The sequence below is a fragment of the Taudactylus pleione genome, unplaced genomic scaffold, assembly GCF_031769625.1.
Source record: "Taudactylus pleione unplaced genomic scaffold, aTauple2 ptg000792l, whole genome shotgun sequence".
In the NCBI taxonomy this organism is placed as follows: Eukaryota; Metazoa; Chordata; class Amphibia; order Anura; family Myobatrachidae; genus Taudactylus; species Taudactylus pleione.
Genome location: NW_028285194.1, coordinates 2,507,086 through 2,651,264, shown reverse-complemented (window position 1 = coordinate 2,651,264; position 144,179 = coordinate 2,507,086). Strand labels below are relative to the sequence as shown.

General features: G+C 42.2%; 1 protein-coding gene across 2 annotated transcripts; it reads right to left on the bottom strand.

The window, feature by feature from the left end:
- Positions 1–52,371: 52,371 nt before the first annotated feature.
- On the bottom strand, positions 52,372–95,083 carry TMEM161B (transmembrane protein 161B). Of its 2 annotated transcripts, none has more exons than XM_088457946.1 (13): positions 94,693–95,083; positions 85,732–85,805; positions 73,247–73,350; positions 71,343–71,429; positions 67,855–67,952; positions 67,605–67,761; positions 66,682–66,833; positions 65,145–65,205; positions 64,205–64,345; positions 63,730–63,843; positions 63,091–63,265; positions 54,188–54,284; positions 52,372–53,152 (listed from the first exon to the last, which is right to left on the bottom strand). In XM_088457946.1, exons 2-13 carry the CDS (start codon positions 85,732–85,734, stop codon positions 52,884–52,886), a joined length of 1,458 nt encoding a protein of 485 aa, XP_088314072.1. In that variant the 5' UTR covers positions 85,735–85,805; positions 94,693–95,083; the 3' UTR covers positions 52,372–52,883. The 2 variants fall into 2 exon arrangements, with proteins under 2 accessions (XP_088314072.1, XP_088314073.1); XM_088457947.1 differs by having other exon boundaries at positions 94,745–95,083.
- Between the last annotated feature and the right edge of the window lie 49,096 nt (positions 95,084–144,179).

Here is a 144,179-nt window from a genome sequence, read left to right as displayed (position 1 = left end):
CACAGGAAGATTGTTAGTGGTAAATTTACTAAACCGAGAGTTTTTAGAAGAGGAGATGTTGTCAATAGTAACCAGATTCTAGCTATTATCTTCTAGAAGGTGCTAGTTAAATGGTAAGTAGAATCTGTTTGGTTGCTATGGGCAACATCTCCAGTTCTAAAAACCTGCACTTTATTAAATATACCCATTAGACTCTAAAAGGATTCAGGGAGAGCATAATTATTAGACCAGGGATGGGGACCCTCAGGCCTGGGGGCCGTATAAGGCCCTCGGAATCATTTGGTTTGGCCCTCGGAGCTTTTTTCTGTTAGCCTCATTTGGCTAGCAGGGTGCCTAGAATAGCACCATGCAGCCAGAATCTATGCAGCAGTGTCAATTGTGGCCCCGCCCAGGTCACTGTCAATTGTGGCCCGCCCCTATGTGACATCACACGAAGGGGGCGTGGCCTGCACCAAGCCCACGAATAATGTTATATATATATCAAACTGGCCCTCGGCAGAAAAAAGGTTCCCCACCCCTGTATTAGACAAATCTCAGGTGCATAACTCCAAATTACTGACAATATATAAATGCAATAACATTTTGCAATCAATAGAGGTTTTTAGCATAATCATGGCCAAGGTTATGGCCCTACCCACCATATCCAGGTAACCTCTTTAGGGTAGGTCCCTAACATACTAGGGTTCAAATCCAGAGCACAGGACACCCCCAAACTAGCCCAGGTAAGCCGCCACAGGGCACCGCCATAGTAAGAAAAGTGCAGTGTAAAAGAGATAAAGAGCAGCCACAGCTGCATATAAAGAATGAAAATAAAAAAATGAAGTACATATATAATAAACAAACAGTGAAGGGTTAAAATGTGTTATAAAAGAAAAATGTGTTATTATGCGGGGCCCTGAAACAGATTAACCAAAGCAATCAAGGGGGACCCACGCCCCAAAAATGAACCAAAGTTGCACTACAGTATTTAACTTGTAGGACTTACATAGAATTGTGCCTAATACTAATGTGCATATACATTACCAGACTCCATGCTTTTAAACCAATAAGAAAGAGGTGCTAATCCAGACTGAGGGTGTCTCCTTTCCCTCAGGTGTGCAATAAAGCACATTAAATGGAGTATATAGGAAAGGTTCCTGGACTGAACACCATGAATATATATAATGGGAGGAGCTACCTGATGAGACTAATTGCAGGCACAGAAACAGACAAATCTCAGGTGCACAACTCCAAATTACTGATAATATATAAATGCAATAAAATTTTGCAATCAATAGAAGTTTTTAGCATAATCATGGCCAAGGTTATGGGCCTACCCACCATATCCAGGTAACCTCTTTAGGGTAGGTCCCTAACATACTAGGATTCAAATCCAGAGTGCAGGACCCCCCAAAACTGGCCCAGCCAAGCTGCCCCAGGGCACCACCATATCCAGGTAACCTCTGTAGGGTAGGTCCCTAACATACTAGGGTTCAAATCCAGAGCGCAGGACACCCCCAAACTAGCCCAGCTAAGCTACCCCAGGGCACCGCTATAGTAAGAAAAGTGCAGTGTAAAAGAGATAGTTAAGAGCAGCCACAGCTGCATACTGTATATAGAATGAAAATAAAATAATTTCAGGAAGTCTCCCTGAAAGTCAGGGAGAGCTGGAGAGTATGGGCTGTTTCCGCCTTGTAAATCACAGAAGTGACATGATTTGTGTGTAGGGTAGAAGGTTCTGAGCAACGTAAAACCACCCCAAAGGGCACCCCAAGGGGAGGGGGGTAAAAGAATGGGACAAATAGTACTCACTTTGTTGTGATACGTCCACTATTTCTATATTCCAGTTATGTGCTGTACTGTGACAAAAAGAGTTAGAAGGATCAGTTAACTCAATGCTGTATGTAAAGTATCATTAGAAGAAGCATACCATATTCAATATTTAATATTGCATGATATATTTGCCATCTCTCGCAGCCTGATTCATCAAGGTTCGCAACTACAATTACGCACGCAATCGACCGATTGTTAAGTTCTGCGCATGCATATGCATCGCAGTGCGTGGACACCATACAGACCCATCGCAGAGTGATTGACAGAAAGTACCGTTTGGGGGTGGTGACGGGGGGTGGTCAGTGAAACACGTTCGTGTTAGTGCATTTGAATATCGTTGCAGCGGCGTGCATAAATTAGCCACTGCGATGCCATACGCAGCTTGTGTACGCACTGTGAGGTTAGCAATACCTGTGTAAGGTCAGAGCTTGTGCAAGTGTGCGTGAGGCAGCGATGGTACTCACTATTACCAATGGTATCGCAGTCTTGCTAAGTATTATGGATGTGTGTGCTGCGACGGTATAGCGATTGCAAAGGATTAGCATATCTTCTCAGTGAGACTGCGTGCGTAATCGCTATTATTACCAGTTATTTATATAGCGCACACATATTCCGCAGCGTTTTACAGAGAGAATATTTGGGCATTTACATCAGTCCCTGCCCCAGTGGAGCTTACAATCTATATTCCCTGACACATGCTCACACACATACACACTAGGGATGTGCGCCGGACCATTTTTGCTGGATTTGGATTTGGTTCTAATTCGTCGTTCGGCTTTGGATTTGGATTTGCCAAACTGCGGTGACTGGCTTTGGATTTGGATTTGAATTTGGATTTTTTTACAAAAATTTACAAAAAAAGCTAAAATCACATAAATTGGTCTTTTTTTCTTCCTAGAGTATTATTAACCTCAATAACATTAATTTCCAGTAAATTTAGAACACCTCACAGCTTATAATATTGTTTTCAACATTATCTGCCAAAGGTTGCAGTGAGCTGACTGGTTACTAAGCGACAGAGCAGCGGCACAACGACACTGACTCCACAGTATAAAGCACATCTATGAAACATTGCCACACAGCAGTGGCAGAAATGAAAAGTAGTGCACCCACCCAGTGGGGTATGGCCAGCAGAATCACAGTACTTGTTTACAAAGTAGGCTATGGCCCAAGGAGTCACAGTGCACATTCTTTTTCAATTTATACCGCACATAGTGCCCCTGATTCACATTACACCATAAAGTAGTGTCTCTTATTTGTTACGACACACAGTAATGCCCCTTTTACACAATGCCAACAGTAGTGCCCCTTTTACAGAATGCCCACAGTAGTATGCCCCCCCAGTAGTATGCCCCCCCCAGTAGCAGGCCCCCCCAGTAGTATGGTCCCCAGTATTATGCCCCCCAGTAGCAGGCCCCCCCAGTAGTATGCCCCCAAGTAGCAGACCCCCCCAGTAGCAGGCCCCCTAGTAGCAGGCCCCCCCAGTAGCAGGCCCACCCCCAGTAGTATGCCCCCCAGTAGTATTGCCCCCAGGAGTATGCCCCCCAGTAGCAGGCCCCCCCAGTAGTATTCCCCCCCAGTAGTATGCCCGCCCCCAGTAGCAGGTCCCCCCAGTATAATATGGCCCCCAGTATTATGCCCCCCAGTAGCAGGCCCCCCCAGTAGCAGGCCCCCAGTATTATGCCCCCCAGTAGCAGGCCCCCCCAGTAGTATGCCCCCGAAGTAGCAGACCCCCCGCAGTAGCAGGCCCCCCCAGTAGTATGCCTGCCCCCAGTAGCAGGTCCCCCCAGTAGTATGGCCCCCAGTAGCAGGCCCCCCCAGTAGTATGGCCCCCCCCAGTAGTATGGCACCCCAGTAGTATGCCCCCCAAGTAGCAGACCCCCCCAGTAGCTGAGCCCCCCAGTAGCGCCCCCGGCCCTTACACACAAAAAAAATTAAAAACTTACCTGAATCCCCGCTCCCGCACCGTCCGCTCTGCATCCATGCGCTGAGGAGGTAGCCGGAAGACGGAGCTCATGAGTGAGCTCCAACTGGCTCCCTCCGTGCAGCAGCCAATGAGAGTCTGTGTGACTCTCATTGGCTACTGTAACAAACACACAGCTGCCGCTGGAGGCTGTGTGTTTGTTCTGTGTAGGGCAGACCGCTATCATAATGTTCTGCCCAACACAATAGGAGCCCTGATGTCGGATTCTCTAGCAAGAATCCGACATCAGGCGGCCGCCGTTCGGCCCCGAACGGGGATCCAAGTCAGGCGGGAAACTCCCAAACAGCAATTGGGTGGACTCGTATCCCCTATGTTCGGAGCGGTTTGGATTCCACAGAATCCGAACCGCTCATCTCTAATACACACTAGGGTTACATTTTGTTGGGAGCCAATTAACCTACTAGTATATTTTTGGAGTAGGGGAGGAAACCGGAGCACTGCAATCTCAGTTGCGATCCGTACTGTATAAGGCCCTCTGGGCCTGATTCAGAGCCGCTCGTAAGCGACCGCTCGTTCGCTCTGAGCGATGTTCGCACAACTGCGCATGCGTAAGGGTCGTAATGCGCATGCGCAAACCAGTCATTGCGGTCGGAAATTGTGCGCTCGCAAAACAGCGAGGGGCTGCTAATTTGATTGACAGAATGTACCGTTTGTGGGTGGTAACAAGGGAAGGTGCTTGAAAACGGGGGAGTGGAGATCCGAACGCAGGTGTGCCAAACGGTCAAAAGGGCGTTTAATGGGAGTGCATAATTAGTAAAGGAGCGTCATCGACCACGTCACTTGGTTGTCTTTTAGCCTGAACTGCTCGCAGTGATAGCGGTACGAAAAACCTACCACAAGCAGTTCAGATGCCTTTCGATGTACCCGATTAATTTAATAAATACCGTAGATGACGTGTGTTGCGAACGGCAAAGGGGCGACTTTACAAAACAGCGAGCGCATTTTTCGTTTGCTCGCTCAGACATAGAGGCGTCAACAAGCCGCAAAGAGTGAGCGCTCAATTTAAATAGCCGGCCCCTTTTTTGGAATGACCGTCTGCAAATAGCATCCGGCTCTGAATCAGGCCCTCTGTCTGTTCCATCATTATGGTTTGAGAAAATCAAAATGAGATAATGATTTGAAGAATGATTTGCAGCCTCTTTATTCTAGAAGGGGCAACCTGGACAGAAAGCTAGCAAGAAATCCCTCTTCTTATGAAATGAAGTTACTTAAATAGGGTCAACCAAAAATGATCCCATTAAACAAACTGCAGTGGTGAGATCTAAGAATATGTTCGCTTTGGCAATTAAACAATCAAGACCTTATTGATAAAGCTCTGATCATTAATCTTTTTATCTCCCCAGCTCAGATGGGCATTGTTCATGAATTTTAAGTCAAACTATTTTATATATACAAACGGGATTAGCTCTCATCCTGGCGGTCGGAATGGCGGTGCTCAGAAAGTTGGCGCCGAGTCCTGGCGCTGGTATCCCGACCACTGACATCCCGACAGTAAGTATTGGAGTTAGGGGGAGGGTTAGGTTTAAAGTTAGGAGCTAGAGTTAGGCACTAGGGGGAGAGTTAGGTTTAGGATGTGGGGAGGGAGGGTTAGGGTTAGGCTGCAGGGAGGGAGGATTAGAGCGAGGCTGTGGAGGGGATGGGGTAGACTGTGGGTAGGGAGGGAGGGTTAGGCTGTGGGGAGGGAGGGTTAGGGTTAGACTGCAGGGAGGGGGGATTAGGGCGAGGCTGTGGAGGAGAAGGGTTAGACTGTGGGTAGGGAGGGTTAGGTTTAGTGGTAGAGTTAGGGTACTTATAGGTAGGTGTCGGTATTCTGACCCTGTCGGGATAGCGGTGTCAGGATTTTCACCTGCCGGGATCCTGTGCCCCGGGATCCCATACCCAACCCGTACAAACACATATATTCAGTGACTACTATATTAGGTACACCTTTCTAGTACTAGGTAGGACATTCCTTTGCCCCCAGGACAACCTGAATTATTACAGTTATTATTCTATGGATTAAACACAATGTTGAAAACAATCTTTACAGATTCTGGGCCATGTTGGCAAGATAGCATCACGTAGTTGCTGCAGATTTGTCGACTGCACATTTATGATGCAAATCTCCTGGTCTATCCCATCCCAAAGGTGCTCTGTAGGATTGATCTCAGTGTTGTCCATTGGAGCATTCCAGACTAATTGTCATTTTTTTATGGCACCAGCTTGAGATGATGAGCGCTTTTTGACATGTTGCGTTATCCTGCCGGAAGTAGCCATTAGAAAATGTGTAGTCTGTGGACATAAATTGATACACATGGTCAGCAACAATACTCAGGTAGGCTGTGGTATTTAAACATGCTCAAAATCGTAGGATAAGGAGGGGGGGGGTGTAGCAGTAACAATCTAAACTGGGCTTCAGCGACCTAGGAAGTGCCGTAACAGGACAGCAGTGCGCTCTGTGCAAGGCCCCTCCCCATCCTCCCTGAATGCATGACGACATGCAGAGGTGGTGGGACTGCCTGCACTGCACTGCCTGGATCATTCTGAGGATGCTCCAAGCAGTTGCACAGATGGCAGCATCAGTGGCTGCTGGGTGCTATACAAGGTTCCCTGCTAGCCAGAAGCAAGGGCCGTGGGGCACAGACCCTGCAGCCCACAGAGCCCTGTACTCTGTGCAGCTGCTTCGCTCACACATCCATAACTACAGCCCTGTACCTGGGGGCTCGGCTATGTTCCTTGTATACTATGCACCTCAGAGGAGGCATGAGCAGAACAGAAGATAATTAGGCCAAGAATACAAGAAAAAACAACAAACTTCATTCACAGAAAAGTCACAAAAACACTATCAACAGTAAGTGTACTATGGACACGTTGCCTATAAGGATCAATGATCCCATTTTTTAATTACATGGATGCTGTATTCTCCCTATTGCTGAATGCAGCTCAGGCTGAATAGAACAATTGTGATTATAAATAAAGAAGCAATTTACTTTTGGAACTGATTTGAACACACAGCACTAAATATACACAGTGGCGGTTCACAAAGGCTCTTGTTTACACAAAAAGAGCAGACACTGAAAGATTGACAGGGCTTCCAATCTTAGAGCCTGATTCAGAGCCGGACGCTCTGAATCAGGGCTTTTTTTTGGGAGCGTCCTCCTGGACGCTCGCATAGCTGTGGGTTACCACCCACAGCTTATGCGAGCGTCCATGATGATGGTCACGATGGTCAAGACCATCGCGACCATCGGGCTTGTGACAAGACCCTGCGGTAGGGTCTCGTTGACCGCAAGCCCTGGAGTGATTTTGGCTCTATCAGAGCCAAAATCACTCCCACTGACATCATGGGAACGCCTCCGTCTTGCAGCCATGCCCCAGGCACGCCCACCAAAGGGGGCGTGCTGTCAGTCACCATCGACAGCACGTCCCCTTTGGTGCGAGACCCGGAACGACGGTGAGCCCGTCGCTAGCCGGGTCTCGCACATGCGCACGACGGAGCTCCCTCCATCGTGCGCATGCGCATTAGGGCTCCATCGACCCGCTTGCGAGCGCTCAGCACTCGCAAGCGGGTCTGAATCAGGCCCTTAGTGCATACAACCAAGTCACTATATGGCACCTACTGCATGTGACAGATCACTGAATGAACAGTCCATAGGAACAACCATAATATACTGTAGATTTCCCTAAAAGTCTTCAGTAGTGGAAGCAGTTATAGGCATGGCACAGTTGTAGAAACATAATCTTTATGGTAGGTTATTTGACGTACCATGGAGTCAATTCTATTCTGGCTAAATGGTTTGTGAGGTAAGAAATTTAGACCAAATTTCACGTGGGCAGTGTGAATGGTTCAATAGTCTCTGGAAAGTGCAACATAAAATGGTTAGTGATTATGATATTAATTAGTGATGATAATAATAATAATAATGGTATTATAAACGTAACATTTGTGAAGCTGTATCATGGTCCATACTTCTGTTGGCTGCTCAGACCAAAAGTTGTCAACCTGCTGAAAGACATCATCAGTAGTTCGACTAAATTAGAAGACTACAAATGTGCACATAAAATAGAGAGTCATTAATGGCACATTATTGGAAGGTAACTAAATCTAACGTATTTTAAGATGTATTACCCACTTTATAGAAATGTCATCATAACTGCAATAAAACCTTCTACCAAAGTCACACAGATTTCAAGCTAAAGCTTAATACTCAACTGTTTTTGGGAACAGAGGTGGTTGTGATAAACTCTCTAAAGAATTCAGAAAATAACTGGCAAAGGATTTAAACATTATTCGGCAGCTGCAGGGAAGCTGAAAGATGTTTTGGATGCTAGGCAACCAAGGACACTGAGGTACACTGCTTTTCTTCTCCAACATACATCCTGGGCATAAAGAGTCTTTTGTGTTCAATACTCCCTGCGTAGGTTTCATAATATATATATATATATATATATATATATATATATATACCTTTCAATACCTTTATATAAGTAGATATGTGGATATACAATATGCTTAATATGCAGTTGGCCTCATCTATATTAATGGCACTTATCTCTGTCCAATGCAATTATGTGGTGACATTTTACATTTTCAGCACTTATCAATGAAAGAAGTCAAGTGGTCATTTTCCCACAAAAGGTTTTTCTATGTGTTATGCTTCAAATATCAGACCCTGTGTGACTGATGCTGCATTTGACTTATGTAAGGCTTAAAACAAATCTGCATATGTGGCGGCAAGCAGATACGTATGTGCAGCAGGGAGGCTATGGGCTGGAGAGGCGCTGCCAACATCTCCATTTGCAGGCGCCGGCTGGTAACAAAATCTCAGTGGGCACCAGGTATATGAAGATGGCGGCAGTGCCTCTCCAGCCCAGCAGATACCGAATAATGTTGACTGTTAGCCATGTGGGTCACAGCCAATCAGTGTCCGCTAACTGTAGAGCGGCCTCTGATTGGCTGGCGGGCCCGGAGAATGACAGAAACCTGCCGGTATCATTGACTGGGTAGAGATGTATGTGCTATCACATACATCATTACAGTCCGAAATGGAACGGGTAGCTAATTTTTTGTTTTTGGCCAAGTCCTGGGGAGCCTACTGGAGAAGAGGACAAATCTGATGCCAGGAGGTAGGTGAGTATTTTTTTCACAGGTAACCCATGGGGGATTTCTACTGGAGAAGGGGACGAAACATCTGCAGAAGGTAAGTGTGAGTGTGTTAGGTATGTAATAAACTTTTACTTTCTACGGTGTGTGTGTCATGTCGTTATTTGACGATTTTTTTCACAGTGGGGGTACGGTTGCCGGCGGCCTGCTGGCACTTGTAGTTCTACAAGTGTCAAAGGGCAGGCACACTGTAACATGTAGTTCCACTGTAAAAAACAATAATACTTATCTATTTTTGACACTATTACCCCTGCACCCACCGGTCAGGAGTGCAGGGAAGAGCCCCGGGCTTCAGCATAAGCCTGAGGTTCTTAGGATAGTAGGGACTCCTTTATTGGGGGGGTCCCCCTCTCCCCTGAGATCCCCAGCTTGGGCTGATGCTAATGCTAGTGTTAATGCTTTACCCGGGGTGACCCGGTGCAAGGGTTCCCTGGCTGTGGCATTACACCCCGGCTATGTTTGAGACCGGTGCTGGTATTAAAAATAGGGGGAACCCCATGCCATTTTTTCACCTAATTTTAAATCAGGACTGGCTCTGGGAGCCCACTGCTGGTTCATAAAATACGGGGGAATCCTACACATTCCCCCTCCCATATTTTTAGAACCAAGACTGGCTCAAGAGCCCGAGGCTGGTTATGCTTTGGGGGTGGAGCTATGTCTTTTTTTTTACAAATTAACACTTTCAATCTTTATTAAACACACAAGCAGCCTGCACGCATCTCCCTGATATGTGCAGGCTGCTTGTTCGGGTGAGTTGGCTGCGGTCAGACTCAGGGATCTCGGCAAAGAAATCTCAATCACACACTGTCAAAAAACTCGATTCAGAAAATCACGATTCTTGGTAAATTTGAAAGCTTTAGCTGGCAAAATCACCTGAGTTTCAGCTATGCTAATCGAGTTTCAACTCTGGCAATCTCGTACCAGACACGATTCTTAGTAAATTTGCCCCTTAGTGTTCTTTTCCAGCTGTCCCAGCATCCGCCTGTCTTCTTCACAACAAGCGCTGTCCGTTGCTTGCTGCCGCTGTGGTCTGTATCCTGGCACTTCTGATGGCGGCCGTGTAATCGCTGCTCTGACAGCTACGGATGGCTGTGGTCTAGATCCACATCAGGGTGCTCTGGAGTGTTCAGTAGTTAGATGTTTCTATGCTGTAGGTGTGGATAAGGTAAAGGGGAATGGTTTACCACCGGACCCCTGGCTGATGGTTCAAATCCCGACAGCGGCTGCCCGAACATGATGAAAATCCCGATCGTCCCTATGTAAGTATTCACTAACCTATTCCCCCACCCTCACCCTAACCCTCCTTTAGGGTGCCTAACCCTAACCTTCCCCCCCAGTGCCTAAACCTAATCCCCCCTCTAAGTGCCTAAACCTAACCCCCCCTTCCCCACCACCTAAACCTAAGTCCCCCGGGGGTGGTGCCTAACCCTAACCCTCCCTCCCCCTAGCCTAACCCTAACCTCCCGGGGGGGTGCCTAACCCTAAGTCCCCCCCGGGAGCCCTAAACTTAACCCCCCCTCCCACGGCTGTCCGCAGTGGCACCCGGCATCACTTCAGTCGGGATGCCGGGCCCTGGTCTCCCGGCGTCTGTAAAATGACAGGCGTCTAGATGTAGATGCCGGTAATTTAACCATTGCTGGGATTAAGCAGTCGTGAAGCCAACTGTTGGGATTAGATCCACCGTTTCCCGACTGCATGCCGGGTAAAGGTGTTCCTGAAATCCCCCCAAAGTCCCAACCAGGGGACATGCAAATTACTGCCTTGCCCCAGATGACAGAAATCCTAGTTTCGGCCCTTGTACCAGCATATAGCAAATTGGAAGATCAAAAATGTGATCTAACTTCCAAGCATCAACATCTTCATAAACACTAGAAACATGGGAAATGATTTGCTCTTATCCAGATATTGTTGACTAAGGAAACAAAGGATCTGATTCAGACGCGCTCGCAAGTGGGTCAATGGTGGGGTACTGCACACGAGTGCCGCGCTCTTGTGCAGGCCCCAGAGCAAGAAAGAAATTCTTTCGCTTCGGGACTCACTACAAAAGGGGCGGCTGTCGATGTTGATCACTAGCTCGCCCCATTTTGTAGGCGGGGAGAGGGGGTGGCTACACAAACGAAGGCGTTCCCGAAGGAATGCCTGCCGTTTGTGGGAGGCACCACTGACATCACCAGTGATAGAGCAGGAAGCTCTCTGGGGCTTGCGACGGACGAGACCCTACCACAAGGATCTCGTCGCAAGCCGCGATGGTCGCGACCATTGCGACCATCACCTGGCTGGTCGCAAAAGCTGTGGGTGTTCACCCACAGCTTAGCGAGCGGCCAAGAGGCCGCAACAACAAAATTAAAAAAACACCCTGATTCAGAGCGAGCGCTCTTAAAGAGCGTCCGGCTCTGAATCAGGCCCAAAGTCTCTTTAGTGGCTCCAACAATAATTGTATGGATGACAATATGGATGCAACGCTTGCTTTCAAACACAGAGCAAAATGTACACTCATACTGTAGTAAAAAATGTCTTTGAAGACTTAAAGATGCTTTCCAGAATTCTATGCAAATCTCTAATTGTCCTGCCTTCAAAATTAGGAAGAAATAAATGTTAAAACAAAGCAGTACGTAGGCTCCTGCACTCTTTCAAAATGTACAAATTCTCAGGTGTAATGGTTAGCATTGCTGCCTCACAGCAGATCGTGGGTTTGATGCCTACTAAGGAACTAACTGTGTGGAGTTTGTATATTCTCTCCGTTCTTGTTTCTTGTGTGGGTTTCCTCCGGGAACTCTGGTTTCTTCCCACACTCCAAAAACATACTGGTAGGTTAACTGAGTACTAACAAAAAAATATCCCCCTAGTGTGTGTATGTACATGTGGTAGAGAACATAGGGCCTGATTCAGAGACGGAGCGCTCAAATAAATAAATAAATAGTAGCAAAGCACTATGTATATAGGTTTCCCTAAATCGGAGTATTGAATAAGCCATATTCACTTACAGGAGAGCTAATCCACAACAAGTAGTCACCAGACTTGTGGAGATGTGATTGTATGTTCTTTTCAGTCGAATAAGGAAACATATATACCAGCAATTAAAACCTGCATGGGCATTTTCTATTATTGTAAGAGAACTGTGGAGCTCTTTTTAAATAATCGGTAGTTACCTATTGATGTTTTTTTGGCTCTAAGAACAAGTAATAGTTCCGATATATGTATATGCCAACTTGATTGAGCCAATATTATATATATGTTTGATGTATTTGTAAATGTTATGGATATATCCTATATATTATATATTGTCTATTTCGAATAATAGATGGCCATTTTTTTTCGTTTTATATATATTTTTTTAATAAAATATCGTAAGAATTATTTGCATAAATGTGTGAGTAATTTGACCAATTTGATACATTTTGTGTTTTTCTGATTTTGTGTAACAAAGAGGGGTGGCAATTTCCTCTAAACAGGAAGCAGCAGTATTAATTGGATCAGGTTATTATAGTTGTGAGTTAGACTAGGCGCCAGGTTGTCTTTTTTTGGTGTACAGTTAGAGGCTGTGTCCAATCAGCTTCTCCCTGACAACTCTGCACAAAAGGTAATTTGCCAGTCATGTTTTAGGGGTGTAAGTAAGCTTGCTTAGAACTGGGAACTATATTAGTTGCCTCATGACTGAGAGTACCATTGGGTTGTGGTGCAAAAGAAGCCATATAAAATATAATATTAAGACATTTATTATGTGATGCAATCGGGAAACCGGCTGACATTATACCGACAGCCGGCTTCCCGACTGTCATATCCCGACGAGGGTGAAATGCCCGGTGTCTAGATGTAGACGCCACTCATTTCACAGATGCCAGGAGACCTGTGCCCAGCATTCCGATCGAAGGGATGCCGGGCACCATGAGCGGACAGCGCGGGGGGGGAGGGTTAGGTTTAGGGCACCCGGGGGGACTTAGGGTTAGACACCCCCACGGGAGGGTTAGGGTTAGGCTAGGGGAGGGAGGGTTAGGCACCCCCTGGGGGGGACTTAGGGTTAGGCACCCCCATGGGGGACTTACGTTTAGGCAGCGGGGAAGGGGGGGTTAGGGTTAGGCACTTACAGGGGGGATTAGGGTTATGCACTTTGGGGGGAGGTTATGGTTAGGCACCCCTAAGGAGGGTTAGGGTTAGGGGGGTTAGGTTAGTCTATACTTACCTTACAACGATCGGGATTTCCAGCGCTGTCGGGCTCACGCTGCCGGGATCTGTGCCAGTGTCAGTCTGCCGCTGCCGGGAATCGAACCGCCGGCCGCATTTCATACCGATTCCTTTATTATGTTTAAGAATAGGATGTGCAGCCCAGCTCTTCTTTTTTTCCTGTGTGTTTGTGTATTTAAGATACAGTTGAAGGTGAGACCCCTTCTCTTGGGCTAGAACTCCCCCTACCTTCCCCAGGTGATTTTAATTGGTATGGGTCCTTTACATTGCAGTACACACATTTAATGGGCACTATTAAAGGTAAGTCCTAGATAAATTATTTAATGTGTCAGTTTTAGGGATGTTAGGGACCCACCTTATGAGGCTCGTCGTGACGTGGTAGGTGGGCAAACATCTTTGGCCAAACATGTACTAGGAAACCTTACTTTAAAAACCATGTTAATTGTTGCAGTTTATTATAACTATTTTGATCATTACAATTCTTTGTGCTTGTAGTGTGCACCTGCATCTCCCCGTTACATTTATGAAAACAGTAAGAAATTAAAAACATTGTTATTACCTATAGCTTACAATCAAATCGTTACTTCTACTGCAGTTTATAAAATAAAATAAAACACTATATTGTTTGCTATGAGAAATACCAGTTGTCATACCCCCTTCCTTGTTTTCAAAATAGATAATATAGGGCAAATTCCTATAGTTTTTTTTGAAAATATATGAACATACTTGTGCCAATAAATCTGGAATTCCACCTCATCAGTCAAGTTACAGTCTACTGACTGCTATTTAATTTGATACAATTGCTAAATGATTTTGTACCACATTCAATATGTGCATAGTATCTTCCACATTTATTGGTTTTCAAAATAAGTAGAGATGTGCGCGGATCCCCGTGTTTCGGTTTTGGCAAAACCACCCTCAAATGTTTTGGTTCAGATTCGTTTTTGGATTTCTTTAAAATTTATAAAAACAGCTAAAATCATGACCTGTTTACCTGCAATCCAAAACCCGAGATTAGTATTTTAAATCTAAGTTCCAAACTTACAGCAGACCTGAGCATGTACTCGGTTCTACGCAGAACCCCAAAAGTGATCCAAGCCAGGACTCAAGTCAACTCAGAACCCCAAAGTTCGGGTTTGTTCGGGTTTCAGAAAAACCGAACCACACCTCTAAAAATAGGTCATCTTTAATGAACTGCTCATTAAGCCACCACATTAGATCGTTACCTCTTAGAGTTTTAGAGTACATTTTTACTATCATTGTTTGAAGTTACTTCTGTTTTCCAAAGAATGAATCATTTATAATGTGCTGTGCACATTCTGTGACACCATATAAATAGTTGTTGTGCCCGGCATCCCATTGGTTTTGTCTTCTTTATGTTTCTCTCTCATGCATGCCTCGGTTCATCCCACCTTCCAACCTCAATGTCACACAGTTCCATGGATGAGGGGGGCATCATGATCATATAGGGAGATTGGGGGAGTTGGCTATCTGGGTATGTGAAGGACAGAGAGGAGGAATCTCCTAACACTCAACCCCTCTCCGTATTATTCTCTCCCATCACACTGTTAAGACACCCTTGAAGTGCTGACCCACTGTCACTGAGTCTTCTTCCTCTTTCCCACTCATTAATCCTCAATGCCTAAATAAATAAATGATAATAATAATAATAATACCTCTATCACCCACTGTCCCGTCCACTCCCGCACTGCCTTCTTATGTCATTGGTTGATTGCTGTTACCTACTGTGAGGCCAGTAACCCAAAGTGTGTTGTGAACAATGTATGTGACTGTCAGTGGTCCGAGGGTGTAAGTGGGGTCAGAAGGAAGAGTACAGGTATATCCGAGGGTGTGTGACAGTGTAGAAAGGATGCAGTGGGTATGTGCAGTGTTATAGTATGCTACCCTTGGCCAGCCCCATTCGCACCCTGCCCTCAACACATGTGACATCATGACATCACGGAAGAGGGTGCGGAACCAGGAAGCTGGGTGGTTTTCCAGGCTGCAGGGTTCTGTTCCAAGCATCCTCCATTCCAAATACAGGTGTAATCAGGTCAGCGACAGCTCCCCTTACTTGGCCGTCTGCTTTGGGTGGTGGCATTGGACGCACACCCCAAGTTGTGGCCCTGGGTCTATGTACCCTAGTGGGGGAGATGGACGGTGTTCCTGACTGGAGAGATGTACCTCAGCTTTCTTTTCTTTAGTGTGTAGAATGACAGCAGTGTGCACTTGTGTGTTCCCAAGACATTTTTATCATTCACAGAAAATATATAAAAGATAATTCTGCTAACCCAAACATTTTTAAATATTTATTTATTTATTTTGAAAAAGGGTTGTTGTTTTTTGTTTTGTTTTTAGAATTCTGCATTTTGATTGTATTTTTCGTGCTGGACACTCTCAGTTTCCATAAGCACTGGGGCTATTGCATACTAATTTGCAGTCCGTGTGCTTTTTGCATTACTAGAAAATAGATGTAGCTAAGAGATAAAAATGTGTGTTTATTTGTCACCAGAGTAAAAAACAAATGGTGGAAATAATTCTGAAAACGTAAATGTGTTGCTATTTACAAGATATGGATGACATGTTGTATTAAGCTCTTTTTATTAGTTGAATAGTTTAGAACTCTCTTCTATAGCAATGATCTCCTGTATTCTTTTCTTGGCAAGGACAGAGTTATAATACAGTGCTGCATGTCATTACACTGGAATTACAAAAAGGCCTCACTTCAAGCTTCTCTCTGTGACCTCACATATAACACTTTACATGACTGCTTAATTTCCTATTTAAGACCAATTAATTGTTGCATGCTTCTATTAGACAAAGAGACATATATACTGTCTGGGTGAGTCTGCAGGTCATTCAGAGTTTTTCTAGATTTATGGGTCCTTGTTGTGAGACCTTTTAATGAACTTTGACTAAACTTTGCTCTGTGTGCATTGCGATGCAGTTTAAGACTGCAAGTCTGACATTTTAACAGTTGTTTTATGCGTTCAAGTAAGTAGTAATAATTATAGATATTGTTTCACTTCTAAACAATATCAGTAATAATAACTTTCACCTCTAAATACTGGGAGTGCACAGTGCACAGATTGTAGCCATTGACATTTTCAAATGTGTCTGTTTTAAATTATTATAATTTGAAACCTGAAAGTGTTATTAATGCAGAACAGTGTTAAATGCACAGTGGAGCTAAGTGTAAATAGTATAATACTGGTAACTTTGTACCTGGACAAACCATGTTGCTGTGCAAGGGGTGCAAATATATATATTTTACAAGGTAAAAACTGGCTGCTTTTGAATTTAGCCCATAAATGCTGGGCAGCTTTATTTTTACACTTCAATTTAGGTTTGAGTTTGGACACGGCCCTCTCAAATCTAAGGGGTCTATTTACTAAGCAGTGTTAGGCAGGCCTGCCAAGAGCTGCGGCGGGCACGGGTAACAGGGAGCGTGGCCTAATCGTGGTAGGCGTGGGCACGCTCCCTTCGGGATTAAAATAAAAGATTTTCAGCGCAGCGAAGCCGTGGGGGTTGCGATCAGTGTGATCGCTCCCCCCCACAGGCATAGGAGACTGCTGTGGCTACTGCTCAGCAGCCACAGCAGTCTACCACTGCAGCTCAGCACACGCTGTGTGCTGGGCTGCTGTGAGAGAGGGGGGGCGGCGGTGGACCCGGGCCCCCGCCAGGCCCCTCAGCAAGCCACGGCCCAGGTAATCTGTACCTGCTCCCCCCCCCCCTCTCTGCGCCCCTGGTGTTAGGATACAGAGTGAAAAGTGATAAGTTGCCAGACAATACGCTCCTAACTGCCATCTCACAGGCACTTTGAAAAAGGACAGTTGGGAGCTGATTGGCTGGCACCTTATCACTTTTCAATCTGTCTCCTAACACTGCTTAGTAAATAGACCACCATCTCTCTTTACACATTTAAATCTCCCCCACTTGCAGTGCAGCATGGTTTTGCCAAGGTGAAAAGTTACTTGCTTTTTACGTTGTGCTCCCAACTCATATTGTTGTTTTAGGCACTGGTGATGTACTCCATTTTGGAAATTAACCAAATACAGTTCACTGTCTCCTTGTATGTTGGTTTCCAGCTGCATGCTATTTGGTATTTCACAACACAAGAGATATCAAAGATCAGTTTGTTGGCCTGTGTGCTAATATGATGCACTGGGGCGCATAGGAGTACGTTAACCAGTGACAATACGTTGGGAAGGTAAAAGTGATGAAAATTATAGTGGTAACTGTTACACAAAGGTGTGTGTGTGTGTGTGGGGGGGTGTAGCTTCAGAAACGTCCATCAAGCCTGGAAGGAGGCACCTATTGTGAACACATTGTCTCCAACACATATTAGAAGTATTGGGGTACAATCAGTGTAGTTGTTCTGGAGCAAAGTACCATATAATGTACACCTTGTAAGAGTTTTCTTTAATTGACACACTGATGGAGCATTTGGAAACTGTTTCTCTGATAATGTTCCAGGTATCAGGTCCCATGGGAAACCAAGGTTGGATTCCTAAGCTAATTTGTGCCCAGACAGAGGTAGGGATTCCAGGACCAGAATGGAATGATACAAGTAAGATCTAGAGATGGTACATACAATATTTTACTATGGATGAAGGACATCAAGGAGGGAGTGTGAAGTATCCTTTTCCACTGCTCTGTGCTCCTTCCTTACAGTCTATCCCATCTTTGTCACCCCCTGTCTGTCTGCCCCTCCCCTTTAGATTGTAAGAGAAAATCCCTCTTCCCTCATGTGCTTCTCCTTTCCCTTACTTATATTATCATATATTCCCTACAACCACACCTAACCTTTGGTTACTGCCTCCCTGCTGCTTATTTGAGATTTAATATTTCGGATGCTTATAAACCATGCCCTTGTCCTTTATTGTTTTATACTGTAAGTCACTGGTTTCTTCTTTTGCTCATTTGTATGGCGCTGCGGAACCCTTGTGGTACCATAAAATTAAAGGATAATTAATAAAGTATGGACAAAGTGTCAAATTTGAAGATATTGCTGAAATTTGTCTTGTAGAATATGGTGTTTTTCTCAAAGGTCCATAAAAGATGGCGGCGCAAATTCACCCATTATGTGCCGGAAAGTTGTGACCCCTGTCATACACCAAAGGGAGGACATAGACGTATGTTGTTCTGGAGGAAAAGGGGATGGTTCCAGATGGGCATCAAGGGAGAATAGCATTCTGACAGGTAGAGCATCTTATTAGTTAGTGACATCCCAAGTGGAAAGGGTGGAGGGTACTGTTGGGACCAATGAGACAGATAAAGGCCTATAAACACACAGAAAAAAAAATATATAGATACATTATACCTGCTTTTTAGTCAGAAAACACATAAGGTTATTAGTAACACACACACACACACGCTAAATAAACTCCTAATAAAATACATATGCTCGCACCATAGTAATTAAAATAATGACCACTAAAACTCCCACAGTCTTCCAATACAAAACTGAAACATTATTTGCAATTAATGATACTTAGGGGTAAACTCAATTAGCCACAGTAATTTACCACGGGCTAATTGATCCTCTGGGGCTATTCAATTAGCCCTGAAGGCAGCCCACAAACTACACTTAACGGGCATAATTTTAAGGTCTGATCAGACCCGAAAAGAAATGCCAGATAAATAGCCCATTATCGGATGCTAAAACATTGTTAACAAATAGGTCCTTGACCTTATCAGGGATTCTATGTGTTAATGTCCCTTAACATGTTAATTAAACAGGCGTTAAAGAGGGCAAAAAGGGGAATTGAATAGCCCCAGGTATTAAATCCAGAGGCTACCACCCTTTTTCACCGCCATTTAATTAACAAGACTAATTGAATTCCCCCCATAGTGTATTTTGTCAATGAGTAGAATATTTAGGTGTAAATATACTAAGAATTGAGTTTGGGTGAGATTGCAATCTCAGGTGAGATGAGGCATGTTTTTCAAATCGCAAATTTACTAAAGGCAAAGTCGGGTGAGTTACAGACAGATTTCTCTCATCTCACTTGCAAAACTCGGGAGAGCTAGCAAACTCGAATCTTCTTACCATCGGCCAAACTCTGAAGTACTTTTCACCTAAAAGATACAGCTCCCAAATTTACCAAGAATTGGGATGACAATCTCAGGTGAGATGTCTGCAAACTCTCTGCCAAATTGATGTTTTAAACACTCACCTCCAGAGCTGCGAGTTTGGCTGAAACATACACAAATCATTGTGTTTTGTGTATGTTTCTTTTTTTAACTTGTTAAATTATTTTTCATTATTTGAAAAAAATTATGTGAGATCCCCCCCAAAAAGTCTAACCAGCCCCGGACCTGTCAGCCTGTCCTGGTTCTTAAAATTACAGGAAAAAAATGTGTAGGGTTCCACTGTAATTTAAGAACCAGCACTAGGCAGCAGGGTCAGACCTAGTTTTAAATATATGGATAAAAAATCTGCGTGAGGTTCACCATACATTTAAAACCAGCTCTGGGCCCTTTCTAGCAGGGGACTGATGCCACAGCCAGGGGAGCCCTTTCACTGGGTCCCCCAGCCACAGCATCAGCCCTGACTGCTAACCAGCCCAGGCCAGGAATCCCTAGGGAGTTGGGGACCCCTCCAATAAAGGGGTGGGTGGCAGGTTGATAGTGTAGGTGTAGTGTGAACAAAAATAGAATAATTCACATTGTTTTTACAGTGAAACTACAGGTCCCAGCAAGCCTCCCCCGCATGCTGATACTTGGAGAACCATAAGTACCAGCATGCGGTGCATTAAGGGTTCAATGGTATGTGTAGTTCACCTGTAAAGAAATGTGTAAAAAAACAACACACAGTGTGAAAATAAAATGTTATTACACACATACATACACACACATACATACTCACCTGCTCCCACATGTTCACGTCCCCTTCTCAACGTAAAGTATCCAATACTCACCATTTGTCCCACGATGTTCTCTGCAGTAATCCAAATAGGAAAATTAGAAAAGAAATACTGCGCTGGTGAGTCTCTGTCAGAAAACACCAATCGATTGTGTCAATATGAGATTACACATAAATGTATTAAAAATAGATACAAATACATACATATAACACTAGACAATAACAATGAATGAACCTCACTAAAGATGAATTTGTTTTTTTATTCATGAATCACCCAGTTATTCCGGTTTTTATTATTTACCAAAAATTCACAAATCTTTGATTTCCCCACCAGGGCGACCTATTATTTCGGGAATAGGATCACTCACTTGTAATTTCTCATCTTATGTAGATCACTTTTTGCAGAAGCACGTTGTTTCTCAGAGGTCCCACATCTGGGACACCATACATTTATTGGAGAAACTAAAACATATTACCTGGCGTCCAGGTTATAGTTTTCTTACCCTGGATGTGCAGGCATTATATACGAATATTCCTCATGAAACTGGCATTTCAGCCATACAAAATACTCTTGTGAATGATGTGGATACTTCTGAGAAACAACGTGCTTTTATCACTGAGTCTATTCGATTTATTTTGACACATAATAATTTTATATTTGACTCCACCCATTATTTACAAATTCATGGTACGGACATGGGCACTAGATCCGCTCCAAGCTATGCGAATATCTATATGGGCCAATTCGAAGATCAATATATATGGAATGGTCCGGCTGGAGCGAGTCTGGTGTTCTATGGCCGTTATATTGACGATTTGATTATGATTTGGGATGGGGATCAGAGTTCAGCCACAGATTTCACAAATTTTCTTAATCAGAACACTATGAATTTACACTTTACATCACAATATAGTTTAGTTTCAGTTGATTATTTGGATGTCACTTTATTTGTGTCAGACAATAAGATTAAATCAACACTTTTTTCAAAAACAGTAGACTGCAATACATATCTGCACTATAAAAGCGGACATTATTGCCCATGGGGGAATAATATACCCAATAGTCAAATGGGCAGGGTCCGTCAAAACTGCACTGAAGATATAGATTTTTATTTTCATGCAGATAGGCTAAAGGCTAGCTTTTTGGAAAGGGGGTATCCTGAGGAATAGGTGGAGAAGGCCAAGCAACATGCAGAGGATACTAAATCAGATGTTGCCAGTAGTCATGGGAACTTGGCAATACCTGATTTGGAATTAAAGAGAGAGAGGGTTGAAACTTATAATAAAAAAGATCATGCTTTATTATTTGTGACCCAGTTCAATAATGGGGCTAAGAAAGTGAAGTCTATTATTAATTGAAATTATAAGTTATTACATAATGATCCTATTCTTTCTCAAATAATTGATTCAAAACCCCAGGTGGTTTTTAAAAAGAATAGGAACCTAAAAAGTTTCCTTGCACCCAGCATGTTAAGAAGTACTAAACAAATAGATACAACTAGAAGTACTTGGTTGCCAGAACGCCTAGTTGGTTGTTTTAGATGTAACCATGCAAGATGCCTGACATGTGGATGTATTGAGAACAGAAAGAAAACTATTGTATCCACAAATTTGGGGACCCAATATGAAATTAAACAATTTATTAATTGTGAATCAACATATGTGGTCTATGTTTTGTGTTGTCCATGTCAATAACAGTATGTAGGACGGACCACGAGATCCCTTAAAGAAAGATTTAGGGAGCATAGACAAAATATTTTGAAAGGATTATGTACACACAGTGTTTCTCAACACTTCTTTGAGGCTCATTCAAAAGATCCTAGTGGTCTTAAACTTTTGGGAGAGGAAATTGTATGCAAAACCCCTAGGGGGGGCGATAGATTTAGAAATTTATGCCACGCTGAATCGAGGTGGATCTTTAAGCTACAGACACTAGCACCAGATGGACTTAATGAAGCTTTGGAATTCATGGAGTGACGACATGGGTGCAGGTTGTTTGTGCCCCATATGTACTGAGTGGTCAATGGGGTACATAATATACCTTGCACCTTAGTCCTCACTCTATTGATTCTCCTCTGATACTGTTGTTGTTGTTTTTTGTGGGACCTTTCCTCAATTTGTTGTTCATGTACTTTCCTCTATCAATGTACACTACTCAGTGTTTATCTAATTTAATTTATTTTGAACTTGTTGGTTGTCATTTATGGTGTTGATAGATATAATTGATTTTAATGATTTAATGTTAATTGATTTCAATAAAATTATATGCAAATAAATCTCTTCATTAGTTATACACATGGGTAATAAATGTGTATATGTATGTATGCAGGTGTGTGATATATATATATATATATATATATATATGTTTTTGGTATATAGGGATGATTGTTCCATAAATATCCATGGAGCAATATCTTATTAATATAAATTTATTAATTAATATTTTTAGTTTTGAGATTATTTATATATTTTTATTTTATTATATTTTTATTTTCCGTCATATTTTTGTCAGAATATCAACTATTTGTATTTTTATATTAATTTATATTCATTAATTAATTAATTTTGTGTATCAAAATGTTCGTTTTATGTATAAATATATTAATTATGATCTGAACTAATTATAGGCTGCAATAAACTGATGTGGTTACAAAAGTTTAAATGAAACTAGTGGGATGCATGAAATGGTCATAGGTTGAAAGGGTTAATTTTGATTAACCAATGAAAGAGATGACCCTTCTATTTAAATCGTATCCATACGATGAGGAATTATCCAGCTTGATAAAGGCCATTGCCGAAACGCGTTGCTGCTTACCTCATTGAATCTACTATATCCAGCATCTTGATACCTGCTATTGAAAGTATTGGAGATCATTTGGATCTTCTACACTACAAGTCCTCCCAGCCACTATTGAGACCGGACGCTGTCTTCCACACTTACTTGATAACCATCACAGCTGCTGGCGCGGCAGATCACATGGAGACTTCCGACTTGTTTGATTTTTCATAGCACGGAGGCCGCTCGTTTCCCCTCCGCCAGCGGAGAGGGTGAGAGAGCGAGACCGCCGCAGGCACTCAAAGGAGACTCAGCCTGCCACTCCACCTGCCACATGTGAAGCATTGAGCCAGAGACGCTCCGTGAGTAAAATCCCCTGTCTGGGGCTCCATTCATTAAAATTCAAGTGGGTCACAACCATCCGAAAAGGTGCTATTCCGATCTCCTTTTTTTCCATTATTATTTGCGGGCCAGGACTGTTTCAATTTATGATTCACCTATTTCATCAAGTGCTGGATTTTTTTCAATATCACGGCTATTTATCCGTGTTTAGCAATTGTATACACATGGGACATTGCTACTTCATTACTTTTATTGGATATTTTTATGGTACACACAATTATTAATGTTAATGTATCAGCCTTATACAGTTTAGGCACTTTGAGGTTCATTCATTGTTATTGTCTAGTGTTATATGTATGTATTTGTATCTATTTTTAATAAATTTATGTGTAATCTCATATTGACACAATCAATTGGTGTTTTCTGACAGAGACTCACCAGCGCAGTATTTCTTTTCTAATTTTTTTGTGTTTTAGAGGTCTGGCATACCTCTTTTACTGCTGCAGGGTGTCTCCAATTTAACAGATCCACACAGGTCCAGTAATCTTTATAGTAATCCAAATAGGGCCCCGGAAACACTGTAACAACACGCTACAGCATGTTGTTACAGTAATGCTAATGACAGCTCCGGGCTTGAGCTATCATTAGTGCCGGGATGCCAGCCAATCATCGGCGGCTTCCATTAGCGGCTGCTCATTGGCTGGGACCCACGTGGAGTAGCCGCTCATTGGTACCCCTACGCAAATTTTTTCCCCCTATAATTAAAACCAGGACTGGCCCTGCAGCCTGGTGCTGGTACCTTATTTACGGTGGAACCCTACTCATTTTGTTCTCCATAATTTTAAGTACCAGGACAGGCTGGCAAGTCTGGGGCTGGTTAAGCTTTAGGGGGCGGGGGACCCTATGTAATTTTTTATTTTATTATTTAACCCGTTTTTTACAGGTCTTAACACACAAGCAGCTTGCACATATCTCACTGATATGTGTAGGCTGCTTGATCGGGTGAGTTTGGAAGAGAGAAAACACTGCAATCTCGGGTTAGTAATCTCATCTTCACTTGCAACTCGGGGGGAGATATCTCGATCTGCATTACCATCGGCAATCTCACTTTCAGCTAAACTCACTACTCAGTAAATTTGCGAGTAGAAAAACGGGAAAATCACTCGAGATTTGGGGATGCAAATCGAGATAAAAAATAACTAAACTCGACCTATCTCGATTCTTTGTAAATTTACCCTTTAGTATCTCTTGTCAATGTGTGTAATAATTCTTTCCTAATGCAGAGTCCACTGCTAGTGGGGGATTCCTTTGTTAGGGGGATTACCTCCATGGTATAATGAAGGTCTCCACTACTGCTTCCCAGTCTCCTCAGCAGTCAGTTGCCGTTAAAGTGTTCTTGGTGTGTGGGGCAATGTCTGACAGAGAATCGGTATGACATACCGCCGGACATAAGCAAGGCGGATGTAATACCGACGCCGGAAAGCAGAAGACTGAAGATCCCGACAGGGTAAGTATTTAAACTATCCCTAACCCTCTACCCCCTTACCTTAACCCTCCCTTCCTAGTGCCTAACCTTACCCTCCCCCCAGGGGTGCCTAAACCTAACCCCCCCTCCCCGCACCCTAAGCCTAACCTTCCCGGGGGTGTGCTTAACCCTAACCTCCCCCAGGGGTGCCGAACCCTAACCCCCCCTTCCCCTAGACTATCCCTAACCCTCCCATGTGGGTGCCTAACCCTAAGTCCCCCTGGGAGCCCCTAAACCTAACCCTTCCCCCCGTGGCTGTCCGCTCCCGACACCCGGCTTACCTTTGTTCGGTATGCCGGGTGTCGGGAATTCGGCGGGTGGATAATGATAGGCATCGGGATTTTGATGCCTATCATTAGTCCCATGCCAGGATTTCACAGTCGGGAAGACGGCGGCTGGCATTTCCACCGCCGGCTTCCTGACCACATACCGTCTGATAGTGCTGGCCCTCTGGGGCACCAGAGGGCTCAGCTTTCACCACTACTCTCTGGAGGTCTCTGGCTGAGAAAATGAGAATGCTCTGCTGATGCTAGTGCCTTTGATGAATAGCAGTCCTGGCTTTACCAGTAACAGATCATAAATATATTCACCGGATGAGGCAGTTGTTGAAGGAACTGTGCAGTAAATGTTTTAAATTACATTTATGAGTTCACTTACAACAGAACCTCGTGTTTTCTGACCAAAAAGCAGGTGTATTGTAGCTATACATAATTATATTCTTGCTAATGTGAGTGCAGTCAGTTCTTTTTCTGTGTGTTTTTTGGAACTATACTGAAGCCAGAATAGTAACTGCTTTTTCTGACTTGCAGCAAATTAGCATTTCAAAACTGAATTTTTTCACTGGGATTGTTGAACAATTGATTGGTTTTTATTTTTAGATAATGGCCTATGCTTGCGTGGAAGCCAAGGGGTAAACGAGAATTCATTTTTGCCAACTAAATAATTCTCCAGGTCTACCCATCATTTTGTGTGGGACTGGGAGAGCCACGCTATCATTTGTAGAATCTATGGAACAAGAGGAGGCAAACGCCACCAGAAGACTTTGGACAGGAAAGGATATCCCTTCGAATTCTTGGGTTTGTGTCATTCCAGTCAAATCTACCATCACATTTATTATTTTTAAAGATCCAAAATGTTTTAATTTTCTATTACTGTTTGAAGAGTATAATAAATATAGTTGTTTATAGTGGTCATATAACAGTTACATCAGCTATTTCTGAACATTGAACAACTTGTGAGGACTACAAACAACAAATTTTGGGCCTGATTCAGTAGGGCACGCAAATTACTGCTGATCGCAGATTCCCAATTATCGGGAATCTGTGCGTGCCAGGACCCGTTCTGTGAGTGTGCAGAATGGGTTCTGCGTAATCACATGCAGACCCTTTTATGCCTCTGGATAAAAATATGATGGGTGAAAATAACCTCTGGCGCTTGGGGAACGATGTGAATAAATAATGTGTGTAAAATATAAAAAATTAATAAATACTTCCCTTATGTCACAAGTTGTCTCACAACAAGACAATATTTAAATATGGACAAATCTAACAATTTTTACCAAACAATTTTTCTGACCATTCTTCTATGGCATTAATTTTCAAACTACAGCATCCTCACACCCACTTCTTTACAGGCCTTTAGACATATTGCCCTCTCTATATTCAACTCCCTTCTAATTAACACTCATGAACATTTTTCCCATCTTAATTTCTTAATGGAGATATCCCCAAAACTGTCTTACAATGAACTTTCTTTCCTTCTGCTTCCTGGATTTGATACATTATTTTATAAAAGCCCAGTCCCCATTCCCAAAACAAACATTTCCCATACATATCATTCTGTTTCAAAAGACTTTAGAAATCCAGTATACCTTAAACACATGCCTTGTCTACCATCACTTTAAAAATTGGTTGAATGTTACCTATTGGATTTATACTTTTTGTAACAAACTAAATTCCTTCCATGACCTCTTCCTCTTAAACAACCTTAACCACCTGGCAATAATAGCAACATGGCTCACATAATTAAACACTGCCTCACATGCAGCCTTTTCACACTATAGACCTCATTTCACTCACACCTCCAGGTCTGAAGGTGGACAAAAAGTTGGAATTGGACTACTCTTTTCCTCTCACTGCATATTTAAATTAGTTGTGAGCGGGTTCGGTTTTACTCGGATTTACTCGGATCTTTAAACGGCATTTTATTGGCTATCGCCTATCATGTGTTTTGGATAGCCAATATAATAAATCTGAATTTGCGGTAAAGTGGCCATAAGAACCGAGTTAATCCGAGTAAAACCGAGCCTGCACATCCCTCATTTAAATATCTACTAACTACTCCATCACTCATGTTTCTATCTTTTGAAGTACATTATATGTTAATTTTCAACCTCATCTCTCTGTATGGCTCCATTGGTTCTTATCGACTGACAACGCCAACATCATCACAGGTGATTGGAGTCAATAAGAAGGGGGAGATGAAGGAAAATACTGCTAAGGATGCCCCTAAGTATCGGGACAAAATTTCTCATGGCATTCAACATCTATATTGATTATCCGCATTGTTTTTGTGCCTCCAAACTACTCTCCCTAGCATCTTCACTTGACCTCTATCACTAGACTGACTACGCTACTCATCGTGATGGCCTCTGTCTTGCTTCTTTTTTCACTGGACCTTGTTCAGATTCTTATTGCTTTAATACTCTCTTTCCTCTTTCAGACCAACATCTGGTCACCTACAATTTGACATCTCGAGAGGAGGGATGGGGCAACAAGCCAGCCAAAGAGGTGCCGTTAGGGGAACCTAAGTATAGAAAACAAGAAAAGAGACGTATTCTCTGTTTTGGGGACACTAGAACCTAATATCTGTAATTAAAACATAACTGTTATTAGAAGATGATTAAAAATGTGTAGTTGGACACATAGACCTTTACATCATATGGAAATGAACATAGTAAGGGCAGAAGTAGCCCAGTGTCTCTAGTTAATTTAATTACTCGTTGAATAAATATAAGGTTATATAATAACTAATAAGTGTAGTATGGGGAATATCTCCAGAAAAAAATTATATAATTTTTAGGAAATTAATCCAAACAGCAACGTCCTTAATCATAGATATCAGTCAAAAGGTATTTATTAGCAGTTACAATAGTCTACTATGTGCTTATCAAATAGATGATGTGCAGGTTTGTAAGGTTACATATATTTCTCATAAACACAATAAATGTGCAAATATATTATTCAAGTAGATATAATAGCAGCCTCAGTCAATTGCTTTTCAAGTAGATACTGTGCAAATTTGCATAATTAGATACATTTCTCATGAATCGAGTCAATGTGCAAAAAATAGCAAAGTGCAGAAAACAATATACGTGCAAAATTGTATTCAGCTGTGCACATTTGCATAATTAGATACAATTCTCATAGAGTCAATGTGCAAAGGTACCGAAATACAAAAAATTGCAAATCTCTGGTGTAAAATACACACTTTATAGGTGTAAACACTAATGCAAAATGACATAGATATACAGTAACATGCATATGCAAAATTTTGCAAGGGTATGGTATCCAATAAACGTAAGATTGAGATACTCTAAATGGTAATATACGCTCTATTTTAAGATTACACAGTTGTGTAAAATATAGAAGAGCAAAGATAAAAGTCACACCCATATGGTGTGGAGAGGGCTGCTACTGCGTGTCATTTACCTGTAAATAGGTAGTGAATGACATGTGAGCAGGTCCTCTACTCACACCTGAGGGTATTGAAAAAGCCAGATGGACATCTGCTTTTGGCCTGCACAGTCTCGGTGGCCTGTTAGAAGTAGTGCAGGCCCACTCTTACCTGGTCATACCAATGAGAGTATCGCAGAAAGGCAGAGTTCAGTAAAAGAAATAAAGGAAAAGGACAAGCACTTAATGCTGGTACCTGCTGTGTATGGTAATCATAGTGAACAGCATGTGAGCCATCTCCTGCATGTCAGTGGAAGCTGTAGGCAGGTTTACAGCTGAGTCCACTGTTGTTCAGGGGAAATGCAGTAAATCAGTGAATAAACCTGCTCAGACAGCATCATGTCCTAAAAAGAAAAATACCTTTTATGTTGTACAATGAAGCAGAGTAACGATGTTTGTGAGGTAGGGTCAGTCCTGTGCACTGGAGTGACCCTATCGTGTCCCAAGACGTGCATGTTTCTCCTGAAGTGGCTTTCTCAATTGAGAAAGTGACTTCCGGTAAAAAGTGCACAGAGAGTACTTCTCTTTCCTTATTTTCTATACCTATCCATTACTGTCAGGGTAGCACCTCCACCCAGTTATTGTTCTCAGGAGTTTATCTGCTTTTTTATACTGAGTGTTGTTGAGATATCCTATATAATACCTTTAATTACACAAATTATCAGTGTAATTTCCAGTGCTTAGGTTCCCTCCCTCTTTCCGTACCCCTGGATTATAAGGTTCCCCTAAGTTTCAGGACCCAAATTGTCTCAGGGCATTCAACATCTCTTTTGTTTATCCATATTATTCTTGTGTCTCCTAACTACTCTCCCCAACAACCTCATTTGACCTCTCTCATTGGACTGAGTCTTCTTTTCATTGTGATGGTCTTGTTTCTCAGACCTTGTTCAGATTCTTATGCTTTAACACTCATTTCTCTCTCTTAAAATATGTCTTAAAATATCACCTGTCCTCCACCACCTTTTGGAATCTCACTCTACCAAGCCTGTACTCACCCACAGTAATCTCAAATCTATTCATTTTCAACATCGATCCCCAATTTTTACATTCTCTTGTCTTGTTCTGGCAGTCCCACAACTTAAACAAAGCCTAGTTCCAACCCTTGAAGAAGTAGCTCTAGCTACTCTATCCTTTTGATGTTCAGCACAATATCAGCACATTATGTGATTATAACTCATACTTCTCATATATAAGACTACCTACATCTTCTATCAAAAAGTTGACAAATAAAAAGATTTAATCTCTCATCTCTGCTCAGGCTTCAAACCCCAAAAGCTCCTGTGCTCATAGCAGTCTTGAAATAATTGTATTTTCTCTCTCTCTCATTTTTAACTCACACACTCCCCTCCTTAACACACAACCAACTGGACACTCTTCAATCAGGCTTACATTCCACATACACTATATTGACTATGGGAACTATGTATGTAGGGGAGAAAAGGGGTAAAAATGTTGAAATCAGAGAAAGTCCCTGGACATACCACTTCTCAGTATGTGAAATGGAGTGGAGTGGAATGGAGTGCTAAGTGCAGGCTACAATATCGTGCTACACCTGGGTAACTTAGTACTGCCATAGACACCTATGGCAGAGCTAACTGTCCCAGATGTTACTAAGGGGAGAAATCACTTACTGTCTGATGTCTACTCCAGCGCTGATATCGCTTCCTGTAGCTGCCGGTACCTGCTTCTCCTCACTGGAGAAGCAGGAAGTGCTTGTTGTCTTTTACAGTTTGGTGATAAAGTTTTTACAAAAAAAAAAGTCACTGCTACAGCTGCCCACCAGGAGATGGTGAGTCACACACAGGCTGTCAGTGGAAAGGGGTCTCAGCTGTGACCGCTGAGGAAGTCTCTTAGCGGTCACTCTTCTCGGCAGGTCTATTTTTAGTAACAGCTGCGGTAGCCAACTCTTGCTTTGTAGCGCTAGCAGGCGAAGAAGCAGCGGTATTACCTCCATGGTATGTGGAGTGTTAGTAAATAGACCTCTAAGGTAGTTAATGATTTGATTACTGCTAATTCTAAACTTTTGCATTAGACACTGTTGACCACACTCATCCATTCCCTAGGTCTTCACCTATATTGGTTCTCGTCCGATTTATGAAACCACTCCATCAGCGTTCATTTCTATGGATCCAGCTTCCTTTAAGAGTTGGACTCAGCTGACATTCACCCTTGGATATTACTGAGGTATTACATTCAGGAACCCTGCTATATTGCAGGTTAAGAGCATGGCTTGAGTTAATTTGCATTTCCCTATCTAAAGCTGGCCATACACCAGACCAACTAGTTGGTTGGTTGGAATGAAAATCTGGTAATGCATGGTAGCAAATGACAATCAGCAATTTGCTCCCAAACATCAGAAAACACAAAAAGAGTAGTTTCGGCAAGTTGGTTAAATCTGTTGGATTTAAACAACTTGTCTGAACAACAGCTTTCATCCATTTTCCGGTGTTTGGGAGCAAATGTCTGATTGTCATTTGCTCCCATGCATTACTGGATTTTCATTCCAACCAACCATCTAGTCCTTAAAGGGATGTTGATATTTAAGCACTGGGACTCCTCAAGTTAGATATTCAGGTTGAACATTATTGTTTTATTATTTGGTATCATTTTCAATATATTTTATCTGTGTTCATTTATTAACAAATTGTTTTTAGTTTTAGATAATTTATGTATACATTTTATGTTTAATATTAGCTACACCGTGCTTCTACATTAGTATTTTATGCCTTAAATGTTTGATTCCTGTATTGTAGCTTGTGTCAATCAACCTTAAATAAAATCTGTTTGGACACAGATACAGCATTTACTTAGATATAATTAGTTGTCATAGAAGTGCTTGGCAGAAGATCATAGGAAGTAAAAATGTGTAAAATTTTCCTAAAATCACATAAAATAAATCAAATCATAAGAAAAAAAACTAATATGGAAACTGGATATCTAAAAGGTACAAAAATAAAATTAAATTATCAGATGAAATAATTACATAAATTAAGCATACAACACTGCATTTATAATGTAAATTACCTAAAAGTTAGCAATAGTTATGTTGGAAGCATATTCAAAACAAACCGTGTTCATATCAAACACATGTAAAATTAGCATGTTTAAGGGGAGATGTATCAAACCTCAGAGCATACTTGCATACACTCTCGAAATGGCCGGATAGCTCCCAAATCTCGGGTGCTGCGCCGGCCATCAGGAAGAGCATTCAAGTCTCCAGGAGGCTGAACTGCTTCCGCCCATCACAGCCCACTTCCAGAGTAAAGTGGGCTGTCCAGTCAGCCGATGACCCGGTTCACGGTAAATCGCGTCATCATAGCAACACCCCGGCATCGACAATGCCGGTAATCTTGGCATTGTATAGCGGGTTGTGGAGTGAATCAGGACTTCACTGAGCTCAAAAGAGCAGAATAGGTGTTGCAGGAGAATGTAAAACATTTTATATAATATAAGTACATTTTTATATATATATATATATATATACAGTATATATATTTATATATATATATATATATATATATATATATATATATACAATTGACCTGACTGACTCACTGACTCATCAACGCCCAGCCCAAACCCCTGGACCTAGGAATATGAAAACCGGGGAGTATGTATATTCTTTCCATAATGAAGACACCCACTAATCAGAAATTTTTCTAAATCTGACTCCTAAGGTGGTGAAAAGGGCTCATTAATGCCAAGCCCAAACACATTGACCTAAAAACATGAAATTTGGGGAGTATATTCCTTCCATGACGTAGGCACCCACTAAGCAGGGATATTTTGAAATTTGAAATTAAGGGGGTGAATAGTGGTAAAATATTTCCTCGCGCTTGAGGTGATTGGGTGACACAGCAACATGTATACCAATAAAAATGTATATAATCCTTATATAGCGCAATTAGCAGTAATATGCAGCAGACTGAATACACATGCATGTAAAACACAAATACTTGAATAGAATTGATGCACAAAAAATAGAAGTGAAATCTATACAGTGCTCATTACTGTTAGATGTTCATAATGACTAAATAAATGGAAATATTTAAACCAGATAATTACCCAAAAAGATATTGAAACCAGGTGTAGTTTGCAACCAAACATTTTTTGAAAAGAAAAAAAAATATGTCAGAAACATGCAATCAATAATAAAACACATTAAAACATCCAAATAACATAAGAATGAGGGAGTTCCTTGATTCATACCAATAGTTGGCTGCTGGTGTGTGCAAACTAGGAGGTAACAGCCCATTTGCGGACAGAGGCAGGTTCAGTACCACATGCACTTTACCTTTTGAAATGGTAAGTTAGGGGTCCAATCAATGTAGCATGGTGTCTGCACAATGCATTTCGGATCACAGGTCCTTCTTCAAGCACAGATGCAACATGTCCCAAGTGCTGTGGGACTGAAAGCTCATTGTCCAGGTCGAGCAGTGACTTCAGAGGTGGGGCTGAAGCACAGTCCAATATTCAAATAGGGGAGCCACACCAACTGCCAGTGATGTTTGGCAGCAGTTTGGGTGACAGTTGGTGTGGCCCCCTATTTGAATATTGGACTGTGCTGCAGCCCCACCACTGCTAAGAACTTAACACTAGGTTTTTTCCATTTGGATACTTCACTTACTTTGGATGAGAATGAGCATCTGAGGGACGGGCCAGAAGGGGAGAACAGGACAGGTGGAGGAGAGGAGGAATTAGTAATGGAATGATGAGAAGACTAGGGGCCTGATTCAGAGCCGTTCGCTATTTGCGGTCGTTCGTTCAAAAACAAGGGGTGGCTATTCAAATGATCCGTTCGCAAATTGCAGTCTGTTCCCACCTCTAAGTCTGAACGAGCGAGCAAAACATACGCTCGTTTATTTGATAAAAATGCCCCCTTGCTGCACGCACCATACGTCATGTCCGCTATTTATTAGATTAATCGAGTACATCGTACAGCGTATGAACTGCTCGCTATTCTTGTGGTTGGTGTTTTCAACCGCTATTTTGCGAGCAGTTCTGAGTTAAAAAAAACCAAGTGACGTGGTCAATGACGCTGCTTTGTTAATTATGCACTCCCTTAAAACGCCCGTTTTGACCTTTAAGCACGCCTGCGTTCTGATCTCCACTCCCCGTTTTCAAGCACCTTCCCCTGTTACCACCCACATACGCCTCATTCTGTCACTCAAAATAGCAGGCCCTTGCTATATTGCGTACCAACGATTTTCGGCCGCACTGACTGGTTCGCGCATGCGTACTAAAAACCGTACGCATGCGCGGATGTGCGAACATCGCTCGGAACGAGCGTACTGCCGCTAGCGAGTGGCTCTGAATGAGGGCCTAGGAGAAGAGAGAGGGAGAGGTTCTTTGCCACTGAGGAGGGAGGCATCCTGGATAACACGCCTTTGTACAAAATGTGTTGCTGGGGTTTTTTTGCTCTTAATGGCAATAAAAATTGTTTGCAAAAAACCCCTTAATTTACTTCATTTTGATACAAGCACTCTCCTTTACACCAGAGGCATAAAATAAACTAAGCATAAGAGTTAAGTTAAGATGGTAAGAAGGAAATGAAAATAAATAAAGGTCTACCCAGGTGAAACCGAGACATCAGCTACTTATATATATAATATGTATGATATTCTGCACCTGTAAGGGTATTTTGTTGAGCATGAGGCCACATTTATTATTTTTTTTTTTAAAAAGTAAAAAGGTACTTGTCATTTCTATGAGTTCCACGGTAGCTTGCCATCGCTGTGCCGCTATTTCCACTTGAGCATCTGTATTCATATCTTCCTTGCTTGTGAAGACTTTCAGTGACTAGATTATGGGAATTGTGTGACAGCAGTGCTGACTAGCTACTGTGGAGCCCATATAAATAACAAGTAGCTTTCCTTTTCAGAAAAAATATAATTTAAGCAGTACTGCATAGAAATAATGCTTTATATGAAGAAGAAAGCCATTTTTGTTTTGCTGCTTTTCTGGTAACTCCATACAATGCATGAGTTACTCTTACCATCGGAATTCTGAGAATGTCGACATTTCACATGGCTACATTTCAGATGTCGACTCTGTGAACATGTCAACATTCTGAGGATGTCGGCATGGTGCCTGTTGACATGTTGAACCATGTCGACATTATGAATGATATTTCCTTGCCAGACGAGAAGTTCAAATACTTTTCCCAAGTCTGTTCAATGGGTTCCAATTGTGAAGAGGTAGGTGACAAAATAATATGGTACATCAGAGGAAGGGCACCGCCAGCTGCAGGACTGGAAATGCATTTGCATTCAAGTGGTTTTGGAGATCTCAATTGGACATATTTTCATTGCACTTGGATAATGATGTGCAATTGAAGGTAAGAAATTGAATGTGGTGAGGAAAGTCATATCTTTCAGACAAATCTGCAAATTTTCAAGGATGGATGTTGTGTGCCATGCATCCTAATTGTAGAAGTGGGTGTTTCCAGAGGGGCACAAGAGAAGAGGGGTATGGTGCCAACTTAAGTTGATTATTCAATTTATCCCATATTTCCAATGAGAAATATATGGAAGGTTTAAAATAGGGAGAGGGTGGTCTGAAGCTCCTAGGAAGCAATGATAAAAGGAGTCCCCTGTTCAGATGAAAGGGAGACTTCTGTGTCCACTCATCTCTTCAATCTTGCCAAGTGAAAATGTGACTGAACTGGGTGGCATAGTAGTAGCCTTTCAAACATTGGGAGGCCAGATTCTCAGTTATGGGTAGACTAGTAAATGTACCTGGTATTCGCTCACCATTCTGATATTTCTGATTACTCTAATTCCCCATTCCCCCTCTCTGATCATCACGTTTTCTCTTTTAACTTATCCCTATCTCCTTCCCCTCCTCTAGCTCCTAAGACTACCATTACTAAGCTTAACATTGAGGCTATTGACACTGTTTCTTTTTTTTCCCTGCTGGACTCGCTTCTTAATCCTATCCTTTCTCTCTCCTGCCCTGAACAGGACACTTCCCTGTACAATGACTTCCTTACCTCTGCTCTTGACTCTGTTGCTCCGGCAATCGCTACTCACCCTTGCAGATCCACACCACAACCCTGGCACTCCAAATGCACCAGATAACTGCAAAAGTGTTAATGAATCACAGAGTGTCAGTGGAAGAAATCACGCTCTAAGGCAGACTTCCTCCATTTCAAATGTATTCTCTCATCATATAGTGCTGCCCTGTCCCTCTCCAAACAATCATATGTCAAGAATCTCATCTCCTCCCAGTCCTCAAACCCCCTCTTTCAACTCCCTCCTCTATCCTTCCCCTCCTAGATCTCTGCTATTGACTTTGCCACCGACTTTACATCTAAAATTGTCTCCATACATCAGGACATCTTATCCCACCAGACTCTCAGCACCCCTCCCCATCCATCTTACTAACACTGACATCCTTCTCCCCTGTATCTGGAGACGAAGTCATGGCCCTTATCTGGTCTTCTCCCCCTTCCATATCCCCTTTTGACCCTATCCCTTCCTGCCTCCTTCGCTACCTCTGCCTGTTCCCATCTTGCCCACCTCTTCAATCTCTCCCTATTATCTAGCACTGTCCCTTCTATGTTCAAACATGCCCATGTCTCCTCCATTCTTAAAAAACCTACCCTTGATCCAAACATACTCTCCAACTACTGACCCATCTCTCTCCTTCCTTTTGCTTCCAACCTGCTTGAGTGGATTGTTTACAACTGCCTTACCACCATTCTTTTCTCCCACTCCTTCCTTGACTCAGTTTAATCTGGCTTTCGTTCTCTCTACTCCACTGAAACTGCCCTCATGAAAGTCAGCAATGACCTCCTTGCTGCCAAATCCAAGGGCCACTACTCTCTGTTCATTCTCCTTGACCTCTCTGCTGCTTTTGACACTGTAGACCATCCCTCTCCAAATCCTTCACTTACTTGGTCTATGTGGCACTGCCCACACCTATCTGATCATTCCTTCTCTGTCTCCTCTCATATCTCCTCTTCGCCCCCCAATTCTACTAACAGTAGGCGTTCCCAAGGTTCTGTAATTGGACGTCTCCTATTGTCCCTATATACATCCTCTATGGGTGAACTCATCAACTCTTTTGACCTGCAAAATAATTTTTATGCTGATGATACTCAGATCTACTTTTCCTTCCCTGACCTCTCCCCCTCTCTCCTCACCAGTAGGTCTAACTATCAATCTGCTATCTCTACCTGGATATCCCAGTGCTTTCTTAAACTTAAATGTCTAAGACTGAGCTGATCATATTCCCACCCTCTCGTATAACCTAATTTCCCACAATTTCATTGTCAATTGATGGCACAACTATCTCCTCTAGCCCCAAAGAGTTATCCTGAACTCCTCCCTTCTCTCTCTTTCAAACCACGCACCTCTCGCAGTCCTGCTGACTCCCATCTCTCTACTACAATCTGTCCTCAATGCTGCTGCTTGGCTTATCTTCCTCTCCAAACATTCTACATCTGCCTCCCCTCCCTCACCCAATCCTCTCCCATTTACATCTCTGGCCTCATCTCCCTTCACACTCCCGTCCGTCCACTTCCCGCCTCCAAGATTTTGCACGTGCTCCTCCCTACCTCTGGAACTCTCTCCTTATCAGGCTCTCCACCTCTCAATAAATCTTCAAATGGGCTCTCAAGACCCACTACTTCATAAAGGCCTTCCAGCTCTCATCATAACCCACTTCATGCTCTTTCCTCCCTGTCTACCCTGTTTCACGCCTGTTTGTCAGCCCCTCCCCTTTTATAATGTAAGCACTCACAAGCAGGGCCCTCTTCTCTCATGTGCTTCTCCTTATATTTTCTTCTACTCCTTTCTTTTCACAAGGGCACCTAACACTTGACTGCTGACTCCCTGCTGCTTATTTTCAATGTTTTAATCACTATTGCAGCAATGTATATAAATAAACCATGTCCTTGTCTTGCACTGTATTGTACTGTAAGTTACCCATTTCTTGTTCACTTATTTGTTTATGTAATTTGTAAGGCAAGCAAAAAGACTGGGAGCGCTGGTAATGCACAATTTTATTATATAATCTAAATGATGAAACACATAAAAACATATACATCAATATATAGGTGACAATGTATAATTTGAATATTCAAACACATTCAATCAGCTGTGGCCAAAGAAATACAAATAAAAATCAGCAGATATAAAAAAGGCAGTGCCTGAATACTGCCCTATAGAGGGCAGGAAAAATAAAATATCAGAACCAGTACTTAGTAAACAGTAAAGAGTCAAACACCATGTGCTACTTGTGGATCACTTCTAATTTAGGTATGTGCAGTAATTAGAACTTCACAGTGGTATATAGAAGGTAGAGCCTGAGTCACAGCACTTGTGTAATGAAAAAGAGCAGGTATATTTACGTGGTTTGATGTGGCTGCTCTGTAACGTTCAAAGTTTTCCTTGTGTGAAATGTAGGAGAGCTATGTAAAGCTAGGAAACCTATGCCACTGTCTGGAATGAATTACCCTCACATAGAACCAAGACCTGCTCCCCTGGGTATTGGAGAGGTCTTCCGCACAGGTAATGGTATCCACTACAATCCCCTTTAGTGCGGGGAAGACAGTGCGCTCTCCTGTGGGGTTGTGATACTTCCCAGTCACAGGAGGTTTGTCGGCTTGTTCAGAAACGCCCCTTCATAAGAAGCAATAGTAGCCACTGGATGCAAACAGGTGTCGCTGGTATGATGAAAAGCAGCAGACATCTATCAGTAAAATAGTCAACTATAATTCGCACAAAGGTATAGTGGAGGTAGAACAACTAGCGCATTTCTTGGCTGATTATCACTAGCTGTTTCCTCAGAGGCAATACCTCACACTCTACTCCATGGTTCAAATATATCTTCTGTAATCAGATAGCAGGGGCGTATCTACCCATTGGCCAGGATGGCATTTGCCAGGGGTGCCGGCCAAAGGGGGGGCACGGTCCAGCAGTGCCACCAGCAGCCAATGGGTGGACTACCACAGAGGCTTGAACTAGCCCCGCTAGTCCCCCGGGCCCCACAAGTGTAGGGCAGACCACAGTGAGAGCTGTCTGCCCTACACAGTAACAAACACACACAGCTGCCGTTTGTTATAGTAGCCAACCAATGAGAATCAGACAGACTCTCATTGGCTGCTGCGTCCATGGAGGGAGCCGGCTGGAGCTCACTCATAAGCTCCCCCCACAGCGGGTTATGGGAGAGACGTCATGACGTTTCTCCAATCCCATAGTGCAGAGCGAGAGTGGGCCCGGATGAGTGGACAGCGGCGGACATCGGCAGGAGCTGGGATCAGGTAAGTTGTTTTTTTTGTTTTTCTGTGTGTGTGTGGTTTTTTTTCTGGCACAGCACAGAGGGGGAGTGTGGTTACTAGGGGCACTGTATAGGGGGGTCGCTACTGGGGGCACGTTATGGGGGGATGGTCGATACTGGGGGCACTGTATAGGGGGGGCGCTACTGGGATAACATTGTGGGGGGATGGTCGCTAATGGGGGCACTGTATAAGGACTACTACTATTGCGGGCAATGCATTTAGGGGGACTACTACTGGGGGCACTGAAGAGAGGGGACTACTACTTGGGGGCACTTCCTGAAATTATGGGGGGAGGGGGGGGCGCCAGTCCATCACCTTGCCAGGGGCGCTTGGATCCCTAGATATACCCCTGTCAGATAGTTAAATTCATGAAGGTGTTAAAAAGCACCTTGTAAGTTCAGTCCACACTAATGGTAAGGTAATATATCTGGTGCTTCCAACAAGAAAGTTTTGAAGCTGCATTGCAAGTATAAACACAAATTCTAAGTGGCAGCTCAAAATAAGAAATCATCCACAGTTTATATATATATATATATATATATATATATATATATATATATATAGTGACAAGAATTCCATAGACCTGGTAAAATCCGTCAGTAGCTTTTATTGCTCACCACAGGCAGGTACACAGGTATCGATTCCTACCTATTAATTCCTACCTACCTATACCTTCTAAAATTGCCGCTATTTAGCGTTATGAGTTGCACAAGAAATAAATGCTTTCAGACTTTGAGTGTGGTTCCAAAGCACAAAAAGTTATTATTCAATATAAAAACAGATAGTTAAATGCTGTGATCTAAATACAATTAGCGCAAATAAATCATACAGACCCAAGGTACAGTTGTTACATACGCACGTGCTCTGGACCCAGATACCTCCATCAACAGCAAAGCAAGAAGACTGACATCCAAGTTTAGAGAGCCCACATATATACACTAGCAGAGATAGGCAATACAATAGAACAGTTTGGTATGATTCCATTGGTTCTTCTTCCTGGTTCTTCTGTTACAGTATAGTTCATAGGTCAATTCGAATGGACACAAATCAGCCTCCAACAGCCCTTTGTGTCCTTTTTCCCGCTGTATATTAAATTTAAGCTGGTTACATTACAAAGTACATTTTAATGTTTAACACTCTATAGTCCATAGTTTGCAGACACATGTATCTAAACCTTAGATATCAAATTACATTTATTTCGCATCATTAATAATACTGAATAAACCTTGAATATTACACTTTAATGCTAGGGAACATTTTATGTAAGTGTGCAGTGTGTAAGTATTGGGGTTTTGGGAAAAGACGCTAGTTCGCGTTGTGCGACTACGTGTTTGTGGAGTACACCATGGAAAGTGTTTTGCAGGGTTGATCATTTTATATGTTTTAGTGACTGTCTGTATTTATATGGTGAGGACTTTTAACTTCTTTCTATTGCGTGGGAATGGCACGACGCTAAATAATAATAGCATCGCCGTATGTGCTTATAATGGGTGAGATTCACTAAAATGGTGCTGTGTGGCCATTCGCAAAATGGCGTCTCATTGCCATTCGCAAAATGGCATCGCGCAGATTTAATTTTTAACCGATTCTGTCTCAGCCAATTATCCGGCTTCGACACAGGATATGGCAGTTTCACAGTCAGGATGTCATACAAAGTCTTCCAAGACAGCACTATTTCTTCAGTAGACTCGCAGGTCCAGGAACCCTAACACTAGTCACCCCCAGGCCTATAAGCTGGGTGACTATTTCACCATCAGGGTCAGCTTTCCCTGTGTCTCTGAAGTTCTTAAAGCAGCTTCTTACAGATATCTGTAATCAGCTGCCTTTCCAGGAACTGATTGAGGCAACACCTGAACTGGACATTTACACAATCCTAATGCCTTTGCTCTGTCACACTCCTCCTCCCTTAGCTTCAACCACCCTGGTGGAGCTAAAACACTTTCAGGCGAGCTATCTGCTTCGCCCACATCTATTTGTGCTATCCGTCCGGGTACACAGCTATCTGCCATTTTCTACAGTTCGCCATCCTCAGTCTACTGCCCACTTGATTGCCCAGCACTCTTGCTGCACAGTGGAGTACTTACGCTTCCTGGGCAGCAAATTCCGGCTGAGGCAGAGGATGGGTTTCTCTTCCCCTTCTACCACTTGGGAGAGGACTTCCCCCAATCCTGTACCTGAGGCATCTGTCTGCAATATAAACGGCTTTTTAAAGTTATGAGCCTGTAGAACAGGTTCTGCACACAAGGCGCGTCTTAAATCCTGCCATGCAGCTTCTGCTGCTCTAGACCACAGTATCTTGTCTGGGGACTGTTTTTTAAGACACTCAGTTAATGGTGCTGCCCTAGTGGCAAAATCACAAATGAATCTGCGGTAGTAACCCAATAGGCCAAGAAATGTTCTGAGCTGGGATTTACATTCGGGTTTAGGCCATGTGAGGACCTCCTCCACCTTACTGGGCTGAGGTTTTACCTGCCCTCTGCCCACAATACATCCCAAATGTTTTGCCTCCACCATTCCAATGGCACACTTCTCAGGATTAGCAGTAAACCCAAGTGCCCGTAAAGATTGCAACACTGATTCTACTCTTGGTAGGTGTGACTCCTAGTCGGGACTAAAGATGACTGTCGTCTAGATATGCAGCTGCAAATTCTTTGTGAGGTCACAGCAACCTGGTCATAGCCCTCGAGAAGGTTGCCGGAGCCCCATGCAGACCAAACGGCAGCATTTTATACTGAAACAAACCTTCTGGGGTAGAGAAGGCTGTTTTGGCCTCAGCAGCCTCAGTTAACGGAATCTGCCAATACCCTTTTGTCAAATATAGGGTGGTGAGATACCGACTGTTTGCTAAATTCTCCACCCGGGGCATCGGATAGTAATCAAACTGTGACTTTATTTAATTTGCGAAAATCAGTGCAGAATCTTAAAGCACCTGAAGGCTTAGGCACTAAAACTATGGGATTATTCCATTCGCTATTTGATTCCTCTATGATCCCTAGGCACAGCATTTCTTCTTCTTCCTGTTTAACTGCTACCCGCTTTGCCTCGGGTATACGATATGGCCTCTGTTTTATTACCACCCCGGGAGGAGTAACTATATCATGCTGGATCATTTGGGTTTTACCTTGTCAGCAGTCCAACATCCTCTGATGAAATTACCTGGTATAAAGAAACATGTTAGGAAGACTGCCATTGCACAGCCTGGTTTCTTTTTACTATTTTCCATTTTTAATTATTCATAGCTAATACCACGGAAATCACTCGCAGTAAACCTATCTACAAGTTGCTCCACACGGGGACCCTTCAAGGAAGCCCGCCTCTACTATCCATTGCCACTACAATCACTAGCGTCCATACCTTTACCGCTATATGAATTGGGTCCGTTCATCTGCAGCACCACCGGACCTGTGACTACAACATCCAGCATCCCGTGTCCTCCAGGGTGGAGATGCCGGTCTCATCAAGGAGACTTGCGAGTACGTGAGTCTCCGGCGCATGGTGTATACGGTCCAACGGAGACTTTTTCTTAAACCAACGGAGTAGTAAGACATTTTGCCATCGGGGCACAGATATTGACATCCAATCTTGGGACTTTTTCAGTATTTCACCTTATTGCGGAGTGAACAGTGACCCTGATTCAGAGCTTGACGCTCTGACCAGAGCGCTCGCTCTGAATCAGGGCAGTCATACTTAAATGTGGAGCGGCCTTTTGGACGCTCGCATAGCTGTGGGTTACCACCCACAGCTTATGCGAGCGTCCATGATGATGGTCGCGATGGTCAAGACCATCGCGACCATCGGGCTTGCGACGAGACCCTGCGGTAGGGTCTCACTGCCGCAAGCCCTGGAGTGATTTTGGCTCTAACAGAGCCAAAATCACTCCCACTGACATCACTAGTGATGTCAGTGAGGCCGGACCCAGACGGTAGGCATTTCCATGGGCATTTCCAAAGGGGGCGTGCTGTCAGTCACCATCGACAGCACGCCCCCTTTGGTGCAAGACCCGGAGCGACAGTTTGGCTGTCGCTGTCCGGGTCTCGCGCATGCGCACGACGGAGCTCCCTCCGTCGTGCGCACGCGCATTGGGGTAACATCGACCCGCTTGAGACCCAGTGTGGATACTATTTAATTATCCCTGTATTCAATTTCAAAGACTTTTGCCGGTGCGAAAAGTCTTTGTAAAAAATCGGGGATAACTTTTCTGCACACAATTGGTGGCGAAAAAAAGTGCAGAATTGGGGTTTAGGGGTGCAGGCTTAAAAAATAAAAAGCCTGCACCCCTGGGAATGTCCCCTAAAATGAATGTGTGAAAACAAAAGTAAAAAAAAAAACAATTGGGACACCCAAAAAAATTTACTTGAATTTCGTTTTTTTTTTAAATAGAGCAAAGTTTTAAAGTAGCAAAATTGATTTAGGGGGGGTCCCTATGTATGCGGCAGGTGTTTTCAAGAATGCGGGTAGTAGCGGCAGGTGCATTTTTGAAGAATTTAAAAAATGAACTTTAGGGACTTAAAAATATGCTTACACCCATACTCATGTACCCAAAATTTGAGGCAACTAGTTCTAACTAGTGCTATTCTTCACCGATGCATTTATGCACCTGCCGCGGCTATTTAAAAACCCTACTTACCTTCCGCAGGCCAAAATGGGGGTACCCATAGTGATCCACCATGTCAGGACATCATTAGGGGTGTCCCTGGATGATTTCCCAAAAATGCCCTGATTTTTTCCATACTTACTTTTCCGCCGGGTCCCGATTCCACACCTTCTGGAATTGAATACGGGGATAAGCAGACATGCGCCCGATACTTTATCCCCGTCAAAAAGCTCCGAAGTTATGCGAAAAGTCCGGCATGTGAAAAGCCCGGACTTTTCGCTTCAAATTGAATACGTCCCTTAGTCTTTATTTAGTGCGCCAGCTGTTTTTTTTTTTTTTTTTCCTGTAGTCCTATCAACCTGTCTATCACCACTAAATGACAGCTCCCAGTGAAACACATATTTGAAAACAGAAATAAATGTCTTTCACATTGTTTTACTTATTGTCCACTTTTTAATGATAAGGTACTTTTTGACAAATGATTGATTCCATTTAGTAATCAGTAAATAGTGTACTTAATAATGTGGGATGTTCCATACCAAGTGGTAGCCTTTCCTTCAATGACAGAGAGGGTCCCAGTCTTCATAGCCAGGAATTAATGCCATTCTAGTATAATGCGTTGGTGTCAGTGGGCAAAAAAAATAAAAACCTTGGAAAGAGATAAAGTACAAACCAATCAACTCCTGTCACTGCAAAAGGACCTCTCCACCACATCCCATAAATGCTCCATTGGGTTAATGTCGGGTGAAAGTGGTGGCCATACCATTCGTTGGAACTCTCCCATGGGTTCTCTTGCTGGTAGCTTTGTGAAGGTTGTGCTGTCTTGACAAAGGACCTCCGCGGTCTGAAACGTCCACCATGTAACTATGTCTCTATGAGTAAATTATCAGCTTTATACTGAACGGTGAGTGCCTATCATTTTTTTCTGATATATATATATATTACAGTCAGGTCCATAAATATTGGGACATTGACAGAATTTTCAGATTTTGGCCTCTATTCACCACCACAATGGTTTTGAAATGAAACAAACAAGATGTGCTTTAACTGCAGACTTTCAGACTTAATTTGAGGGTAATTACATCCAAATCGGGTGAACGGTGTAGGAATTACAACAGTTTCAATATGTGCCTCCCACTTTTTAAGGGGCCAAAAGTAATGGGACTATCAACTGAAAAGTGATTTCATGGACAGGTGTGGGCTATTCCCTCGTTATTTCATTATCAATTAAGCAGGTAAAAGGTCTGGAGTTGATCCTAGGTGTGACATTTGCATTTGGAATCAGTTGCTGTCAACTCTCAATATGAGATCCAAAGAGCTGTCACTATCAGTGAAGCAAGCCATCATTAGGCTGAAAAATCAAAACAAACCCATCAGAGAGATAGCAAAAACATTAGGTGTGGCCAAATCAACTGTTTGGAACATTCTTAAAAAGAAAGAATGCACCGGAGAGCTCAGCAACACCAAAAGACCCGGAAGACCAAGGAAAACAACTGTGGTGGATGACAAAATAATTATTTCCCTGGTGAAGAAAAACCCCGTCACAACAGTTGGCCAAATCAAGAACACTCTCCAGGAGGTAGATGTATATGTGTCAAAGTCAACAATCAAGAGAAGACTTCACAAGAGTGAATATAGAGGGTTCACCACAAGATGCAAACCATTGGTGAGCCACAAAAACAGGAAGACCAGATTAGAGTTTGCCAAACATCTAAAAAAGCCATTACAGTTCTGGAACAACATCCTATGGACAGATGAGACAAAGATCAACTTGTACCAGAGTGATGGGAAGAGAAAAGAAGGAAAGGAATTGCTCATGATCCAAAACATACCACCTCATCAGTGAAGCATGGTGGTGGTAGTGTCATGGCGTGGGCATGTATGGCTGCCAATGGAACTGGTCCCCTTGTATTTATTGATGATGTGACTGCTGACAAAAGCAGCAGAATGAATTCTGAAGTGTTTCGGGCAATATTATATGCTCATATTCAGTCAAATGCTTCAGAACTCATTGGACGGCGCTTCACAGTGCAGATGGACAATGACCCGAAGCAAACTGCAAAAGCAACCAAAGAGTTTTTTAAGGCTAAAAAGTGGAATGTTATGCAATGGCCAAGTCAATCCCCTGACCTGAATCTGATTGAGCATGCATTTCACTTGATGAAGACAAAACTGAAGGGAAAATGCCCCAAGAACAAGCAGGAACTGAAGACATTTGCAGTAGAGGCCTGGCAGAGCATCACCAGGGATGAAACCCAGCATCTGGTGATGTCTATGCATTCCAGACTTCAGGCTGTAATTGCCTGCAAAGGATTTGCAACAAAGTATTAAAAAGTGAAAGTTAGATTTAGGATTGTTTAGTTTGTCCCATTACTTTTGGCCCCTTAAAAAGTGGGAGGCACATATAGAAACCATTGTTATTCCTACACCGTTCACCTGATTTGGATGTAATTACCCTCAAATTAAATCTGAAAGGCTGCAGTTAAATCACATCTTGTTTGTTTAATTTCAAAGCCATTGTGGTGGTGAATAGAGGCCAAAATATGAAAATTCTGTCAATGTCCCAATATTTATGGACCTGACTGTATATTAGCGTTCCCGCTAGGCTATTTTAGCGGGGCGCGGCGCCCTGCCCTCCTTCTGGAGGGCAAAAAGCACCCTGCCCTCCAGGAGGAGGGCAAAAAGCGCACTGCTCTCACAGCCTGCGGGAGCCGTTCTCACCCCCGGGACGCAGTGTCCCGCTGGTGGAGAAACATGCGGTGACCCGCCTGCGCCCGGCATCTATTCTCCCTGTCTGCAGGGCTTGGAGGCTGCCCGGCGTGTCCGTAAGTGCCGGGCACGCCCCCAAGAGTGACGAAAAGGGGACGCGTCTTATAGACACGCCCTTTTTGATGACCACGCCCCCTTCTCGGTCACGCACGCGCCTTCGGCGCGCGCACGGGCATGCCCTCTCTAGCTCCAGCGCCCTGCCTCCCGCCGGAGCTAGAGGGAACACTAGTATATTTTATATATATATATATATATATATATATATATATACACACACACACACAGATACATACATACACAGTGCCTTGCAAAAGTATTCACCCCCTCATTGCGTTTTTCATGTTTTGTTGCCTCACAACCTGGAATTAAAATGGATAGTTTGAAGGTGTTCCTCATTTCATTCACAGAACATGCCTACAACTGTGAAGTTGTGTTTTTTTAATATTGTGAATCAAACAACATTTAGGACAACATAACAGAAAACTTCAGCGTGCATAACTATTCACCCCCCTAAAGTCAGTACATTGTTGAGCCACCTTTTGCGGCAATTACAGATGCAAGACGCTTTGGATAAGTCTCTATGAGCTTGCCACATCTTGCCCCTGGGATTTTTGCCAATTTCTTAAGGCAAAACTGCTCCAGCTGCTTCATGTTGGATGGTTTCCGGTTGTGTACAGTAATCTTCAAGTCTGACCACAGATTCTCAATTGGATTGAGATCTGGGCTTTGACTAGGCCATTCCAGCACATTTAAATGTTTCCCCTTAAACCACTCGAGTGTTGCTTTAGCAGTATGCTTCGGGTCATTGTCCTGCTGGAAGGTGAACCTCCGTCCCAGTCTCAAATCACAGGCAGACTGAAACAGGTTTTGCTCATGAATATCCCTGTATCTAGCACCATCCATCTTTCCCTCGACTCAAATCAATTTCCCAGTCCCTGCTGCTGAAAAACATCCCCACAGCATGATGCTACCACCATGTTTCACTGTGGGGATGGTGTTCTTGGGGTGATGGGATGTGTTGGGTTTGCACCAGACATAGCGTTTTCCTTGGTGGCTGAAAAATTAAATTTTAGTCTCATCTGACCAGAGCACCTTCCTCCATACATTTGGGGATTCACCCACATGCCTTTTGACAAACTCAAATTGTGTCTTCTTATTTTTATCACTAAGTAATGGCTTTTTTCTGGCCACTCTTCCACAAAGCCCACCTCTATGGAGTGTACGGCTTGTTGTGGTCACATGCACAGATACACCAGTCTCTGCTGTGGAACGCTGCAGTTCCTTCAGGGTTACCTTTGGTCTCTGTGCTGCCTCTCTGATTAATGCCCTCCTTGCCCGGTCTTTTAGTTTTGGTGGGCAGCCCTCTCTTGGCAGCTTTGTTGTGGTACCATGTTCTTTCCATTTGATGATCATGGATTAGATGGTGCTCCGGGGAATCATCAAAGATTCGGATATGTTTTTATAACCCAACCCAGAATTGTACTTCTCATCAACTTTGTCCCTGACTTGTTTGGAGAGCTCCTTGGTCTTCATGGTGTGATGCCTCTTGCTTAGCGGTGTTGCAGCCTCTGGGGCCTTTCAGAAAAGGTGTGTTTATACTGACAGATCATGTAACACTTAGATTTTACACAGGTGGACTTCATTTCATTAATTATGTGACTTCTGACGGTAATTGGTTGCACCAGAACTTTTGAGGGGCTTCATAGCAAAGGGGGTGATTACATATGCACATTGCAATTTTCAGAATTTTATTTATAAAGATTCTTTTTTTATATAAATTTTTCTCATTTCACTTCACCAAATTAGACTATTCTGTGCAGATCCATCACATAAAATTCAGATTAAAAACAAAAACAGGGTGTAATGTAACAAAAAAGGTAAAAAGCCAAGGGGGTGAACACTTTTGCAAGACACTAATATATATATATATATATATATATATATATATACACACACATACATACACACAATGTGTGCGTGTGATTGCGACTACTTTTATATATTAAAATCTGTTAATATTTGAATAAAACCTCCTTGTCATTTTATACTACTACTAAAACGTAATTATCAACCAGTGCTGTGAGGATTACCCAAACCCGTGTTATTGGTAGGTGCTGCTCTTGGTTGTGAGGATGGAGGTTGCAATCATGCTGCAGCCAACACTCAGGCTTTTGGTTATATTTTGACGTATGTGGACTCTCAGATTCTGCCCAGGATTGCTAGGTAAACCAACTGTGCAGCAATTGAAGTATCTAATTAAAGTGCTGAGTGTAAAAGAGCTGCAGAGGATGTTGTGGCTACAGAAATAATAAATAAAATAAGCTGAACTAAGAGCAAATTTAAGAAACCATATTGCAATATACTGTACATATTAAGGCATTGTAGAGAGGAAAATACCTTCTATTAATAATTATTCAACTATAGATCAAATGATAACTGTATATATGAATGTTAGTTGTAAATGTAAGGCAATCTTAATGCCTTTTATGATGTTCTTTTGATGTACTGTTAAGATTCGTCCCACACAGATCAATAGGAGTTTTAGTCACACCCAGGAAGCCTGAGGTCACCTGGTGTAGTTTTATTAGCATGTATATACACTATAGCAGTGGTTCTCAAACTCCGTCCTCAGGACCCCACACAGGTCACCCAGCAGGTGCACAGATGTAGTCATTACTCACTGGCACATTTTAAAAGATCCACAGGTGGAGCGAATATCTGAATTGTGATTCTGTGAGGAGAACTGGAAAACATGCACTGTTTGTGGTCCTGAGGACCGAGTTTGAGAACCTGTGGACTATAGTATCCTGTGAGCAGGATAAAGCATTTACCTTAACAGGACATTGGTAAACAAAACATTTAATCTATGTCTCCGTATAGATGATGCAAGGATGCCTACCATCGCAGGAGGTATGTCAACAACACTAACCAAATGATGTGACTTTCTCTAAACATGGATCAAAGATCTCATCATAATTTATATTTCTATAGCAGCTAGATCCCAAAATCATAGAAAAATATGTGAAGTCTGTACACTGAACTGGTGTGATCCAGAGGCAACTAGGACGTATGGTTTAGGAGATATGAAGTATATAACCAATCACAGATCTCAGAGCAGTCGCAATCAGGGACTATGACATCACTAGGGAAGGGTGGTAAAGTTGATAAAAGGTATGAGAGCCTTTTATTCGATTTCAGACTTGGGGTATGAATTCTAAGTTGAAGCCTAGACCTGCATTTTCCTGCCTTGCCTTCCAGGCTGAAAAATCTGTGTGTAACTGTAAATTTCCCTTTTATTTTGAAATGTAAACACATTAGCCTATGTAACCATTTTTATTAATACCATTTCTGTAACCTAGGACAGTACTTTCTTGTAAATAAACTGTTCCTTTGTTAGTCTATTTTCATACATGTTCCACAACCCAGTCTTTGAGGAAGCTATCAGATTGCTATGGTTGTGCTATAACTTTATTCATTGCTAGATGCAAGGGGAGACCAACTAACTGTGGGAGTTTGTGTGGCTGAGCCTGCACAACGTATTAGGGGACCTGAGGCTCCTTTGTGTATTTACAACAGATTGTGGCAGTAACATCTAACAATGTTATTTGAGGAGTTCCCCTTAAGAATCGATAGTGATAGCATTCCTAATAACCATTATCTATCTTTATATTTAAGAACGCTGCTGCTTTTTCAATAAAAAAAAAAATGCTGCAGTCAAAATAACTCCTCTTTAATGCATAGACGTAACTTACACTTGTCGGCAACATGCATACAAGGATCATCAGACAAGTCTTCTTTAGTACTGCAATTCACAGAGACTAAAGTCCCCTTTTCTGCTGTAAACACATTTAAAGATATTTCCCTTTGTTGCGGCTGAAGAAGTCTATCCCTCCACCCAAATCATTTTACTTATCTCACGTAAAATAAAGATAAACTGATCGCAATTAAAATAAATCATATTCCCCTTTTCCTGTAAATTATTATCTAAACCAGTATTTTAGCTACTGTCTTCAAGTACATCAAATGGTCAGGTAGTCTTTAACCATGCATGGGTTAATTTAATACTAGCTCACACCCAGAGATGATGTTCGGCCTGAGCTCTGCCATGCATAAGGGCTGATTCAATTAGATGCGAACCTCCGCCAGAATGGCTTTTGCAACATGCGTCTCTTGCTCATTTCTGCTCACAGCCCATAGAGGTGTGAGCAGGAATGAGCATACACCTCCTTACGGTAACTGCTGCTGTATATACATCACCCTCCTTGTGTGTAATTAAATTGGCCCCTTAATCTTCTTCAAGAGGTCGGTAATATATATCTATATCTCTCTCTCTCGTATATCAGCCCGGCACGCACTAAATCGAAAAGATTAACAGAGTCGGCTGCCTTCTGAATGCATAGTGGATACAGATAGAAAATAACCAGCGGCACTCCGAGATTTGAAAAAAATACAAAAAGCTATAATTAGACCATGTGTCAAAGGTAGGCCGACGTTTCAGGGCGTGCGTGCCCCGAAACATCGGCCTACTTTTGACACATGGTCTAATTACAGCTTTTTGGATTTTCTCAAATCTCGGAGTGCCGCTGGTTATTTTCGAACAATATATATATATACACACACACACACAAACTATATCTGCATCCACTTATTCTAGGAAAATCTTGAGCGGTTGACCTGTCTGGGGCACAAGATCTTAAGAAACTCAGTTTAGGGTAACATATGTCTCCCTATTTGATGAATACATTTCCATTATTCCTGCCCTTACGTACAGCTGTGGGGTTTGGTAGTTCAAATCCCGATAGTGGCATCCTGATGGATGAAGATCCTGACAGGGGTGGTAAGTATGCTATCCCTACCCCTCTCCCCCCCCCCCCCCCAACCCTTCCTTAGTGGTCTAACGCTAACCTGCACTCCTAGTGCCTAACCCTAACCTCCCCCGATGGTGCATAACTCTTCCCGCACCCTAAACCTAACCCTCACTCCCCAGGTGGTGGGGAGGTTCCTAAACCCCCCCACTGCGGCTAAGACCTAACAAGCCCCGCTTACCTTTGTTTGGGATACCGGCTGTTGGGATTTTGGCACCGGGATTTTAACGCCTATCTTTAGTCCTGGGTTGGGCTTCAGACGGCCGGCATTCCTGGCGCCGGTAATATAACTACATCCCACAGGTGTGTCCTCATACACCTAGCCTCAATATGCCATGTGGTGAGAGAAGCATGGCGCAAGTGAGCAGCCAGGTCCTGTGCGACTCAGCTTGCACCAAGTGCCTTTCGTCCAAAAAGGTGTCATAGTCGCAATTAGATGCGATAAACAGCTTCAGTACATTGCACTGATTAATTTGATATGCGGCACTTGTATATCTGTGTGCGTCTGAGTCTCTACACAAAGCACAACAGAACTTGGCGTGTAAAAAGCCGCGGCTGCTGCATCGTACCACTTTGTATACAGATTCGGACTCAGTCACACACAGATATACAAGTGTTGCATAACAAATTAATCAAAGCAGTCTCGTAAAGCGGATTGTTGCATCAGATTGCCACTAAGAGGCATTTTTGGGCAAATAAAGATGTGAAAATGATGCTTGGAACAAGCAGAGTCGCATGGGACCTGGTGCGACTATAGCAATGTATGAGGACACATCTGTACACAGACCATAATGGGAGCTATAGTTGAACAAAACCCATAGGTTGCACAGAACATGGTGGGAGTTACAATTAATAAAACAATATAATCTCTAGAACGTGATGTTATTTATAGAAAACTTTTCTTTTAAACATTTGCATATAAATATATACTTGGATCTAAAAAATATATATTTTACAGCAGCCTGTAAAGGACATTTAGCTTAAAGCCCTTAAAGAGGAAGAAAAATTAAATAAAATGTTGGATCACTCAAAATGTTTTATATAATATTTTGCATGTAACAGGTCTCATTGCTCCAGAAACAAGTCATATATAAATCACTCCAAAGTAAAATAAAAAAAAACATGTGTAAAAGAAAGTTTGTAGTGTCTGGAGTAAAATAAAAAAAAAATATATATATATATATTTTTTTTTTTACTCCAGACACTACAAACTTTCTTTTACACATGTTTTTTTTTATTTTACTTTGGAGTGATTTTTTAGATTAAGTTTTAGTAATAATGATACATTTAAATTTTTGCAAGCACAAGTCACAAGCCCCTTTCCCCCATATGTACACACAGATGCGTGTGCATCACTACTAGCACCAACACTTGCCAAGTGTTCATGTGGTAAATTATTTTAAAACTATTGTATAGAACAGAATTTTATCTCGTTATATGCCCTCAAAACGCACGCACCCTTCAGGCACAATAAAAGTAACCAGATACCACCAGTTGTTCACATACATTTACTGTAATGTACAGTAGCAATACATTCTGTCCCACTGGAACTTGTGTCACTAAAAATGGACAGGTCCAGCAGAAATAAATTTATTAGTCATCTTCTCAAGCCTCAACTTTCTTCATATGGCTCAGATCTCTATAGAAAGATGAAAAAAAAAATAAAAAATAATAATAATTAAAAAAAAAAAAAAAATAGCAAAAATGGTGAATAATAACACGAGTTAAAGACCAGCTAGTTGAAGGTGATGTCTCTGTAAGAGGACTATTGTACATACCAGTCAATTAAAACAAAAATACACTATATCTATGATCGAGTCAGCAGTTGTCTTCTTCTGAGGTAATGAAGATTAAGCTCACGACAGTGATTTGATACAATATTTACCCTGAGAACACAGAGGGAAACATTGAAACAAGACGCAATGCCGCCGAAACATGTGCTCTTGTTGTTGCAGCTTCTTGTCTTGTTCTTGGTCCTTTTAGTATATAGGTTTGTCACGTTGCTCATGCCACTATTAAATACTGATGATAAAACAAACCAAAGAGGCTTGTAGAGAACAGGCAAGCTGCTATCCACCATGTAAGAAAGGATAAGAGCCCACGAAAGAGGAGAGGAGTGAAAATGTTCTTTAAACCTCCTAGTGCTATTGTAATTTGAGTAACCGTTGCCTTCATCTTCTCCTCAGGACAAGGCAGTTCAGAGAACTCTGTGCTAGATTCTTGTGTCGCCTCCAATGGAGAACTTGAGTCGTAGATGCCCCAAGAATGGTTACCTAGGGATTATTATAAGAATGTATGGAAAGCATAAGTAGGTTTCCAAAATGTCACCAATAGAGAAAAATAAATGGTTTTCAAAAAACTTTCAAAATTATTATTATATTATGCATTGTATTCAGTGAGGCTTTCAGTTCAAAAAGTAACTATACACACTATTTTGGAAATGTAATAGCCTTCAAAATATAGGCACTGGCGAGATACCTGTGAGTCTGTTCGATGTTTGAAAGGGCCAATAATTATTGCCGCTTTAAAACATGTTAGAATATTTGCATTAGCTTACTTTTATTATTTACTGCAAAATAAATAATAATGAAAAAAAAATTGTACAAGTCCTATAAATGGGAGGTGCTAAGGAGCCATATTTCAGTCCTTCTCCCGTGAGTTTATCACGCACTTTATTTACAGTTTGCTCACAATGAAATGGGTCTAACCATGAACTAGGGCCCTTTTTCACATTGGTGATAGCTGTGTATCAGACACTGGAGCACAGATACATATCCCTCCCAATGAACACTGCTGTCGTTTAATATCACAGGAATTTGTAAACATGATAGATTGTTCAAAATTATATTGAGAGCTTTCAGAAAAACACCAACCACAATATACATTTTATGTTACTTTGCATTACTGCCTTACAGCACTGAGGTATTGAGTTCAATTCCCACCACACCCCTAACTGCATGGAGTTTGTATATTCCTCCAAGTACTCTAGTTTCCTCCCACACTCCAAAGATATACTCGCAATGGTGTTGTTAACGTCGGTCCCCAGTGAATTTTTCATTTCACAGGAGAGGGTCACTGACAACACTTTGCTAACAATTATCAGCAAATAGCAGAGCAAAGGGGGACATATCAAACCGGGTTAACGATGCAACACTGCTAAATAAAACTCAGTATTTTAGTTTAAGATTTGTTTGAAATTCCAATTTAAGTTTAACAGCATATGAGAACACCTGTTATATAAACACTTTTTTTTTTAGCCTCTTGCAAAATCAGAATTAATTTGCAATTAATAATTAGGTCATGCCTACCTAGTGTCTTCAAAAGCAGTGTTGTGTGAAGGAGCATCACCATAGGTGCCACGTACTGCAGTGCAATAACACAAAGGTAATAAAACACTCGAGCAACCTGGGAAAATTAAAAACAAAACAAACGTGTCAATAGCTATTTGGTGTGCCACTAAATGAACAATACTATCCATCACCTGCCATTGGCTCCAGAAGGATATTAACAGAAACCATCCTGAAGTAAGATTGACATCGCATTACTATAAAATGTATGGTCATTTAGTAAGAAAGCAATGTGCAGAAACTAGCAGAAAAAGCATAGTCCAGTCTTTTGGAAAGAATATAAAAATCTAACCAACAATTTGGAGTTAAGAGGCGATATAAATATTTTCTTACCGAATTCAACAATTTAAAATACGTATTCCCTTTGCTTCTGTCTAATGTTAATATTGATACACATGTAGAAAGAGATCTTCCTTGGCCTCTCTCGCCAATTTCCCAAATCCTCTTAAAATCATCCCGTTGGGTTCCAGATGAAAGGTCGACAATAAAAAGATCGACAAGCAATATGTCGTCACCAAATGGTCAACAAGGAGAACATGTCATCAGGTACAAAAGGTCAACACACAAAGGTCAATATGGGTTTAGGTCAACAGGTACAAAAGGTCGACACGAGAATAGTCAGCACATTGTTTATTGTTAGGGTTAGGCACATACCCCGATGGTTAGGCACTAGAAGGGACAGTTACGGTTAGGCACCAAGGGAAGAGTTAGGGTGAAGATATTGGTTACATGGTGTAAACCATTTTTTTTTTTTTTGCATTGACCACACCCATGTCGACCTTTTGTACCTGTCGACCTTTTGTCCATTTTGGTGTACACTGTTGACCTTTTTATTGTCGATATAAAGAACCACACCCCATCCCATTAATCCTGTTACAAATCAGCTTTAACCTCTTCCCTTTAGGGGAATAGTACTGTATATCACTATATCTGGTGTATGTGTATTGCATTTACAAAGCGCAGGTAAATATACATTTAGAAGTTAATTACTGTATCTTTAAAGGGAAGCAGTCATAAATTAGGTTATTTTTCACTAAAACATAAGAGTATAAAATTACTTTGCTGCCAAGTTGTCTTTATATTAATATGTAGAAATACACACAGATGTGTCTATATACACCTCTCCTGAATTTGCACAAAATAGCCCCATTAGTGGCACCACTGACTTAGCCTCGCCATGCGTCCCCCCAGGGACACTCTCACAAAATATGCATCTCATTCGCATCACTAATACGACAATGTACAATGCACAGGTACCCTGAATTCTGATGCTGGTATTTCATGTAGCTCGTCTGGGTAAAAAGGCAAAAGACAGAGGTCTGATATGAGCGACTGCGGCATGCCTCGTAACCTATCATTATGGCTAAACTGCAACTTTTACAGATTCCACTGCAACAAAAATGTTAATCATAAGTACCTAATACACTATAAGTGAATATGAGTGCAGCTACAATGTGATTAAGCAGCAACATTCACAGGTGCAGAACGCATGTACTCCTCCTGCTCAGGTCCCCATGGAGTAATGCGGCAGTCCGTGACCGCCGCATCACTCCCAAAATCGCACCCCAGAATGCCGTGCGAATGGCACTCCGGGACGCATGCGCCTATATTAAAAGTGTGAGCAGGGGAATATAATTCTCCTCCGAGCACAAGTAAGCTGATCTCTGCATGTGAGATGTAAAACAGAGCAGTGTAGGACGGTGCCCCGGAGATGAGGGCAGTGCCCTGTATGAAGCACCAGGGAGCCCATATCTCCTCAAATATATGTTGTGTATCCCGTAAGTGGCATGTGATTATCTGCAAGCATGCTACATGCCACACATAGTTATTGAAAGTAAAGATTGGTAGGGTTCTGCTCCTTTCCAATTAGACCTTCAAAAAAATAAATAAAACAAAGCAGTGTCTCCCAGTGCCGATATTAACTTAAAGGTCTACACCGAGTACTTTCCTTATTACAGAATACATAAGGTAATATAATATATATGTTAAAAAAAAAGAAAAAAAAAATTAAAAAAAACAAACCACAAACATTGTTCCTCTAAGGAGCAGCTACAGCAATGGCCAAAAGTTTTGAGAATGACACAAGTATTGGTATTCACAAAGACTGCTGCTTCAGGTTTTATGATGGCAATTTGCATATACTCATTAAGAGTGACCAGATGAATTACAATTAATTGCAAAGTCCCTCTTTGCCATGACAATAAACTTAATCCCAAAAACATTTCCACTGCATTTCAGCACTGCCACAAAAGGACCAGCTGACATCATGTCAGTGGGCGGAATTCAATTCTTTTCAACCCCTATCGCGCCTGACGGAGCTATTCAATTCTTGGTCCTGTCTGGCACGATGAGCTGCCAGCGCTACATTTCAGCTCGCAGCCCCTGGGGGATGAGAGCTGAAATGTGCAAAAAGTGACATGTTTGGGCGCCCAATCATCACTTTTCACGATCGCCCCCAGCACTTTGGTCGGGTTTAGCTGCTTTACGCGGCTAAACCTGACCTCTATGGGCGCGATCAGCACGAAAATCTTGAACAATTGCATAGCGGCCCGCGATCTCCTGTCACTTTAGACTAGGGGTGAGCGGGTTCGGTTTTACTCGGTTCTTAACGCCACTTTACCGCAATTTCGGCTCGATTTCATTCGCTATCCAAAACACGTGTTCGGCGATAGCCAATAAAAAGATCCGAGTAAAACCGAACCCGCTCACCCCTACTTTAGACGGGAGATGCGGGCTGCGAAAACAATTGAATTCTGCTCATTGATTCTCTCGTTAACACAGGTGAGAGTGTTGATGCGGACAAGGCTGGAGATCACTCGGTCACGCTGATTGAGTTAGAATAACAGACTGGAAGCTTTAAAAGGAAGGTGTAGCTTGATCTTCCTGTTGACCATGGTTATCTGCAAGAATACACGTGCAATCATCATTGCTTTGCACAAAAAGGGCTTCACAAGGATAATGCTGCTAGTAAGATTGCACCTAAATCAACCATTTATTGGATCATCAAGAACTTCAAGGATAGAAGTTCAATAGATGTGAAGAACGCTTCAGAGAGCCCAAGAACATCCAGCAAGCGCCAGGACAGTCTCCTAAAGTTGATTCAGCTGTGGGATCGGGGTACCACCAGTGCAGAGCTTGCTCAGGAAAGGCAGAAGGCAGGTGTGAGTGCATCTTCATGCACAGTGAAGCAAATACTTTTGGAGGATGGCCTCGTGTCAAGAAGGGCAGCAAAGAAGCCACATCTCTCCAGGAAAAACATCAGGGACAGACTGATATTCTGCAAAAGGTACAGGGATTGGACTGCTGAGGACTGGGGTAAAGTTATTTTCTCTGACGAATCCCCTTTCAGATTGTTTGGGGCATCTGGAAAAATGCTTGTCTGGAGAAGTAAAGGTGAGCGCTACCATCAGTCCTGTGTCATGCCAACAAGTGAGACCATTCATATGTGGGATTGCTTTTCAGCCAAGAGAGTGGGCTCACTCACAATTTTGCCTAAGAACACAGCCTCGAATAAAGAATGGTACCAAAACATCCTCAAAGAGCAACTTCTCCCAACCATCCAAGAACAGTTTTGGTGATGAACAATGCCTTTTCCAGCATGATGGAGCACCTTGCCATAAGGTAAAAAAATGTTGGCTCCATGGCCAGGAAACTCCCCAGACCTTAATCCCATTGAGAACTTGTGGTCAATCCTCAAGAGGCGGGTGGACAAACAAAAACCCACAAATTCTGACAAACTCCAAGCATTGATTAGGCAAGAATGAGCGTCCATCAGTCAGTATGTGGCCCAGAAGTTGATTGACAGCATGCCAGGGCGAAATGCAGAGGTCTTGAAAAAGAAGGGTCAACACTGAAAATATTGACTCTTTGCATAAACGTAATGTAATTGTCAATAAAAGTCTTTGACACTTATGAAATACTTGAAATTTAACTTCAATATACCATAGTAACATCTGATAAAAAGGTCTAAAAACACTGAAGCAGCAAACTTTGTGAAAACCAATACTTGTGTCATTCTCAAATCATTTGGCCATGGCTGTAGAAGAGCGGGCTATCCATGCACTATAACAGGGTTTCCCAAACTCTGTCCTCAAGGCACCATAACAGTCCAGGTTTTAAGAATATCCATGCTTGTGCACAGATGGTATAATAAAGCTGACTGAGGATCTAATTAAGTCACCTGCGCTTAAGCACGGATATCCTTAGCGTGCCTTAAGAAGCAAGTTTGGTAACCGCTGTACAATTTCTGAAGCGGACTTGCTTGACATTCCAGAGCAGGAGAACCTTGATGCATAGAGGAAGCCTCTCCCCCACCGTATTCCCAGAAGATAACATGGTGTATATCTTTCAAATTTAAAATTATAGTCAATTAATAAATAACACCTTAATTCAAGTGAGATGTGCCTGATGTGACTTCAATAATTGCATCTTCAATTAAATCAAATTGTGACCTGTGTGACTATCCCCCTATTTCAATGGGATCATTTACTCTGCAAATGCGCTCAGGCAAAAAAATAAAAAAATATGAGTTATGGTAGACTTACCTTGAACTCTTTTTCTTCGAGGTCCATAGGGCCCACAGGGATACCATGGGGAAATGTTGTTGGAGGGATCCAGGCACCAAACAGTTAAGCTTTCAGCTCCCTGCATGCCCTGGGTACTCCTCCACATATACCCCACCCCTGGCCATAGGCATTCAGTTTTGTAAACAAGCCCAAGATAGGAGCAGAAAAGAGGAGGAGGACAATGTACACCAGAAACACTCTGTCAAAGAAGAGGGAATTAGTGAACATGAGAAAAAACAAATTACCCAATGAAGCCAGGTGCGTCCGGGTGGATGCCCTGTGGACCTCGAAGAAAAAAAAAAGAGTTAAAGGTAAGTCTACCATAACTCTTATTTTCTTCTCAGGGTCCATAGGGATCCACAGGGATACCATGGGGATGTCCTAAAGCAGTTCTCTTAAGGGTGGGGATGCTTCTGATCAGGAAGAAGAATCCGTTGCCCAAAGGAAATATCCTGAGAGGAAAAGGTGTTAAAGGCATAGAACCTAAGAAAAGTGTGAACAGAGGACCATGTGCTGCCTTGCACAATTGTTTAGCAGAGGCACCATGTCGAAATGCCCATGATGGTCCCACAGACCGAGTAAAATGTGCTGTCAATGTGTTTGGAACAGGGAGATCAGCCTGAAAGTAAGCCTGAGAGATAGTCATGCGCAGCCATCGAGCCAGAGTCTGTTAGTTAGCTGGCCAGCCTCGCTTGCGAAAGTCATACATCATCTGATTTTCTCAAGGAGTTAGTACGATCCACGTAGATACTGAGTGTGCAAACCACATCCAGGGAAGCTTCACCTGCAGAAAGGTCTGAAGATTGGAAGGCTGGAACCCCAATGTTTTCATTCACATGAAAATGGGATTCTACCATAGGAAGGTAACACACCCTTGTACGGAGCACAGCTCTATCCTGGTGAAAAAAACAAAAAGTGGGGAGCAACGAGAGCGCACTGCCATATTAGAGACTATGCGGGCAGAGGAGATAGTGAGGAGAAAAAGTGAATTCTCTGTCAACCACTTAAGGTCTACTGAGTCCAGAGGTTCAAATGAGGAAACCTGTAGAGCCCTGAGAACCAAAGACAAATCCCACGGTGCCACTGGAGGGACCAAAGATGGCTGAACGTGGAGAAAAACCCTGAAAAAAAATTCTAACATCAGACAGAAAAGTTAAATCCTTTGCTGGAACCAAACTGACAGCGCAGAAACTTGTACTATCAGGGTAGCCAGGTGGAGACCAAGATCTAACCCAGCCTGGGGAAAAGCAAGTACTCGGGAAACCCTAAAAACCTTTAGGGTCATACTCTCTGTGGGAACACCATAGAAAAAAGGAGTGCCAAACTCTGTAATCGATGCAGGATGAGGAAAGCTTTCGTGCACTGAGCATCGTCTGATCCACAGAGCTGGGGAAACTTTTGGCTCTTAAGATGGAAGACTCGAGAGCCACGCCATCAAAGACAGACGAGATAAGTCTGAATGCAAGCAGGGACCCTGCGCTAACAGATACAGCCATAAAGGAAGAGGGAACAGAGTGTTTATCGAGAGACTCCATAGGCCTGAGAACCAGTGGTGCCTGGGCCTAGCAGGGGCTACCAGTATTACTGTGCTGCCTTCTTGCTTAAATTTCCTGAGGACCCTTGGGAGGAAGGAGATCGGAGGAAAGAGATATGCCAGCTTGAAGTCCCATCTCACTGCCAACACATCCACGAAGGCGGCTGAGGGGTCTCTGGTCCTGGCCCCGTACCTGGGGACCTTGTGGTTGTGCTGTGAGGCCATGAGGTCTATGTCTGATAGTCCCCATTTGTCCACAAGGAGCTGAAAGCCATCTGGGTGGAGAGCCCAGTCTTCGGCATGTATGTCCTGACTACTTAGGAAATCCGCTTCCAAGTTGAGGACTCCCGGGATGAACACTGCCGCTTCCAAGTTGAGGACTCCCGGAATGAACACTGCAGAGATTGCCAGAAGATAACATTCTGCCCAGACCTAAATGTTTGCCACTTCCCTCATGGCTGCTTTACTTCGCATGCCTCCCTGATTATTGAGGTAAGCTACTGTGGTTGCGTTGTCGGATTGGATCTGGCCTGTCTTGGAAGAGGTCCTGTACAAAGCTCCAGGATGTTTATGGGCGGGTAACTTTCCTGGGTTGTCCATTTACCTTGAAAGGTACGATTGACCTGTCACTGTGCACCATCAGCGAAGGCTGGTGTCCGTGGTGAGAAGCACCCAATTTGGGATCCAGAAAGGGCGACCCTTGTCCAGATGGGACGTTTGCAGCCACCATGAGAGGGAGAGCCGAACCTCTGGAGGGAGGAGAATCATCTGGGACCATATTAGATGATACTGCCCGTTCCACTGGAAAATGATCAATTGTTGCAAAGGCCTGGTTTGGAACTGAGCATATTCCACCATGTCAAAAGTGGATACCATGGACCCCAGGACCTGCATCGCTGAGTGGATGGCTAACCTTCGATTGCAGAGTAATTTGCGCACCCGAAATTGTAGGGCCAAAATCTTATCCCCTGGCAGAAACACCCTTTGTGCCTGAGAATCCAGTATCGCCCCCAGAATTACCATCCGCTGCATTGAAGAAAAGGGAAGACTTCTTCTAATTCATGATCCAGCCGTGCGTCCTTAGGCAAGGAATGGTCAGTTGGAAATGGTGTTGTAACACAGCTGAAGACTGTGCCAATATCAGGAGGTCATCCTGTCTCCCTGACGCCTGAGGTGGGCCGTCATAACTGCCATTATTTTGGTAAAAGACCTGAGGGGCTGATGAGAGACCAAAAGGTAGTGCCTGAAATTGGTAATGTTGCTGCAAGACAGCAAACCGCCTCCTGAATGTCCAGGAAAATCATAAAATCCCCAGGTTCTATTGCCAGAACAATTGACCGGAGAGTCTCCATACGGCATCTGGGCACATGAATAAATGTGTTGAGGGTTCACAGATTCAGAATAGGGCGATGAGTCCCATTTGGTTTCTGAATTAAAAACATATTGGAACAATAACCCCTTCCTTGCTGAGCCAAAAGGAACCAGGATTATCACCCCTGAACACAGCAGGGAGTGAATGGCCTCCTGGATGGCCAAGGCCTTGATAGGGGAGTTGTACAGAAAAACTTCTGGGGATGACGCCTCAGGAAGGTTAAGGGGCGTAGCTTTGACCCTTCTTGGACCCAAGGCCTTGATAGGGAAGTTGTACAGAAAAACTTCTGGGGATGACGCCTCAGGAAGGTTAGGGGGCGTAGCTTTGACCCCTCTTGGACCCAGACGTCTGTTGTAGTTTGACACCAGGTATTGGCAAACTGAAGAAGTCGGCCTCCCACCCTGAGATCCACCAGGAGGAGGCCCGCCTCATCAGGTGGAAAGTTGTTGTCCGGCTTGGAAGCTGGACATCTGACCGACCAAGGCTTCTTGGTTTGTGACTTGATGGTCCTGCGAGAACTAGAACTTCTCGAGAAAAGATGTCCTTTTGCCTTTCCCTGAGGGCGAAAGGACCGAAAAGAGGACGACTTAAGCTTAAAGGTAGCTGTTGATGGCAGACCAGCAGATTTTGAGGCGGTCAGAGTAGCCACCATCTTATCCAATTCTGCTCCAAATAATATGCTTCCAGAGAAAAGCAGGGTTTCCAGAGCCTTCCTGGATCCTGCATTTGTTTTCCAGGACCTTAACCAATGGGTTCTAAGAGCAATTAACCAAAGTTGCTAATACCTTAGAAGTCAGAATTCCAGCGTCTATCACAGCTTCTCCCAAGTAAGAGGCCGCATCCTATATATGGGAGATATATGTCCAATATATACTTACCAGGAGCTGTCAGTATTCTAACCCAGTCGGGATGTGTGTGTTAATAGCGACGTGGTATTCCTAAAAATAAGTTTGCTATGTGCTATGAAATATCAGTGTGTTGAATAACCTGCACCATCTCCAGGGTTCAACACAAAGATCACAACAACAACAACAGGACATTAATAACTAGGTCTGACCAATCATCTTGTAAGGCAGAAGGGTTGTAGTGACTAACAGGCAGTGTGACACAAGTTATACAATTTATAGGAGAGTGAGCTTTCAAAAGTTGATGATAGGCACACTATAAAATTAACAGAGTGTGTGAGCTCTTATCCAGAAAGAACAGCAAAGAGTTTCTGTAAATGACTAGAAGGTGTTCAGTTATGGGTTATACTCGCAGACCACCAAATGACTTTTCCTACGAGAATCTCTGGCAAAATTATTAATAATGGTAAAAATATGATACTTCAAATTACTGATAGTCCCAAATCCCAAGCATTGTGACAGCATGGGATATAGGACGGGATGCTTACCATCTTCTGTAGCTCCATAGTAGTTATTCTGCCAGCTTCTTTCTTCATTTGATCCACACACTTTTGGGCTAAATTTAAGTAAGCTTGCAGATGATACCTCATCATAATTAACCGTAATCCACACAGAAGAATGATGATCCAAAGTCGAACTGTATCAAAAGCATCCTCTGTCATTCTGCCATTACCAATAAACGGGGATAAAGGAAAGAGATAAGAAAATGAAAGCTCTGAAATGATTTGGGAATAATAAACACTATGAATACAGCAGCACCACTGTCATTTTATGGCATGGTAGTGCCCACTTCACCTACACCCATAGTGAATAGGAAATCAAACTCAAATCCAGCACTGAACTAAATCAATTGGATGCTATGAAATGCCTTCTCTGTCTGTTTGATAGAGTACAGCTGAGCATTACTATCTATACAATGAAACTTGTAAGTCTATGGATCAAATAGCGGTTACTGAATCCTAAAGTGGGAGAATGGGGGTTACAATGTTACCCAGGGATATAGATTATACAAGCCAAACATATATATCCAAGAACCCAGACATGCCACACTGTAAAACTTTAGATATATAAAAGGTACAGTCTACCAACTTTATACAACATATACACTTAAATAATATTCTACTCACAGAGGCACACTCTCCTTGCCCAGTGGTGGATTTAGGATGTAATCCTTTGTTATAGGTTTCACCCACAGCAACACCATTAACAGAGGTGATAAAAAATTTATGTGAAGCAATAACCTGTATAAAGGGAAAAAAAAAAAAAAACGCAAAAAACCAACAAAATTACTCAATTCATTCATTAAAATCTCTCAATGCATTGTCTGTGTTTCAATATAAAGAAATAATAAACAAGTAGATTGCAGTAATATCTGAAATGATACAATAAACTAGGAAATTAAATTACATAAAGAAGTCACACACTGACCAGGTTTACACAGAGATGCTCTTCAATCAGGTAAAATGTATGCCAAATTGCACATATATCTGCATACCATCCAATGCAAAATGGAGTATCCCTATCCTATCAACGCTCAGCTTACAAAATTCCACACTTGGTGCAATGGATCCAATTATAAATTAAAGAGGCCGTGGTACTTACTGTGTGAGTGTTTCTCTTGTTTGGTTTAGGGCATCAAGGTGCATCTGAGCTAAACGTAGGCCAGGGAATGTCAGGAATGCTCCAATGAGAGAACACAGCACCGCCAGTAATAACTTAAATGTAAGCTTGGACACTGGGCCTCTGGATGAGAAATAAATAGCAATGTTACGCACAATGGTCAAAAGCAAAACTATAGTCCATTTTATCAATGTTTACCAAAGAGGGGTAACCTTGCATCATCAGTTTTCAATAGCTGTTACAGAACTCTATATAAAAGTATATTTATTTATTTTTAGTTAAAGCAGCACTTCCTCCTAGATATAACCTTTTATTAAGGTGCTCTACTCATAGCCAGTGCCCCTGGGGTTGCATGGCTATTGTAACAGCAGTGTGTGAAAAGCCTCGGAAAGCCACGATACCAGGACGGAATCGGTATGTAATGACAGCTGTCGGGATGCCTCCTGTTAAAATACCGAAAGCAGGATCTCGATGGTTGGTATCCTTACTTACCCTAACCCTCTCCACCTCGCACCCTATCCCTCCCCGTTAGTGCGTAAACCTAAGTCTTCCCCCTTCGTGCCTAAACCTAACCCTCCCCCCTTAGTGCCTACCCCTCCCTCCCCCCACCCCCCAATGGTGCCTAACCCTAACCCTCCCCAGTGGGGGTGCCTAACCCAAACCTCCCCTCCAAAAAAACCTAACGCTAACCCCGCTATGCTACCTAAACCTAACCCTACCCCCCCGCGTCAAAAACTAAGGGCACCCCGAACTTACGTTGTTTGGGCTGGTGTCCTTGTGTGTGTTCCGGCATCGGGATTAACATAGGCATCAGTATTTTGACGCCTATCTTAAGTCCCGTGTCGGTCTTTCAGCATCGGCATTGAGAACGGCGGCATTGCGGCCGCCGATCTCATAACTACATCCCACCAGGACTACTTACTGGGATTCCAAGCCTTGTTTTTTCAGAAACTTTACAGCACTGTCAGAAAAATTTGAGAAACCTGGAAAACAAAAAGATTGAAAATACAAAAGTCAGAAATGTGCACTATTACAGGAATGGAAATTCAATTATTTAACAAGTGAAGGATCCCCCCTTCCCCAACTGAAATATAATATTGCAGAAATAGTTATGCTTGATTTCAATAAATAGTGTTGTAAGAACATATTTTAATCCTTCAACATTTGCTGTTGTAAGATGGAACAGTCATGTATGAATAATCATGCCATTTTAACACTGAGCGCTTAATGCAGAGTTGAACGGAAAACGGTTGCAAATACTATGTACATCTGCGTACTGATCAAAGTATATCACATACTGATCAAAGTATATCACACACTGATCAAAGTATATCACACACTGATCAAAGTATATCACACACTGATCAAAGTATATCACACACTGATCAAAGCATTGTATATCACACACTGATCAAAGCATTGTATATCACACACTGATCAAAGCATTGTATATCACACACTGATCAAAGCATTGTATATCACACACTGATCAAAGCATTGTATATCACACACTGATCAAAGCATTGTATATCACACACTGATCAAAGCATTGTATATCACACACTGATCAAAGCATTGTATATCACACACTGATCAAAGCATTGTATATCACACACTGATCAAAGCATTGTATATCACACACTGATCAAAGCATTGTATATCACACACTGATCAAAGCAATGTATATCACACACTGATCAAAGCATTGTATATCACACACTGATCAAAGTACTGTATAGCACACACTGATCATTAAAGTATATGACATATTGATCAATAAGTGAAATAAATTTGAACAGCATTACAACGGAATCAGAAGTGATATTGATATATATATATATATATATATAGATATATATATATATATACACATATATATATATACACATATACACACACACACACACACACACACACAAACACAGCATAAATGTAAATATAGCGTTCCCGCTAGGCTGTTTTAGCGGGGCGGGGCAAAAAGCGCTCTGCCCTCACAGCCTGCGGGTGCTGTCTTCACCCGCTGGTCGCAGTGTCCCACGGGTGGAGCAATGTGCGGTGACCCAGTTACCGCCGGAGAATAGACGCCGAGGCGCTTGCGCCCGGCATCTATTCTCCCCGTCTGCAGCGCTTGGGGGCTTCCCGGCGTGTCCGTAAGTGCCGGGCACGCCCCCAAGAGTGACGAAAGGGGGACGCATCTTATCGACACGCCACCGTTTCAATGGCCACGCCCCCTTTCCGGGCGCGCGCACCTTCGACACGCGTACAAAGGTGCCCTCTCTAGCTCCGGCGCCCTGCCGGTGAACACACATATCTATATAAACACACACACATAGACCTTATTTAGAATATGTTATATTTGCTTAAGCTTTAAGATGGCAGGCAGTAATGTAGAATACATTCTGCGCTAGATGCAGCGTTGTTACATTTGTACCAATACAACATTTTTGAAGTTTGCTCACCAGTCTCTAGTCCGAACTCCAAATAGTTCTCTGTCACAATGAGAATGGCCATGGCTTTGACAAAGAAAAAGAATCCGAATGTAACGCAGACAGATCTCTCCCCGCCATCTTCAACTTTAAAGTAATGGGTTGTCAGAGAGTATAGCACTTTTCTGGACATGAGCAGTCAAGGAAAACGAAGATCTTTATATTGCTGGATTAGGTTTAGCTGTCACCATTTAGGGAAGGATGTGTTGAGGAGTGTTTCCAATCTATGACTGTAGTGCCATATATAAACCATATAAGAAATCACACAGAGATAGGTCTGTATACCAAGATTACATGAAAAGAAGTGAACTACACTATTGACCGTATCAATATTGTACAGCGCAGTGGTATATGCTGGCGGTAAAGTAGTAAATGAAAATAAAAACAATTATGTTTCTGATACCATTTAAAAACTGGAAAATAAGAGGCACAGAGACTGAGAGTGGCAACCAGCCGGGAGAGGTCGGCAATTTAGCGAATACATATAAAGCAGTAATTCTTTAAAAGACAAAATCAGGTTGCATTATCACATTTAGAAGTGCTTATTTAAAAAACGTGTTACTATAAGGAATGATAACAAATTATTACTCTTGAGCTTTAATACACTGGCTACAACCAAATGATGAGAATACAGGATCGTTATTCATATTATTCACAAATATGTGCGCAATAGAATTGAAGCTATCTGAGAGGGAATAAGATCCTCAGAAATTGCGCGCGTCTCATCTGCAGAAAGCAACACATTGAAAGCAAATGTCCTCTGTATACAGGGTTTCAGATTTAAATATTCAAAATAGATTACAATAATACATTTTACACAGATCTTAATAAAAAACAAAAAAAACAACATTTTTGTCAATCCATCATTATCAATAAACACCCATTAAAAAGGATACATTGCAAATGCCAGAACAAGCATACACCACACTATACTGATATTCATCTCCTGCGAGGGAACCATTATACTGTAGTACATTTCTGTTATCAAATATACCACAGTAGCTGCAACGCTGAAGTCTATCAACCACTGGTACTCCGGGAAATAATGCAGCGCTGGAAAAGAACATGCCAGTTAAGGAATCCATTAGCATAATCTGAATATTCCAGTGATTTGTATGAAGAGATATAAATGTGCACAAAACTTACCTAAAGTGTCAACTTCAGTAACAGTCTTTGTTTCCAAATGCAGGTCAATATCTTTGGGAACAGTCAGAGGTTTATTCTCTATGAGGCCATTATATTTTCTGCAAAAGAGTATATATTGTGAATTCCTAATACCAAACTAACAGGCCAAATGGGGTCTGCATATCCCTAGAACCAGACTACCACTGCGCAGAAGAGCTGCAGGACTTCCTTGCCAGGGGTGCCCATCCAATACGTCTACTCTCATTTTTAGACCAAGTGAGCAAAACTTTGGCAGCTATACAGCTACTGTGGGAATTTGTTAATGACCAGCTAGTCAAAATAGCAGGTGTTTGTTATATCCTTTTAAAGAACATTTCTAGGTACAGGACAACATAACATACACCATATCCTATACAACATAGCCACAATTTGCCAACACAGCAAACGATAGCCATTCTCAAGAAATTACCATCATCATTATACCGAGAGAGTCTTCGCCTGGCATACATTACAGGATGACTATTTCTATGCTAGGAATTAAGGATTTATCCTCTAAGGTAGGGGTGGGCAATCAGCGTTCCCCCAGCAGTTGTAGAAATACACATCCCAGCATGATGTGACATTTCCTGTTCATTACCATGTGTCACTATGAGAGCCATATAACTCTGCACCTATAGCTAGAAAACAACCACTTTCCTTTGTGGCACAAATCTAAATGTGGCACATTGCAAAGAGTTCTAAAATCTATGATCAATCTTAGGCGGCCCATTTTTCAATGTGTTGTATCATATGCAACACTTTTTAAAACTCATTGGGCACGATTCAATTCAGCGCGATGTAAATAGCGCCAGGAGATAGCTCCCGGAGCTATTCAATTCATCGCGCTGATAGGTCGGGGAAGGCTCGTTATCGCGCCTTAAACAGGGTGTTTAGGCGCGATAACGGGCATTCCCCGACCTAACTTCCCGGCGCGAGGCTGTTTTCCCGGCGCTAAGGGCAGAAAACAGACTCGCGCCGGGACTTTTGTTGGATTTCTTCTCTCATCCCCGGAGGGATGAGAGAAGAAATCATTAGTCGGACTTGTCAGCGCGGTGTATTGAATAGCTCCGGGAGCTCACTCCCGGAGCTATTTACATCGCGCTGAATAGAATCGAGCCCATTGTGTATGATAAATGGAGCTCCAGCCAATCAGCTCCCAACTGTCATTTTTCAAACAGATGACAGAAGCTGGAAGGCCACTTACTGGCCAGCCCTGCAGGAGTCTAGAGCATACTCGCCATTCACAGCCAATATTGCAGAGACCACTCCCACAACTGCTTGTCATATAATGTACAAGGAAATCCCCCATTGCCATCTATATATTGCAGAGGCCCAAAATACAAATACTGCACAAAAGGTAATGATTGCCGGTGATATAGTCCAGAGAAATTCCCTCACAAAGCCAGTTATATAATGCAGTGATATACCCTTTACTTGTAATACATTGCACAGATAACCACTACCTGCCAGCCATATGCTCTGTAGACAGCCCCCAATTGTCAGCCATATGCTGTAGAGATACCAAACAACAAGCAGAGCCATTCCATGTCACCTGATGCAATGCAAATCACCGTAACATTTACTTTTATACCCAGTACAGATTTAATACTATAACAGAGTCTCACAAATATTTTTAGTTTTGCGTTATAAGGGTTTAAAAAAATGTTAAAGATCCCCACATTTTGGCACTAGTGAGCATACAAAATCCTACATTTCACAGGCCAGAAATAAGATATTAAAAATGACGCACATCAGAAACACAACTTCTTGTGTGTGACAGCAAACTATCTGTGTTAAGGGGTACATCCACTAGCAGACATAGAAACATCTGCACAATCACGACATTGTAATCGTACAGTCATTTCACAGTCTGTGCTGTGCCTACACTGAACGGTCAGTCATTCAGTGTAGGCCCATCAAACATCCCCTAACATGCTCAACATGTTAGGGCGATGATTGATGTCGGAAATGACCAGCGGGAGCGCACATCGCTGGTCGTTGGTCGTTTCAGACAGCTACATCCCCGATGTGTGGCCGATTACTGAACGATTGCACGATTACGATGTCGTAATCGTGCAATCGCTCTATGTAATCGGATAGTGGATACACGGCATTAGAGAGGTGAAACTTGCAAAACCGTTTCGGGATAGTCCAAGGTTAATGTTCCCCCATTCCCTTTGAACTCACGCAGTATAGTTGATTTTTTACAAGTACAGTTTCGTTATTTAATAGCCACACCTTGTATAACAGGTTTAATAGGATATCCCACATGTTTAGGTTTAAGGAAGTCTACATTTCAATATCACAGACTCAAATACTTAAAAACAGATAAGCATATGGTTTAAAAAAATTCAAAAACTGTGTTTATTTCTTGATGTTATGGATCTCATATTTTTTTTGAAGCATAATGAAAAAGGTACTTTACTTGTCACTAAAAAGAAAAAAAAATGTTGAATGCAGCTTTAAAAGGCTCAGTAGATTTACGGGGTCATTCAAAGCTAATGATGAGCATTCATTAGTTTCAAATGGCTTTCAAGCTGCGGGACAGTGAATGTAGGGATGGTCATTGGACAGCAGTCATCTGAGAGAAGCATGTGATGGTGGGAATCCCTTCATCGAATGGAAACAGCATCTCCATTGGATCAGAAACATAGCTGGTTGCCAACCATCGGTTTCCAATGGCCATCCCTAGAGAAAAGTGCCTCTGTTGGGCTCATCCAGACTCAGTGCTTAGCATTCTTAGGTTTGGATAAGTGCAGCAAAATGCAGTGACAGCAAGTGCTGCTAAGACAGAGCAGAAAGTGCATGGATCCCTTCAATCCATTTGGAAAAATATGTGCTAGTTGGGCAGCTAGGCACTGCTGGCACCTCAGTCCCATGATTCTCCTGGCTCACACTCTAAAGGTCTTTATATACAAAGGGGGCGATTTATCAAACCTTGGAGATAGATAAAAGCAACCAATCAGCTTCTAATGGTAGTTTATCTAGTGCAGTCTATGAAATGACAGTTAGGAGCTGATTGGTTGCAACTTCTCCACTTTCTCTCTCAAAGGCTTGATACATCTCCCCTAAAATGTAAACAGCAATTACAGATGTGTCCTCTCATACATCTAGCCTCCTTGTGCGTTAACCAGTCTACTAGTCCAGCCATACCGTGGCGTGACTTGGTAGCACCAAGCGTCTTTTTGTGCGACTTACCTTCACATGCGACACAGTGATGTGAGTAGGTAGCACAAGCAGCTTCTGTTGATTAAAATGACATGCAGCATGCCTATGTTCTTTGTGTGACTGCGGGTGTAAAAAGAGGTAAAAAGACGCTCAGCGCTAACGAGTCACACAGAGCTCCCGCATTATGTGGAGCGTGACTTGTAGCGCACGGAGGATAGATGTATTCGGACACATATGTATTACTTGGGGAAGGTGGTACATGGGGGACTCGGATACTGACTGCATTCACAAAAAAACACTACCTGTCTTTTTTGCTCTTTCCTTTTAGTTGTTGCTTCCCAGCAAGTGTTCGTAACTCGTCTTCTGTCGGATGCTGGTACCAATATAAGCTGAAAGTGTTTAAAAAAAACACAAACAAATAAAAAAAAACAAATCAATCTGTTCATGTTCCATAACAGACAGAGCATACAAATCAGGGCAACGCATTTTAACTTGGTTTCAATAACCAGGGAATAACCATTAGGACTGCACAAGCATCTCTAGAACACGGTTCTTAAATGACCAGCAACACTGTATATGGATCTATCCATACACATTCCTAGTGTTACAAGAATAGGAACCTATATCTCTCTATGATCTACAGTAACTGTATGAGTTATTGTATAGTACTATACGGTCATTTGATTTCCACATAATTAGTTTAAGAAGAAACGGAAGCATGAAGCCTATATTCCTCAAGACCAGTTATATACCCAGGGTTATAAATGGCTCTAAGAACTAGTGTTATCATTCTAGACAGGCAAGTAAACATCCATAAACATTATATGGTCAGTATACAGGCTGTAAGTGGACCTATCACCAAGACAATGTGGAGGCCGTCATTTTGTGGGCAGAAAGTAATGACAATGTAGGAGTCAACTAGGAAACAAAACCTCATTGCTAGAAGTCTGGCCATGTGTCAATAGCATTAAGGCAGTGCCTCAGCAATATCACAACTTCCTAAAAAATGGACAGGTCAGCTTACAAAACAGATCCATTTGATGCAGATTTGGGCTAGCTATAAGCATCAATACTGCTTTTGAAGACAGCATGTACACTTTGGCAATTCTTGGAAAAAAAAAAAAAAGTATCCCTAAAGAAGGTACACTTTATTTTAAAAGGTTTTGATACTCGCTACAGCCCTAACTGTGTGGAGTTTGTATATTCTCCCTGTGCTTGCGTGGGTTTCCTCCTGGTGCTCTGGTTTCCTCCCACACTCCAAAAATATACTGGTAGGTTAATTGGCTCCCAACACAAATTAACCATAGTGTGTATGTATGCGTGTGAGCATGTGATAAGGAACATAGAGTGCAAGCTCCGCTGGGGCAGGGACTGATGTGAATGGCCAAATATTCTCTGTAAAGCGCTGAGGAATGTGTGCGCGCTATATAAATAACTGGTAATAAATAAAAATAAATAAATGCACTTAGTTACATTAGGATGTAAGATTTGTGATTGAGGCAAGCAGCTTGTTACTATGAAACTACATGATTATTCCTAGCAGGTTTATAATATGGATGGAGTTTAATTTAGCGCCACTGTAAAATTATTATTTTTTTATGTATTTATGTAAAACAAGTTACCTAAATATAATGTTGCCAAAATTCCTACTTTTCAGAAAATTAAACATTACTGATGACGTTTTATTAAAGTTTCTTACAAGTAACTAGTTACATAAAAGCCTAAAATACTGAGCATTTTCTTTAGTTCGATCAGCTGAACTCTAAAGACATTTATAAACTGTTCATTTGAAGAAGACTAGAACCATTTGAACATCAATTATAACTTACTATTGATTTCAGTAGCCAAAAGCATTGTATCAGTCACCTTGATGTTTATTTATAAAAATGTTGCCTCTAATACTTCTGAGTTAGTGGAAAAATATTCAGCAAACCTCCTTATGTCCCCTCTCTAATAAACGCAAATCATGAAGTGTACTTGTCCTGCATTAGTGGGCTCTCGCCCTTCCGTGCTGGGTTTGGGGGCTCTTTCAGTGAAGAGGAGTCACTAGAAAGACGGGAAGCACCTCCACAGTAAACAAATTGTAGACTCGACACTGCCTTTAAGCACCTCAGATTAGATTTGTCTGTTGTGTCATATTCACATTTTACACAAAAATGGGTAACAGAAGAAAACAGTATTACATTAATATAAATAGATACAATACCTGCCATTGCAGAGAAGCCAGCGAGCCAGAGAATAATGTGGTATGATCTTCTGCAGAACGCTGGCCATCACCATGGTAACGACCAGCTGCACACCTATCACACCCTACAGAACAAGGGGGCAGAAGGCAAATTAGGTCTACATTATTTACTATATGCTATGGGTCTCAATCATTTTCCCCCAGGCTGACCGCGGGCAGGCCATGTGCACCCTATCTGTACCCCTAACACTTGCGAAGCAACATATCTGTCATTAATATATTTGCTATTAGATAAACAGTTTAGGCGCCTCCATAGTTGGCATAGAGGTTAATATTACTGCCTCAAGCGCTGAGGTTGTGGGTTCAATTCTCACTGCTATGAAATAAAGAGTTTGCAAAATTATATTAACGACACTAACATGCTGAAGAGCGATAGCACTAGTGTATAATTTGGCTATACATGTAGGTTGGCATTATTCGGGGGGCAGGTAATCATTTTATGCAGGGAATTCAATTGTTTTTTGTGCCCTCCTGAGGTGGAAAGCAGAAACGTGCGAAAAGTCCGGCTTTTGTGCGCGCCCGATAGTTTAGACGGGCACATTTGGGCGCGGCATGTGCAAAAATTATTGGGCACCCGAATTCCACAAGAATTGAATATCACACAGTTATTTTAAATGGGAGATCAGGCGTGCAAAAATGATTGAATTCCCCCCTATGACGGCATTCAAAGGACAATAGCTACAACCTTCTGACTAAGTTTGCTAACATGCCCAATAATGATCCTACTTGGACTAGTTATTTGGTTAATTGTGGCCACAGCATCACAGGTGTGTGGCCAGCATAAAGCGGATTACCAAACCTCTAGATTAACAATGACTGTTTAATCCATCAGACAAGACTCATCACATGAACATATTTGTCAAATGTATTTTTCACATGGGGAGTTTACAGATAAATTATCCTACATACAGCAGCACGATGGTCACAATGCTTTGCAGTGCAGTACAGGTTGAGTCTCCCATATACAAATATTCCGAAATACGGAATAATTTTTTCATGACTTAGATAATAAAACCTTTAATTTTTGATGGTTCAATGTACACAAACTTTGTCTAAGGCACAAATTATTAAAAATATGGTATAAAATTACCTTCAGGCTGTGTGTATAGGGTGTAAATGAAACAAATTTATTTCATGTATGTACACAAACTTTGCTTGAGCCACAAAATTATTGAAAATATTGTATAAAATGAGCTGTAGGCTATGTGTATAAGGTGTATATAACACATAAATGCATTCTGTGTGTATATTGGGGTCCCATTCCTAAGATATTTCATTATGATTTACAATTGTTCCAAAATACGGAATATTCCGTTATCCAAAATACCCCTGGTCCCAAGCATTTTGGATATGGGAGACTCAACCTGTACTAGCATTCTTGGTTCCACATACTGTACCACTATCCTACAATCGGATTGCCGATGTTGATAAGCTAAGTACATCCTGCTCTGATGTACAAATACTTTTGACCATGTGGTGTAGAAAGTTTAGGTAGGTGAAAACATCAATGTTACAATTTTTTTTTTAAATTGCCTCTGGGTACAAACTTTGAAGGAATTACAGACTAAAATGTACAGTGCATTATACCAAGTAACCACTTACGGTTTACAAGTACCCAAGTCACAGGTCAATTAAATCCAATTTGCAAATATTTAACAGCATAATTTTTGAATTTCAAGTCTTCCAAATTGACTCCCAGTAAAACTCAAAGTCCACTTTGGAAATAAAGCAAAACATCTGGCACGGCAAATTTATAGTCATTCTGCCAAATTCAAGAAAGATTGTTTCATTCAAGAACAACTATTAAATGATATTTCAAAGCCCATTCTTTTGAAAAAGTTACAAAGCTATCGCAAGAGATCTGTTTTTTAATCCCGTGAATTAACAAAGTTTCTTTTTTAATCTGACTTTACAAAAAAAAAAAAAAAAACCTGTTTCCGGAAGCTTGCATTGTACACCACTACCTTATGAGATCCTAGTGTTTCCACTACACAGTATTAGCAGAGCACCATGCTCTGCCTGTTTTGTGAATGGTAAAAGCTGCCCTGCCCTTTTAGGGAGTGCTGCACTGATTGGATAATCAGCAAAGTTCTGGACACTTTCCCAAATGTGGTTGCTACCCTCCTCCTCCAGGCAGGTCCACTAAACCACACTAGTAACCAGACCAAGTCCTGCATGACATGGGAGACTTGGCAGAGAGAGAGAGAGAGCCCCGATGTTTGCTGTGAGCAGGTGCTCCCACTCTGGACACCTCTGATTGCAGTACACCTTGTTGATCAAACTGCACTCTTATCTGTTGGCCACCATTACTCTCTCCCTCTCTGCTGGAGAGATGCATGCAGGTCTGCCAGTTACTTTATGGAGCACTGAACTTCGGTGTAGGACCATAGGTTGTTTAATAGCATGTGGATAGGACTGAGGGGCACTGAAGGAGCATGTGGCATGGTCTGATGGGCATGTGATGTGTTCTGATGGACTGAAGGCTACTGAAGGGGCATAAGGGGTGGTCTAATGGGCATTGCAGAAGCATGTGGTGTGGTCTGATGGAATGTGGGTAGAAGACTGAGGGGCACTGAAGAGGCATGTGGTGTGGTCTCATTGAAGAGAGAGTGCATGTGCCTTCTGTAGTGATGAGCACCCTGACGCTAAAGGTGCATACACACGTAACAATTTTTTGAACGATTTGTCTATAACAACGCCGTTATCGTTAAATCGTTCAAAAAAATCGTTCAGTTTATGAGTTATAACAAACGATAATCAAAATGCGCACTCCCGTTTGTAGTTCTCGTTCATCGTCCATTTCAGACTGTCCAACATGACGATTTTCATTAAGGGAAGGAACATTATTCGTTCATAGTTCAAAAAATCGTTCACTTTTTCAAAGGGAAAATCTGACAGAAAATCGTTGGTTACAAAATCGTTACGTGTGTATGCACCTTAAGATCCTGACACAAAATATGCTCTTATGGAACCACAAAATAAATTAACTAAAAAACAGAACAATGCAGTGACTCTCCCTTAGCAGAAGCCATGATACTATACCCCTCAGCAATCTTTTTCAGTTTTACCCATAATAATATGCTTAGTCTCAGTACCTAATCATTAAAGTTTAATTTCCGGAGGACCAAATTACTACAATATGTGATATGTAAACATGAACATAATTCATAAGTGGTTCTGCACAGTTTGGGATTTTTTAAACATGGTGTCAAATAAATATACACCTGTCAAATCCTGTCATGGTATTAAGATAATTCCACTAATGTTACAACTGTTTAAGCAAACATTTATAGTGCAGGCTGTTTCCATGTTTAAAAAAAACCCCAAAAAACATAAAAAGTAACCCGCTTTAAGGGCCATATTCAATCACCCGCGATAAGCCATTTTCGGCAAAAAGTCTCGCTTGGCAAAAACGTATGCCCGTATTCAATTCCAAAGACTTTTTGCCTGTGCGGAAAGTCAATGCATTGGAATAGGTGAAAAAGATTCGCCTATGAATAGGAGTCGAAAAAAGTGCAGAATTGCGGTTTTCGGGTGCACACTTCTGAAAGCCCCCCAGCACCCTTGGAACACTCCTCCCAAGGTAAACTGTAAAAAAAAAAAAAAAAAAAAATACTTTACAACACCCCAAAAAAGTACTTTCATTTTGGGGGTGAAAAAAACCCCAAAAGTTGGGGGACAAAGTTCAGTCACTTTAACAACTTTAAAATATGCTAGCACCCATTTTCATGTACCCCACATTTGCTGGGATTAGTTATTTTGATGAAAAAATATTGCTTAATGCCATTCTTCACCACTTATGCAAAGACGCTAAATATCAGCTATTGAGCTATACATGAAAGTGCCCCAAATACCTTCAGCAGGGCTATTCGGGGGTATCTATAGTGATCCCCAATGTCAGTGCATCTTTTGGAGGGTGTCAGGCTGATTTCCCCAAAACTTGCATCACTTTTAGCCTGTAGTTTCGCCGGGTCCCGTTTTCGCGTCCTTTGGAGTTGAATTGGGCGAAAAGCAGTCGCACGCTCGAAAATACTTTTCTCCAAAAACTCGCGATGTAGGCAGAAAGTCCGGAAGGCGAAACTTAGCCGACTTTTCGCGGCTAATTGAATATGCCCCTTAGTGGTATAAACAGTCATCAGGTCTTTGCTTTTAACGTGAAATAATAATGTCCATTTTATTAAGCACAGCTGTTTATTAAGGCAAATATCTAATCAGACAATCGAATGTCAGCAACTTAGTGCATAAAACAATGCAGACATGTTGAAGAGGGTCAGTTTTTGCTCTTATGAAACATTAGAATTGGGAAAAAATGTGATGTAGGTGGAATGATTTTTGGAGCTGTAGGGTTAATGGTAAACAGAAACTTAAAAATGCTGCTCTCCTGGAATATTCATGCCTAATAAGTTTGCAGATAATGGTAGACAAAACAAAAACATCCAGTGAGAAGCAGTTCTATGGGCAAAAATGTTAAAATGATATAAATGGCCAGACTGGTTCAAGCTGACAAGGCAACAATAAGGGTGCCTATACACGGTAAGATTTGTTTACCCGATATGGACAGTTTCAACAGGTTGTACAGACCAATCTTATGAAAACAGGTGTTTTTTGTGTGCTCTGCAACCCCAATGCGCGTCCCCGCTGTCCTCTAGTTGGATCGCAGATCACATGGTTTTGCAGAGAGATCTACGATCTTTTGAGTACAATGTGATACACTTCTATGCATCGTATCCTATGATCTGAAGGGCAAGCATTTGGCGTAATTAACAAATATATAGTTCCATCCTGCTTTGTGCGAATGGTTCAGGCTGGTGTTGTGATGTTGTGAGGAATGCTAGGGTCCTTAATGCCAATTATATGCCAGAGTGTACATGTCTGTATGACCGCAGTTTGCCCAACATCTAACAGCTGCTTGTAACAGGGCTGTGGAGTTGGGTTTGTGGGGAGCAATCCAATTAATTTTTTTGGATGCCCAAACATGATTGGCACCCATGGGAACAATTCAATAGTTCATGAATGCCTTGTTTGTGCGCCCAGAAGGACCGGGTTTAGATGCGCAAAGTGGCTAAACCCATCTAAAGTACTGCTTTGGGCGCCCAAAGAGCCAAATTATCGCACATTTCTGCTCGCCACCTCAGGAGACTGCGAGCAAAAATGTGCGCAGCTACGGCTAATCACACCCAAATGAGCAACAATTGAATTGCACCGTCGGGCGCCCAAAAGAAATAGCCGTGTTTAAAACAACTTAATTGCCACTGTGGAGTCGGAGATGGTAGAAATATACTGACTCCAGCTTCAAAATAAAAATGTAGATTATAATATAAATATCAGCGATTGCATTAACACATGTACAGGCGTGTTGGAAGTGGTACGGGGATAGATGATAACTTCCCTAATTTAGAGTTGGCGCAAATTGCATTTTTTTTTTTAGCAAACCAAGTACAAATGCAATTTTGTTTTGCTTGCAGTGAAAATAGTGCATTATTTTCAATCAAAGTAGCCTGATGATTTATGTGATTGTGAAGACAATGCCTTGTGCTACCATTTTACAACAGTAAACTTGTTGCTTATAAGTAGGGATGTGCACGCTCAGATTAGATCGGAATTTTCCGCCAAATTCAAATTTTTCCCGCCAAAAATCGGGTCTCAGAAAGAGGCAAAACGTCATCTTTCATGGACTTTTGTCCAGGAATGATGATGTTTGTCCATGAAAGATGACGTTTTGCCTCTTTCTGAGACACGATTTTTGACGGGAAAAATTTGAAGTTGGTGGGAAATTCCGAACTAATCTGAGCCTGCACATCCCTACTTATAATATACATTTGCTATTCAAGAAGAAGTTGGACAGTACTAAAATAGTCAGATTAGAAGGTTTAGTGTACTGACTCCACAACCCTGGCTTCCAGCAGATAACGTGCAGTGTCACCAAGTTTTTTTTCCACGAAAATGACAAGAAGTTCAGTGTACGCCACTAGTCTCCAGTCACCAGATCTCAGTCCAATAGAGGACCTTTGGGATGTGGTAGAGTGGGAGATTTGCAGTGTGAATATAGATTAAACACATCTGCAGCAACAATGAGATGCTGTCATGTTAGCGTAGGTCAAAATATTTCCAGCGTCTTGTTGATTCCATATCACAAAGAATTCAGGCTATTCTGGGGGCAAAGAGGGGTCATACCAAGTACTAGAAAATTATTCCTAATAAACTGTATGTATGGTGTAGTTCCACCTACAGATGTGCGCTCACACACCTATGTATGGTGTAGTTCCACCTACAGATGGGCGCTCACACACCTATGTATGGTGTAGTTCCACCTACAGATGTGTGCTCATACACCTATGTATGGTGTAGTTCCACCTACAGATGTGTGCTCACACACCTATGTATGGTGTAGTTCCACCTACAGATGTGTGCTCACACACCTATGTATGGTGTAGTTCCACCTACAGATGTGCGCTCACACACCTATGTATTGTGTAGCTCCACCTACAGATGTGTGCTCATACACCTATGTATTGTGTAGTTCCAACTAGAGATGTGTGCTCACACACCTATGTATGGTGTAGTTCCATACACAGATGCGTGCTCATACACCTATGTATTGTGTAGTTCCACCTACAGATGTGCGCTCATATACCTATGTATGGTGTAGTTCCATACACAGATGTGTGCTCATACACCTATGTATTGTGTAGTTCCACCTACAGATGTGTGCTCATACACCTATGTATGGTGTAGTTCCATACACAGATGTGTGCTCATACACCTATGTATTGTGTAGTTCCACCTACAGATGTGTGCTCATACACCTATGTATGGTGTAGTTCCATACACAGATGCGTGCTCATACACCTATGTATTGTGTAGTTCCACCTACAGATGTGCGCTCATATACCCATGTATGGTGTAGTTCCATACACAGATGTGTGCTCATACACCTATGTATTGTGTAGTTCCACCTACAGATGTGCGCTCATACTCATGCGCTCATACTCATGCGCTCACATTGCACCAAAAGACCCTGATTTGAGTGTGACAGACTTTGCAACTAAGCATCAACATACATCCTGTCACACTCTTTTGTACAATTATGTTTCTTATTAGCACCAGTAACGCAAACAAAAGTACAATGTACAAGCCCTTGGTTATTGGTACTGGTATCGCATGCAGCTGTTAAATGTCCTTTTTAGATAAATAGGGCTTCTTAAAAAAGCATTCTAAAAAATTGCCGGCCACGTATATGTGCAGACTATGTATCCTAGGCGTCATACACAGAGTATATTTTCTATTTAAAAAAAATAAAAATTACATGGTGCCTTATTAAACTGTCTGGATGACTTGTGATGTAAATATGGGTTCCACCTCTAAAACAGCTTGCCCTGTGCCTTCCCCACCCGCAGGCCGCAGTGTACAAACACAATGGTGGGCTTAGCTATATGGTACACACACACTACTTGAGGCACAGTATATCAATGCTGAAGTGTAGTCTAAGTTGTAATGGAGAGTATTTATATGGTTAGATCAAACATCACCAAATGCATTATTGGTATTATACAGAAATCGTTACTTCATGCGCCAATGGGGACCTGTCTGTCTGGCGCACAAACTGAAAAAACAGAGAAATACTACTATAAAGGTGAAGGAATAGTTTTACCCAAGTTGAAAGTTTCCATATCACACTGTACTCAATAAATGGACAACAGTATTGCTGCAGTGTGCCCAAGACAAACATGGCCAAGGTTAGAAGAGTTTGCAGGCAATAAAGTAAATAGCAGAACTTTTACTTTCTAATAAATGAGCATTGTTTTATGAAGTGTGCGTATTACAATAAAGTGCAAAGGCAAATATGAAACTGATGAAGGATGTGATTACTTATATCACACAAGTTAGAGAGGTTTGTCAGAGAGGCAGAGCAGAAAAATGTTATCAGCAAGGTGAATACTATAATGAAGGTAGGTCTGCTTAGTACAAGGTCAGGGAAAAGGAGTTCTTAGCAAAACCAAGGAAATCACAATGACCACACAGAACACTGACAATTCCTTCAAGTAACGTTCACAAGCAGCATGAAAACATCACAACTTTCTCACTCTAACACAAATGAAAAGAAAAAAAAAAAAAAGTAGGGGCTTATTCGGAGTTGGGCACAAAGCAAAAAAATTGGAACTACTTTGCACCTAGACAAACCATGTTGCAATGCAAGAGGTGCAAATATATATATTTTTGTGCATGTGTGGTAAATGCTGGCTGCTTTTGCATGTAGCCCACAAATGCTGGACAGCTGTAATGTAACAGTGTAATTTAGAGTTAAGCTAGGAGACACAGCTCCCAACTCTAAATCTCTGCCCCACCTGGGGCAGTGCAAGATGGTTTTGAAAAGGTGCTTTTCTCCCAACGCTAAATCAACCCCTCAGAGTCGTGCAATGAATCAACAAATGGCCCCTGTGGCTGGGGTGCTGTGAAGGAGAAAGCAGCCGAATGCATTTACATACCCCCGACACCATAACACGCCCGGAAAACGGCCTCTTTGTGTGCTCACGTCAGGTGTGCAGTATGAGGTTATCTGACTATTTGAGCAGCACAGTAGCAGAACATCCCTCAACTGCACAAACATGGTCACTGCGTCCACCTCTATGTCAGGCCCAGTGAGAGGATATTACACGTAATAATGCCGCCTGGATATTAGATTTTCATTGCTGCAGTATTCTGTCAAAACTGCCCTTTAAAATGTAAAAAATAAAAAAATATAAATAAAAAAAAAATACTATAAATAAAAAAAAATACTATTGAAACACACAAAACAAGTAAAACAAAAAAACAGACAAAGAAAAACACCTAAACATAAATTATGTTATGCACTTTTTTACAACAGGTTAAGCAGATTCAAATAGTTTGATCTTGGAAAGAACAATAAAGAAAGTGTAGAATTAGCACTACTCTAAAGGGGCCTATACACGGTAGGATTTGCAAGCGATCCAATCTCTGTTGCAATTTCCTTTGAACTCCTGAACAAACGATATTGTGCCTGCAAATGGAACGATTGTACAAACAACCAAACGATATAGATGGGTCTTTAACAACTGCAAATAGTTAACGATATATCGTTTGCAGCAAACAACCTCACGATACATCTTCTGTCTCTCCGTCGGCTGGCACAAAATGATGGAGGGGAATGTCCAGGATCAGTGACAACAAATCGTCCGTCGCATCGTTCATTGTGCATACACACGAAACGATGTGTGCCATATCGTGAAAGATAGGTCGATATCTTTCTGCAGGTTCAAAAGATCAGCCACCATGATCAGCATCGGCATCGTGATATTACCCACATACTGCACTTTTCAAACGATTGTTCGTTCCAATCGATCGAAAACGGACAAACCGTGTAAAAATAATGTACCGTGTGTGGGGACCTTAAGAGCACAGAAATCAGACCTACTGAAAGGATTGTACAGACTTTAGACTCCGAGGACCAAACAATCAAGAAAAATCACATTCCATGTTAATGGGGTCTTTCTTTATATCAAAGATCACATGCATCTCAAAGAAAACTAACCAACGACAATAAAGGGGTTACACCTTTAATTAGCTAACCAACAAACAAAAGAAAAAAAAACAAAAAAACCATGAAACCATGAACACTATACCATACAGTTGACTGGATATTTGTACCTTATAAGCAGAATTTAAATGAACAAATCTGCAATACAACAAACATCTTGATTGCAATGCAATTTAATTATGGGTGTGGTATAAGAGATAGACAGTAGTTAGTCAGACAGTGTCTAGATAGACACCAGATGTTAGACAGTCAATAGTTAAGTCCCCCTTATATCAGCGATTGCAGCAATTTACAATCGATTGTGTATAAAAATCTTTCCCTTTTTCAATCGATTGCAGAATTGCCACAATCGATTGAAAAAGGGAAAGATTTTTATACACAATCGATTGCAAATTGCACAATTGCTGCAATCAATCTCTGATGTATGGGGGCCTTTAGACAGGGAAAAAAAGTTAGACACAAACAAAAGTCAGACACATTAAAGTTAGGCATGTAAAAAGTTCGACAGGTACAAAAAGTCGACAGGGTCAAAAGTTCGACATGAAAATGGTCGACACAAAAATGGTCGAAAATTATTTTTTTGTTTTTTAGCCCTAATCTTCACCCTAACAGTAACCCTCCCATTAGTGCCTAACCCTAACCCTCCCCTAAGTGCCTAACCCTCCCTCCTGGTGCCTAACCCTAACCCTCCAGTAAGTGCCTAACCCTCCCTCCTGGTGCCTAACCCTAACCCTCCAGTAAGTGCCTAACCCTCCCTCCTGGTGCCTAACCCTCCAGTAAGTGCCTAACCCTCCCTCCTGGTGCCTAACCCTAACCCTCCAGTAAGTGCCTAACCTTAACCCTAACCTTAAAAATAAATAAAGTGTCGACCATTTTCATGTCGAACTTTTGACCCTGTCGATCTTTTGTACGTCTGACTTTTGTCTGCATCAAACTTTTATCCTTGTCTAACTATTAACTGTCTAACATCTGGTGTCGATCTAGACATTGTCTAACTATTACTGTCTGTCTATAGTCCGAAACCCTTTAATTATGTGGTCTCTCTTGCAGTGACAAGTTAGCCAAATATTTTACAAAATTTAATTAAAACAACTTACCTAACTTAAATAACATAGTACAAAGCACACTGCACCACAAAGATGTGTTGTAACTGAATCACATATCAGATTTTAGTGGCTTAAGGTAGGTACACACCTGACATATCAGCAGATCGAGTGATATATCTGCAGATGATGGTCGTTCATACACACTGAACAGACATTATCTGCTTATGCCCTCGGGTCCCGGCGGCAGGGGGGCGTGTTCCGCACCCCCTCCCCGCGGCTGCCGCTGTGTGTGTACAGGCGGTCTGCAGACATCTGTCCATCAGCTGTACAGCACAGCCAATGCGATATGTCTGTGAACGGCGACGTTCACCGACATATCGCGGGTACACACTGGCCCGAACAAGTGATCGGCCAATGTATCTGTCAGTGTGTACCCAGCATTAGTGCAGTCACAGTCATTAAAGCCAAAGTAATTACTCTACTTTGCAGCATGTTATAAAATAAGCCACGATGAGCCCTGCATCTTTGTTCCAGGAACGTATGGGGTTACTATTTTATTTTACTCAGCTCTCCTTTCTTTTTGCACCTCTCTACGGTTATGCCACAAATCTGGAAGGAAATAACCAGCAAATAACCACAAACAAGATTCGGGCACTGCAAAAGCCTAACATGAAATTGCATGTAAAAGAAAAATGTAACATGACATACATGTACACGGACCACTAGACTACCATAGCACTCACTACCTGTCGAAGTTAGTCCATGTAACTAGAAATCAGGTTCTCAAACTCGGTCCTCGGGACCCCAAACAGTGCATGTTTTCCAGGTCTTCTCACAGAATTGCAAGTGAAAATTATCTCCACCTGTGGATCTTTTAAAATGTGTCAGTGAATGAATACACCTGTGCACCTGCTGGGTGAACTGGAAAACGTGACCTTTGTGGAGTCCTGAGGATCGAGTTTGAGAACCACTGTACTAGAAGCCACAGCGAAAAGATTAGCTACAATATTTCAGATGAAAGATTAATGGAGAAAAAGAGTCAGATGTGAAAAATGTCCATCTCAATAAAACAACTTGCATCTGTTGCCACAGAATTAGACTGTATATACTTTGGATTTATTGTCTGATATATAGCAGACATGAGAGATTTCCACACAGACTGCATTAATCAAAGGTGGTACTTGCACAGGTGAGCTGCTGCTATACAAAAAAAAAAAAAAAATGAAAGTACTGTATAAGCAACCATTAATATATATATATATATCTATACATATCTCTGGTGCTTCTAGCAAACCCTGGTCTGTATCTCAGCAATCTGGTGCATTAGCAACACCCCAGGCAGGCAGGGGGACATGCACGGGTTGTGCAGGGTGCTAGAATGAACACATTATATATATATTTTTGTACCTTATAAGTAGTGATGTACAGTTGTACTGCCAATGCCAGTACAGCATGGCATGCACTTTGTAGTGCCATACAGGCAAAAGAAGATTTATATTAATAAGATTGAGCAAGCTTTTTTTAACTACAGCCCTAAAGTACCCCCATCGGGTCAGGGTGTCAGGATTTCTTTAATCATGCGCAAGGCATTTCGTCTATTTGCTGGTGAGTAGTTATTCCTCCTGTTTCCATAGACAGAAAACATGCCCAGCTGAAGGTACTGGAGAACTGGAGTTGAAAACCTCTGAAGCAGCGGAATTTCCTTTTAAAGCCAATCACAAGAAATACTTAACTTTTTTTTTTTTTTTAACTATGTCTCAGGTTAGTTAAAATGTATATTAATTGCAAGCCTCATTTCTAAGAATAAACCGGACATACAAAGATTTAAAATGATATGGCCATACCATCTTTCCGCTGAAGACTTGTTCTCCACGACTTTTAAAAACGCAAACTTTTCTTCGGATATCATAAATGAATTCTAAAACAGACAAAAGTAAATGGTGAAGGTAAAAAAAAAAAATGAATTAAACATTTAGAGATAATTCCATAATTAGAACAAACTTAAATTGGAATTCTAATGTAGTATATAGAGGCAAATTACTAAGAGGAGGGTTGAGAAAGACCTTGCTAGAGTCCTGGATGCAGTATACTGACCTCTCCAGATTCAAATCCAAAAACTATGCATGCAGAGAAAGTATATCACATGGTTCATGTACTATCACAAAATAAACACCAGGTATGGAGAAACGGGATACAGCAGATTCAAAACCAAGAGGGGTATTCAATATGAAACGTAAACTTCGCTGTCGAAGTTTACATTTCATATCGGAGTTTTTACCTGCGTTAAAGTATCGGGCGCGCGCCCGCTTATCCCCGTATTCAATATGAAATTAACGAAAACGGGAGACTCCGAAGTTGGATTTGCGTAAAGTTACGAATTTTTCCTTAAAAAAATTGTAGGAACCCCCTAAAGTTGTAAAAACATGGGGGGATCACTATGGGTACCCCCGTTTTAGCCTGTAATTGAAAGTCGGGGCTTTAAATAGCCGCAGCAGGTGTTTTTTCCCGACATTGAAGAAGTGATGCAGAAGAGCACTTAGGTTATTTTTTTCGTTTTTTTTAAGTAGTCCCATCAAATTTGGGGTACATGAAAATGGGTACTAGCATATTTTGATGACCCTAAAGTAAGTCTTTAAAAATTCTGCAATTGTGCACCTGCCGCTATAAATTTATTCTAGAAAACACCTGCCGCATACTTGCAGAATAGCCCTGAACCTATTTCCCTATTGTTAAACTTTAAACTTTTTTTTAAATGTCATTCCCAGGGGTGCAGTCTATTTTTTTTAAGCCTGCACCCCTAAACCCCAATTCTGCACTTTTTTTCGACACCTATTCAATGGGAAAAGTTATCCCCGTTTTTTATCAAAGACTTTTCGAACCTGCGATAATAAGTCTTTGAAATTGAATACGGTGTAAAAGTCAAAGCTGCGATAATTACGTCAAAAGTGCGATATTAACGCAAAAACAATGTTTTCGCTCCCATATTGAATACCCCTACAAGGGGTGAGAATGAGGATACACTGAATGGAAGTGTATGAGAATACAATGCAAGTGATGGCAAATCACATCACTGGATAATGTAAACCTAAACAGTAACAATGCCTTATAAGAGTACAATAAACTGAGAAATCAGATGTTTCTGAGGATATAAGGAATACAGAAAAAAAAATACTAAGGGTTTTTATTTACTAAATTTGAAGGGGCAATGCTTTAACAAGCAAAACGTGCTATTAAAATCATTGCCCAATTTTTGGATTTTGCAAGCTGACACTTTGTAAATAAATCCATTATAGCTACAATATATAAAAATACAGGAAGCACTGAGAAGAAAGTTAAGATAAGCACTGTAAAGAAATACAATAAACCAAAATAAATGACTGAGAAAACAGTGAGCTACTAGCAGCAATGTAGATTGATAAAATACAAAGTATCAAACAATGGCAAACCCACAGATTCCTATTATTATATAAATTAGTCTTCCATGTGGTCCACGGAATTGAGATAACTTAGAAGTCTAAACTGAAAGTGAATAGAAAAGCAACATACAGTGACAAATATATATATATATATATATATATATATATATATATATATCTTGAGAAAGGGGACAAGCTCCCCGAAACGTCGACCATGACTGAATAAAGTTACCCCGGAGGGGGTCCTTTCTTTGCTACTTTCAAGTCTCTGAGTGCCGCTTTTTGGATATATTGGATTATTTATGGAGAATTATCACCCTATTGGAGGGCACCAGAGCAAGTTCATCACCTAAAGGACTGGTGAGTGCCGGGGTTCAGCCTGCAATAAATATATATATATATATATATATATATACACATACATACACACACACCACACACACCCACACATATACAGTACCAGTCAAAAGTTTGGACACACCTTCTCATTCAATGGTTTTTGTTTATTTATTATTTTCAACATAGTAGATTAATACTGAAGACATCAAAACTATGAAAGAACACATATGGAATTATGTTGTAAACAAAAAATTGTTAAGCTAATCAAAATATGTTTTATATTTTAGATTCCTCAAAGTAGCCCCCTTTTGCTTGGATGACAGTTTTGCACACTCTTGGCATTCTCTCAATCAGCTTCATGAGGTAGTCTCCTGGAATGGTTTTCCAACAGTCTTGAAGGAGTTCCCAGAGGTGCTGAGCACTTGTTGGCTGCTGTTCCTTCACTCTGCGGTCCAACTCATCCCAAACCAGCTCAATTGGGTTTAGGTCGAGTGATTGTGGAGGCCAGGTCATCTGACGCAGCACTCCATCACTTTCCTTCTTGTTCAAGTAGCCCTTACATAGCCTGGATGTGTGTTTGGGGTCATTGTCTTGTTGAAAAACAAATGATGGTCCCAGTAGGCGCTGCAGAATGCTGTGGTAGCCATGCTGGTTAAGTGTGCCTTGAATTTTGAATAAATCACCAAAAGTGTCACCAGCAAAGCACCCCCACACCATCACATCTCCTACCCCATGCTTCACAGTGGGAACAGAAACTATCTGCTCACCTTCTCTGCGTCTCACAAAGATACGGTGGTTGGAACCAAAAATCTCAAATTTGGACTCCTCAGGCTTAAGTATAGATTTCCACTGGTCTAATGTACATTCCTTGTATTTCTTGGCCCAAACAATTCTCTTCTTCTTGTTGTTCATCCGCAGTAGTGGCTTCTTTGCAGCAATACGACCATGAAGGCCTAATTCACAGAGTCTCCTCTGAACAGTTGATGTTGAGATTTGTCTGCTACTTGAACTCTGTGAAGACTTTATGTGGTCTATAATCTGAGGTGCTGTTAAGTAGCGGTTTCTGAGGCTGGTAACTCTAAAGAACTTATCCTCTGCAACAGAGGTAACTCTTGGTCTTCCTATCCTGGGGCGGTCCTCATGAGAGCCATTTTTTTACTGAGTTGAGTGGTTGGTGCCATAATATGGATTACAACAGTAGTCAAATAGTGGTGTCCACTGTGTACAATTCTACCTCTGCACAACATAACTGATTGTCTCAAACACATTAAGAAGGCAAGTAATTCCACAGATTGACTCTTGATAAGGCACACCTGTTAATTCAAAACCATTCCAGGAGACTACCTCATCAAGCTGATTGAGAGAATGCTAAAGCTGGCCACACATCTAAAGATTATCTGTCCAACCAGCCAAACTAGTTGATTGGTTGGGATGAAAATCTGGTAACATATGGGAGTAAATAATGATCAGCATTTGCTCCTAAATGCCAGAAAACAGATGAAAATGGTCGTTCTGACAAGTTTGTTAAATGTTTGATCTAAACAATTTGTTCAAACAGTTTTTGTCCATTTTCCGGCGTTTGGGAGCAAATTGTCATTTGCCTTACCAGATTTTCATTCCAACCAATCAACTAGTTGGCTGGTTGGACAGATAATCTTTATATGTATGGCCAGCTTTAGAGTGTCATTCAAGCAAAAGGGGGCTACTTTGAGGAATCCAAAATATAAAACATATCTTGATTTGTTTAACACTTTTTTGTTTACAACTAAATTCCATGAGGGGTATTCAATATGAAACGTAAACTTCGCTGTCGAAGTTTAAGTTTCATATCGGAGCTTTTACCTGGGATAAAGTATCGGGCGCGCGCCCGCTTATCCCCGTATTCAATATGAAACCTACGAAAACGGGAGCCTGCGAAGTGGGATTTGCGTTAAATTACAAAATTTTCCTAAAAAAAATTGTAGGACCCCCCTAAAGCTGTAAAAACATGGGGGGATCACTATGGGTACCCCCGTTTTTAGCCTGCAAATGAAAGTCGGGGATTTAAATAGCTGCGGCAGATGTTTTTTTCCCGACATTGAAGAAGTGATGCAGAAGCGCACTTAGTTTTTTTTTTTATAGTTTTTTTAAGTGGTCCCATCAAATTTGGGGTACATGAAAATGGGTACTAGCATATTTTTATATCCCTAAAGTAATTTTTTTTAAATTCTGCAACTGTGCACCTGCCGCTATTAATCTATTCTAGAATACACCTGCCGCATATTTGCAGAAAAGCCCTGAACCTATTTCCCTATTGTTAAACAATTTTTTACCTTTTTTTTTTTTTCACCCCAATTTTTAAATTAATTTTTTGGGGTGTCCCTATTTTTTATTTAACATTTTTTTTGACAGAGTTATTTTTAAAATGTCATTCCTAGGGGTGCTGGCTATTTTTTTTAAGCCTGCACCCCTAAACCCCAATTCTGCACTTTTTTCGCCACCTATTCAGTGGTGAAAAGTTATCCCCGTTTTTTTTCAAAGACTTTTCGAACCTGTGAAAAGTCTTTGAAATTGAATACAGTGTAAAACTAAAACCTGCGACAATGACGTCATAGGTGCGATATTAACGCAAAAAAATGGACTTATCGCTCCATATTGAATTCCCCTACATATGTGTTCTTTCATAGTTTTGATGTCTTCAGTATTAACCTACTATGTTGAAAATAATTTAAAAAAACAAAAACCATTGAATGAGAAGGCATGTCCAAACTTTTGACTGATACTGTATGTATATTTATGTACACTTACATATATATATATATATATATATATATATATATATACACACACACACACACACACACACACACACTGTAATATGTACACTGGACAGATTTGGAAACATTAAGGGCCGTATTCAATCACAGTAGGTGCGAAATAACGCATTTTGGCGAAAAGCATTGGGGGGCGTAGTTTTCAACTCATTTGCCAGTTTTGACGCAATCTTTTGGAGTACTCAATGCGCGCTCCCGCTTTTCACCCAATCCAACTGCAAAACACGATAACGCATATGTACGATAATTGCATATGGCCAAACTAGCGAGAAGTACAGCACATTTTTGGGAAATCAGCCTGTACCCCATACAAAGCCTAACTGACATAGGAAATCAATATAGAAGTGTATTAATAGCCCTAATAAAATAATTTGGGGTCCCTAAATTGAGTCAAATGGCTGTTATATACATATTTGCATAACTATGGAAAAATTATAAAAAAAAACTATTTTTTTTTTGGAAAAAATAATTGCTGTAGTTAAATTGGGGGTACATTAAAACGTGTGCTAGTATATTTCGTCTATACTGTGCAGTTTTAAAAAAAAATTAAAATACACCTGGTGCAGCCACCTGCAATCTTAAAAACACCTGCCCCATTCATACAGCCCCCCAAAATACCTGACCCAGTACTTTAAACCCATTTACCAACACTTTTTATAATTTCACCCCACAAATAACATGTCATTACTAGGTGAAATTAAGCAAATTTTTTTTTGCCTAATTAGTCATTAGTGGGGGGGTGTCCAAAGGTTTCTGAACCAAGTCCCCACATTTTTATCCAAAAATAGGGATTTTGTAAATTTTATCACCTGTTCTGAGATGGGCAAAACTTTTCGCCGTTTCTGTCTATGGAGTTTTCACACTTGGCAATTGGATAGAACGATACGCACATATACACGAAAAGTTCGCACCCGCAAACACTTATCGCCAAACGCGACTTTTCACACCTAATTGAATACGGCCTTAAATCTGTAAAATATATAGGGGGCAATTCATTTGTTATGCTGGAATTCAGATCCCGTGCTAAGTGCCTGGGAGCTATTCAATTACTTTCGGCGATAATGCTTGGGGTTAACCGAATTAAGTTGCAGCTCCCAGGTCCAATACAGCAGTCAAATTTCTGCTTGCACTTAAGGAGCCTTGGGGCTAGTCGTGGGAAGTAATTGAATAGCTCCTGGGCAGTTAGCCCAATAGCTAAATTTCTGCATATGAATTGAATTGCCCCCACAGAAATACTGGACTGCAAACAGTGCTGCATATAAAATTGAATATGAATACATACTGTATTTAGAAACACTATGAAAACCAAACCTATTGCATACAGAAAAGAGATAATACAGGTATATATAGAGAAAGCAGTGATAAAGGAAGCATAATTAAACTTGTGGGTTGAGAATCCCTTTTAACCCCTGTGTTTGTGTACATCAGATCATAGGTCAGCAGTCATAATGCACAGGTACCTCTTATGCCACAGGTTCTCAAACTCAGGGCCTGACTCAGAGCCGGACACTCTGACAGAGCACTCGCTCTGAATCAGGGCCGGCCCACTGGTTTTGCAGAACGGCCTCCTGGCCGCTCGCATAGCTGTGGGTGACCACCCACAGCTATAGCGAGCAGCCATGATGATGGTTGCGATGGTCAAGACCATCGCGACCATCGGGCTTGCGACAAGACTCTTGTGGTAGGGTCTCGTTGCCGCAAGCCCAAGAGTGCTTTCGGCTCAAACAGAGCCGAAAGCACTCCCACTGACATCACTTGTGATGTCAGTGGGGCCAGCCCCAGACGGTAGGCGTTCCCATGGGAACGCCTCCGTCTGGGCAGCCACGCCACCCGGCCCGCCCACCAAAGGGGGCGTGTTGTCACTCAACATCGACAGCACACCCCCTTTGGTACGAGACCCAGAGCAACGGTTTGCTCGTCGCTATCCGGGTCTCGCGCATGCGCACTGGGCCACCATCGACCCGCTTGCGAGCGCATATCGCTCGCGAGCGGGTCTGAATCAGGCCCTCAGTCCTCAATGCATGTTTTCCAGGTCTCCTCACAGCAACGCAAGTGAAATAATTAGCTCCACCTGTGGATCTTTTTTAAAATGTGTCAGGTGTGAAAAATGTGCATCTCAATAAAACAACTTGCATCTGTGTAAGGTCTGTGTATTAAATCACAGTATCGCAGGTACTTATACCTTTTATACAGTGATGTTAGATGTGTGTACACCAGATTACTGAACAGCAATAAGAATATACAGGTACATATACCTCTCATACAGTGAAGGAAGGTGCATGTGTACATCAAATAAAAGGACAGTAATATAAATATGCATGTACCTATACTGCTTATACAATGCTGTAATGGGGATATTTGCATCAGTACACAAGACAGTTGCATGAATATGCAGGTGTCTCTCACACAGTGCTGTAAGGTGTGTATATCAGACCATAGGACAGTAATAAGTATGTGCAGGTGTCTATCATACAGTGCTGTAAGGTGTGTATCAGACCATAGGACAGTAATAAGTATGTGCAGGTGTCTATCATACAGTGCTGTAAGGTGTATATCAGACCATAGGACAGTAATAAGTATGTGCAGGTGACTCTCACACAGTGCTGTAAGGTGTGTATATCAGACCATAGGACAGTAATAAGTATGTGCAGGTGCCTCTCATACAGTGCTGTAAGGTGTGTATATCAGACCATAGGACAGTAATAAGTATGTGCAGGTGCCTCTCATACAGTGCTGTAAGGTGTATATCAGACCATAGGACAGTAATAAGTATGTGCAGGTGCCTCTCATACAGTGCTGTAAGGTGTGTATATCAGACCATAGGACAGTAATACGTATGTGCAGGTGCCTCTCATACAGTGCTGTAAGGTGTGTATCAGACCATAGGACAGTAATAAGTATGTGCAGGTGCCTCTCATACAGTGCTGTAAGGTGTTTATCAGACCATAGGACAGTAATAAGTATGTGCAGGTGCCTGTCATACAGTGCTGTAAGGTGTGTATCAGACCATAGGACAGTAATAAGTATGTGCAGGTGCCTCTCATACAGTGCTGTAAGGTGTGTATATCAGACCATAGGACAGTAATAAGTATGTGCAGGTGCCTCTCATACAGTGCTGTAAGGTGTGTATATCAGACCATAGGACAGTAATAAGTATGTGCAGGTGCCTGTCATACAGTGCTGTAAGGTGTGTATCAGACCATAGGACAGTAATAAGTATGTGCAGGTGCCTGTCATACAGTGCTGTAAGGTGTGTATCAGACCATAGGACAGTAATAAGTATGTGCAGGTGCCTCTCATACAGTGCTGTAAGGTGTGTATCAGACCATAGGACAGTAATAAGTATGTGCAGGTGCCTCTCATACAGTGCTGTAAGGTGTATATCAGACCATAGGACAGTAATAAGTATGTGCAGGTGCCTCTCATACAGTGCTGTAAGGTGTGTATCAGACCATAGGACAGTAATAAGTATGTGCAGGTGCCTCTCATACAGTGCTGTAAGGTGTATATCAGACCATAGGACAGTAATAAGTATGTGCAGGTGCCTCTCACACAGTGCTGTAAGGTGTATATCAGACCATAGGACAGTAATAAGTATGTGCAGGTGCCTCTCATACAGTGCTGTAAGGTGTGTGTACAGCCCATAGGACAGTAATAAGTATGTGCAGGTGCCTCTCATACAGTGCTGTAAGGTGTGTATCAGACCATAGGACAGTAATAAGTATGTGCAGGTGCCTCTCATACAGTGCTGTAAGGTGTATATCAGACCATAGGACAGTAATAAGTATGTGCAGGTGCCTCTCATACAGTGCTGTAAGGTGTGTATCAGACCATAGGACAGTAATAAGTATGTGCAGGTGCCTCTCATACAGTGCTGTAAGGTGTATATCAGACCATAGGACAGTAATAAGTATGTGCAGGTGCCTCTCACACAGTGCTGTAAGGTGTATATCAGACCATAGGACAGTAATAAGTATGTGCAGGTGCCTCTCATACAGTGCTGTAAGGTGTGTGTACAGCCCATAGGACAGTAATAAGTATGTGCAGGTGCCTCTCATACAGTGCTGTAAGGTGTGTATCAGACCATAGGACAGTAATAAGTATGTGCAGGTGCCTCTCATACAGTGCTGTAAGGTGTGTGTACAGCCCATAGGACAGTAATAAGTATGTGCAGGTGCCTCTCATGCAGTGCTGTAAGGTGTGTGTGTATATCAGAGCACAGTAAATATGAATGTACCTCTCAGTTAGTACACCTGGTAACATACAGCTGGAGATGGGTGTGCTGATACCTGTACAGAAACTTGCTGCAGCTCAGCTCACACCTGTCCCCTGTTCACACAGCTCTTCCCAGTCACCGGCACCACTACACTTCTTGTGCTGGAGGTCACGCTAGGACCCCACCATACAGCAACATGGCGGCGCCCTTCTGAGTACACGGGCTCGGTAAGATCACACAGCACATTACAAGTCAGGGTGAGACTGTCGGAGATACCCTAGAAATAAGCAGCCAGTAACAAGAGCATGGAATAAGACGTAACTACTTGTCAGCACCTAATGTTATTGCTCATTCTAAACAGGCACCTGAAGGGCAGACCAGTTACTAAGAAAGGACCCTGTAGCTGCCTGCGCATGCGTATTACGGGTAAAGCTTTTGACGTTTTATCAGATGAGGCTAAATTGACGTATGATGCGGAAACATCACGTGGTACATAATGTGCGTTGGTGCCGGCTTCAACTGCTACCGGTCACGTGACTGACCTTGGACGGCCATGATGTGTGTGGGCAAAGGTATGTAGAGCAATGTCATGGGCAGCAGTTCTTTCTTCTTACAAAAGAAAACATCATTATCATTTCGCCTTCAGTGTCATCAGGCGTTATAGACCATGAATATACAGAACAATATAGTATATTAGTTTATGTGTTATAATACCAAACGATCTAGGGCAATAAGAGACTTTAAAGAGAAACTCATAGGTGACTACAGCCTACAAGAAAAAACAAGGAAATGTTGTAATTCATTTAGGGAATTAACATTCAGGAGTGATAAAATTGATAAATTCAAAGTTGCAACCAATAAGCTTTTGTCTTAAAGGAACTTGGAAGTAGTATTCCCTAACAGCAGGTGTCTCATAGATAGTAATGCAATACTTGCCTACTCTCCTTGGTACTACGGGAGGTTACCAGTTTCTCTGGGTAACCCCCCACACCCCCAGAGGAGTATTTATTACTCCTGCATCCCGCTCACTTCCTAGTGAAGTGGCCAGAATGGGTAAAATAATACTGGGAATCTGCGGTCCGTGAGAAGGGTGGTGGGGCCTAGTGATGTGATTCTATGATTATTACGTCATCTGGCCTTGCCTCCTATTTGAATATGTGGTACTCGTGACATTTTTTCACGAACCCTGACACCGGCCACATGTGACTCCTCTCTGGGCTTCCTCTGCAGAGGTAATTACAAAAGTCGAATAGTATAAAGTAATGTATCATGCTGTACAGTGCAGAAGGTGAATAGATTCAAACCAGGGTCGTATTTATATTATGAGTGTAGGATATGCGGTGCACACGGGCCCCTGGGTCCAGGGGAGCCTTCACCCCACAACTTGCACCCATATTATACTTGGGATTCCTGCGTCGGAGTCAGCACTCTAAAAAACGCCAGGAAAATGGTTGCCGCTGCCATTTTCCTGGCATTTTGCGAATGCAGAGTATGGAAAACATCGGGTAAACGGTGTGACCTGTACATGCGCTGTAGACTCTGGACACAGACTAGTGCCCAGAGTGTACCGTACCTCTGATGCGCTGAGCTCAGTGCACTGCCAGCCGCCAGAGAGAGAGAAGGGGGCCTCGGACGGAGTCTGCACACGGGCCCCCTCCTCTCTTGAAATGCCCCTGATTTAAACAGTGTGATGGGGTGAGCTTGGGGAGCTGGCCAGGACTCCAGAATGAAGCATACTTTCTGACGTTTCTAACCATGTAAACAGGACTCTGCGCATGCCGAAGACGTCCAAAAAAGGGACAGTTGGGAGGTGTGATGGAAAAGTGGAAGTGACAGATGGCCATGCCCATTTCCATTAGGCCCTGCTCCTTTTCCCAAGGCGCTCCCCTATGGCGAGCGTAGGGAGCCCCATCTCCACTCTCCCGTATGTTGGGAGTTATGCCTGAGAAACTGGTGCACTTGTAAAAGTTCAGTAACGTATAGCAACCATAAACATGTTTCCTAACTAAAAGAAGGCATAAACGGCTGGTCGCTATTGGTTACAGAACCTCTAAAGAAGATTTATGACAGAACCTTGTACTTTAGAAACATAGAATTTGACAGCAGATAAGAACCACTTGACCCATCTAGTCTGCCCTTTTTTACCTTTTGGTGACCTCAAATAGAAACATAGAATTTGACTGCAGATAAGAACCACTACTTTGCACAGCGAAATCATTAATGAATCTGAAAGCTTACTTGCTGACTTTGAAAATCTCCTCTCCAGCAGCAGCACAGGGATGAGACTCAGTTGGTCACTTTAAGGAGGGGGGAGGGGGGGCGGGATACAGTCATATCAATAGGCCCCATTCACGTCATTTAACCACGCCTCCTCCTCACGGATTGACGATTGCCGGTATTATCTCTCCATGCTGCCCACTTCAATAGGAAGACCCGGCCACTCTTCCGGAGGTGTGAGGAGTACCTAAAAAATCAGGAGCCTCCCGCACCTTTCGGGAGAACAGGCAAGTATGGCTTAAAGCACCTGTAGCATAATGCAGTATGTACTGTACTTCTTAGACTTACATTGTATTTTACTGAGCATCAATAATTCTGGAGACTGTAGGCAGCATTCAAATTTAAGTAAAGCCAATTCTGGTCAGAAAATGTATATACAGATCTGTTTACTTATTTTTTGGACTATCAGCTGCAAGGCTTATGGAATGATTTAGAGGTGCACGCTAACTGCACGCAATGCTAATGTTCATATTGTTAAACGATTATTTGCTTCTGTGCGTGCGCAAAATATTCTGAAAACCCTTACGAGGAATGCGTTTCCCTGACTGTACGCACAAATGCGCTGTTGTGCAGTGTTTATTCTAGCACCCTGCACCTGTCACAACCCGTGCAGCACCTGAGCAAAGAGCGAGACCCCAGGTAGGAAAACGGAACTGCTCGGGTTGTGGCAGTTGCAGGGTGCTAGAATGAACACTAGTTAGATATTAGATATGACAAGGGGAGTGAGTGAAGTGTACCCCAAAAACTCTCGCATGAGCATGTTATGGAAGTGTCGCAGGTGTGTCAGTGAAAGTAGCTGCGATCTCAGATGCAGAGCCGAAGCCACAGCGACCATGTTCAGACAAAGACTATGCATCTGAAATAGGGCTGGTGCAAGTGTTGGTGGTGCGCCGATGGGGAAGTGTCAAGATTTTCCGGCGGTCAGGCGCGCCGACAGCCAGGTCCGGATGAAGGGGGCATGGCCTAATCTCGGGAGGCATGGCCACGCCTCCTTAGGAAAAATCTAAGCAAAACATGTTTGCAGCATCAGAGGGGGGCGCTGCGAGCCCCTCAGCCCGACGCATAGCGAGTGGGGGGGTGCAATCAGTGTGATCGCTCCCCCCATAGGCATAGGAGACTGCTGCGGCTACTGCTTAGCAGCCACGAGCAGTCTCTCAGTGCAGCCTAGCACATAGCACTCGTGTGCTGGGCTGCTGTGATGTAAGAGTGAGGGGGAGCGGCGCCAGGCCCTTCCAGCAAGCCCGGGCCCGGGTAATAAGTACACGTTCTTCCCCCGTCTCGGCGCCCCTGCCGGCGGTGTTGCAGCATCCAGAGATACTAAAAGTGGGAGTTTCAGTGCTTGCATTATCAGTTGCACACTAGTACACGAGGGAAAGGCTTAAAGTAGCATTACCTATTATTGCCTCTGCAACTCCGTAAACATATGCACCAGTGGCTGCAACTGCATGCACCTCTGAAGCCCTCAAAGCCTAACTGGTCTGCTGTATATTATAGCTTTATTATAAAACATTTCAGTGTTAATTTGTTCTCTCTCCTGTGCTGCAGATTTTGGGAAATCCTGTGCCCTCTCAGTGCTATGAGGCAGTAATGCTAACCATTACACCATCCGTGCTGCCCATATGCATGCTCTCGGCACCTACATGGATGAAACATGCAACTGCTACCTTTACAACGTCATTTTAAATAGCTATGCTTTCTAATAATATGGTGTTGGCTATATGCAGCTCAATGTACAGTATCTAAAAGCAGGACCTGACAGGTCCTTCATAATGAGAACTAGGGACGGCCTTAGTTTCCAGGCACTGATATTCCTTATCTGACAGAAATGGATGGTTGGAAACCATCCAATCCTGGGATTGTGATGGTTTCCAACCATCGCAAGCTTCTTTCCAATACTCATTTGATGGCTTCTGCTGTGGGCACCAGGAAGGAGTGTCTGTATTATTATTATTATACTTATAGGGCGCCACAAGTGATCCGCAGCGCCATACATCAGGCAAACAATATGACAGCACAAGGTAGAACATTACACTACAGTAACCAGTACAAAACAGTGAACAGTTAACAATTAGCACCACAATTCTCAGCCAGAACAACACACAGCTACGGACGCAAGGGGAGAATTCAGCGTAGGCTGAAACCTGTACCCATTAGTGAGGGTGTAACTAACAGGTTTGATACCGCTGAATGAGGTGCAAGGCATCGAAGTAGTGGAGTGCAGGGGCAGAGTGCCAAGTAGGGGGTGTAGAGTGTCGGTGGTGAGCAAGAGAAGAAGGCTGGGAGAACAGGAGCAAGGCGGACACTGCTTCTAGAAGCTTACAATGTAGAGGGAAAGGGAAGATGAACGCATCACTCAAGGACTGGGCGAGTGTAAGGGGAATGAGCCAGTGTAATGGGTGAAGAAATGTATGTGGTGATACGGTCATGAGTGCAACAGGTCACCACGTAGCTTTCCTAATGCCTTACACTGGCTCATTCACCTTACACTAGTGCACTCTTCGTGTGATGCGTTCGTCTTCCCTTCAGAGATCCTTTCCATGGACTTCCGGTGTCCACTGTGCATGCACACTAGTTAAACATCAATGATTAAACCATCGGCCTCCATACGATGGCTAAATGCCATCACAAAACACTGTGCAAGGTCCATAGCTAAGCGCATATAGCTACGAAAAATTCTGAGCTGTACCTTTCTCAGTTGCAATTCCATTTGTGGCTGGATGGCTAACTGTGTGGCAACTGGGGGGTGGGAGGGGGGTATTTGCACAAGTTTGGTAAGGTTGTGTCTTGGTCATGTAGTCAGAAATGCAGGCTGTGCTTAGGTTTGAATACGCAGAGACCCGTCTGATTTATTTCAGACAGGTGTCTTGCACCAAGGATAGGGCTGGTGTGAGTGATTGTTGTTAGTGATGATGGCTATGTCAAGAAATTTATGGATAAGGGCTGTGCAGTCACACAACTCTGTAATCTAGTTCCATGCATGCAGTGTAGTACAAGTGCAATTGCGGATGACTTCCCGTGCAACTCTAAATTGGCCCCACACTGCACATAAACAAAACTGTTCCAGCAGTGACACTGTACATGATTAGGCATGGCACCCTAATCATAACTTATATTTCCAGAAAAAACCTAAAGCAGCTTGTAGAGCAGTATGAGATCACACCCACTTCCTTTTTTTATTTTTACCACGGAGGATCAGTGCATATAGCTAAACCACTGGGACTTTTCTTAATTTGGCACACACACGCACACAAATGTGAGACCAACTTAAGTTGTATACCCCAACACCTCATTTCCCATTTTTTTTAAATAAACATTATATTGTGTAAATAAAGACTCAAAGTGTTTTATTTTTGTGAAACCTTGGGATTTTGTTTCCCAGAGGGGATGGAAAAGCGCTGGTGAAATTCCTCCAGGCATCGTGACAAGTCCTGCAGACACAGCATTATCTGTTCACTCGGTTCTTTACCTTTCCAGTAAAGCCTTGCAGGGGATCCATTGCGGATGGAGTTCCAGCTGTAGTCATGGCCTGAGTGTTCTCTTCTAAGAGGGGAATACAGTGAAAGAGGTATAGCAGCGATACTCTGAGAGGTGGTAGCCACTGAGGACCTCATTCAGAGTCGGTCATTGCGGCCGCACGGTCGTAAGGTAAAAGGGGCCGGATATGCAAATGAAGCGCTCGCAAGTTGCGTCGTTAAGATGGGATCGTTAGCTGGACGGGCGAGGGGAGGATGCGGCCGTAAGACTAAAAATACGCCCCCTTCTCGTTCCCATTACACGTTATCTCCGGGCATATAAGGATTAATCGAGACCATCGGGAACCATCGGAGCTGGTCGTAGACCATAAGGTTGACCATACCCTCTCTTAAGCACTACGATCAAGTCAGTGTAAAAACCTCCCATGTCACATGTGCCATGACACTACTTAGTTAATTATGCACTCCCATAAAACGCCGTTTGCATAGTCAGGCACGCACCTTCCCCTGTTACCACCCACAAACGCCTCATCCTGTTACTCAAACTAACGACCTTGCCAAATTGAAGGAGTGAGCAATTTCAGATCGTAATAGCTAGTTTGCGCACGTGCATTGCGAATTTTACGCATGCGCAGTTTAGCGAACATCAGTGGCGTACGACTCTGCGGCCGAAACGACCGACTCTGAATGAGGTCCTGAATACCCTCAGGTGTTTAACACAGTAGGCTTAAATGCCGAAGGTACAGCTGAGTATACAAAGTGTGGGATTTTGGTTGCATGCCACAATGTACACGGCTGCTTTGGCACTATTTGTACAGCGTGTAGTGTGCAGTAGGGTATACGGAGGTGTTGGCTCTGTGGGAACAGTACGTACTGTAGCATGCAATTGAAAGCACAGATGACCTGGAACTGTGGGATAAGTACGTAGCATGCAATGAGAGGCACGGATGTCCTGGCACTGTGGGAACAGCATGTAGCAAGCAAAGAGAGGCACAGATGCCCTGGTACTGTGGGAACAGCACGTAGCATGAAATGAGAGGCACGGATATCCTGGCACTGTGGGATCAGCACGTAGCATGCAATGAGAGACACGGATTTCCTGATACTATGGGAATAGCACGTAGAACACCATTTGAGGCACGGATGTCCTGGCACTATGGGATCAGCACATAGCATACAATGAGAGACACAGATGTCCTGACACTATGGGATCAGCACGTAGCATACAATTTGAGGCACGGATGTCCTGACACTGTGGTAACAGCATGTAGCATGCAATGAGAGGCACTGATGTCCTGGCACTGTGGGAACAGCATGTAGCATGCAATGAGAGGCACTGATGTCCTGGCACTGTGGGAACAGTATGTAGCATGCAATGAGAGGCACAGATGTCCTGACACTATGGGAACAGCACGTAGCATACAATTTGAGGCACGGATGTCCTGACACTGTGGGATCAGTACGTAGCATGCAATGAGAGGCACTGATGTCCTGGCACTGTGGGAACAGTATGTAGCATGCAGTGAGAGACACAGATCTTCTGGCACTGTGGGATCAGCACGTAGCATCCAATGAGAGGCACGGATGTCCTGACACTATATGAACAACATGCAGCATGCAATTAGAGGCACAGATGTCCTTGCACTGTGGGATCAGCACGCAGGGCCACCATCAGGGGGGGACTGCCGGGCCTACTGTCCCGGGCCTGAGCTTAAAGTAGGCACAGATGTCCTGGCACTGTGGGAACAGCATGTAGCATGAAATGAGAGGCACTGTGGGATCAGCACGCAGGGCCGCCATCAGGGGGGGTCTGCCGGGCCTGGAGTCCCGGGCCCGGAGAGAGCGGGGGCCCGGTGACAGCAGGGCAGAAGATGTGAAGAATCTGGCTTCGGCAGCCTGGGAGAAACAGCGCAGCGCCGCCGACGGTATTTGAAACATGGCACCATCCGCGAGCATTACAGCTCGTGGACCGGCGACCAATCAGGAATGGCCGCGATGGCCGCTACTGATTGGCTGCTGGTACGCGAGCTGTGATTGGCTCGCGGCCAATGCCATATTTGAAAGACCGCCGGCAGCGCTGCGCCATTTCTCCCAGGCTGCCATTGTATATCTGCGCCGCTGTCTCCCGGGTCCCGCTTATGCTGACAAACAAGGTAGGACTCAAAGTCCCTGCCTTATGCCCCTCCACCTAGTGCAGCTGGCCTTCCCTACCCTAACCTTCTACTCCAGCCAGCCTTCGCCTGTCCTGTGCTCCCCTTGTCCAGACAGCCTTCTCTGCCTTGTGCCCCCCCAGTCCAGCCAGCCTTTTCTGCCCTGTGCCCTCTAAACAAGCCATCTTTCCCTGCCCTGTGCCATCTAATGCAGCCAGTCTTTTCTGCCTTGTCCCCCCTTCCCAGTCCAGCCTTACCTGCCCTGTGCCTCCCCCTAGTACACCTATCCTTCCCTGCCCTGACCCCTCTAGTCCAGCCAGCTTTCCCTGTCCTGTGCCCCCAAATTAAGGTCCAGCCTTTCTTGCCCTGTGCACCCCCAGCTCAGTATGTAGCATGCAGTGAGAGACCCAGATCTCCTGGCACTGTGAGATCAGCACGTAGCATGCAATGAGAGGCACGGATGTCCTGACACTATATGAACAACATGCAGCATGCAATTAGAGGCACGGATGTCCTGGCACTGTGGGATCAGCACACAGGGCCGCCATCAGGAGGGAACTGCTGGGCCTAATGTCCTGGGCCTGAGCTTAAAGGGGGTCCGGATGGCAGGCTGGCAGCAGAGTGGATAAGTGCCGGCAACATATTTGATTGGCTGCTGACCGCGAGCAAGTTGGAGCTCGCGGACCGGCAGCCAATCAAGAGCGGCCACAGCGGCGGCTCCTGATTCGCTGCCTGTCCTCCAATTAACTTGCGGCCAGCACCAAGTTAGAAATTCTGCTGTTACCCGGGCCCCTCTCTCTGGCTGGGTGAATGTAAACGTCAGCGGCGTGCCTGGAGCAGAAGCCGCAGTCCAGCATTCGTAAGCAAGAAGGGAGAGGCCAGGCAGACAACAGCCGGGGGACAGTGAGGAGCCACATCGTCGGGGGAGAAGCTATATACATCTGCTGCAGCACGATAGTGAAGAGCTCAGATGGGCAGGAGAGGCTGCGGGGGATCCCACTTCCAATGTGGTGAAGACAGACCAGGTACAGAGATTCCTGCTCTCCTACCCTAAGCCTGCTCTCACACTTTCACTCTGCTCTTCCACCCTCAGCCTGCTCTCCTACCCTCAGCCTGCTCTGCCACCCTCACCTTACTCTCCTACCCTCAACCTGCTCTGCCACCCTCAGCCTGCTCTCACACTTTCACTCTGCTCTGCCACCCTCAGCCTGCTCTGCCACCCTCACCTTACTCTCCTACCCTCAGCCTGCTCTGCCACCCTCACCTTACTCTCCTACCCTCAGCCTGCTCTGCCACCCTCAGATTGCTCTGCCACCCTCAGCCTGCTCTCACACTTTCACTCTGCTCTGCCACCCTCAGCCTGCTCTGCCACCCTCCACTTACTCTCCTACCCTCAGCCTGCTCTGCCACCCTCACCTTACTCTCCTACCCTCAGCCTACTCTGCCACCCTCACCTTACTCTCCTACCCTCAGCCTGCTCTGCCACCCTCAGATTGCTCTGCCACCCTCACCTTACTCTCCTACCCTTAGCCTGCTCTGCCACCCTTACCGTACTCTCCTACCCTCAGCCTGCTCTGCCATCCTCACCTTACTCTCCTACCCTCAGCCTGCTTTGCCACCCTCACCTTACTCTCCTACCCTCAGCCTGCTCTGCCACCCTCACCTTACTCTCCTACTCTCAGCCTGCTCTGCCAACCTCACCTTACTCTCCTAACCTCAGCCTACTCTGCCACCCTCAGATTGGTCTGCCACCTTCAGCCTGCTCTCACACTTTCACTCTGCTCTGCCACTCTCAGCCTGCTCTGCCACCCTCACTCTGCTCTCCCATCCTCACCCTGCCCTCACACTTTCACCCTGTTCTCCCACACCCTTACTTTGCTCTCTCACCCTCACTTCTATATTACTGATTGACATGTTAGCATCCACCACAGCCCAAACTTTGATAATTTTTTAAAACTGGCTTACGCACCAATTAATGCCCCACCTTTGCTGTAGATCCACCCATATTATCAGCAGCAATTCCAACTTCTGAAAAACTGCCCCCCACCCACCCAAGAGGAGGGGCCCAGCCTATTTTGTGAGTCCCGGGCCCCACAATCTCTGATGGCAGCCCTGTCAGCACGCATCATGAAATGAGAGACACGGATGTCCTGACACTATGGAAACAGCACGTAGTATGCAATGAGAGGCACAGATGTCCTTACATTGTAGGGAACAGCACGTAGCATGCAATGAGAGGCACGGATGTCTTGACACTATGGGAACAGACACAGCATGAAATGAGGGCACGGATGTCCTGGAACTAAGAGAGCAGCGTGTAGAGAGTCAGAGATGTACACAAACTCAATGGTTTGCATACATCTTTGATTTTCAGGGGTCCCCTTAGCCACATCATGATCGACATGCTGCAGTGTTTGAAGGGTAACACAGGGGAGGACACTAGGGGGTAAATTTACTAAGAATCGAGTCTGATCGAGTTTTTTTTTTTTTCAACTCGATTAGCATCGCTGAAACACAGCTGATTTGAGGCTCCTGAAACTCACAAATTTACAAAGAAGTGACTTTAGCTGACAGTGAGATGGCTGATGGTGAAGCAGATCGAGATACCTCCCCCGAGTAGCAAGTTTTTAAGGAGATTACTCACCTGTGATTGCAATGTTTTCTCTCTGCAAAACTCTCCCGAGCAAGCAACCTGCACATATCAGTGAGATATGTGAAGGCTGCTTGTGTGTTGTAGCTGTAAAATACAGGTTAAATGTAGAAAAAAAAGATGTAGGGTCTCCCCCCAAAAGCATAAGCAGCCCCAGACTGCACAGCCAGTCCTGGTTCCTAAAATGAAAGGGAACAAAACGAGTTGGGTTCCACCGTAATTTAGGAACCAGCACCTGTCTGCAGGGCCAGTGCTGGTTTTAAATATAGGGGGGGGGATGCGTAGGGGTCCCCCTATATTTAAAACCAGCACCGGACCCAAACCGACTGGGTTGTAATGCTACAGCCAGGAAACCCTATCACTGGTGCTCCATGGCCAAAGCATTCACACCCCAAGCCGGTCAGCCCAAGCCGGGGATCTCAGGGGAGGGGGGGAGCCCTCCCAAGAAATAATCCCAGCTCTCCCGAAACCCCAGGCTTGGTCTGAAGCCTGGGGCTCTTTCCTGCACCCCTTGGCTGTGAGTACGGGGGAAAGAATGTGTTAAATAGTTAAAAACAATTGTATTTTACAGTGGTACTACAGGTGCCAGCATGCCTTCCCTTTTGCACTTGTGGAACTACAAGTGCCAGCAGGTGGCCTGCACATGTACACACACACCGTCTAACTGTAGAGCGGCCGCTGATTGGCTCCGGCTCCTGACTCACTTTCCAGCCCAGGTGGGAACTGGAAGGGGCCGGAGCCAATCAGTAGCTGCTCTACAGTTAGAAGCCGCTAATTGGCTGTCGGCTCCTAACAGTTCACACTGATCAGTCAGGAGCCAGGTAGCGGTGTATGTGGTCACGCACATACACCGTTACAGTAAGTATATGGATCGGGTTCCGTTTTTTCATTTTGCCAAGACCCCTGGATGCTACAGAGACCAGCGAGAGGATGGAGGTGAGTATAAGATCTTTATTCCAGGTACTCCAAACAGATTCTATGGGGACAGACCAGCTGGCAGCAGGTAAGTATGTGAGAGTGAGGTAGGTAGGTGTGTAATAAAGTTTTACTGTATACGGTGTGTGTGTGTACTGTGTTATTTTAACAATTTATTTTACAGTGGAGGTATGGTGCTGGCTGCCTGCTGGCACCCGTAGTTCCACAAGTGCAAAAGGGCAGGCATGCTGGCACCCATAGTTCCAATGTAAAATACAATAGTTATAACTATATAACACATTATTATCCCCGTGCCAACAGCCCAAGGGTGCGGGGAAGAGCCCCGGGTTTCAGACCAAGCCTGGATTTTTGGGAGAGGAGGGACCGCTTCTTGGGGAGTCCCATCCTCCCCTGAGATCCCCGGCTTGGGGTGTGAATGCTTTGGCCATGGAGCCCCGGTGATAGGCTCTCCTGGCTTTGGCATTACACCCCGGTCGGTTTGGGTCCGGTGCAGGTTTTACATACAGTATAAGGGGAACCCCTACGCATTTTTTCCCCCCTATATTTAAAACCAGGTACTGGTTCCTAAATTACAGTGGAATCCTACTCATTTTGTTTCCCGTAATTTTAGGAACCAGGACTGGTTGAGCAGTCTAGGGCTGGTTATGCTTTTGGGAGGGGGGTTCTACGTAATTTTTTAAATTTAACCTTTATTTGGACTATATACAGGCAGAAACACACATGGATCACGTTGATTCATGTATGTTGAGCAGAACCACCAATGTAGAACACAAATGATAGGTGTTATGTTGACTCTCTCCTGAGGCTGAACCCAGCTCGGCACTGTTTTAATTAACAGGATTAATGTTGGGAAGGCCAGCAATTAGTGGCTTGCTGAGTGTTAGGCAGGCCAGTGATGTCCATGACTGGTACTGATAATATTCATAGCATAATTTTGTTGGATTATAACAAAAGCTACAAGCTAAATATGAGATGCTATACTGGAGAGACAGTAGGTGGCACTGGAACTTACTCTGTCACTGTGTAGTCTATCTTTATTTTGATGGTGTATGTAGTAGGGATGTGCAGGCTCGGACAAAGGCCCTCATTCAGAGCCGTACGCTCTGAGCAGAGTGCACGCTCTGAATGAGGGCCGTCCTCCATAATTATGGAGCGTCCTCCTGGACGCTCGTATAGTTGTGGGTCACCACCCACAGCCTATACGAGCGTGCAGTTTGATGGCCGTGATGGTCGCGACCATCGGCACTGCGAGCCGGAGCCTGCGGTTGAGTTTCTCAACCGCAAGGCCCAGAGTGATTTTGGCTCTATCAGAGCCAAAATCACTCCCACTGACATCACTAGTGATGTCAGTGGGCTGGCTTCTGACGGTAGGCGTTCCCTTGGGAACGCCCCCGTCAGGGAGGCACGCCCCCGGCACGCCCACCAAAGGGGACGTGCTGTCAATCAACATCGACAGCACGCCCCCTTTGATCAGACACAACGAGCGAAGGAAAGTCCTTCGCTTGTCGCGTCTGGCGCATGCGCACGACGGAGCTCCCGCCGTCGTGCGCATGCGCAGTGCACACCATCGACCCACTTGCGAGCGGACAGCCGCTTGCGAGTGGGTCTGAATCAGGCCCAAAGTCCAGGAATGTTTGTCCATGCAGTATGACGTTTTGCCTCTTTCTGAGTTCCGTTTTTTTGGAGGGAAAAATCCGAACTCGGCGTGCAAACTGGAACTTATCCGAGCCTGCACATCCCTAGTATGTAGTGATCACAATATAGTTTATTCCACTATCTTTACCTGCATGATTGATGTTTGAAAAAATTATTATAATCTGCAACAGGTCATGAGCTAAGAAGAATGGAAGCCTTCTTTCAGTTAAATCTACATATTTTATATGAGTAACTCAATATTGTATTTCAAAGGGAGTAAAGAAAATAAAAGTACCAGCAGCTCAGTGCTTCAACTAACAATATATAAATTGAATAATGGCAATTATCATCTGTGGAAATATAATATTAAGCTACAAAAAATAAATAAGATAAGATTCTTACAGAAAATGGGGGCACCTGAAGATAGATTGCTCAATATGAAAAATATAAAACATTTTCAAAATGTTCTATATGTTCCTAGCTTGGTAGGTGGACTCTTGTATGTAAGGCTTATGGCAACCAAAGGACTCAACATACAATTTCCTGATAACAAGTGCATTATCCTGACACATGTATCATCTCAACACTGCAAGTGATCTGACACACAAAGACATGATACTTGCACTTAGAAATGGCACAGATACACAGAAAGCATTTAGAAACTGCAAAAGCTGGGCCAAAGGATCTCATACTATTAACTTGTCCAGCATTTATGAGGTGTAATTGTTGCATAACAGCTAAAGATATCAGCAATTCCTAAAATAAAGCATGTGTGGTCCTATTAAGCCACCCACACCAGGATGCAACAGATACACATAGGGCCAGATTCAATTAGATGCGGTAAGTTACCACACCGGGAAAAGGGTGGTGGCCTTGGGTTTTAACGCTCAGGGCTATTCAATTACAACCCCTTTTCCTTGCGTGGTAATCTACCCTCTAATGCGCATTAGCCCCTAGGATCTGGGATAAGTTCTCAGAGCTATGTGTTAACACATTCGCGGGAACCCACGATCAGGGCATATAACAGATTTCTGTTCGAGTCTCCTCCATATCGAACTGAAATCCATATTAACTGCAGATCATGGGCAGCCACGGGCTATAAATTAATAGCCCTGCAGATCAATTAGCCCAAAGTAATTAACTGCTGCTAATTGAATCCGGCCCTTAGTGTCTTTTATAGCCGACTATTCAAAATATATTGCCGCTAATCTATTGAATAACAAAGACATGACTGTAACAATGAAACCGAATACGTTTCAGCAAAATTCACTTACATTTCGACAGTGCAGTTAAATTTGCAGCATATAAATTCGAAAACGTCTTAAGACAACAAGATATAGAGAGGCTGATTCTGAGTCAGATGTGTCTTGTGCTAAATGCCTCAGCCGATCTTCAGCCCACTTGCAGCGTCTTGGGAAGGTGCATTTCTGTCTCTGTGGATCTCTAGATGCACCATCGGTCTCACCTTCAAAACTTGCACTAGCCCTCTGACAGATGCAGTTTTTCCGTCCGAGTGTGGCCTACTGGGTGAGCGTTGCAGCGACGCACCCGTGCTGGCTTAGCCATGCAGTTACCTGAAATGCTCACTAAACTTCACAGACCCTGCATCTGATCCTGGACTGCGTCTCTGACAATCGTGATGCATACGCTGTGCGACTGAGACGCAAGCGCAGCCCTAAAACATTGGCTAACTCCATGCAGCATGGACTCTGCATCTGACTCAGGAACAACCCCAAAGCCTCAAAAAACAGGTCCAGATATATCAGAGCAAAATAAGGCAGCTGAAAGGAAGATCAGAACCCTGACTGAAATTATCAGTTGCATTCTGAGACTAGGAACACAAAATGCCAGAGAACCACTTGGAACGTTGGCACTACCCTACAACCAACATCTCCCATTTTACCTTGAACCCCATAGAGGTGCGTAAGGAAATATGTGTTGTAGGGTTATCGGAAATCTTTGTGATTTGTACAACCGCACATTACTAAGAAAAGTAGTGATAGTGGTCATACTAGAGGAACAGTAGGTGGCGCTGTACCTTACATTATCTCTATGTGGACTTTCTTTGTTGTGATAGTGTACTTACACCTATAGCCTTCTTGTTAATCCTCATGTTTTGTAGTTTCCATATATTGGTCATATTGTAGTTTAACTCCTGATAGGTCACTATACTTTTGTCTGTCTGCTCCTATCTTGTGAGAAGATACTACAATACTGTGAGCAAGACAGCATATTGACTATGCCGGTTTTACAATATTTGCCAGCAAAAATTGTTGGATTTTTAACTCCATTTGGCGGATGTTGCAAAGCACTCTTATTTTTTTCTTGTATTTGTGAATATTATTTTGCCTCTGTGTGTTGTTTTTGAGCCCTTTGTAGTCACAACCATGGTATGTTTTGCATAATTGGTTAGACATAAATTATAGTACCAACCAACCATAGTACATTATAATAATTAGTTACAAAGTTACTGTTTTAAACTAAAGTAGTTCTTACATTACTTGTTAATAATATGTGTGCCACTACCTAAGGAGCATGTGGTTGTTATCTTGAGTGCAAATGGGAAGCTGGTGCTGCAGAGCCGAACCCCACCCGTCTCTCTTCACCCCCTAGTCCTATGTACCATTACTGTTCATCAGTTTTCCCCTGCAGCAGCAGTTTCAGCCAAGTCTCCTCCACATGATATGACAGAGAAGGATCCTGGGGCGGTGATGACTGAAGTGAGCAGGTGTTAGAGTAGTAGTAGTGCCCAGATTCTCTAAAATATAGGAATAGCAGCATTGCACTTGATCCCACCTTAATTAATTATTGGTGGAGTATTGCTTTGGCGCTGCCTCCATCCTCAGTGCAGACAGGTAGGCAGGTCGCAGTGAGCGATCTAACCTCTGACATGGGCTAATGCGCATGCGTGGCGTCGCCACGTGTTTTTCTCCCTGGTATTCATGCCAGCTAGATGTGACTCCAAGACTCTCCAACATTCTAGCTGTGCAGAATCTATACAAACACTGCAGGTACATTATATCACCACCACTATAGTGTGTCTGGTGCACTACAACACCCAGTGATAACCTATAGCTCCAGGCTGCTTCTATGTATGCTACTGTTATACCTGTCATATCCCTATGTCTTATGCTACCTGTTGTTCTACCTGGTTCAATAAACCTAAGAACTGGATAAGCTGGACCATGTGTGGACTAACCGCCACCAGCGCCTTACAACTGCGCAACACACTCAACATCATATATACTTTGGCCAAGTGTATTTACACCCAGTGGGTGAATTGTCTGGGGGACTACTACATCCAGCAACACTGCTATGCATGGGTGTAACTACCATAGGTGCAAAGGGTACAGCTGCTATGGGGCCCATAGCTGAGTGGGGCCTATCTTCCTGGTCAAAGTTACATATGTTATATACATTTTTCACCATGGGGTGATGCATAGGGGCCCTTGCAAACTTTTGCTATGGGGCCTTTAAATACCTAGTTACGCCCCTGCTGCTATGCATGGCACTGTTACATAGTTCTGCTAGTAGGCTAAGTGGCCCAGCAGTCTCAAGTTGATAGGCTCTGGATCCCCATAATCCTACTGATACACACTGTCGAAGTCAAATAATTGAATATGATCGCACACAATTATTATCTGATGATCTGGTCGTCTATAGTCTGATGTCGAGTAAACCATGACACTACTTTGCGTCGCGCAATCCGATGTGCTAAACTGTGTATTCACAACACACATACACTGATGCACATAATGCACACACATATAAATGTATAAATACTTATATAAACGGACGCTCATATGCGTACGTACATACTCACACATGGACGCTCATTTGTATATAGTTGCTATTTCAACACACAGATGCACATATGCAGACACATATGTGCAAGATGGTTCCCATTCACAATAGTTACTAACCAGAGTTATTAAAGGTATTTTTAACTAATAATTATGATATAAAATGTACTTAAATGAGATCTAAGGTTTTGAGCACAGTGGACATGTCAAGTTTGGTATCATACTAAATCCATGTTTATTTGCAGACTCCCGTTCCTATCAGCAAAGAAGTCGCAACTTGCGTCCGCTAGTTATGGATGTTAGGGAGTTATTGCATTGAATGTTAGTATCTATATGCAGTGTTGTAGCCAGTACTAACCAGTTATTCGGCTGGAAAACTGCACAAATAGACCGTTGGAGAACTGAGACATGCCCCTGATGACACCCTATGAATCAACCAATGACCAGATAATCCAGAAGCAAGAACCAAAGGAAACTTGTAAACTAGTTATTTTGTAAATGTAGAACTCTGTAAGGTATATATGCTGTGACCCGATCCCAGTGTACAGACATCCTTTTTGATGATCACAGACTTCTGGATTGATGACTGTATACTGGGACCAGTGCACATGCGTATGTATCGGCTTGAACTATTATTGATTGGTTTTTACTCTAATTTGTTAATTCTTTCACTGGGTTACTTTTTCATCACATAAATAACTTTTTGTGCTTTGGAACCACACGATTGGACTGGAAAGCAATTCTTTCTTAAGCGACTTGCAGTGCTAAATAGCGACTAGCGACTATTAGAAATCAATAACACTAATATTAATAAGTACCTTTCTTACAATAATTTGACAGTAATTGCAATTTAGATCAGGGGGAACAACAATAGAAAATTACCCTAGGTGCAAGGCAAAAGAAATGTTTGTAAAGTTGCCGCTTTTAAGAGATTGCCAACCCTTAAGTAGATACCAATAAAAAGAAAATAGAAAGCAGCGCTACTACAAACACTATATTTTTAACTGTATTATATATATATATATATATATATATATATATATATATATATATATACAGTCAGGTCCATAAATATTGGGACATTGACAGAATTTTCAGATTTTGGCCTCTATTCACCACCACAATGGTTTTGAAATGAAACAAACAAGATGTGCTTTAACTGCAGACTTTCAGATTTAATTTGAGGGTAATTACATCCATATTGGGTGAACGGTGTAGGAATTACAACAGTTTCAATATGTGCCTCCCACTTTTTAAGGGGCCAAAAGTAATGGGACTATCAACTCAAAAGCTATTTCATGGACAGGTATGGGCTATTCCTTCATTATTTCATTATCAATTAAGCAGGTAAAAGGTCTGGAGTTGATTCTAGGTGTGATATTTGCATTTGGAATCAGTTGCTGTCAACTCTCAATATGAGATCCAAAGAGCTATCGCTATCAGTGAAACAAGCCATCATTAGGTTGAAAAATCAAAACAAACCCATCAGAGAGATAGCAAAAACATTAGGTGTGGCCAAATCAACTGTTTCTTAAAAAGAAAGAACGCATCGGAGAGCTCAGCAACACTAAAAGATCCGGAAGACCACGGAAAACAACTGTGGTGGATGACAAAAGAATTATTTCCCTGGTGAAGAAAAACCCCTTCACAACTTGATTTGGCCAAATCAAGAACACTCTCCAGGAGGTAGATGTATATGTGTCAAAGTCAACAATCAAGAGAAGACTTCACAAGAGTGAATATAGAGGGTTCACCACAAGATGCAAACCATTGGTGAGCCACAAAAACAGGAAGACCAGATTAGAGTTTGCCAAACAACATCTAAAAAAGCCATTACAGTTCTGGAACAACATCCTTTGGACAGATGAGACAAAGATGAACTTGTACCAGAGTGATGGGAAGAGAAGAGTATGGAGAAGGAAAGGAAATGCTCATGATCCAAAACATACAACCTCATCATTGAAACATGGTGGTGGTAGTGTCATGGCGTGGGCATGTATGGCTGCCAATGGAACTGGTTCCCTTGTATTTATTGATGATGTGAATTCTGAAGTGTTTCGGGCAATATTATAAGCTCATATTCAGTCAAATGCTTCAGAACTCATTGGACGGCGCTTCACAGTGCAGATGGACAATGATCCGAAGCATACTGCAACTGCAACCAAAGAGTTTTTTATGGCTAAAAAGTGGAATGTTATGCAATGGCCAAGTCAATCCCCTGACCTGAATCCGATTGAGCATGCATTTCACTTTATGAAGACAAAACTGAAGGGAAAATGCCCCAAGAACAAGCAGGAACTGAAGACATTTGCAGTAGAGGCCTGGCAGAGCATCACCAGGGATGAAACCCAGCGTCTGGTGATGTCTATGCGTTCCAGACTTCAGGCTGTAATTGCCTGCAATGGATTTGCAACAAAGTATTAAAAAGTGAAAGTTAGATTTAGGATTGTTTAGTTTGTCCCATTACTTTTGGCCCCTTAAAAAGTGGGAGGCACATATAGAAACCGTTGTAATTCCTACACCGTTCACCTGATTTGGATGTAATTACCCTCAAATTAAATCTGAAAGTCTGCAGTTAAATCACATCTTGTTTGTTTCATTTCAAAGTCATTATGGTGGTGAATAGAGGCCAAAATATGACAATTCTGTCAATGTCCCAATATTTATGGACCTGACTGTATATATATATATATATATATATATATATATATATATATATATACAATTTTTCTGGTACCAGCATATTCTATATAGCATGTATTTTATTATCCAAATGTGTATTTGTGAAAATACATCTATATATATATGTATATGTAGCTGATCATATCTTATTATATAGTGTTTGCAGTAGTGCTGCTTTCTTTAGATCAGGGGAAACCTGCTTGCAAAAGTAAAGTAAGCATGTAAGACTCCATGCAACAAAGACTTCTCCCAGCCTATCCTACTTCATACCTGCCGACTCTGGCAAGTTCCTCTCAATGAGTTTCCTGGAGACTCTTTTATGGTTCAGTGTTTAAAACCATATGATCGACTGTCATTTGCTCCCATACATTACCAGGTTTTCATTCCAACCAGCCAGATTGGACAGATATCTGACAGAAAATTGTATAATTTGATGCCCAGCTTAAATCACGCCATCATGCTCCATTGCCCCACCCACTTTCGCCAGTAAGTGCTAAGGCCGCTGGGTTGTGGGAAAATTGTTCCCTTTTCCGGGACTCAGGAGGCTCTCCCTTTAATTCTGGAGACCCCCTGGAAGGTCCAGGAGAGTGGGCAAGTATGACTTATTTTCTTTTCAATACTCCATGGAAATGTTTTAAAATTGTAAGAGACTTTGGCCACTTTCCTAGTATACAGTATTCAATTAAGCAACATTTATTGTATTGTCTCTCCTGTAATGAATTGAATACATTTTCAACTTCTTTTAAATAGCCCTTTATAGTGTGTATATTTCATGAAGTCTTGTTTAAATAACCATCTACATATTCTATTAGCTCTTCTGTTTGCAGTTTATATTATGTATTTGAATCTTGTTTGGAGATCAGTAGTGTATTCATTTCTAATAATTGTGTTTTACTCAAATACTTTTATATCACTTATTCAGCAGCATTTCTGCATAGTGCTCTGATGATGCAAGAAACATACATTCCTAAAGTCTTATTTTACTCATTTAGCAGTACATTGATTTTTAGTGCAACACCTAGAGACTAGCATGTAAATACATGCAAATCACGGTAATGCATTCTACCTCCACCACACTCAATGGTCCAACAAGTTTCTGCATTTTGAATACACTAGAGAACATTTCATCTATGGGTAAGTATATGCTACTGAAATTGTACAGAATGTGTGCACTTTAGATGCTTTTCTTGTGTGTTACTATTTTCAAAGTGCTGTTCCGGCTTTTTCTTTTAGCTTTTTCTCCTGCTAGTTAAAGCATGAAAAGCACTTTATAATTGTGTTCTCATGTACTTTTTATGATTATCTGCTTTGTGTAATTAACACATGAAAAATAGATAATGCTGCATTCTTAAATCTTAAATGCCATCAACAGCTGATCCCATATTCTTGACATGCCAGAATAAAAGACTCTGCGTTCTGTAAGGGTAATTTACACCCTGTAAAAAGTCAGGCCCACACTAGTTTTTATTTTATTTATGCAACCGTACTTATTTGTCTGCCAAGAGCATTATAAAGTGCACACCCACTTCTAGGTCTTTGGAACAGACACATGTCTGCGTCCGCCTAAAGTAGGGGTGGGCATGAAGCGGCCCTCCAGATGTTGTAAAGCTACACATCCCAGCATGCCCTGTTTTGCTATTTGGCTATGCTAAAACTGTTGCAGTGCATGCTGGGATTTGTAGTTCAACAACAGCTGGAGGGCCACTTATTGCCCAACCCTGGCCTAAAGCATGCACATGCTGAAAAGTAAAGTCCAACTGACTATCACCCTTCATTACTTTTATAATGTTCTCCTAAAACTCAGTTCTGTATAGTTTCTTTTTTTTTAAGAATAAAGAGACTGTCTTTTTGTATGCGCAGTGTCACTATATGTACTGTATATGGATGAAAATGCTTCTTCCCATATAAATGACACCATATAAGTCTCTGAGCAGGTTGAGAAATCAATATTTTTGGCAGGAAATTGTTATTATGATCAGCTGGAGACAACCTGGCCACTCACATCAAGTTGCAGTTGTTTGACACTGGTGCTTTAGCCCACAGATCTTTATTCAGACTCCAGTGATTGTGTTGCTCCTGCTTTCTGGTTGCTGTATGTTCAGCTCAGCTTGTTCATATGCAATTCATGCTCCTCTATTGATTTTGATTGTGGTTTGCTGTCACCATCCTCGGACTTATGTACTGGATTTAGCCACTGTTTGCTCTCACCATTCCCTGCCTTATATTTGGCTTTGAGCTAAGCTTGCTCTTATTATTCTACAGATGGATTCTCTGGCACAGACCCAACTTGTTTACCGTTATTCTGCAAACTTATAAACTCTGATCTGGCGTTTGAGCACTCCACTTACTGCCAAGGCTACCCCAAACTGCCTTATATAGCTGGTCATGTTGACTTGCTGCCAATGTCGGACTGGAGAATGAAGGGCCCACCTGGGATTGCAGTGGTAGGGGCCTGTACTTAAAGGATGAGGCCAGCCTCCAGAGGGGTGCGGCCAGCCACCAGAGGCTTGGTTAACCATTATAGAGGACACATAGCCTGCAAACAACATGGATACTACATTACATAGTCTGTTCATCCATGTTCCTGCTCTACCAATAACTGACCATGTAATAATGTAACAATGTATAATTCAAGTGCACTGTCTGAAACCTGACATTAGAAGAGGAGGTGGGGCCCTCAGCCAGTGGAGCCCACCGGGGATTTTCCCTGTACCCCTGTGGGTCAGTCCAACCCTGCCTGCTGCTCTATCATCTCCTGGAAGGTACTGTTGAGGCTTCCAATGCTGTTGTGGAAGTTTCCCATGTTAATGTGGAGGTGTGTGCTGTTCTCGCTCAAGCAGTTTAATCAAGAGTAGGTAGCTCGAAAGAGGCACAGGGACCACCAGCGGTCCACCTGGCATATAGTTGGCCTTTCAGGCGCATCTTGGAACTATGCCACCTGTTAATATAAACAAGATACATTAAGTATGGATAACCAAACAAAATATGTTTAATTATATATCTAATTCTGGATCAAACTAAATATATATATTTCTATATTAAAGTCCTATGTGCATGTGTTTATTATTTATTTATTTATTTTTACCAGCCATTTATTACCTTTTCAAATAAAACTCCTCAAAAACATTGTATACGTAAAAAGTACATTGATATCAGACATGTGCAACATAAAAGATCTTTCTTTGTAATAAAATAACTTCTTGCTTCTTGATCTCATTGATGCTGCGGCAGATGGAGACCATACTGTTGAATGGCTCTATTACAGTATGTCCCCCTGAATTGTCTGCTTAGCTGTGAGCTGCCTGTTGATACTGTAACTGTACAGTGCAGCTTTTCCACCATGATCTGCATCAGCACCTCAGCTTCTTTGTAACTAAATCATTCCCACTCTGAGACACTCTGGGCATTTGGGAATTTTACCGATGTGCTGCATCTCCTCAGTGTGCATACCTTGACAAGGATGGATCTCTTGTTGTACCGCCAATCAGCATGGCTGCTGTTGGAAAACTTCATTTAGTTGCATTCATGTGAGCAGCTAGATTTACCATATGGTCTTGACTACGGATCTTGAGCAGCCAAGCCAAACGGTTAGTTTATAGAGCTTCTCAATGATGTATCCACCATAAATCAATGACAGAATTTTCCATATTGCTGTTAGAAAGGTGATGGAGTGATATGTAGTCGGAACGGCTTGAGAAGCTACAGTGGAATATTAAGAGGACACTTTTCCATAGAAACGTTTGATATAATGTACAGTGTTTCAAATATATGACATTCCTATAGGAGTATGGAAGGTTGTAGATTGATAGCAGTCCTCCTGTTCCTGCACACCCACAACAAAAAGGGTAAGAAGTTATTTAAATATAAATAATCATTATTGTGGGTTATTATGTCAACTCTCTGTGAAAGGTGCATGTGCCTCAATGATGTCAGCTATTTTACAAGTAGCAGAAAATAACATGCACCAAGTGTAGTCACAGTGCAGTATTTCCTGGTGTCCTTTCATAACAACAATATAAAATCCTGGCTTCTTCCCTCCCCGCAACGGTGGCAATACGCCTCCATTTCGGGAACCAGAGGGTATCGCCACCCCCTCCCCACCCCCAACGTCAGCAGACTGTCAATCACTGACAATCTGCTACCAGTTTACGTGCGGGCTCGCAGAACCGATCTGACGCCTGCTAGATTCCTCAACATCTAGCGTGCACTGCTGAATTAGGCCCAGAGACAACACAGAGAAATGCAGCGATTTTGTAATATGCTGGGAAAACATCATTTAATCTAAAAAACCCAAAAACATTCATACAAGTATTTTTTTTTAACTGAAATCTCCTCGCCATTTGGACTCTTCAATGTTTGTTAAGGTTGGCAACTTACTGTTTTATAGAATAAGACTCAAACTTTTATTGCTTCATAATACCTTGACAAAGACGCATTGAGGCATCCAAAAGTGTTGGTTTTAACGATGAGAAGGTTTCCTAATCCATCCAGGAGTCCATTCCAGCCTACTGCAGGGATCACCCAGGTTCCATCTGTTCCACATGAAGGCTGATATGTTCCCATAAGACAGACCATCTCCGAGCATCCGAACAGCCACCTCCCAGGAACGGCCAGCACATTTCCATGACTTGTCTGGTACCCTGGGGTAGATGTATGAAGCAGTGAAAAGAGTTGAGAAGTGTGCCAGTGGAGAATTTGCCCATGGCAACCATTCAGCTTTGAGGTTGCATTTATCAAGTACAGTCTATAAAATAATAGGCAGGAGCTGATTGGTTGCCATGGGCCACTTCTCCACTGGCACACTTCTCCACTCTTTTCACTGCTTCATACATCTACCCCATGTGTCTCACTGGTAACTGCGGCTCTGTGTGTGCGCACAGTATGACTCATGCACAGTACAAGTATTTAGGGTTTTTTCGCACACACTGTAGCAAAAAATCACTCAACTCCATGATCATCGGCATTACATATGACTCATAAGCAGGCCAAGAATGTTTGTAGATTAATTGGGATACTTTTGTTTTCTCCTCTCTTCCGTTTTCTCTTTCTCCCTTTTAAGAGTATATTTACTACAGTGCTGGTTTTTAGAAGTGGAGTTGTTGCCCATAGCAACAAATCAGGTTCCAGAACCAGCACCGGACTGTTTCTAGCGAGGGGGTAATGCCACAGCCAGGGAAACACTTTCACCGGGTGCCCCAACCAAAGCATTACCCCTGACCACTAGTCAGCCCAGGCCGGGGATCTCTAGGGAGCTGGGCACCCTGCCAATAAAGGGGTCCCCCTCTCCAGGGCACCCTAGGCCTAGGCTGATAGCCCGGGGCTATCCCCCGCACCCCTGGCCGGTGGGTGACAGGTTGATAGTGTAGTGTGGTGTAAAAAAATACATGAGATAATATTGTCTTTTGCTGTGGAACTACAGGTCCCAGCAAGCCTCCCCCCACTTTCTGGTACTTGGAGAACCACAAGTACCAGCATGCAAGTCATTACGACTTGCATGCTGGTACGTGTAGTTCAACCTACACCGCTGGTTCAACAGCAAAATAAATATTTTAAAAAAACACAAAACACACACACCATGACAGTACAAGTTTAATAACACATACATGCTAACACACGTACACTCACACTCCCTATCTCACATACTTATGTTTCTGTAAAGCCATTACGTCCACTTCTCCAAGTAGATAATCCATAGGGTACCTGTAATAAAAAAATCCATACTCACCTCCTATGCGTGGATCATGTCCTCTTCTGTCCATGTAGGCATCCACGGGCTTGGCAAAAACAAAAAAAATTGCGGACCCAGGACAGTACTTCCTGAATGAGGACACCGCCGTGGGATTCAGTATAGAAATCCCGCTGCTGAACCTTCATTGACTGAGAGAGGTGAGCCTTGCGTCTGTCAGCCAATGAACGGGTCCCACCATTGACTTCAATGGTCAGAACCGTAAAAGTAACCTTAAGTAACCTTTGCGTTTCTCACCATTGAAGTCAATGGTGGGAACCGTTCATTGGCTAAGAGGCGGAATGCTCGCCTCTCTCAGTCAATGAAAGCTCAGCACCGGGGCTCATTTGGGTAGTACTGGCCTTAGAGGACAGTACTAAGTCCGTGGGTCCGCAATTTTTTTTTTGCCAAGCCTGTGGATACTTACATGGACAGAAGATTTTTTATTACAGGTAGCCTATGGATTATCCACTTGGAGAAGTAGACGTAATGGTTTCAGTGATACATAGCTGAGTATGTGAGATAGGGAGTGTGAGTGTACATGTGTGTGTATGTATATGTTATTAAACTTGTACTGTCACGGTGTGTGTTGTGTGTTTTATTTTATATTTATTTTGCTGTGGAACTACAGGTACCAGCAGGCCCATAATGCCCCACATGCTGGTACTTGTGGTTCTCCAAGTACCAGCATGTGGGGGAGGCTTGCTGGGACCTGTAGTTCCACAGCATTAGGCAATAATATCTCATCTATTTTTTTACACCACACTACACTATCAATCCGGCACCCACTGGCCGGGGGCGCCGGGGATAGCCCCGGGCTATCAGCCTAGGGTGCCCTGGAGAGGGGGACCTCTTTATTGGGGGGGTCCCCAGGGATCCCAGGACTGGGCTGACTAGCAGTCAGGGGTAATGTTTGGCTGGGGGACCCGATGAAAGGGTTTTCCTAGCTGGGGCATTACTCCCCACTAGAAACAATCCGGTGCTAGTTTTGGAATTTACAGGGGAACCCTGTGCATTTTTTCCTCCTGTATTTCCAGAACCAGGACCGGCTCAGAGCCCAGTGCTGGTTGCGCTAAATACAGGGGACCCCTACGTCTTTGGTGTCCTGTATTTTGGCAACCAGTGCTGGTTCTGAATAGCCTAATGGTGGTTGTGCTTAATATAGGGGACCCCTACATCGTTTGTTCTCTGTGTTTAGAACAACCAGTACTGGGTCTCCAAAACCCGGGGTTGGTTGTTCTTTTGAGGAGGGAGCCATGCCGTTTTTTTTTTCTAATTATACATACTGGTTTTCAATTTTTTAACACAGAAGCACAGACGAATCTCACTGATCCCGTCCGTGCTTCTGTGTTTATTTATTTACACACAGATGCATGTATCAAGGATCTCCTTGATCTGTGCATGTATCTGTTAGTGCGAGTTAGTGAAAACCGAATGCTAAGTAGAAATGAATACTACAGATGACAACGAATGATTTCACCATCGAACAACATGAATGGCAGGAACTCGGCAGCTTAGTAAATTTAGTAACCTGTTCGAAAAATGAAACCCATGAATCCAGACAATCTCATCTGAGATTGATCTCGGATGACATCGAATAGAAATCGACACCTTAGTAAATGTACCCCTTAGAGTTGTTTAGGCATGAGAAATATAAATAGTCCTATCAAGAATTTTAATTTGCCAAGTTTTCTGCCTCCGCATAAACCTTTAGAGACTGGCATGATTCTTATCCTCCTGTGACTCCAGTGTATGCCTGTAATCCTGATTGCTCATACATTCACCACACTCATGCATTTTAATATATTTACATATTAACTGGCATCAGAAGCAATGTTTACATGAATATGCTATATCTTTCATTTCTGTATGGAAGATCAAGTACAGCAGAGTGATTGTAATATACATTGTGAAGCTGTACTGTACACACTAATCCGCTCAGAGTTGCTCCATGAATGATTAAGAGGGGAGTGACTCTATTTTCCATAAACGAGGGCTATCCTTCTAGGTTTGAAGTACCCTGTGATGTATATGGGGGACGATCAAAATCATTATTTACATATAGAATGCAGCTGTTTGATCTGAATGCCATAATTTATTTATTTATTTGACGTTGTTTTGATCAAATACCATATGTAGGAAAAAATGTTTTGCAAATATCTCTTAGGCCTTTTTCATGGACACAGCCTTTGATCTGGCTCTTTGATGCTCGGCATCTCATCTTGAGAACTATTGTGATTTGCATTTGAATGACCTTTATTTGAGACCATTACCTCAAGAGGAAACCTAAGCTACTAATATGTAACTTCAAACCTTGGCTATATTATTTATTATTTGGGATATGTTAAACAACAAGGCAAGTATAAAGAATACTGATGGCAACATTTGGCTCATAGTTTAATTGCATAATAACCACTGCAATTAAATAACCACTGTTCTGAAATCCAAAATACAGAAGGTAGCTCCCAATAGAATATATTGCATATTGAACAATAATAGAACCCAGAAAACAGATACGAGTACCTTCAGGTTGCACAGTCACCTCTTGTGTAGACTATTGGGGTTTGGAATTGCATGGTTTGCTTTCTTAGTTAGTCCTATTGTATCTTTATCTCCTCTTAAATCTGCTGACTTTTGAAAATTAAAACAAATTTGTTTGCTGTGTAATAGAAATAGTATAATTTTGATAATCAGTTCACATATAGACAATCATTATGTTGACACCACATATGTCACACTGCCGGCACCATTATGCCGACAATGTTAAAATTCTACTAACTATCTTAACAGTGTCGCTAGTATCACTTTAAACATACTGTTTTTAATGCAGGTTTAAAGTTATATTACAATGCTTGAAGCAGTATTTTAACATTTTCAGGTGGTCCAATATATGATTGTTGCACTATTGTATGTATTCCATCATTTTTATGCCATGTGCTCCTGTGCCTGTAGTTTATATTACTTTTTAACCTGTACACACAGTACAAAGACTTTTCGAGGAAGGCCTGGTGTCAAGAAGGACAGCAAAGAAGCCACTTCTCTCCAGGAAAAACATCATGGACAGACTGATATTCTGCAAAATGTACAGGGATTGGACTGCTGAGGACTGGGGTAAAGTTATTTTCTCTGATGAATCCCCTTTCAGATTGTTTAGGGGCATCTGGAAAAACGCTTGTCCAGAGAAGGAAAGGTGAGCGCTACCATCAGTCCTGTGTCATGCCAACAGTAAAGCATCCTGACACCATTCATGTGTGGGGTTGCTTCTCAGCCAAGAGAGTGGGATGACTCAGAATTTTGCCTAAGAACACAGCCATGAATAAAGAATTACACCAAAATATCCTCCAAGAGCAACTTCTCCCAATCATCCAAGAACAGTTTGGTGACGGACAATGCCGCATGATGGAGCACCTTGCTATAAGGCAAAAAATGGCTTCATGGGGAAGGGCCAGGGAAGAGATAGGAGAGGCCAGGAGATGCTGGGGATGAAATAAGAGGAAGCTACAAGCAAGAATGATAATAAACAAATTTGACAGGCCCAAATAGTGCCACCTGACCTGTGGTGGCCTGTGCGATGGCACCGGCCGCACTACCCTAGCTACGGCCCTGTCCAGCACATGCTGGTCGATCAGACAATGACATCTGATCATTGTCTGATCGACCCATGTGTATGGGCCATAAGACATTCCCCTCCCTTACCTCTGTAGTAACATATTACCCTCCCTCATCTGTGTAGTAATACATTCCCCTCCCTCACCTCTAGTAACACATTACCCCGCTCACCCATGTAGTAACACATTTCCCTCCCTTACCTCTGTAGTAACACAATCCCCTCCCTCATCTGTGTAGTAACACATTCCCTTCCCTCACCTCTATAGTAACACATTACCCATTTTCTTCCATCACCTGTGTAGTAACATATTTTCGTCTCTCACTTCTGTAGTAACACATCCCTTCCCTCACACCTGTGCTAACACATTACCCTCCCTCACCTGTGGCCTATGAGCTATTGAGGAGTCTGTGAAAACACACTTTACTCCTTTGCAGTGCTGTCTGCCTCATAACCCATGTGTCAGGGTTCAGCCTAGGATTGGCCTCTCTCACCTCCTTGCCGGCTTCCCCTGACTTCCTTGCGGTCAGACGTCTGGTGCAGTGATGGATGTGGGCTGAGTATTCTGCCTTAGGTGCATTTTGCGAGCTTCCATGGTCGGCTGTGTGTGCTGGGGATCGGAGTTCCCATCATGGGCGCCTCCATGACAGTTCCTCTCATGTGACAGTACTCCTAACCTATGGTAGCATGATTTCAGTCAGCTGATGCTGTGCTCCAGTAATCTGCTACCCCTGGGTATAAATCCGCCTCCAGAACTCCAGGAAGACGCTGTTCAACTTCGTTATTCCAAGTGCCTGTGTTACTCCCACTGTTGCTTCAGCCTGCTCACAGTTTCCCAGTTTCCTGTATTAGCTTCCATGCTAAACCTTCCTCTGAGACGTTAACTTTCTCACAAGTACTTCAGTGTTTCATGTCCCTTCCCTGTGTGTCTTTGTATATGTGCTGCTAATTCTATTGCAGCTTTCCTGTGGCTATTACCCTGTATCACTAAAGTGTCAGATTACCTACTGGTATTAATTAGCTCACAGCTGGTCCTCCCAGCACATGTCTGTGTCAATCTGCTCTGTGTCTTGTCAGTGCAAATCTGCACTTGCAGTTAGCACTCTCCCAGTGTATGCCTATCTTCTCTATATGTCTTGTCTGTGCAAATCTGCACCTGCATATATAATTATTCCCAGTATTTTGCCCAGTACCAGCATTTCTAGCTCTCCCAGTATTTGGCCTTTGTCCAGTACCACATTTCTAGCATTCCCAATATATTCCTTGAGTCCACTCTACTCTTGTATGTGCAATCCCCAGTATATGTTTGTGCTTTCCTGCATATTTAGCAAACTCCAGTACCTGCCTGTGTCCACATCTCCCTGAGCTGCTGAGCTAGTCAGCTCCTGGATTTCTTAGTGATTCTCAGTACTTTCTCAGTAATCTCATGCAAGCCGGTGATCAGGATTTCTAATTGTGTTCCAGTGTATCTCCAGTGTTCTAGCAATAACTTAATATAGTTTCCGGTCTTCTGCCATTCCCAGGTACCTTTCCAGCGGGCCGTGACCTGCTCACTTGGTGCAGCAGAAAACCAAATCCCAATTGGAGGGGTCACTGGAGAAAACCACCAAGTGAGTTAGACTCCGCGCCTCTGGGCAGGTCTAGCCAAACCTGGGTTCGGCCGCAAATAGGAGACCTAGCCTCAGTCACTCCGATAATCACTTGAACCCCCCAGGCTCACCGTCCTCCACAGAGGATCACTTTCACCGGATTGTGACACCATGTCAGGATAATATGCCAAGTGGCGGCTCCAGAGGTGTGGCTGCAGTGGAGTGCAATATTTAAATAAAATAGGGGAGCAACACCAACTGGCAGTGATGTTTGGCAGCAGTTGGGGTGACAGTTGCTGTGGCTCTCCTATTTGAATATTGAACTGTGCTGCAGCCACGATGAGTCAGTCAGTATATTGCACAGGGGAAGGAAACATTCCCCAAGGAGTCGAATTTTAAAAAATCCCTTCTTAGTCGGCACCTATGTCATGGAAGGCATGGGCTGGGCTTTGATGAGTCAGGCAGGGAAGTCAGTCAGTCAGGACATTTCATTTATATATATATATATATATATATATATATATATATATATATATATATAAAATGTGTGTATGTAAATTTCCCTTTTTGTATAGTTTCTTTTGCTAGTGGCATGGGCAAAGTGAATTTAAAATGGCACAAGAAAAAATAAGATCTTTGCATTTCATATTCATCCTTCCATAGGACTAGAATATTCATAAATAACATGGGGGAAAGCATGCTAATTGCACAAATTGAAAACCTTCTGCATTCAGTTTAACCTTGGCGTGCACTACAGAAGAAATTCTGAAAAAGACGGATTCCATTAAACACTGCACAAAATGCATGTTTTATTGGCAGGCCTGGCACATCAACACATTATCATTTCTAGAGTTTTACAGTGAAATCTGCACAATGTCAAACAAATTTTAGTGCTCTTTGTACACTATAATGAAATGTATAATAAATAGAAGCCAAATATAGTTTCTGTTGAAAGTAATACCACTCACTGTATGTGTATATATACAATATATTATATATCTAATCTATATATATATATATATATATATATATATATACAAATATTCTGACTGACTCACTCACTGATTCATCAATGCCCAGCCCAAACCTCTGGATCTAGAAACATGTAATTTGGGGAGTATATATTAGGTCCATCCATGACGTAGGCACCCACTAAGCAGGGTTTTATATAAATCTGAATTTAAATAAAATACAGTTTGAAATGTAATTAGGTGAGTGCAGAGCATGTATGATTTCTCTTATTGAAATGTTGTGGTCACATACCTCGGGTACCGAGATAGTTGAGTGCATTGAATTACAATAATAGCAACAAAACAGTAATAGCAAAAAAAAATTGAGTCCGCACCAGTAAGTTATATTAATGATTATATAAATTGATTCTGTGAATACCAAAATGACAGTCTATCTCATGGTATATCCTGGATGACTATGTATTGGCGGTGTTCCCAAAACATTTGTGCTTAATAAATGTAAACCGATTGCAAGATGCAATAAAGACAAGTAATGTCTATTTGGGCACTCTTTAGCTAATTATAGCAGTTAATAATATAAGACTTAACTTTTAATAAATTAGACCTCTAAAGAGTGATTGGGTATACACTCAAGACATAATTAACACAAACAAAAATTAATATAAAGATAGTTTGATAAGAATCTACTTACAATCTACATAGCACCAAAATATACACAAAGTTTGTAGAATAACATGATAAATATCAAATATTCTTAAGGGGCGAAAATATTCAATACACCTCCTGGTCATATATATCTAAGGTCACAGACCTCCAGGAATATACACCTATACTCTATTTCATAGAGGAAAATCTCCATATGCTACTTAGTTCACTTATATATGTGTACTATATATCAAGTGCATGAAATTCATACAATACCTGGAAACTCATAGAGTATAGGTGTATATTCCTGGAGGTCTGTGACCTTAGATAAATATGACCAGGAGGTGTATTGAATATTTTCGCCCTTAAGAATATTTGATATTTATCATGTTATTCTACAAACTTTGTGTATATTTTGGTGCTATGTAGATTGTAAGTAGATTCTTATCAAATTCTCTTTATATTAATTTTTGTTTGTGTTAATTATGTCTTGAGTGTATACCCAATCACTCTTTTAGAGGTCTAATTTATTAAAAGTTAAGTCTTATATTATTAACTGCTATAATTAGTTAAAGAGTGCCCCAAATAGACATTACTTGTCTTTATTGCATACCCAATCACTCTTTTAGAGGTCTAATTTATTAAAAGTTAAGTCTTATATTATTAACTGCTAGAATTAGCTAAAGAGTGCCCAAATAGACATTACTTGTCTTTATTGCATCTTGCAATAGGTTTACATATGCATTGAATTACAGCCTATTGTTTATAATAAAATGTTATGGTCACACTCTCTCTTGCTTCCCATTTTCCCATACTGTATGTAAGCCAATTCTTGTCAGCTAATTCCCCAGGTGCCCATTAATTGATATGCTTGTGGTAGGTTCTTAAGCCTATGAGCTAGTAGGCCTCAACCCAATAGGCTTATTAAAACTGTTAGATATCTTTACCTCATTTATATGATTTATAAAAGATAATTTTATTTATTGATTGGTCTTATCATACAGTGTCTGTATCTCCATTTTTGAAAAGTGAAAAAATTTAAAATTTAGATTTCATTGCCCTATGTCCTGAGAAGAACATGCTTAAAATATTGCATCACAATCTAGTTTAATTTCTTTCCAGGAGCCACATTATTGCAAATAAATTGCATTTGCTTTAAATTATTTAGTATTGTATCAATTGTATATTACAGTCATTCCGTTGTAATATACAAGTCTCTTAAATCTGCGCCCTTACGTTGTGTATTTATTATACTACACAAGCTCTCTAAAACTCAATGGCTGGACTAAAGGCCACAATGAATGGGATTTATTGCTGAGACAGTTGTAATGACTTCATATTTACTTGCAAACCATGTGAGAGGAGTTTCTACAACTTGTAATCTTATTCTTATTTATGGTGGACAGGGGAGGAGAGTACAAGAGAGCCAGTTTGTTAGAACAGAAGAGACAGTCTGCTGTATTGTTCAGATGCATACACAATTGTGATCACCAGATGTATCTGGACAATGCAAGCAGCAACTCCTAACAGGAGTAACACAGCAGCTGAGCTACAAAGTCCCAGTGCGGCTTCCAGCTTTGAGTACAGTATGTGTTATGTGTAAGCAGTTGCATACCTTTACAGGTGTATACATGCTACCTTTTCAGTCACACAAATCACAGAATCAGTTCTCATTCAATTTGAATTTCAGGGTGTGTGCAAGAGATGCGTGGACCAACCGTTGGAACAGCTTGTGGTAATTTACATTGATTTGGGTTATGAATTTGGCAAAAATTAAAAATAAACGAAGCAATTATGAGGCATGCATATTGATATTCAAATCAACATAACACCATTTATGTCCATTTAATTTGTCAGGACACTGTCAAAGTCATCATCATTCCACCAAAATGAACAGGAGACTAGTTTGAACAAGAAACCAGTTTGGAATAGCGTGTATCTTTTCGGACTTGTAATGTACTTTTGTGTTTAGTGAAACAATACATAAATGTGTTTGTCTTATTTCATGTCTGTAGCATTGTCAGCCGAGCTGTAATACAGAATCAGCTGCCATCATGTGCAAGTAATAAAGAAATTAATATTTCCTGACTTCTTACAAAGAACAAGACTTGTGCAGTTCCTCTATGCATGTTGAGTTGTACATATGACTATAGTTCTGCAGATAGATAGATTTACACTTGCACCGAGCATAGCAGTGGCTCTTCTGCGCATCTGGTGTGTGTTATCCTTTCAGGTTTGAAGCCGTACTATAGATACGGCTATTGATTATTGTCACTGGCAATTGTAGCTAACTGATGGAGAACACCATCCACAAATTGTTTTGCAAAATGGCAATTATACAGTACTTACAATGGAGTACATTAGGTTTACCATCATTCCCAAGTCTATCTGAATGAACAAGCACAATTACCAATTCTAAATATAGTAAATTTAACAAATGTTACATACAGTAGACATATTAAGTCTAAACACCCTTATTAAAACTGTAGGTTTTTGTAAAGTCAAGATAAATTGTGTCAGACCTTGTTCCACCTGCAATATAACCGTGCAACCAACAAAATAGAAAAAAATTGGGGCCTAATTTTAAAGACTATATTTGGCACAAAGGGAACACAACGATCACCATACCTACTGTGACACATAGCAGTGGCAGCACCAGGCGTCTCCTCAGCTGGGACAGAGGCACTAGTTAGAATACAGCGCATAATAAAAAGCTCCAAATATTTCTGTCAGCATGCTGCAGATGATGAGGAATTTCATCTCCCAAAATGAATACGATCCAAATCATCCAAGGTATATATTGAGGGGATGTAGTCAGGATGCCGGCAGTGGAAATGCTGACCGCCAGAATCCCAACACTGAAAGTCCGGCATGGGGCTAAAGATAGGCGTCTAAATACCGACACCTATCATTAGCCCCATGTCAAAATCCAGCATACCGAATGTAGGTTAGCCGGGCATAGTGACGTGTTAGCCGTGGGGGGAGGGTTAGGTTTAGGCACTTCCGGGAGGACTTAGGGTTAGGCACCCCCTCCCCGGGTGGGTTAGGTTTTGGCTAGGGGAAGACAGGGTTAGGGTTAGGCACCACTGGGGGGAGGTTAGGGTTAGGCACATCCCAAGGAGGGTTAGGTTTAGGGTGTGGGGAGGGAGGGGAGGTTAGGGTTAGGCACCACAAGGGTACTTAGGGTTAGGCACCACCCCCTGAGTCTTAGAGTTAGGCACCCCCAAGGAGCCGGCATCAGGATTTTCATCTGTTGGGCTTCTCTCCTCGGGATTTGAACCAGCAACTTGTAAGCCGTCAGTATTTCATACCCAACCCATATTGAGAATATAAATCTCAAAGTCTTGGAATAGCCCAGTCAATGCCCAAACTTTAATCCCATTGAAAGCCTGTGTACAGGAGATCCTCTTACAATTTCATGGTCATTGAACTACAGTATATTGCAGAGATGTGTCCAATAGAATTGCAATGTCATGGTGTGCGACATTGATAGAGACTTATAAGACTCATCATGATAATAAGGGGAATGGTGCTTCCACAAAGTAGGCAACGTAGGCATGTTCACACCTATGAAACCAGGATATGGTTAATATTTTTTTATTTTCTCATATTTTTCCTAAGCATTGACTGTTTACTTATTTACTTGAAGGAAAGAAGGGGAGGGAGTTATGATATGATTTATCTTGATTTAATGATTTATATCACAAGAAATTGTTTATTTCAATAAAGGTGTGTAAGTACAACAGCTTTTCTTTGCATTTGATAATTTGTTTGGGGATTTTAGACACGTGTAATGCTACCACTGCTGGCCTATGAAGCAGATCAACAAGAACCCAGTGCTCTCTCCTGCAGCAATATAAGTTACAGATGACATCAATAGGCTGAAACATACAGATCCTATATTTCTTAAACAGAAAGCGGTAGAGCAATATAACATGGAGTTTATTCACTCCAATAATGTCTCCTCTTGCTTCCTTTAAGATACAAATTTAGTACGAAAAACATATATATTCCAAAAAATTCATAGAGTTGGAATTTTAGTGCAACAAGCATTTTTTTCACAGATTCCATGGCAGCCCTATCATTTATCTTTATTTAGCTGAGATACACCTGAAAAAAATAGAAGGCGTATAATGTTACTCCTCCTTACCTTCTTTGTTTGTTTTTTCCTGTCTTCAAAAGATGGAAGAGGTTAGACAGGAAAGGTCTAGAATTTCTAGCCAACAGGATCTGGAAGGTTAAGGAGTTGCTTCCTGCTGGACTGCCCACCTGGACAAGAGATGACTCCATGGGATCATTCTCTACGTATATGTAATAGACATTTTTACATTTAGAAAAGTCATGCACTCCAGCACGGCAATCCACGAGTCTACATGCGGCTGGCATCATAAGAAAGAGTCAGTGCATGATGAGAAGCATTGGTACATGTGGAGGCCTTCTGCATTGCTTGTATTAAATTAGCTTACTAGCACTTGCTCCCTCAAAAAATGAAGGAGACCCTTTTGTGGCAATCCATATCCACAGGTTATTGTTAAGGACAGTTTAGTTTAGTTAGAAAGATTTATTTGTTTGGTTGCTTTCTCTATTCTTATTGAGCTTGTAGAAGGATAGTGACCCAGCAAGACACAGCATCATGTTTCTGGATTAATTTAATAGGTAAGAAGAAGCATTATGTATGGACTGTATCCAAACGGAAGTTACTAAAAACATCCAGCTGAATGTATAGAAAGTTAATTAACTGGAAGATTAAATACTTTATATCCAAGGAAGAATTTAAGGGGTTAAAATGATAAGATCACAGACGTGCATAGATATAGGTAATTTGAAGAAAAAAATTATCAGTACAAAGTATTTACCTAAGGTAATACGGAATTAAATTATTTAAAAAAAAAAAAAGACAATTTAATTTAAAAAAATAGTAATGTTTCCTTTTTAAGACAATAAGAATTCTAATTATGACTCCTAGTAAAATGGACCTAAACTCGCAACTGCTACACTTTCCCTGACCACATCTCCCTTCTCTCTTTCAACTGCAGTGGGACATCCATGCTAAGAATGTACATGGCACTCAGAACATACCATTTCTTATTACTTTGTAGATTCTGCAGTAGCTTGTCTATTCACAAAGACTGCTATAACTTTAGAGGATGGAAGTTCACTTAAAGATTCTATTAACAGAAAGATGGATTTTTTTTTTATACATGTTTCTATAAGTACAATGATTAAATTAAATGTGTATGACCTCTGTCTCCAGACCAATCAGAATCTGGACAGACATTCTGTATACTGATACTCATGAGAAAGCAATTAGACAAAACATAATAAAAGATTTGGAGAAGGGAGTCAATTACTTTTGTCAATATTTAATTTTTACGATTGCAACTAAAGTTATGCCATTCAAATTTCACACCAGATCAGCAGTCTAAAAAGAGTGTGGTGTATATTTACTAAAGTGCAGGTTTTTAGAAGTGGAGATGTTGCCCGTAGCAACCAATCAGATTCTACTTGGGCAACATCTCAACTTCTAAAAACCTGCACTGTTGTAAATATATCCCTGTAAGTTCACTTCCCTTGAAAAGTTTTTTTCTATTTGATAAATAATTAGATATGATGATTAAAAAAAGTGCTGCAAGCAAATTACGTAATTTTTTAAGTCAATGTAAGTAGGCTAGAACTTGTCATTCTTTTCATCCCTTTAATGGAAAAAAAAGAAGAAAAACAAATCTGCAATGACTATGGCATAACACTGCCTCCAACAATCCTAGTGACTTTCTAGATTTCGAGGTATATGGAATATAGATGCTTATTATTCAGAATGTTTTGGTCCAGGACATGAATAGAAAATGTGAATAAAATATAATTTTCATTAGTACCACATAGAAATGTTTTGTTTTTTTGTGAATAAATCTAAGGACCACATGAAAGCATTATGCAGCAACATACAGATATATTTAGAAAAACGAGTAATTTCATCATTGCCTACTCTCTAGAAGTGAACTAGATTTTATTACAAAATATTCTAGGAGACTTTCAGATTTTACTATATCTTAGAGGACTCAGTTTGTAAAGACAAAGGAGATTCAAATTGAGATTGTACATTCCATTCTCAGCGCTATAGAAGGAGAGTTCTTGACATATATATATATATATATATATATATATATATATATATTTACAATTTCATCTCAACATCATGTTCTTCTGTTTGGGATACTGCTTCTAGTTTACTTGTCTATAATTTGGACTCTCAACATCCCCAGGGACCTTTACTATAATTTCCATTGTCCAGTTTTGTCTCTCCGGTAAATTGCAGTTTACAACATTCTCAAGGTTTTCCTCCACCATAAGTATTTTGTCATGGGCAAGTTTGCATATGAGAAATCTACAACTATAGGTACTAAAATGATGATATCACAATTCTGGAAAGTTTAATCAGCTTCTGAACTTGATGTAGACATCCGGAAGGTCTAAAGCTGGCCACACACTAGACCAACTTACATCCAACCAGCCAACTTGTTGATTGGTTGGAATGAAAATCTGGTAACGTATGGGAGTAAATGATGATCAGCAATTTGCTCCCAAATGCCAGAAAACAGATGAAAATGGTCGGTCAGACACGTTTGTTAAATGTTTGATCTAAACTATTTGTTCAAACAACAGTTTTGGTCCATTTTCCAGCGTTACGGAGCAAATTGCTGATTGTCATTTGCTTTCATTCCTTACCAGATTTTCATTCCAACCAATCAACTAGTTGGCTGGTTGGACAGATAATCTTTAGATGTGTGGCCAGCTTAAGAATCGATGACAAGGTCCAACTTTAGGAGAAAGGGTTTTATCCCTCTCTAAACTGGATTGAAATGTATTCATTATGGATTGAGACTGCAACAGTTGTGGAGCTTATAAAGTAATACAAAAAAGTAATACAAGCGAGTTAATATGAACAGGGACTACATGCAAACATTTGAAAATAAGACCAGTATTCTGTGCATTTTATTAGTTTGTACCTCATCTAGAACAGAAACATTGGGCCAATTGTTAATGTACAAATCAGATGGTTCTGGCACTGCGCAGACGCAGGATCCGTACTGCGCATGAGCAGAATGGGTAATGATTGATCGCTCGCAGTCTCCCCTTAGCTGCAGCATGATTGACATGCAGTGGCGTTTGGGGGTCGGTGACCAGAACCGCTCTACAAAATGGGGGCTTCAGCTTACGCAGGCTGACCGATGGTCGCAATGGTGATCCTCCTGCTGCTTTTGCATTTTAGTTGGATGGTGTTGTACAGATGCTTCCCTACGGCTGTGCAATTCCGTCCTCAGATTCAGGCCCATTGCTAGGATTCTGCCTTGTTTTCAGTGTCAGTCACTGACTTTCCATGCGTGTGCTTCCTATCACTCTTTGCTACAATGAAGATGGAGTATGGGATGCCATGTCCACATTCATCATGTTGACACTGCTGAAATGTCAACATAATAGAATGTGGACAAACTGTCCCTGGTTGTCTAGCGGTATCTTACCTGGTGCCAACAGCAGCAGTGGGTCCTGGCGGTCATGTGAAGAGCAGTTCTGGTGAGTACAGTCCCCCTATCCATAATCCTAATTCCCACCCCTAACACCCCCCCTAGTGTCTGACCCCCCTGTACCCATCCTGCAGCCTAAACCTAATGTCATTCTGAGAACATTGGCACTTCCCATTTCGACAATTCAGATGTCAGCATTGTGAACATGTTCACATTCTGAGGATGGCTATATGTTGACAATCCACATTTCAACAATGTATAAATTATAACTGTCGACATTGTAGTGTCGATGTTATGATTGTCTATACTGTGAATGTCGACCTTATGACTGCATCCCATTCAGGTGTGCTGCCTACAAGTGTGAGTGTCAGTTTCTGCTATGGTATTACCCTGCATGTGAGAACTTGCTTTTCAATAAATTGAGCTACTATGCAGGTGTGGTTACCTGGTAGTGCTGATTGGCTCTGTCTGGTATTTAAGCTCTGTCCTGTCATTCCATCTCTGCCAGTTATGGTGTTTGTTTCTAGTGTAACGTACTGGTTCCTATTTTGTATATTCTTCGTTCCTTCTACAGCTCCTGTAATTCCTGGTTCAAGTACTGTATGTTCCTGGTTCGGTTTCCCTTTACATCTGCTACTATTCCTGATTCAGTTCCTGGCTTCAGACTACTACAAACCCTGGTTCTGATCCCTGACTGGGCCTAGCCGGGATTAAGGTCGGGCTCCTGGTTGGCAATTCGTGCTCCTGCATCCAGTCTGGCTTCCAAGTGCTGAGCGTACATTCCTGGGTCAATTGGAAGCATCCAGTATTGCTGTGTCTACAGAGTTATCACCTTTCCTTTGTACTCACTCCATTGGGTGACTTCTGGTGGAATATCTTGTGGTACCCGACTTCAGTTATTCAGCCAAATCTGCATCCAGTATGGCCTCATCTTGACCACCGTCTGCACGTATCCCAGCTCCATGCAATCCATCTAGTGTGGTAAGAACTTGTGTTTAACTTACCTGGTGATAAGGTCATTTGCCGATTATGCTCAGGGGCTCTCTTTATCAGTGTATCCTGGACTCTGTTCATTACTGTGTACATACTAAACATCTACCATTTCCACATTTGCCTAATCAGGAGTGTATTCAGACTTTGTATCTTGGGACATTGCTGAGGGGATCTGTGCACATCACAGATTATACTCTGTTCATTGCTGTTACTCACTGTGGGGATGCACTATCCTCAAAAATGTGGTCAAACCTCAGAAAATGCTGTTTTTGGTGGTTTAACCGCTTGCCCCATATGAATCAAGTTCCTTAAAGTGTAACTTTCTAGAGCTTATTCCCAATTGGGAATGCCATCTATAGATGGCGTTGCCTAATAGAAGCCTATGGGCTTCTTACCTGAGACAGAGGTATCCAACAGGATGTGCAGAAGGACTCATGGGTCATATACCCAGAAGTCTCCAAACCTCAATGGACAGCTCTTATTGGAAGAACTATCCTTTGCGGGTTTATTTGCAGATCTCCATGCATACATCATTAATAAACTCTACTATGCATGCGATCAGTGGCAGGATGCATCCCACCCTGTGACTTGTTTATCCATTCTGAATATTGACATTCCAAATTCTTCTGTTTGTGCTATTTTATCATACCAATAAATCTGTAATTTTTATTGTAAAACAGCATGTGATTTCAGCTACAAAAGTTACATTAACACTGGCCAAAAGAGTTTGAGGTGTGTTTGCCAAATGACTTCAACACCATGACTAGTGGAGATTCTAGCCAAGCAGATTGTGGAATTACAACAAGCATTTCAGGTGCTAGGTAACCAAAAAGTAGCAAATGTAGCAAATCTGCAACCATTTCCAGTGCCTGAACCCAAAATTAATTTACCTGATCGGTTTAATGGAAATAGACTCTCTTATAACAAGTTCATGCACAGCTGCAAATTATATTCAGGCTCCATCTGGTTTCCTCTGGCTCAGAAGCACAACGTTGTTGGTTGGATCATCTCTCTACTTCAAGGTGATCCTCAGTTTTGGACGTTTTCATTATCTTTGGATTATCCTGCATTACAGACGTCTTCTTTTCTGCAGTACCTATTTTGTGGGTTGACCCAGACAGTAGGGCAAAGGCCGAATTGAACCTATGACTGCTAAAAAAGTGCAGTCAACCTGTTCAGCAGTATTGCCCTGAAATTTGGGACATGATTCTGCCTGAAACAATCCAGCTCTGCGCAGTCAGTTTTGTATAGAATTAACTGCCTACATCAAAGATACCTTGTTACAATACCCAGCAGCAGGGGCAATGGACTTTCTCATGAATCTCACATTTAAATTTGAGCAACGCCTTTGAGGGAGATGTCTTGAAAAGTGTTTGTCCATGCCCATACCTGCAGCAACTCATCTGGAGACACAGGATCTTCCGAAACCAATGCAATTTGGGTTCTCTCATTTAAAATTTTTAGAGATGGCCCGGAGACAGCATCTCAATTTATGCCTGTATTTGGGGTCCAAAGGACACTATGCTGCATTTTGCCCTCAATAGAAGGATTTACTAGCAAGAAGCAGGGAAATGGCAGAACCTAGGGAATGAGGTAGTGGTTTTCCTAGGTATACATCTGGACACCAGTCTAACTACCTAAAACTTGCAGCAGCACTTTGTTTTTGAAGTGCTGCTGCCAATTTTCAGAGCTTTGAAATAACAAAAGAATTTAGAATATAAGTTTTATCCTGAATGGAGTACGTAGATGGGAATTCTCCACTCCTTGGAGTGACCTACACAAGTCACAGATTAATTTAAGATCAAAGGAGATTGAACTGTGAGTCAGGTCACAACAAATGTCTACACATTTCTATTTGTCTGTATGTACCTGAGACTGTTGATCTGCCTGAACTGTATCTCCAGTTTTCAGATGTGTTTCCCCCGGGTATATATTATGACTGTGCTATTTTGATACCTGGGGCAAGTTTGCTCAACTCAAGACTGTATTCTCTCTCCACAGCTGAGACTCAGTCTATGGATGAGAAAAAAAATTATTTGGCCCTCAAAACCACCAGTAGGGGCAGAGTTTTTCTTTTGTCCAAAAATGATGAAGGCCTACAGGTATGCATTAACTATAGGGAGCTGAACAAAATTATAGTAAATAAATCATTATTCATTACCCTTAATTTCTGAATCAAAGCTGGTGATGAATGGAAGACAGCATTTAAACTTCACTGAGCATTACAAGTACCTGGTAATGCCATTTGGCCTAAGTAATGATCATGCCATGTTTCAAGATTTAATTAATGATGCCTTGCATGATTTTCTTGGTCATTCTGTTGTTGTTTATTTAGACAACATTTTGATTTATTCCAGGTCCCAGGCTGAACGCAGGATACAAATGTATCAGGTGCTTGAGTGTCTCCATAAAAACAAAGTGTATGCTAAAAGAGAGAGATGTGAGTTTAAGGTGTCTGAGATTTCTTTCTTAGGTTATATTATTTCAGATCAAGGTTTTAGCATTGATTCAGTAAAGGTTAAAGCTATTGTTGATTGGTAATACATAGGGATATATTTACTAAAGTGTGGATTTTTAGAAGTGGAGTTGTTCCCTATAGCAACCAATCAAATTCTACTTTTCATTTACATAGCATCTTTTGGAAGATAATACCTAGAATCTAATTGGTTGCTATGGACAACAACTCCACTTCTAAAAACCTGCACTTTAGTAAATGTACTCCCTATAGTACTAATCTTAAATCTGTATAGAGATTTTTAGGGTTTGCGAACTATTATAGAAGGTTTATCCCTGCAATTTCTTCTATGGTGTCACCAATCACTGCTTTAACCAAGAAAAGGGCAGATCTGTCTAATTGCCCATTGTTTGCTGTTGAAGCATTTAAAACTTTAAATAAAACATTTGTTTCTGCACCTGTCCTCCAGCACCCAGATCCACAAGTTCTATTTATTGTGGAAGTTGATGCCTCTGATGTTGGGACAGGGGCTGTTTTGTCACAAAGAGATGGCGCTAACTCGAAATCACATCCCTGTGTCTATTACTCTCAAAAGATTTCCTCAGCTGAACATAATTACGATGTGGGAAACCATGAGTTGTTAGCAGTTAAATGGGCCTTTGAAGAAAGGCATCATTGGTTAGAGAATACTAAGCATATTATATAACTATAACTTTCCTTACAGATCACAAACATTTAGATATAAATATTAAATATTCAAGGTTTAAGAGTGTGTGGGCCGCAAGAAAAAAAAAATTGAAAAGCATATTATTAATAAAAACGAATGCAGTGCCCCCTGTAGTTGTGCCCATTATGCAATTCCCCCTGTAGAAGAGCGCCTTATGCAATGCCACTGTAGATGTGCCCATTATGCAATGCCCCCTGTATTAGAGCCCCTTATGCAATGCCACTGTAGTTGTGCCCATTATGCAATGTCCCCTGTATAAGAGCCCCTTATGCAGTGCCCCTTGTATTAGAGCCCCTTATGCAGTGCCCCCAGTAGTGCACATTATGCAGTGCCCCAAGTATTGCCCATTATGCAGTGCCCCCAGTAGTGACCATTATGCAGTGTCCCCCGTAATGGCCCCTAGTAGTGCCCCTTATGTAGTGCCCATTATGCAGTGCCCCTAGTAGTGCCCCTTATGTAGTGCCCCTTATGTTGTGCCACCAGTAGTGCCCATTATGCAGTGCCCCTTATGCAGTGCCCCCAATAGTGCTCATTATGCAGTGCTCCCACAAGTGCCCCTTATGTTGTGCCCCTAGTAGTGCCCCTTATGTTGTGGCTCCTCCCAGTGTAGAACAGGCCCCACTGCAGCACTTACCTCTCTCTTACTTACCTCTTTTCACGCTGGCCTATCATCATGACGTCACCCTCGCACCCGTGAACTGCATCACTGGGAACGCTGGCCTCTGAAGCGATCAGAGGCTTCTTTAGTCTCTGATAGCTTCAGAGACCAGCGTTCCCACTTTTAAAAACAGTAAACACTGCCCGATCGGAACGGTGCTCTGATCCCGGCAGGGGTTTTAGGCCGCATGATATTTGTATTTGGGCCCACACAGTAGGGCCGCATAAAATGTTTATTTGGGCCGCATGCGACCAGCGGGCTGCATGTTTGACATGCCTGATTTAGAGTATATTACTGTAGTTCTGCTAAGAGACTGACACCTCAACAAGCCAGATGGGCACTGTGCTTTAGTAGATTTAAGATTATGATATAATTTCGTCCTGGTACAAAAAATTTAAAGACAGATGCACTTCCTAGGGGAACATGAGCAGATTGATGATACAGGTACGCCACTGATTTTCCAGCACCCTTGGTTCCCATACAGCAGCATGCCGATGGCTAACCCTCCCCTCCCACAGCCTCAAGCCGGGTACACATGATGTCTAGTGTGCACCGACCTCAGTAGCAATGGGACTCGGCAAGATGTCAGCAGCGATGGAGTGACGGCGGGGGCAATGCTGCATTCGGCAGTATGGCCCCCACTGATGATATCGCCAGCAGGCCCGATGAACGATGTTACTGACTATGCATCGTCAGTGACATAGTGCTTACACATAGTGCATACACACTGGACGACTTAAATAATTTGTTGTAACGAATGCTCGTTATCAGCAATTCATGTAAAATGTCGTCTAGTGTGTACCTGGCTTTACTCACTGCCGCAGAGCACAGTAGCATCCCAACAGCAGCATCCCAACGGCTAACCCTCCTCTTCCGCAGCCTAACTCTTCCCGCAGCACACAGCGGCATCCCGATGAATTACCCTCCCCTCCCGCAGCCTAACCCCAAACCGCCCACAGCCTAACCCTGTACTTACTGTTGGGATGCAGCTGTCGGTATGGTGTATTGTGACAGTCAGCATTGTGAGGGATGAAAATTTGTCCAGATTCAAATAGGTGCTGGACCATAAATTGCCGAAAAAGTCGGTGGTGTACCTGTACCATTATTCCGCTTCTGTCATTTTTGTCTCTTTGCCTCACATGAGACTACGGCAAAAGATACTAAGTGATCACAGCAACAAGCAACTGAATCAGCCCCTGTGCCCTTACGCAGACATGAGAAAACGGATGTCTGTAATACATTTTCCTGGACACCATTCTTTTTATCACCGCTTCAGTAGGATTAAATGGGGGTGAGGAGGAACTGGGAAGAATATTGTGGGTAAGGGGTCAGATCCTCTTTATCTAACTTAGGGGCAGAAAGGGTGGTCTGTGTTCAGTGGGCCTACCTCACTGTGCAGTTGGCACCCCTATACCTATTCCCAAAGGTGCCATCTTTTTAGTGCTATATTTGGAAAGATGGTGTATGCACAGAACTGAGCACAGTGTCAGAGTCTTTGCTAGCTCTTGTGTAGGCACCATTTGTCCAAATATATAATGATGGTGTTACCGGATGCAAGTATATCAGAGAGTCTTGCATCTCAGCATATTGCTTGTCGGCTATGATTTTTGATATATCACTTCTTCTGTACCATATTATGACTATTTCTAGGGTTTTTCAATCTGGTTGCAAGTGTCTTTATTTTTTGCTTGCCTAATATATTATGCAGTACATGTATGCATTATTTGAAATAAATTTTGTATTACACAATACATAAATAATCTCTCTCATAAATTCAATCCCCCTGTTTGCATACTGTAGCCATGACACTGTACCCCCCCCGCAGTCACTTTTCTAATGCTTTTAGCTCCTCCCTCCATATATGAATTGTCATGTAGTTATCAAAAAGATTTTCCAAAGTCTCCTCAATGTTTTCTTGAATTTTAAAGCAACATTTCTTGGAGTATGACCTTTGGGAGTGACAGTGTCCATCCACTGTACCCATTCCATAATATATGTTGCTCCAGAATTAGCACTTACCATTTTTGTTCAGTGTATGGAGGCACTGCAAAATCGCTGCAATCACCCATAATTTTGTACTGTTGTTTGGATTGTCTGCAAAATGTTTCATCTTTAGAAAGTACAATGGGAATTTGTACACCAATGTAAAGAGAAAGACAGATGTTGGTTTAGACCACATCATTATAGGGACTGATTTTGTTTTTATTACTTTTTGCTTAAAGAATGTCCATGTTTACTTTGGCCAGTTTAACATCAATGAAACAGATGAATAGGACCAGTTTTGCACTGAAGGGCCCATCTAAAATGTATTTTTGTTCAAATAGCCCCATATACAAATTGGCATAACTCAGTGCAAAGCAGGTCCCCATCACCGTTCCAAGTATTTGTAAATGATAATATAAAAAATAATTTTGAAATAATATGAACTTTTACAATATAAGCCCTTACGAGCAGGGCCCTCTACCCTCTTGTGCTTCTTCCTACTTTACTTTCATCTACTTCTTACTCCCCACTAGGGCGACTAACACTTGGTTGCTTAAGCTCTGCTACTTATGTGGGTGTTATGGTCGCTAATGTGGGAATGCATATTATGCATGTCCTTGTCCTGTATTGTATTGTATTGTACTGTAAGTCTTTGGTGACCTATTTGTTTTACATACATATAAATAAATGATATTAATAATAATAAATAATCACTCAATCACATTTGATAAATTCACATTGTCTCCCTGACATTACATTATCAGTCAATAAAAAAATCTCCACAGGTTGAGTAGCCTTGTCATGACTCCTCAGCTATGGTTAGTAAATCATATGTTTCTTTCTACTGTATACAATAAATCTTATTTAAAATATGAGTAGTATCTCTTATGTGTAATCTCAGGGTGACAACATGAGGCAGTATAATGTGATCAACAAAAGTAGATAAATTAGCACCCATAGAACCAATACCTGTAATAGTTGGTCTCCCCAGGGGTGCTAAAAATTATTTGTACTCTTTAGGAGGGTGATAAAAAAATTAGGTAACAGGATATTTGTGAAATAAAAAATTAAACTACTCTTTGGTAATTATCCTTCATAAACAAATTGCATTTCATTAAAATTATCTTATCAAATAGTTTTGACCTGTACTAGAAGAGATGAATGAGTTCACTTTATTTCTAGTGTATGTGCTTCTTATACACCTTACTTGACCACATTTGTAACAAGCTTATTTAAATATTTTTGCAATATGAACTTGTTCCAGCAGTGTCTGGCTTCATCCTTTATTTAATTTTAAAGTTTGTTATAATATTTACTATGTCTGGTCCCACATAATTAATAGGTATCATTCTCTCCCTTGTTCACCCCAGGTGTCGGCTCCCACTGCACATGTCTAAGAGATGGGGCAGATCTTCTACAATGATAATTGTAGCATGAATCACAGGTGTGGTAATCTTATGGATTATTGGTAATGGAATAGAAAAGAACAGCTAGCCCATACGTCAAGCATATTTTATAAAAATCACCAGGAAGGCAAATAAATCACATCAATCTAAACAATTTAAATAGGGCTGCTCCACAGCAAAGACACATGCCTCAGCATGCTAGACAGACATCCTGTGTACCCTAGATAACATGTTTTTTTATATTTACCTCTTTATCATGCATCAGGGAAGGCACGTACATTGAAATATTTAATCACTTTTATAACAACCTTTTCACGCATTGATACATCTCTTAAAAGATATAACGATATATTTTGTTTATTTGGGTAGGTGCTATTATAATAAATAATTAATTGCCACTTATTTGTAGAGATGTGCACTGACCCTCGTGTTTTGGTTTTGGTTTTGGATCTGGATCTCCCCTGGTTTTGGATCTGGATTGGTTTTGTCAAAACCTCACCTCCATGTTTTGTTTTTCGGTTTTGGTTTTGGATCTGGATTTATTCTTAAAAAAATCATAAAAACTGCAAAAATCTAATAAAACTGGTCTTTTTTTGTTCCTACAGTATTATTAACCTCAATAACATTTATTTCCACTCGTTTCCAGTAAATTTTGACCACCTCACAGCTCACAATATTAATTTTTTAATCTAGTTTAGGCCCCAAATTTGCACCAAGATAGCTGGCTGACTAAGCTAAGTTGCAGCAGTGGGCGGCACAAACACATGGCAGTTCAACTTCAAACATGGCACATCAGGAAACACTTTTATTATTCAAGAGAGGCCTGAGGGAGTTGGAGTATATATGTAGTTGAAGGCAGGGCAGGGACAGGAAGGGTTGATTGGTTAATAAATTTAATTTTGTTTTTTGATTCTGAAGAAAATTTATGAGGGAGAAGGGGAGGGGAGGAGGCATTTCCAAAAAAAAATGTATGCAGTCCTTGCCACAGAAGAATCCTTGAGCATGGCTGCTGCTGCTGGTAGTTGATTTTGTCATCCCAGAAGGGGACCAGGAAAAGTGCTTTAAAAAAAAATAATCAATTGACTTAAATAATCCTTTGCAAACCTTCTATAAAGGCATTTCCCAACCTGTACAGGGACATATAAAAAACATAGTTAGTTAGTGGCCTCAAAGTGCCACTTAACCAGCACAGATATGTGGACAAGCGTAAGATCTATGATTTAAGGCAGGGGTAGCCAACCCTGGTCCTCGAGGGCTACCAACATTGCATATTTTCCAGGTCTCCTCACAGAATCACAACTATAATAATTAACTCCACCTGTGGATCTTTGTAAATGTTTTGGTGAGTAATGAATACACCTGTGCACCAGCTAGAAAATGTCTGTAAAATGTGAGCTCTCGAGGACCGAGGTTGTCTACCCCTGATGTAAGGCCTTACGTTGTGTCTGTCTTGAGAATCCTGCGCCTGGTTCTGCGACTAGGAGTGGATTTTCATCCCAGAATGGGACCATGAAGAATGCTTCCAAAAAACAATTGACTTAAATAATCCTTTACAAACCTTCTGTAAAGGCATTTTCCAACCTGTACAGGGACTTGAAAAAAAAACAGATTTAGTTAGTGGCC

Excerpts from the sequence above, each read along its gene's own strand:
- TMEM161B (XM_088457946.1), bottom strand. Across the intron at positions 67,953-71,342 it reads GGAAAGAGCAAAAAAGACAG|AAAATATAATGGCCTCATAG; the intron begins GTAGTGTTTTTT and ends ACTCTTTTGCAG. Across the intron at positions 64,346-65,144 it reads AAACAAGGCTTGGAATCCCA|AGGCCCAGTGTCCAAGCTTA; the intron begins GTAAGTAGTCCT and ends TTTCTCATCCAG.